The 144,179-nt window shown below is 43.7% G+C and overlaps 2 protein-coding genes across 2 annotated transcripts; both read right to left on the minus strand.

Moving 5' to 3' along the window:
• Positions 1-10,681: 10,681 nt before the first annotated feature.
• LOC129866566 (sericin-1-like) lies at positions 10,682-14,429 on the minus strand. Its single transcript, XM_055939319.1, has 3 exons — positions 14,272-14,429; positions 13,604-13,789; positions 10,682-10,709 (listed from the first exon to the last, which is right to left on the minus strand). The coding sequence occupies exons 1-3, from the start codon at positions 14,427-14,429 to the stop codon at positions 10,682-10,684; spliced, it is 372 nt and encodes a 123-aa protein (XP_055795294.1).
• A 48,612-nt stretch (positions 14,430-63,041) lies between these two features.
• On the minus strand, positions 63,042-108,232 carry LOC129866568 (uncharacterized). The gene is made up of 2 exons (XM_055939320.1): positions 107,204-108,232; positions 63,042-63,926 (listed from the first exon to the last, which is right to left on the minus strand). Exons 1-2 carry the CDS (start codon positions 108,230-108,232, stop codon positions 63,042-63,044), a joined length of 1,914 nt encoding a protein of 637 aa, XP_055795295.1.
• Between the last annotated feature and the right edge of the window lie 35,947 nt (positions 108,233-144,179).

Below are 144,179 nucleotides of genomic sequence, written 5' to 3' on the forward strand. Positions count from 1 at the left end.
GAAAGTGTGTGCCACTTGTGTTTTAGAAGCATGTGGAAAAAACATGTTTTAGGGTTTGGGTGGCACAAGCGGCTCACAAACAACATAGAAAAGAGGACATTTTAGCACAGATATATAATCACCGATGAAGATATAGCTTTAAAAAATAAATCAAAGATAATATATAAAATAAAGAAAATATGTACAATTAATAATCATGTATAAAACAAAGACAATATCAATGGGATATTTACATATATGGCAACTGAAATTCTGCAAGTCACAATACGTGGATAGCCAAGAACTTGCTTGCTCAGTGTTGAGCAACAAGCTCATCATTACAGGGATGATCTTACACATCAAAAGGCAAACACCAGATTGTGATATATGTTTTCAGAAAGACAAGATTGACATTTCCCTGGCATGATTGTGCCAGCTCAAAGCCACAATCTAATATCTAAGCCTAAGGGTCTTCGAGAAAAGCTGTTCAGTATTTCACAGCAGGTAAGATGTCTGGGATCTTTTTCAAATTGTTGCTGGCTCTTTTATTAATCCATATTTGAAGTGAACAATGATTTAGTGTTTGTATCCCCACAATAGAGGGTAAATGAGGAGAAAACTAACCAAGCAATAGCCGCAGTCAATACTGGGGAAAGGCTCTGTTTGGTTGCTACTGTTTACACACGCAGTAGAATAATACTCTGAGATTATGATAAAGATCATCTGTCAAGTGGTTGTGACCGCAGTTATTAAAAGAAAGGCAAATGAATGCGTATAACACTGGATTTTGAGCTGAGAATTACTTTGATGTGGGCTAGATCCTCAAAAATATTTGTTCTTTCAGGAGGCTACAGTAAATTGCAAAACATAACACGACAAACAAAGTCAGTGTTCACAGGAAGTCGCATTTATGAGCGACCTATTATGAATATACATTTGATTGAGGGAATATCACATTCTTCCATTTATTTGACCTTTTATCTGTTTCTTATTTTAGTAACATTCTGAAGATTAGCTGGTAATGAGGAAAAGCTGAAAATCCTGCTTGAAAAAAAATACGGAGGAGAGAAAATGTGTTGATGCGGATGGGAAAAGTGAGGCCGCAGTCCATGACGCAAGGCAGAACACATATCCCAGAGGAGAACCAGACCCAGAGGAGTAGCCACACCCCCAGAGGAGTAGCCACGCCCCAGAGGAGAACCAGACCCAGAGGAGAACCAGACCCAGAGGAGAAGCCACTCCCCAGAGGAGAACCAGACCCAGAGGAGAAGCCACGCCCCACAGGAGAACCAGACCCAGAGGAGAAGCCACGCCCCAGAGGAGAACCCACTCCCCAGAGGAGAAGCCACGCCCCAGAGGAGAAGCCACGCCCCAGAGGAGAAGCCACGCCCCAGAGGAGAACCAGACCCAGAGGAGAACCAGACCCAGAGGAGAAGCCACGCCCCAGAGGAGAACCCACGCCCCACAGGAGAACCAGCCCAAGAGGAGAGGCCATGCCCCAGAGGAGAACCAGACCCAGAAGAGAAGCCACGCCCTGGAGGAGAAGCCACTCCCCAGAGGAAAACCAGACCCAGAAGAGAAGCCACACCCCAGAGGAGAACCAGACCCAGAAGAGAAGCCACACCCCGGAGGAGAAGCCACTCCCCAGAGGAGAAGCCACACCCCAGAGGAGAACCAGGCCCAGAAGAGAAGCCACACCCAGGAGGAGAAGCCATTCCCCGGAGGAGAACCAGAACCAGAGGAGAAGCCACACCCCAGAGGAGAAGCCCTGCCCCAGAGGAGAACCAGACCCAGAAGAGAAGCCACGCCCCAGAGGACAACCAGACCCAGAAGGGAAGCCACACCCCAGAGGAGAAGCCACGCCCCAGAGGAGAAGCCACGCCCCAGAGGAGAAGCCATGCCCCAGAGAAGAAGCCACTCCCCAGAGGAGAACCCACTCCCCAGAGGAGAACCCACTCCCCAGAGGAGAACCCACTCCCCAGAGGAGAACCAGCCCCAGAGGCGAAGCCATGCCCCAGAGGAGAACCAGACCCAGAGGAGAAGCCACTCCCCACAGGAGAACCAGACCCAGAGGAGAACCCACGCCCCAGAGGAGAAGCCACTCCCCAGAGGAGAACCAGCCCCAGAGGCGAAGCCATGCCCCAGAGGAGAACCAGCCCCAGAGGCGAAGCCATGCCCCAGAGGAGAACCAGACCCAGAGGAGAAGCCACTCCCCACAGGAGAACCAGACCCAGAGGAGAACCCACGCCCCAGAGGAGAAGCCACGCTCCAGAGGAGAAGCCACTCCCCAGAGGAGAACCCACTCCCCACAGGAGAACCAGACCCAGAGGAGAACCCACACCCCAGAGGAGAACCAGACCCGGAGGAGAACCCACGCCCCAGAGGAGAACCAGACCCAGAGGAGAACCCACACCCCAGAGGAGAAGCCACGCTCCAGAGGAGAACCAGACCCAGAGGAGAAGCCACGCCCCACAGGAGAACCAGACCCAGAGGAGAACCAACTCCCCAGAGGAGAAGCCACGCCCCGGAAGAGAACCCATGCCCCACAGGAGAACCCACTCCCCAGAGGAGAAGCCACGCCCCGGAGGAGAACCCACGCCCCACAGGAGAACCAGTATAGAGGAGAAGCCACGCCCCAGAGAAGAAGCCACGCCCCACAGGAGAACCAAGTTACTTTTACATGGCAACAGGGAGACTGACGACGCAAAAACAACAACAGAAATACAGACAACCCCAGCGAATCAACCCTATAGGTCGACTCGAAACACATCCGTAAAAAACCTGAGGCTAAACCGACACACACACACACCTGTATGAATGATTAAAAAAACATCTACAGACTGTTTTAACCACCTGTTAAAAGCCCTCAAGCTTCACTATATTACAATTTATGGGGCTGTTTTAACATGGCACAACAATATGTGAACATCCATGTTGCCTTGTAGACCTGATGGAAACTTGTTCCTCATCCCTCATTCCCGTGGCCAGTTTAACGGCTTTTCCATGGGAACACTCCCAGTAGCCTGATGCCGAGTACAGGGCCAAGAGATGCAGGGTTTGACTGGTGTCCCGGGCCTAGCCACCATTAAACTGGTGATCAGGGTTAGACTGGTGTCCCGGCCTAGCCGCCATTAAACTGGTGATCAGGGTTAGACTGGCGTCCCGGCCTAGCCGCCATTAAACTGGTGATCAGGGTTAGACTGGCCTCCCGGCCTAGCCACCATTAAACTAGTGATCAGGGTTAGACTGGCCTCCCGGCCTAGCCACCATTAAACTGGTGATCAGGGTCAGACTGGCCTCCCGGCCTAGCCGCCATTAAACTGGTGATCAGGGTCAGACTGGCCTCCCGGCCTAGCCGCCATTAAACTGGTGATCAGGGTTAGACTGGCCTCCCGGCCTAGCCGCCATTAAACTGGTGATCAGGGTTAGACTGGCCTCCCGGCCTAGCCGCCATTAAACTGGTGATCAGGGTTAGACTGGCCTCCCGGCCTAGCCGCCATTAAACTGGTGATCAGGGTTAGACTGGCCTCCCGGCCTAGCCGCCATTAAACTGGTGATCAGGGTTTGACTGGCCTCCCGGCCTAGCCACCATTAAACTGGTGATCAGGGTTAGACTGGCCTCCCGGCCTAGCCGCCATTAAACTGGTGATCAGGGTTAGACTGGCGTCCCGGCCTAGCCACCATTAAACTGGTGATCAGAGTTAGACTGGTGTCCCGGCCTAGCCACCATTAAACTGGTGATAAGGGTTAGACTGGCCTCCAGGCCTAGCCACCATTAAACTGGTGATCAGAGTTAGACTGGCCTCCCGGCCTAGCCACCATTAAACTGGTGATCAGGGTTAGACTGGCGTCCCGGCCTAGCCGCCATTAAACTGGTGATCAGGGTTAGACTGGCCTCCCGGCCTAGCCGCCATTAAACTGGTGATCCCAGCATGGTGGTTCATCTCCAGATGCTTCACTCCTTCCTACTGTAAAAGCTTTGTTCTAGTTTGAGAACTGCGGGAGCGCACTGGTTCTCATGGAAGGAGAACACTCCCTTAAACTCATGAACAGCATATGCCTCGTGAATGGTGCTGATCCAACAACACGACCCATGTTCTCTCCAAACCTATTCTTACATCATGTTGACCTGGTTTTTTTCTCTCAACATTCTCTCAGCTATTTTCTTTTCTTTTGACATTTTAACAAGCGAGGGACACGTTCCTCTTCTCCAGACTAATGCTTCCTCTACTGTAAAAACCTTGCTAAGGTGACTGGCCATACTCAGAATAATACCTCTACTGTAAAAACATTGCTACAGTGACTGGCCATACCCAGAGTAATACCTCTACTGTAAAAACCTTGCTAAGGTTACTGGCCATACCCAGAGTAATACCTCTACTGTAAAAACATTGCTAAGGTGACTGGCCATACCCAGAGTAATACCTCCACTGTAAAAACCTTGCTAAGGTGACTGGCCATACCCAGAGTAATACCTCTACTGTAAAAACATTGCTAAGGTGACTGGCCATACCCAGAGTAATACCTCTACTGTAAAAACATTGCTAAGGTGACTGGCCATACCCAGAGTAATACCTCTACTGTAAAAACATTGCTAAGGTGACTGGCCATACCCAGAGTAATACCTCTACTGTAAAAACATTGCTACAGTGACTGGCCATACCCAGAGTAATACCTTTACTGTAAAAACATTTCTAAGGTGACTGGCCATACCCAGAGTAATACCTTTACTGTAAAAACATTGCTAAGGTGACTGGCCATACCCAGAGTAATACCTCTACTCTAAAAACATTGCTAAGGTGACTGGCCATACCCAGAATAATGCTTCACTCTGCCTTACCCTGGTCCCTCCCTTGGGTAATACCTCTACCCAAATCAAATCAAATGTCATTGGTCAGAAACACGTGATTAGCAGGTGTTATTGTGTGTGTAGTGAAATGCTTGTGCTTCTAGCTCCGACAGTGCAGTAATATCTAACAAGTAATATCTAACAAATTACACAACACATACCCAATACACACAAATCAAAGTAGGAGTGAATTAAGACTATATACATATGGACGAGCGATGTCCGAGCAGAACGGACTAAGATACAGTAGAATAAACTCAGCAAAAAAAGAAACGTCCCTTTTTCAGGACCCTGTCTTTCAAAGATAATTAGTAAAAATCCAAATAACTTCACAGATATTCATTGTAAAGGGTTTAAATACTGTTTCCCATGCTTCTTCAATTAACCATAAACAATTCATGAACATGCACATGTGGAACGGTCGTTAAGACACTAACAGCTTACAGATGGTAGGGAATTAAGGTCACAGTTATGAAGACTTAGGACACTGAGGAGGCCTTTCTACTGACTCTGAAAAACACCAAAAGAAAGATGCCCAGGGTCCCTGCTCATTTGCGTGAACGTACCTTAGGCATGCTGCAAGGAGACATGAGGACTGCAGATGTGGCCAGGGCAATAAATTGCAATGTTCGTACTGTGAGACGCCTAAGACAGTGCTACAGGGAGACAGGATGGACAGCTGATCGTCCTCGCAGTGGTAGACCATGTGTAACAACACCTGCACAGGATCGGTACATCCGAACGTCACACCTGCAGGACAGGTACAGGATGGCAACAACAACTGCCCGAGTTACACCAGGAACGCACAATCCCTCCATCAGTGCTCAGACTGTCAGCAATAGGCTGAGAGAGGCTGGACTGAGGACTTGAAGGCCTGTTGTAAGGCAGGTCCTCACCAGACATCACCGGCAACAATGTCGCCTATGGGCACAAACCCACCGTTGCTGGACCAGACAGGACTGGCAAAAAGTGCTCTTCACTGAAGAGTCGCGGTTTTGTCTCACCAGGGGTGATGGTCGGATTCGCGTTTATTATCGAAGGAATGAGAGTTACACCGAGGCCTGTACTCTGGAGAGGGATCGATTTGAAGGTGGAGGGTCCGTCATGGTCTGGGGCAGTGGTTCACAGCATCATCGGACTGAGCTTGTTGTCATTGCAGGCAATCTAAACGCTGTGCCTTACAGGGAAGACATCCTCCTCCTTCATGTGGTACCCTTCCTGCAGGCTTATCCTGACATGACCCTCCAGCATGACAATGCCACCAGCCATACTGCTCGTTCTGTGCGTGATTTCCTGCAAGACTGGAATGTCAGTGTTCTGCCATGGCCAGCGAAGAACCCGGATCTCAATCTCATTGAGCACGTCTGGGACCTGTTGGATCGGAGGGTGAGGGATAGGGCCATTCCCCCCAGAAATGTCCGGGAACTTGCAGGTGGCTTGGTGAAAGAGTGGGGTAACATCTCATAGCAAGAACTGGCAAATCTGGTACTGTCTATGAGGAGGAGATGCACTGCAGTACTTAATGCAGCTGGTGGCCACACCAGATACTGACTGTTACTTTTGATTTTGACCCCCCCTTTGTTCAGAGACACATTATTACATTTCTGTAAGTCACATGTCTGTGGAACTTGTTCAGTTTATGTCTCAGTTGTTGAATCTTATGTTCATACAGATATTTACACATGTTAAATTTGCTGACAGTGAGAGGACGTTTAGTATAGAAAAACAATATATACGTACATATGAGATGAGTATTGCAAGATATGTAAGCATTATTTAGTGATTGAGATACCATAGAATAGTGTAGAATACAGTATATACACATGAGATGAGTAATGCCAGATATGTAAACATTATTAATGTGACCCTTGTTCCATTCCTTAAAGTGGCCAGTGATTCCTAGTCTATGCCTATAGGTAGCAGCCTCTAATGTGCTAGTGATGGCTGTTTAACAGTCTGATGGCCTTCAGATAGAAGCTGTTTTTCAGTCTCTCGGTTTCAGCTTTGATGCACCTGTACTGACCTCACCTTCTGGTTGAAAGCGTGGTGAACAGGCAGTGGCTCGGGAGGTAGATGTCCTTGATGATCTTTTGGCCTTCCTGTGACATCGGGTGCTGTAGGTGTCCTGGAGGGCGGTTAGTTTTCCCCTGGTAATGTGTTGGGCAGACCGTACCACCCTCCGGAGAGCATTGTGGATGCAGGTGGTGCTGTTGCCGTACCAGGCGGTGATACAGCCCAACAGGATGCTTTCAGTTATGCATCTGTAAAAATATATGAGGGTTTTAGGTGACAAGCCACATTTCTTTACCCTCATGAGGTTGAATAGGCTCTGTTGCGCCTTCTTCACCACACTGTCTGTGTGGGTGGTCCATTTCAGTTTGTCAGTGATGTGTAAGCCAAGGAACTTGAAGCTTGCCACCTTCTCCACTGCAGTCCTGTCAATGTGGATAGGGGGGTGCACCCTCTGTTGTTTCCTGAAGTCCACGATAGTTTCATTTGTTTTGTCGACATTGAGTGAGAGGTTGTTTTCCAGATACCACACTGCCAGCGCCCTCACCTCCTCCCTGTAGGATGTCTGATCATTGTTGGTTATCAAGGCTACTACTGTTGTGTTGTCTGAAAACTTAATGATTGAGTTGGAGGCGTGCTTGGCCACGCAGTCATGGGTGAACAGGGAGTACAGGAGGGGGCTGAGGTACACACTCCCTTGTGGGGCCCCAGTGTTGTGGATCAGCGGAGTGGTGGTGATGTTTCCTACCTTCACCACCTGGGGGCGGCCCGTCAGGAAGTCCAGGACCCAGTTGCACAGGGCAGGGTTCAGACCCAGGCCATCGAGTTTAATGATGAGCTTGGTGGGTACTATGGTGTTGAATTCTGAACTATAGACAATAAACAGCATTCTTACATAGGTATTCCTCTTGTCCAGGTGAGTGATGGCGATTGCATTGTCTGTGGATCTATTGGGGCGGTAAGCAAATTTAAGTTGTTCTCGGGTGGCAGGTAAGGTATGATCATTGACTTGTCTCTCAAAGCACTTCATGATGACAGGGGTGAGTGCTACGGGACGAAAGTCATTAATTTCCGTTACCTTGACCTTGGGTACAGGAATAATGGTGGCCATCTTGAAGCATGTGGGGACAGCAGACTAGAATAGGGAGAGATTGAATATGTCCGTAACACACCAGCCAGCTGGTCTGCGCACGTTCTGAGGATGCGGCTGGGGATGCCGTCTGGACCGGCAGCCTTGCGAGGGTTAACACTTTTAAATGTTTTAATCACATCAGCCACGGAGAAGGAGAGCCCACAGTCCTTGGTAGCGGGCCGTGTCGGTGGCACTGTTATCCTCAAAGCGTGCGAAGAAAGAATGTGTTTAGCCTGTCCCGAAACAAGACGTCGGTCTCGGCGACGTGGCTGGTTTTCCTTTTGTTGTCCGTGATTGTCTGTAGTCCCTGCCACATACGTCTCGTGTCTGAGCCGCTGAATTACGACTCCACTTTATCTCTATACTGACGTTTAGCTTGTTTGGTTGTCTTGCGGAGTGAATAACTACACTGTTTATATTCTGCCATGTCACCAGTCGCCTTGCCATTGTTAAATGCAGTTGATCACGCTTTCAGTTTCACGCGAATGCTACCGTCTATCCACAGTTTCTGGTTAGGGTAGGTTTTAATAGTCACAGTGGGTACTACATCTCCTATACACTTCCTTATGACCTCAGTCACCGTATCCGTGTATGCGTCTAGATAATTTTTTCACACTATCCGGAACATATCCCAGTCCATGTGATCAAAACAATCCCAACGCTTGGATTCCGATTGGTCAGACCAGCGTTGAAAAATACGAAGCACGGGCACTTCTTGTTTGAGTTTCTGCCTTTAAACCGGGAGGAGCAAGATGGCGTCGGGGTCATATTTGCCGAAAGGAGGGTGGGTTAAGATTGGGTTGGGGAAAACTGATCCTAGACCAGCAATTAGAGGACACTGTTTAGGGCCTGTTTAGGCATGTCATTTAGTCCTTGCCAATAAGACAGTGGCCTAGTTAAGTAAAGGTTAAATAATAAAAATAAAAATATTATACACCACTCTCACCACAGGAGAATGTGTCTGTGGGTCTCCCTCTTCTTACTATAGACCCTTTCTAAACAGGTCACCATAGGTTGAAGGTGTCTCCCTGCTCTAAACAGGTGACCAGAGGGTGAAGGTGTCTCCCTCCTCTAAACAGGTCACCAGAGGGTGAAGGTGTCGCCCTCCTCTAAACAAGTCACCAGAGGGTGAAGGTGTCTCCCTCCTCTAAACAGGTCACCAGAGGGTGAAGGTGTCTCCCTCCTCTAAACAAGTCACCAGAGGGTGAAGGTGTCTCCCTCCTCTAAACAGGTCACCAGAGGATGAAGGTGTCTCCCTCCTCTAAACAGGTCACCAGAGGGTGAAGGTGTCTCCCTCCTCTAAACAGGTCACCAGAGGGTGAAGGTGTCTCCCTCCTCTAAACAGGTCACCAGAGGGTGAAAATGTCTCCCTCCTCTAAACAGGTCACCAGAGGGTGAAGGTGTCTCCCTCCTCTAAACAGGTCACCAGAGGGGGAAGGTGTCTCCCTCCTCTAAACAGGTCACCAGAGGATGAAGGTGTCTCCCTCCTCTAAACAGGTCACCAGAGGTTGAAGGTGTCTCCCTCCTCTAAACAGGTCACCAGAGGGTGAAGGTGTCTCCCTCCTCTAAACAGGTCACCAGAGGGTGAAGGTGTCTCCCTCCTCTAAACAGGTCACCAGAGGGTGAAGGTGTCTCCCTCCTCTAAACAGGTCACCAGAGGGTGAAGGTGTCTCCCTCCTCTAAACAGGTCACCAGAGGGTGAAGGTGTCTCCCTCCTCTAAACAGGTCACCAGAGGGTGAAGGTGTCTCCCTCCTCTAAACAGGTCACCAGAGGGTGAAGGTGTCTCCCTCCTCTAAACAGGTCACCAGAGGGTGAAGGTGTCTCCCTTCTCTAAACAGGTCACCAGAGGGTGAAGGTGTCTCCCTCCTCTAAACAAGTCACCAGAGGGTGAAGGTGTCTCCCTTCTCTAAACAAGTCACCAGAGGGTGAAGGTGTCTCCCTCCTCTAAACAGGTCACCAGAGGGTGAAGGTCCCATACATTGAAGTCCCCCATAAACCGGTGACTCGAGAACTAGGTAGCGGCAGTATGAAAAGCAGTTTGACAGAGTCAGAAAGAAGAAATGAGTCACACTTTTATTTTCATTTGTATTTGCACTACTCTTTTCCCTTATTACTCTGACAGAGTCTAATGGTGGTATCACGAGGCCAGTCACAATGCCCTGGAGAAACTACCACCTCACTGTTATTCTAGAAACGGAAAAGAGCAGGCAAACCTGTGTTCCTCACTGAGGCTTCGTCGTAAAAGGGCCCTCGCTGAAAAGAGAGCCTTATTGAATTATCGCCAGATTCTAAATGCTCAGTCATCTTAGCTGGAGTGTTTGGTTTTGAGTGGAAACAAAGATTAAAGCAGAGAGGGAGAGAGCTTTTCACCCAGCCTTCACACTGAGGAGCCATCTCACATAGAGTTGAACTATGGCATCGATCTGGAACAATATTCAACGATAAACAACTTACAATATAGTAAAATATGAAATTAGTAACATAGTAGATCAAATGTATGTAGAGTATGCCTGCGACACCTGGTGTTGTAGGTGTCCTGGAGGGCAGGCATTGAACAGCCAATGGTGTGTTCGGCTGTGGGTGCCACCCTCTGAGGCACCATGTGGTCCGCGGCCGTACCAGTCTGTGATGCAGCCTGACAATATGCTCTCGATGGTACTCCTGTAGAGCACTGTGAAGGCCCTCTGGGAAAGGCTGAATTTCCTCAGCATCACGAGGCTGAAGAGTCGCTGTCGTGCCTGAGCACAATGAAACAAGAAACTGTACAAATTTATGTTAATTTAACTCTAAACTCTAGTCTAAATACTACTCACAATTACGTCAAGAAACACAAACGTTTTTTTTTTAATTGTGTATCGCGTGACGCGCAAATGACTGATTCAAAGGTAAATAAAATGGTTGTGTGTTTCTCCCACCGCAAGACTGGTCATTACACACCTGTGTGGTCTGTATGTAGGTCTACCTAGCTTGACGTCACAGTCCTTCGCTAAATCAGAGGCACATGGCGCTTTTTCAGCATTGTGTACCTAACTAGCACGTCACTCCTCAAACTTCTGGTCTGGTTGGAAATTGCTCTCCACTTGGGAGGCCCCCAGATTGTACACGTTTAAAGGAACAGTCCATTCTATCGTCCAGATTGTACACGTTTAAAGGAACAGTCCATTCTATCGTCCAGATTGTACACGTTTAAAGGAACAGTCCATTCTATCGTCCAGATTGTACATTTTAAAGGAATGGTCCATTCTATCAACAGTAGCATAGGTGGATACATGCATCTAGCCTGGTCTCAGATCTGTTTAGGCTGTCTTGGCAATGACCATAGGAGTTGGCTATAAAGCACAAACTGATCTGGGAACAGGCTAATGTGCATCTAGGAGATACAGTTCAGTCATAATCAAAAGATCTCTCATTTGCACATCATACTTACTGGAGTAGTACAGGCTACTTCTCCTCGCAGTCAGCTAATTCATAATATCATGCAATGCTTTCTGTTCCAACCACTGTCTTGAACAGGAACGCAGATACACCGCAATACTGTACTTTTTTAGAATGTCCGTTATTGCCTGATGTAAAGCTTTTCTAAATGTATCTCTGGGCCCTAATATGCATTCCAAAACTGTACAGTATATGGCTTTTTATAATTATTTTATACAGTCATGCGGCAGGCCCATTGAATCTGAGTGAAGGCCTCCATAGCATCCATTTCTAGGACAAATTATCCAAGATCAAAAGAACAGACATTGAATTTGAACATGAGTAGATGCCTCCAATAGCATTCTAAGACCATTCTGGTCTGTCCTCTCTGCCAAATATTTTGTATAAATTAGTTTCTCCCACTTCAAAACACTATAAAAGTATTAGAATGTTTCTCTCAGTGCCACCCATTAAAACCACATAGGTGCACGTCGCCTCAACTCCTTCTGATGGCATTCTGATTGGTCTGTCCTCCCATTCTGTTTGGTCTGTCCTCCCATTCTGATTGGTCTGTCCTCCCATTCTGATTGGTCTGTCCTCCCGTTCTGATTGGTCTGTCCTCCCATTCTGATTGGTCTGTCCTCCCATTCTGATTGGTCTGTCCTCCCATTCTGATTGGTCTGTCCTCCCATTCTGATTGGTCTGTCCTCCCATTCTGATTGGTCTGTCCTCCCATTCTGATTGGTTGTCCTGATTGTCCTCCCTGCAAAAAACATGTCCAAGTGTTCCACTGCGTAAAACTGAAAGGCTTTTACAAAAAAATAATAATACTAAGCTTATCAAGTCTTTGAATTCCCTGTAAGTTGTTTTGAGAAAAGAATGGAACGTTCACTCACATGAGGCACCTGGGGCCCTGGATTTTTTAGTTCAGAGGTTGTTGGGAGCGGTTAGAACATATCCTTTAAAGTAGCTCGTCCTTAGACATTACATCTTTCATTTTTTATATGTACATTGACCCCCCCAGTGAGTCAAAATGTTTTTATTTTAACCCTGGGTCACCCTTATATTTTGACATTTCTGGGGAAACAGCAAATTTACAGGACAGAATTAGGCTACAGACAACCCTAAGGAATGATCTAGAGACTACCACAAAGACTGTGGTCAACCAACATTTCAAGGACAGTATTTGTCTAAAAATAGGATATTAAAATATTTTCTTGATGTTAGCTATTATCTTTGTTTTATATATTATCTTTGTTTTACATATTATCTTTGTTTAATATATTATCTTTGTTATATATATACGTACACTACCGGTCAAAAGGTTTAGAATACCTACTCATTCAAGGGTTTTTCTTTATTTTTAAAATATTTTCTACATTGTAGAATAATTTTGAAGACATCAAAACTATGAAAAAACACATTTGGAATCATATATTAACACAAAAAGTGTTAAACAAATCAAAATGTATTTTATGTTTGAGATTCTTCAAATAGTCACCCTTGGACTTGACAACTTTGCACACTCTTGGTATTCTCTCAACCAGCTTCACCTGGAATGCTTTTCCAACAGTCTTGAAGAAGTTCCCACATATGCTGAGCACTTTTTGGCTGCTTTTCCTTCACTCTGCAGTTCGACTCATCCCAAACCATCTCAATTTGGGTGAGGTTGGGGAATTGTGGAGGCCAGGTTATCTGATGCAGCACTCCATCACTCTTCTTCTTTGTAAAATAGCCCTTACACAGCCTGGAGGTGTGTTGGGTCATTGTCCTGTTGAAAAACATATGATAGTGGATAAGCCCAAACCAGATGAGATGGTGTAACGCTGCAGAATGCTGTGGTAGCCATGTTGGTTAAGTGTGCCTTGAATTCTAAATAAATCACAGACAGTGTCACCGTCAAAGCACCCCCACACCATAACACCTCATCCTCCATGCTTTATGATTGGAAATTGTGAGGCTCGACGCTGGAGACAAGAAACAGGTACGGGGGGGGGTGAATGCTGACATGGGAATGAAACAGGAGAAAAAGCCAGATATAGGGAAAGGAATCAAAACGTGAAGGAGTCCAGGTGAGTCCAATGAGCGCTGATGCATGTAATGATGGTGACAGGTGTGCGTAATGAAAGTTAGCCTAGCACCTTTGAGCGCCAGAGAGGGAGAGTGGGAGCAGGCATGACAGTACCCTCGCCTATAGGGGCGCCACTTGGCGTCCCACCTTGGCGAGCCTGATGAGCCGGCTGAGGCATGGGCGCTGGACAAGCCGGCTGGGGCGTAGAAGCCCGACGAGCCGGCAGAGGCTTTGGAACCTGGCGATCTGGCTGAGGTGTGGGAGCCTGATGGGCCAGCTGAAGCATGATGGGCCGGCTGAAGCATGACGTGGGGTGGACGTCTGCCGAGCCAACTGAGGCAAGAAGACCTCTCGAGCCAGCTAAGGCTTGGAAGCCCAACGAGCTAGCTGAGGCAACCCCGGTTCCATCGGCGACGGCACCCGGACCAGACGTCACCAACCAAAACAAAAAACAAAAACTCCCTCCTTCCTCTCCTTTTAGAGGTGTCAGCAAGGTCTGTAAGATCGAAGCTGGAGACGAGACGAGAAGCAGGTACAGGGAGTGAACATTTAATAACCACAAACAGGTACAGAATACGGACAGCGTCTGGACAGGGGATACGGAAACGACAATGAAACCGAGGAAACAGACAGATATAGGGAAGGCAATCAAAACGTGAAGGAGTCCAGGTGAGTCCAATGAGCGCTGATGCATGTAATGATGGTGACAGGTGTGCGTAATGAAAGTTAGCCTAGCACCTTTGAGCGCCAGAGAGGGAGAGTGGGAGCAGGCATGACAGTACCCTCGCCTATAGGGGCGCCACTTGGCGTCCCACCTTGGCGAGCCTGATGAGCCGGCTGAGGCATGGGCGCTGGACAAGCCGGCTGGGGCGTAGAAGCCCGACGAGCCGGCAGAGGCTTTGGAACCTGGCGATCTGGCTGAGGTGTGGGAGCCTGATGGGCCAGCTGAAGCATGATGGGCCGGCTGAAGCATGACGTGGGGTGGACGTCTGCCGAGCCAACTGAGGCAAGAAGACCTCTCGAGCCAGCTAAGGCTTGGAAGCCCAACGAGCTAGCTGAGGCAACCCCGGTTCCATCGGCGACGGCACCCGGACCAGACGTCACCAACCAAAACAAAAAACAAAAACTCCCTCCTTCCTCTCCTTTTAGAGGTGTCAGCAAGGTCTGTAAGATCGAAGCTGGAGACGAGACGAGAAGCAGGTACAGGGAGTGAACATTTAATAACCACAAACAGGTACAGAATACGGACAGCGTCTGGACAGGGGATACGGAAACGACAATGAAACCGAGGAAACAGACAGATATAGGGAAGGCAATCAAAACTCGAAGGAGTTCAGGTGAGTCCAATGAGCGCTGATGCATGTAATGATGGTGACAGGTGTGCGTAATGAAAGGTAGCCTGGCGCCCTCGAGCGCCAGAGAGGGAGAGCCGGAGCAGGCGTGACAGAAATACAGGTGGGGACCATCCGTTCACCCACTCCACATCTCGCAAAGACTCGGCGGTTGGAACCAAAAATCTCCAATTTGGACTCCAGACCAAAGGACACATTTCCACCGGTCTAATGTCCATCAGACCCGTGTCTGTTACTTGAACTCTGTGAAGTATTTATTTGGGCTGCAATTTCTGAGGCTGGTAACTCTAATGAACTTATCCTCTGCAGCAGAGGTAACTCTGGGTCTTCCTTTCCTGTGGGGGTCCTCATGAGAGCCAGTTTCATCATAGCGCTTGATGGTTTTTGCGACTGCACTTGAAAAAACTTTCAAAGTTCTTGAAATCTTCCACATTGACTGACCTTCATGTCTTAAAGTAATGATGGACTGTCATTTCGCTTTGCTTATTTGAGCTGTTCTTGCCATAATATGGACTTGGTGTTTTACCAAATAGGGATATCTTCTGTACAGTCCGCCTACCTTGTTACAACACAACTGATTGGCGCAAACGCATTAAGAAGGAAAGAAATTCCACAAATTAACTTTGAAGAAGGCACACCTTTTAAATTAAATGTATTCCAGGTGACTACCTCATGAAGCTGGTTGAGAGAATGCCAAGAGTGTGCAAACTGTCATCAAGGCAAAGGGTGGCTATTTGAAGATTCTCAAAAAAGATATATATTTTGAGTTGTATTAACACTTTTTTTGGTTACTACATGACTCCATATGTGTTATTTCATTGTTTTGATGTCTTCACTATTATTCTACAATGTAGAAAATAGTAAAAATAAAGAAAAACCCTTGAATGAGTAGGTGTTTTCAAACCTTTGACCGGTAGTGTGTGTATGTATGTATGTATGTATATGTACGTATGGGTACGTATGCGTACGTATGTATGAACTATGAATACTATTATTTGAACATGCTGCTCATTCATGAACATTTGAACATCTTGGCCATGTTCTGTTATAATCTCCACCCGGCACAGCCAGAAGAAGACTGGCCACCCCTCATAGCCTGGTTCCTCTCTAGGTTTCTTCCTAGGTTCTGGCCTTTCTAGGGAGTTTTTCCTAGCCACTGTGCTTCTACACCTGCATTGCTTGCTGTTTGGGGTTTTAGGCTGGGTTTCTGTACAGCACTTTGAGATATCAGCTGATGTAAGAAGGGTTTTATAAATACATTTGATGTATGTATGTATATTATTTTTTTACGTTACATATTATCTTTGTTTAATACACTGAGTATACCAAACATTAGGAACACCTTCCTAATATTGAGTTGAACCCCCCCCCCCCCCCCCCCCCCCTATTGCCCTCCATTCGTCAGGGCAATTGTCCCAAGGCTTAAAAATCCATCTTTAACCCGTCTCCTCCCCTTCATCTACACTGATTGAAGTGGACTTAACAAGCGACATCAATAATAAATCATAGCTTCCACCTGGATTCACCTGGTCAGTCTGTCATTTACACGGTACTGTGCACTCAGTGTAAATTATATATATTTGTTTGTTGGAGCTGAATCACTATTTGCCTACCTTTTGCTCTGATTGGTCCAAGTACCCAGTATCACATGCCCCTCTGTAAAGACAACGATAAAGATGTGGGGTGTGATGCGACGTGTATCTTAGTGTTTCTAATTCTAGATTTACAGTATATGCTACATTATATGTGATGTTGAAATGCTTGGTCCTGAATGTCACCTGCCATGCACCAGCTAGATCGACAGGTAGCCTATAGAGAGCGGACCAGTACCCGGAAGGTCGCAGTTTCCAATCCTGGGTCAGGCATAAAGTGGGAACTAAACTAGCAACCACAGGGTTGCTGGACTCTGATTCCAGGCACCATTCACTGCCGTTGTGCCTCTGAGCATGGTACTTGACCCCAATACTGCTCCAGGGGCACCGCATTGCGATTGACCCTTTATCTTGCGATGTGTGTGTGTGTGTGTGTCAGGGACAAATGTATGTGTGTGTGTGTGTCAGGGACAAATGTGTGTGTGTGTGTGTGTGTGTGTGTGTGTGTGTCAGGGACAAATGTATGTGTGTGTGTGTCAGGGACAAATGTGTGTGTGTGTGTGTGTGTCAGGGACAAATGTATGTTTCTAACAAAACTGGACAATTTAAGTATTGACATCAAAGCCATGTCATGCAAACTTGAAAGCGAGACAAGTAGAGGAAAGTCAACCTGATCCTGATTTGCTTCAACTCCACTTCTAATTTTGTGGCTTTTGTACAATGCTTTATATTGTCAAAGGGCTCTTAGCCATGTGGCCCTTCATTTGTAAACCCTTTGAAGGTATGAACAGGTAATTAGTGTCAAAGGGCAAGGTGACAGAAGTGACAATTCAACCGACTGAATGTTGGGAAAGCGATATACCAAGACAACTTGTCGGGTTTTGTCTGAGGCAAATCCGGAGCACTCCCTATGTAGTTCATTTGGATAGTATTTCATTTTCTCACACACAATGAAAGAATTTACACACAAGTAAGATGATACCGTTTTAAGATGACATTGAGCTATATCTCACATTAAAAAGACATCACATTTTTTCTCATGGCACTTCTACAAAGATATATTTCAATTTTTATTCCTCCATTTTGATATTTCTATTCCGATTCATTCCCCGCATTTCCAAAATGTGTCTTTTCCATTAATGGACTGCTGAATTCATCTTCGATGACCACATATGGTTGGATAGATCGTTTTTTTTTCTTCATCCCCCTTTGTTCCATGAGTCATTCGTAGCTCGTCCTACAATAGCTCGTTCATTCAGAGTCCAACAACCACATTTGAGGAGAAAAAAACCCTGCTCCTGGCTCCTTAATACGCGGTTTTCCAACAAAGTAAATACTTGAGGAACGGAAGGGAAACCTTTCAGTGACCAGGCAAGTGGGCGCTAATAAAATCCCGGAGTTCTTCACTTTACAAGACATGGGGCTGCCATCACATTTGGGAGGAGCTTTCCCCAAATTATTGCAGTCATTTGTCATCACATTAGCGGCCTGCTGCCAGCCTGGGAAGTTGCAGATGATTTCTAAAACAGTGCGACACTGCTGGAGCGGCCAATGCTGGTCGGTTCCGTTTTGGTGCGCACACACACACTCATACATACAGCAAAGGGGCAGTTATGGGACGCCATTGTCACCCCCGGGAAATTTGCCAGCCTTACCTCACAGAACAACCACCCAGCTATTAGCCAGCCTTACCTCACAGAGCAACCAGCCAGCTATTAGCCAGCCTTACCTCACAGAACAACCAGCCAGCTATTAGCCAGCCTTACCTCACAGAGCAACCAGCCAGCTATTAGCCAGCCTTACCTCACAGAGCAACCAGCCAGCTATTAGCCAGCCTTACCTCACAGAACAACCAGCCAGCTATTAGCCAGCCTTACCTCACAGAGCAACCAGCCAGCTATTAGCCAGCCTTACCTCACAGAACAACCAGCCAGCTATTAACCAGCCTTACCTCACAGAACAACCAGCCAGCTATTAACCAGCCTTACCTCACAGAACAACCAGCCAGCTGTCTCCCCTGGACAGCACATTACCTTAAAGCTCTCCTGACTCCTTATTTGCCATTAAAACCTCTTGGGGCTCAGTGTCCCGCTAACGGGATAAAGCCGCCTTATTTGCCATTAATAACTCAAATATATTTATATAGATTTGTATAGATATCCTGAACAATCTTGCAAATTTGTATTGATCTGACCAATACAAAGTCTGGGACTTAAAAAAACCCTCTGAGCCCTATGAATGTAATTTTTTTACATTCACTAAAACACTAAAAAGTCTATGATCCCCTATGAACACTAAAAAGTCTATGATCCCCTATGAACACTAAAAACTCTATGATCCCCTATGAACACTAAAAACTCTGATCCCCTATGAACACTAAAAACTCTGATCCCCTATGAACACTAAAAACTATATGATCCCCTATGAACACTAATAACTCTATGAGCCCTATGAACGCTAAAAACTACATTGAACAAAAATATGAACGCAACAGGTCCCATGTTTCATGAGCTGAAATGAAATATCCCAGAAATGTTCCATACACACACAAATATTATTTCTCTATAATGTTGTGCACAAATGTGTTAACATCCCTGTTAGTAACCATTTCTTATTTTACAAGATAATCCATCCACCTGACAGGTGTGGCATTTCAAGAAGCTGATTAAATAGCAGGATCATTACACAGATGCACCTTGTGCTGGGGACAATAAAAGACCACTCTAAAATTTGCAGTTGTGTCACACAACTCAATGCCACAGTTTTGAGGGAGCGTGCAATTGGCCTGCTGACAGCAGGAATGTCCACCAGAGCTGTTGCCAGAGAATTGAATGTTCATTTCTCTACCATAAGCCGCCTCCAATGTCGTTTTAGAGAATTCGTCAGTACGCCCAACCGGCCTCACAACTGCAGACCACGTGTATGGCATTGTGTATGCGAGCGGTTTGCTGATGTCAACGTTGTGAACAATGTGCCCCATGGTGTCATGGTTCCACCTGTCAGAGAAAACCCCAGAGACTATAATGACACTCAGGCTTTTTCAGTTACTATTTATGATTTCCTTTTAGAGAGGCGTGTTTTCTGTTACCCTTTGCAAAAGCTTGATTTTTTTTTTGCTGTGTTCATTTGTCTCCTGAGTAGTTATCAAGTCTTAATGTTTGTTGTTTTCCCAAGTTTTACTTTATACTTACTTTTCAAGTTTTCCCCCAGCAAAGTATTTCTGTTTATTCTTAACCACTGGTTCCTCACCTGGTTCCCTTCTCTGCTCTTGTGTCTTACCTCACCACATGGACCCAGCAGAGATCGACCAGATCAAGAACGTTATAACCCACCAAGGAGCACTGCTGGGGTGGCAGCAAGAACAACTCTCCCAAATATCAGAGACTCTCTGGGCACTTACCGACTCCCTACAACCACTGCACACCCCCAACCCAGGTGGAGCCACTGCCCAAGTCTCAGTGCCCAGTGCACCAGTCATCGCTGTAGACCCCCCAGCGAACCTGCACCGGGAACCCAAAATACCAGCCTACGAGCAGTATGACAGCCATCTGGGAAGATGCAAGAGGTTCCTCAATCAGTACTCTCTGGTGTTTGAGCTACAGCCCTCCTCGTTCCACACGATAGCCTATATCGTCTCTGTAATCTTGGGCAAAACCCTGGCGTGGGCAACGGAGGTGTAGGAACAGCAGCCACGAACCTGCAGCTCCATATCAGCCTTCATTTCCGAGTTTCGACGACGAGTCTCCAACCATCCAGTCGGCAGACGAGAAGTGTCGATCTGGCTATTCAACCGCCGCCAAGGGGCCAGACCAATGGCCGATTTCGCCATGATTTCCGCACCCTCACCGCCGACAGTGGGTGGAATACAGAGGCACTGGTCACCACCTTCCAAGGATGAACTGGCCTCTCGGGAACTGGGAGAGGACCTCGAGTTCCTGATAATGCTGGCAATCAAGATTGACAACGGCATCCGAGATCGAGTGAGACAACGTCCATTTGACACCACCCCATTTTCCTCGGTTTCCCGAGTACCCCAAGCCCCCTAAGCCAAGCACTGAGGAGGCCATGCAGATGTTATGCACACGTCTGATGCCACAGGAATGAAACAGGCGCATGCACGAAGGCTGCTGCCTCTATGGCGGAGGCCTCAGCCATCTTCGTGCTAGATGCCTAGAGCTGATTGGAAACGGCGTGGTTCGCCACGACAAGGGGAGACCCTGACAAACTGTGCAGTGACTCCCAGGCTACCCAGTGACCATCTGTCACTACCTTCGACCCTCCACTGGGACAACCGTCAGCACCAAATTCAAGTCTTCTTGGACTCCGGGGGCCGCAGATAATTTAATTGATCAGGGCCTCACCAGAAAATTACAAATCCCCCTGCGTGAAATTCCCCATCCCTCTGCAGATTCAAGCCCTCGATGTACGCCCTATCGGCTTCGGCTAGGTGGAAAATCAGACCAAGCCCATTCAACTGCAGGTCAGGGTGAACCACTCAGAAACTCTTAGCTTTCTTTTGATAACTTCTCCCGAGATCCCCCTTATCCTAGGGTACCCCTGGTTAGTGCAACATAACCCCCTATTCCCCTGGTCCACGGGACACTTACTAGACTGGGGAAAGAACCGCCAGAATAAATGCATAAGACCCCACCAAGCTTTGCCACACCCCCCCTGCATCCATTGAAGCCCAAGACTTCTCCACTCTCCCTCTCGAATATGTCGACCTCCAGCAAGCCTTGAGTAAAATGCAAACCGTCACCCTCCCTCCTCATCGACCCTCAACTGCACCATAGAGCTCCTACCTGGCTTCACCCCTCCCCTCTTTACTCCCTCTCAGCCCCTGAAGCAGCAGCCAGCTGCCTTTAACACCCCTAGTGGCCACTAAGAATATGTCTTCCAAGCATTGGTCTATGACACTCTTCGGGACATGTTGAATCGTTTCATCTTTGTTTACCTTGATGACATCCTGATCTTCTCCAAGACGCTTCCAAAACACCTCCTGCATGTCTGCCAATTCCTGAGACGCCTCCTGCAGAGTCAGCTATATGTCAAAATAGAGAGGTGTGATTTCCATGTATCCCAAGTCTTCGTCCTGGGCCATATTATCTCTATCCAAATGGACATCGGGTTTGCCAATTTTTACTGACGTTTTATACTCAACTTTGGTGCGTTGGCAATGCCTCTCACAGCCCTAGCCCTAACTTCACGGTCCCGCTCTGTGAGCTTGTGTGGCCGACCACTTCGCGGTCCCGCTCTGTGAGCTTGTGTGGCCGACCACTTCGCGGTCCCGTTCTGTGAGCTAATGTGGCCGACCACTTCACGGTCCCGTTCTGTGAGCTAATGTGGCCGACCACTTCGCGGTCCCGCTCTGTGAGCTTGTGTAGCCTACCACTTAACGGTCTCGCTCTGTGAGCTTGTGTGGCCGACCACTTCACGGTCCCGCTCTGTGAGGTTTTGTGGCCGACCACTTCGCGGTCCCGTTCTGTGAGCTAGTGTGGCCGACCACTTCACGGTCCCGCTCTGTGAGCTAGTGTGGCCGACCACTTCGCGGTCCCGTTCTGCGCTCTGTGAGCTTGTGTGGGACCACTTCACGGTCCCACTCTGTGAGCTAGTGTGGCCGACCACTTCGCAGTCCCGTTCTGTGAGATTCTGTGGCCGACCACTTCGCGGCTGAGCCGCTGTTGCTCCTAGGTGTTTCCAATTCACAATAGCAGCACTTACAGTTGACCGGGGCAGCTCTAGCAGGGCAGAAATTTGACGAATTGACTTGTTGGAAAGGTTGCATCCTATGACGGTGCCACGTTGAAAGTCACTGAGCTCTTCAGTAAGGCCATTCTACTGCCAATGTTTGTCTATGGAGATTGCATGGCTGTGTGCTCAATTTTATACACCTTTCAGCAACGGGTGTGGTTGAAATAGCCGAAGCCACTCAGTTGAAGGGGTGTCCACACACTGCTGTACATGTATTGTGAAATAATTAATTAATAAATAAAAATATATATGTTATGTAAAATGTTATTTTGCACATAGGCCAAAGACAACTCATTTGGATCTGCAGGATGTGTTTTTTGGCAGTTCATTTAACGCTCATGTCATTGTCAATGATGTCAATCATTTATGTAAAAGGTAATGTTTACAATACAGAGTTTCCTAAATTAGGGGTTTGATTCAGTCAAACATATGTGGGCAATGTTTATTGTTACTATGGAAACATTTTTGTGGAAGAACTTTTAATCATTTGTTAAGTGGAGTGACTGTTGAATAATTATATGATAGATGGTTAAAGAACGATGCTCTTGGATAGAACATTGCTTAGTTATTTAGGGTTGACTCAGGACAAAGTGATGCATCATAATAATATCATACTTATTAAGAAAAACGATGGATCTACAAAGACAATATTCGGCGTAATGTTACTTTACTCTGTTTGAGTGACATGATTAATCCTACTTAGTTAAGTCTGGGACCTCAAGCTAGTGGTGCTTATGCTCTTATAAGTAAATTGCCTTGTCCGAGACAGAATGGCCCATAGAGCCTAAGTCCTGTTACCGTAGCGTGAGGAAGCTTGATGTACAAGTACACCTTCTGAACAGGGTGCTAGTCTATAGGATTAAATAGTGCTTCATTTAATAGTGTTACATTGTGTCTACGGTGGTATTGCAATTAGCTCTTGGATTCAAACTACAGTTCAAAAGCGTCTGTTGATAATCCTGTTGAAATAGTGGAAATGGTTTACTGTCCTGATAAATACGTTGACAGGCGGAGTTTGTATTGTTTCAAATTGGGTTACATTTGCAGCAACCATTCCTAAAACACACGAAGACATCAAAGCTGTCAGTCAGACATCAGCTAGCGCCTTACCAGAAGCCAAAAAGATTAAATCTGCACTTACATAAAGCATTTAATCAATCTATTTACCCTACCTGTCAATATAGAGCTTCATGACTGCTAGCAGTGAGCATGAGTGTTTAGCGAGGTTTGTGATCTTCGCATCCTGATCTGTGTGAGTGAGATCACGCGGCTGGCTCCTGTAGAAGGCACTAAACTCTAAACCAAAGGGAATCTGTGTGTCCTGGCAGCCCGTCGCTGTGTCAGTCGCTGGTCCACCAAAGTGTTCTTTGGCGGCGGGCCATTTTCTCCAGGGCTCTTGCTGTCTTCGCCCTGTTCTCTCCTGCCCAGCCCTATCCTCCCAGGGGGATCTTCCACACCTCCCCTGCCTGGTCCTCTGACTGACGGCTCCTCAAGGCCTCTTCGTTTCTGCACAGTCATCATAGTTCAGTGTCAAAGCTGCTCAAACACTACCAATCTCCCCCTTATCACCCGGTAGAGCTCATTTACCTAGCTCTAAACAGATACAGTCACATCCAAAATGATTGGTACCCTTGATAAAGAATAGCAAAAAAAACGGCTATATTGTATGATCCACATTTTTAGAAAAATATATTATTTTATACTAATACAATTGCTCAGAGAAAGAGATTTTATTTAACAAGTAGATACAATTTTTTTTTTTTTTAAGACAGGTGTCAACATTATTGGCAACCCTAAAGATTCTTATACATATAATCAAACAACACCTGTAAATCTCAGTTTAATGAAGTGTATTATGACCTCTCATGACTTCCTGAGGTAACGTGCATTAAAAAAATCCCATTGTCATCCATCACCATGGGGAAAGGCAAAGAACTCCCAAATGAAAAGCGACAAATGGTTGTTGGCTCTCATAAATAAGGCAATGGGTACAGAACAACATATATAACACTTACCATTATTAGGGCAACAATTAAAACCACTGAAACGTGCCTGGTAGAGGACCCATGTGTATCTAGTCCCCATAGTGAGGAAGATGGTTCGGGCAGCAAAGAAAAGTCCAAGAACCACAGTTGGAGAATTTCAGAACTTGGTCACATCTTGGGGGTCACCAAGTCTCTAAATCTGCAATTAGAATGACAAATGCCAATAGGCTAAGGGAAGGGTTACTATAAAAAGCCTTTACTGAGAGTAACCAACAGATGTAAACACATGGAGTTTGCTAAAAGGTTTTGGCACTTGGATTGGAACACGGTGCTATGGTCAGATGACATGAAAATAGAGCTCTTTTGCCACGCAAACCAGTGGTGAGTTTGACCTCGAATAAATGGATGCATATGTAGAAAGGAACCTCATACCTACTGTAAAATATGATGGTGGATCTTTTGATGTTATGGGGTTGTTTTGCTTCCACCGGCCCTCGGGCCCTTTGCTAAGGTCAATGACATCATGTACTCTACCAAGTGCTGGTTGCAATAACCCCAAGCACAAATCAATATCAACGTTTTTTGCAATGGCCATCTCAGTCTCCGGACTAGAACCCCATTGAAAACCTGTGGTTTGATTTGAAGATGGTGCAGACCGAAAGGATATTAAGAATCTGGAAATATTCTGCATGGAGAAATGATCTAAGATCCCTCTCAATGTGTTCTTCAATCTCATAAAATATTTTAGAAGAATGGCTAAGCGCTGTTATCCTCGCAAGGGGAGCGTGCACGTTGTATTGAAAAAAGGGGTGTCATTAATTTTGACATTCTTTTGTACTTATCATTGAACAAAATGTCTTTCTCTGAGCAATTCTATTAGTATAAAACAATAATAATAGTATTTGTGTTTTCTGCATTTTTTTGTTGGAAAACATTCCAAAACTCTTTACGCGTTTTTAGGGCTTGTGTCGTTTTCAATTTTCCAACGGTGTCGTTTTGCAGTAACTGACAAGCCACACGTCTCACGGAAAACACTTGGCAAGGACAACCATAAAAAAAGCTGTTGTTTTGATCTTCTGAAACACTTGATTTATAAGAGGTTGAGAGAGAGCTATTAACAGTATAATCGCTGGGCCTTTCAGCCTGTAAGGTGGGGAACCCTAGGAGACCTGTGGTTATTAAGGGTAGGGAACCCTAGGAGACCTGGGCTCATCCTGTGAGATCTGTTTTGAGAAGTCATCTGAGGTATTTGTTCTGGGTGGAGACGATGGTTTGGGCTAAATAAAGGGTGGAAACCCAACAGGCTGCCTCGAGTTGGGAAAAAGGCCTTAGGCGTCTGACTAGTGCAAATTGGCATCAAATAAAAGGCTTTGTCTTTAGAATACACTATTAGTTTAGGTAATGTACTTTTGGAAGATTCCACATAAACAGCAATCTGAACAGGATCAGTAAGAGGAACTTAACATGCCAGAGATACACATTAAAAAGGCATTGTAATCTGCACACTGCGGTTCAAGAGCTTTGCTGTGCCATTTTTCTATGTCATCCTTTTTTTAGTTACCAGTATTATTCACTAAATGTCTGCATTCAACACAACGGAAAATTAGCTAAAGCAGAAAGGGACCTTCACACAGTCTAAACCAACATTGTTTATTAACCCCAAAAAAAGTGACACCATCGCGTCTTTGAAAAAAACCCTGTCTTGTTCTTCGATGGGTTTGTGTGGAAGTTTTGTCACTAACACTTTCCATGAAAACAAAAATTAAACAAATGCAATGAGGGAATCGGGGGGCCGGTCGAGTCAGACTGAGTCAATAAAACCAATCAGAGGAAAGATCTTCAAAACAAACTTTCCCCAGCTGAGCCTGCTTAGCACATTGCTGTGGCGTGTTGAAAAGATACGTTTGGATTGAGGAAAAAGAGCCCTTGAGCAGTCGTAAAGGGATACTTCCTTCCTAGCGGTTTGTTTCTAGTCAGTTACTAGGACTTAATTACTTTTTAAACATTTTCCTACCCCTTTCCATTTGTTTGCAAGAAATGATGTTTAGGAACGTTTAGCTTCACCCAATAGCAGAAAAGTACCACGAAGACACCAAGGACTTCATGTAAATGTGCCTTCCGTGGAGATGATACATTTTAAAATGCACTTAGATGCTAGCAAGAGCATTAGAACCATGGTATCCTGCTGTTTTTAAAACTTCACCTATTGACCCCACTTATTATGAGTTTACCAGTTGGTTGAACATTGTTGTAATCCTATAATAATAATCGTGGTACTTGTGAGCATTTGGGGACACCACCTTCACCAATCAATAGACCTGCATTCATCACTCCATATGGACACAATGTTTATTGAGGAGAGGAAATGGATGTCACTGGTACCGCCTTGCTTGGTAACCCACAACCTAACAGGGAAATTATCTCATAGTAGAATAACAGGAAAAAGTACATCGATGGCGAACGTTTAGGAAAGTATTTCTTACAAATATTGGACTAATCTGGAACCAGAGAATGTCTTCCACCACCCTAACATGACACAGACTGTTACAGTAGTCACCACACGGACATCACAGAGATGGATGTGAATCAGGTTTTAATCGTCTAGCTACAGTGTCACTAATCACAATACGACTACTGGTGTGACTACAGCATGGTCTAAGCCACAAAGATCCTACCCAGATTGTTAGGAGTGTGTATTGGAGGCGAAGTCAGTTGCAGGAGAGCAGAGTTTAGTGAACAGGCGCACTTTTTATTACGGTTAAACTGACAGCACAAAATAACATGAAATGTGCCCAAAACACGGAACATAGACAAAAAGTAATGTAACAATATCCACAATATCAAAATACACACAACACAAACAATCCTACACAAAGATATGATGGGGAACTAAAGGAAGAAATACATATGGATTGATTGGGGAATGAAAACCAGGTGTGCAGGGAACAAGACCAAACAAATGGATATATGAAAAATGGAGCGGCGATGGCTAGAAAGCCGGTGAAGCCGCCCGAACAAGGAGAGCAGCCGACTTCGGCGGGAGTCGTGACACAGATGGTAGAAGTGTAATTATTAACGTTACCGGAGCGCCAAGCGGTAAGTCTAGGTTCAAAAAGCTTCTACCGTCAAGACATAAGAATCCCGAACAGCCAACCAAATGGTCACCCTGACTATTTGCATTGACCCCCTATTTTTACGCTGCTGCTCCTCTCTGTTTATTGTCTTTGTTGCATAGTCACTTTACCTCTACCTACATGTACATATTACCTCAATTACCTCGACTAACCGGTGCCCCCACACATTGACTCTGTACTGGTACCCCCTGTATATAGCCTCGTTACTGTTATTTTTTTGTTGCTCTTTAATTATTATTATTTTTTTTTTATTTTTTTTATTTTATTGTTTACATTAGTTTATTTAGTAAATACTTTCTTAACAGTTATTTTTTCTTAAAACTGCATTGTTGGTTAAAGACTTGTAAGTAAGCATTTCACTGTAGGTTCTACACCTGTTGTATTCGGCTCATGTGACAAATAACATTTGACCTGATTTGATTTGAATTTGGTGCAATTTGTCACATGGATATATTGTATGAAAATAATAAATCAACACGCATTTTTAATGACATGATTTATTCGTCAACTATTAGATGTTTGATTGAATGTTTTTTAAAATATTGAAATATCGTAATAGGTCATTTATACATCATACAGAAAAAACAAAATTCAGAGTTACAAGCCCGCATGAAAAAACACTTTGTTCCCTGTAGAAAAGTGCACACACATAATTTTTTTTTACACCTTCTCATTTCACTGACCGAACACGTCAATAGCTAAAACAAACAACAGTGTAAATGATGAAACATTCTGCCCATCTGTTCACTTTGTTATTTGCAAATTCAAAATGTATTCTATCTTCAAACCATCAAAGTACACGAGGGCGCTCTTGCAGTTCAATGTGCGGCCTGCAAACAGACAGCAGGCCCGTGGTCGTGCCCACACTGCATCCCCGAGGCCTCCGTTGGTTCCATACAGCCGTCAGTCAAACAAGCAGTAGTTAGGCAAGTTCTCTCACGTAGAGTAGGCATCCCGATATCTGGATAAACAAAGGTTACATAAAGCGATCCCTTAATGATACAAACTCTTTATTTCCACTGAGCTAGGCCATTTACATGTCACAAGGCGGGACCAGGGATAACTTGAAACAGACTAGGGTTTTCATGTCGCAAGGCTCCGCCCTGCAATATGAAAACCCTAGTCTGTTTCAAGGTGGTCCCTGGTCCAGCCTGGCGACATGAAAACCGTAGTCAATTTCAAGGTGGTCCCTGGTCCAGCCTGGCGACATGAAAACCGTAGTCCATTTCAAGGTGGTCCCTAGTCCAGCCTGGCGACATGAAAACCGTAGTCCATTTCAAGGTGGTCCCTGGTCCAGCCTGGCGACATGAAAACCACAGTCCATTCTGAAGGTGATCCATGGTCACCCGCCTTGCAACATGACAACCCTAGTCTGTTTCAAGGTGGTCCCTGGTCCAGCCTGGCGACATGAAAACCGTAGTCCATTTCAAGGTGGTCCCTAGTCCAGCCTGGCGACATGAAAACCATAGTCCATTTCAAGGTGGTCCCTAGTCCAGCCTGGCAACATGACAACCCTAGTCCATTTCAAGGTGGTCCCTGGTCCAGCCTGGCGACATGAAAACCCTAGTCTGTTTCAAGGTGGTCCCTAGTCCAGCCTGGCGACATGAAAACCGTAGTCCATTTCAAGGTGGTCCCTAGTCCAGCCTGGCGACATGAAAACCGTAGTCCAATTCAAGGTGGTTCCTGGTCCAGCCTGGCGACATGAAAACCCTAGTCTGTTTCAAGGTGGTCCCTGGTCCAGCCTGGCGACATGACAACCCTAGTCCATTTCAAGGTGGTCCCTAGTCCAGCCTGGCGACATGAAAACCGTAGTCCATTTCAAGGTGGTCCCTGGTCCAGCCTGGCGACATGAAAACCGTAGTCCATTTCAAGGTGGTCCCTGGTCCAGCCTGGCGACATGAAAACCTTCTTATTTTCCTCCCTTGTTATTCGTAACAGGGTGTCTCTGCTTTGCATCATCTCTGTTTCCTGCCTGTTTTTGTGCCCCTTGACATGCAGCTGTTGCCCTCCCCGGACTCTAGACAGTGACTCTGTTGCCCTCCCCGGACTCTAGACAGTGACTCTGTTGCCCTCCCCGGACTCTAGACAGTGACTCTGTTGCCCTCCCCGGACTCTAGACAGTGACTCTGTTGCCCTCCCCGGACTCTAGACAGTGACTCTGTTGTCCTCCCCGGACTCTAGACAGTGACTCTGTTGCCCTCCCCGGACTTTAGACAGTGACTCTGTTGTCCTCCCCGGACTCTAGACAGTGACTCTGTTGCCCTCCCCGGACTCTAGACAGTGCACACTCTTGTGTTAATCTGCTACAAAGGGCCGTGATCAACTCCAATTATGTTTAGTGTTGCTCTGTGTATTGCTCCCACCGCCACCACTGTGTTTGGGGGGCCTCTGTGACTGTTATTCAGAGCAGCCTCAAATGAGACCAGCCGTCTGTATAGTACACTGGTGAATCTGACCAGAGCCCCAGTGGAACATGTGGAACAGGTTACCTGCAACGACTTTGAGGAAGTTCAAAAGTGAATGACTTTAGCGAGATGTGGTCGGATCCTGGAATAGATCGTGTTGATTAGGATCATATTAGAATCAGATATTTTCCCATCTCCATGGAGCAAAGTCAGTGAGAGATTCTGCTAAATGCTATTTTTCCTTTCCAAGGGTACGGCCACCCAGATATCTTTGTCAGAATATTACATATGGAGCCAATGGTTTATCAAAGGGGGTCAAGGGAGAAGATTTCCCATCAAATAACACACATTAAGTCAATCATTATATTTATGCGACTCGTCCAAAACAGGTTTACTTGAATTGAACTTCAGGTGGATAAAAACAGTAAACAGAAGAATACATAAAGTATATGATTTGATACATGCATATGTGTCTGTGTGTGGCTGTAGCCTTAACTGGATGCTACATGCTAACTGGATGCTACATGCTAACTAGATGCTACATGCTAACTGGATGCTACATGCTAACTAGATGCTACATGCTAACTGGATGCTACATGCTAACTGGATGCTACATGCTAACTGGATGCTACTTGTAAAGTTGGAGGGAAGTGACACATGGTCGGCGTCCCGTAAGCACTCAAGCAAAGTGAGTGCTTACACTTGACCTGACTTGATAAGGTGGTCCTTTTCCACAGGGAGTGGTGCGACTCTGATTTGGAACACAAAAGAAGTGGAGGGTGTGACTGCAAGTTATCAAGTAGAGGGAGGGCCGGGAGGGACAGATTAAAGGGCAATGTCACTATGACTGACTGGCTTCCTGTACACTAAACCCTTAAAACTAAGTATTCTGTCATACTCACTTCCTGTCTGTTTTATACAGTCATGCTTAAACTGTGAAGGCTGAGATTAAATGTATCCTCAGTCTAATAAAAAGTCTGGGATTATTCAAAAGTATATAATTGAAACGCATTCAACCAACTCAAATTATAATCTCCTTTTATTTTTGAATTATTATTTTAGATCACTAGTACATACTATGTAACAATGTGTAAATAACAATGTGTATCCGTACTGGTACATGTAACTACCGACACATTGGCAATTAGTTGACAATTATTGTAAAGTGGGACCAATATTTATATCAACCAGCCCAATATAGAGTACCAGTCAAAAGTTTGGACACAACTACTCATTCATGGGTTTTTCTTTATTTTGACTATTTTCTACATTGTAGAATAATAGTGAAGACATCAAAACTATGAAATAACACATTTGGAATCATGTACTGTAGTACCCCAAAAAAGTGTTAAACAAATCAAAATATATTTTACATTTGAGATTCTTCAAAGTCACTTCCTTTTGCTTGATTACAGTTTGGCACACTCTTGGCGTTCTCTCAACCAGCTTCATGAGGTAGTCAACTGGAATGCATTTCAATTAACAAGTGTGCCTTGTTAAAAGTATATTTGTGGAATTTCTTTCCTTCTTAATGAATTTGAGCCAATCAATTGTTTTGTGACAAGGTAGGGTGGTATTCAGAAGATATGTCACCCCCTGATCTGTTTCACCTGTCCTTGTGATTGTCTTCACCCTTTCCAGGTGTCGCTTATTTTCCCTGGTGTATTTATCCCTGTGTTTCCTGTCTCTCTGTGCCAGTTCGTCTTGTATGTTCAAGTCAACCGGCGTGTTTTCCCGTGCTCCTGCTTTTCTATTCTCTTTTACTAGTCCTCCCGGTTTTGACCTTTGCCTGTTTTTCTGGACTCCATTCCCGCCTGCCCTGACCTCGAACCTCCCTGACCATTCTGCCTGCCCTGACCTCGAACCTGCCTGCCATTCTGTACCTCTGGAACTCTGAACTGGTTTTGACATTTTGCATGTCCACGACCATTCTCTTGCCTACCCCTTTAGGATTGTTAATAAACATCTTGGACTGTAACCATCTGCCTCCTGTGTCTGCATCTGGGTTTCGCCTTGTGCCCTTATAAGATAACCCTATCTGGTAAAAGACCAAGTCCATATTATGGCAATAACAGCTCAATTAAGCAAAGCGAAATGACAGTCTATCATTACTTTAAGACATGAAGGTCAGTCAATGTGGAAAATGTCAAGAACTTAGAAAGTTTCTTCAAGTGCTGTCGCAAAAATCATCAAGCGCTATGATGAAACTGGATCTCATGAGGACCGCCACAGGAAAGGAAGACCTAAAGTTCCTTCTGCTGCAGAGGATAAGTTCATTAGAGTTACCAGCCTCAGATTACTCTTGCTCAGTTGTGCACCGGGGCCTCCCACTCCTCTTTCTATTCAGATTCTTGGTTTCAACCGCTGTGTCTTTGTGAGACGCGGTGTGAGTGAACGGATGATCTCTGCATGTGTATTTTCCACCGTAAAGCATGGAGGAGGTGGGATGGTGTGGGGATGCTTTGCTGGTGACACTGTCTGTGATTTATTTAGAATTCAAGGCACACTTAACCAGCATGGCTACCACAGCATTCTGCAGCGACACGCCATCCCATCTGGTTTGCGCTTAGTGGGACTAGCATTTGTTTTTCAACAGGACAATGACCCAACACACCTCCAGGCTGTGTAAGGGCTATTTTACCCAGAAAGGGGGTGATGGAGTGCTGCATCAGTTGACCTGGCCTCCACAATTACCCGACCACAACCCAATTGAGATGGTATAAGGTGAGTTGGCACGCAGAGTGAAGGAAAAGCAGCCAACAAATGCTCAGCATATGTACGAACTCCTTTAAGACTGTTGGAAAAGTATTCCTCGTGAAGCTGGTTGAGAGAATGCCAAGAGTGTGTAAAGCTGTCATCAAGGCAAAGGGTGGCTACTTTGAAGATTCTCCCATATAAAATATACTTTGATTTGTTTAACACTTTTTTTGGTCATAGTTTTGATGTGTTCACCATTATTCTACAATGTGGAAAATAGTAAAAATAAAGACAAAATTCTTGAATGAGTATGTGTGTCCAAACTTTTGACTGGTACAGTATATATTGCTTAATTACGGCATCCGAAGGTTTAAGAGTAGTGGTTGCTTCCTTCTGGTAAATGGTTTCATCATAGTCAAGAACTGGCAGGAAAGTTAACTGTAGAATCTGCATCCTGCCATTTAGAGAGAGGCAAGGCCTGTTTCTAAAAAAAAAGCTCACTTGAAATCTTAGCTTTTTGACTAGCTCATCTGTATGTTTTTATTTTTTTGCATGAAGTCTTTGTCAATCCAAATGCCTATATACACTGCTCAAAAAAATAAAGGGAACACTAAAATAACACATCCTAAATCTGAATGAATGAAATATTCTTATTAAAATACTTTTTTCTTTTACATAGTTGAATGTGCTGACAACAAAATCACACACAAATTATCAATGGAAATCAAATTTATCAACCCATGGAGGTCTGGATTTGGAGTCACACTCAAAATTAAAGTGGAAAACCACACTACAGGCTGATCCAACTTTGATGTAATGTCCTTAAAACAAGTCAAAATGAGGCTCAGTAGTGTGTGTGGCCTCCACGTGCCTGTATGACCTCCCTACAATGCCTGGGCATGCTCCTGATGAAGTGGCGGATGGTCTCCTGAGGGATCTCCTCCCAGACCTGGACTAAAGCATCCGCCAACTCCTGGACAGTCTGTAGTGCAACGTGGCGTTGGTGGATGGAGCGAGACATGATGTCCCAGATGTGCTCAATTGGATTCAGGTCTGGGGAACGGGCGGGCCAGTCCATAGCATCAATGCCTTCCTCTTGCAGGAACTGCTGACACACTCCAGCCACATGAGGTCTAGCATTGTCTTGCATTAGGAGGAACCCAGGGCCAACCGCACCAGCATATGGTCTCACAAGGGGTCTGAGGATCTCATCTCGGTATCTAATGGCAGTCAGGCTACCTCTGACGAGCACATGGAGGGCTGCGCGGCCCCCCAAAGAAATGCCACCCCACACCATGACTGACCCACCGCCAAACCGGTCATGCTGGAGGATGTTGCAGGCAGCAGAACGTTCTCCACGGCGTCTCCAGACTCTGTCACGTTTGTCACATGTGCTCATGTGCTCAGTGTGAACCTGCTTTCATCTGTGAATAGCACAGGGCGCCAGTGGCGAATTTGCCAATCTTGCTGTTCTCTGGCAAATGCCAAACGTCCTGCACGGTGTTGGGCTGTAAGCACAACCCTCACCTGTGGACGTCGGGCCCTCATACCACCCTCATGGAGTCTGTTTCTGACCATTTGAGCAGACACATGCACATTTGTGGCCTGCTGGAGGTCATTTTGCAGGGCTCTGGCAGTGCTCCTCCTTGCACAAAGGCGGAGGTAGCGGTCCTGCTGCTGGGTTGTTGCCCTCCTACAGCCTCCTCCACGTCTCCTGATGTACTGGCCTGTCTCCTGGTAGCGCCTCCATACTCTGGACACTACACTGACAGACACAGCAAACGTTCTTGCCACAGCTCGTATTGATGTGCCATCCTGGATGAGCTGCACTACCTGAGCCACTTGTGTGGGTTGTAGACTCCGTCTCATGCTACCACTAGAGTGAGAGCACCGCCAGCATTCAAAAGTGACCAAAACATCAGCCAGGAAGCATAGGAACTGAGAAGTGGTCTGTGGTCACCACCTGTAGAACCACTCCTTTATTGGGGGTGTCTTGCTAATTGCCTATAATTTCCACCTGTTGTCTATTCCATTTGCACAACAGCATGTGAAATTTATTGTCAATCAGTGTTGCTTCCTAAGTGGACAGTTTGATTTCACAGAAGTGTGATTGACTTGGAGTTACATTGTGTTGTTTAAGTGTTCCCTTTATTTTTTTGAGCAGTGTATTTATAGGCGGGCACCCATCCATTGTCTATCACTCATAATGCACCACACAATGAGATGAACTCATTCCAAGGTCCAATGCTTGGCGTTTCTCTTCATGTGTGAAGGTATGTGCTGATAAGGAATTAGGGAACAGGTTGTCAGTATGTATTTAATGCTAAATTAACGTATATGTGTGATGGTCCCTATAAGTACGAGACATAATAAAGAGAATTACACACTACGGTCCTTTGTCTCAGGTTGGAAGAAGCTCTCCCGGGTGTTTTCATTTCTGACGGTGAGTAAACATTGTGCAGCCAATTATCACACTTCTGTTTGAGGAAGCTAATCAAAGCTTTCCTTGTCTATTCATCATCTAAATTTAACACAGGTGCCCTGCCCAGAGATAATCGGAAAATCTCTTGACTCAGGAAAAACCCACACATACATTAAGTATGGATTAGAATGTCATTTGTGTGCATAGTGGTATTTGTGCCCCCTTTAAATCTTCCAATTTCACAGACTCACCCACTTGACTCAGTCAAGCGATGACTGCACAAAGGACCTAAAAAATTAACAAATTATAATGTTATTCTGTTCTCTGTGAACAGAAAAACTGAAGTTCTCTAGTTCTATCTGATAAGAGTTAAAAAAAAAAGGATAATTCAGCCAAAATGACACATTGGTTTCCTTACCCTGTAAGCAGTCTATGGATGAGGTTATGACAGCAATTCACGCTTTTGTTTTGGTTTCCCTGGCACTGTTTCCACATGCTAACGTGATATAATGCGAGTTGAGTCATCCTGAACACAGAGTTCTCTTTTAAATGTCAGGTCTGGAGGCGCAAAAAGATGCCTTTTTGTACGCATGTTGTCCTGATATTGTTTGGATCTGGTTGTCCCCCTCCCAAAGTGGATGAGCTCGCATTGCGCTCCAATCTCAACATAGTGTTGATTCAATCAGGCAACTCAATTTTGCCCCAAACCTGTTTTGGGGTCGAGAGGCACCTTTTCATAATAAAGTTGGTGTAGCCTGTGAGGGAAAGTATTTGCTGGCTTCATAAAATGCAAGCCAGCTAACTAATATTTAGAAAAAGGTTTTATGTTTTATTATATAAATGGTAATGCTAACCCGTCTGCAATCGCTTTAGCTTTTTTCTAGGTAGCTTTGTGGATAGATACAGTAGTTTGCCAATGCCATCGGTTGTGTCATCTTGATCTCTTCCCTTTGTCACCAATTGCAGCTGGTTACTGGCATTTTAATATAGAGAGGGAATTGGCAGTCCAGACACACTGTGGACACAGTAATCACATTTAAACATTGGTGTAAAGTACTTAAGTAAACTACTTAAGTCGTTTTTTGGGGTATCTTTACTTACCTGTTTTAATCATTTTATTTTGTATAATTTCCCCCCTTTTTCCCCCAATTGGTAGTTACGGTCTTGTCCCATTGCTGCAAGTCCCCTACGGACTCAGGAGAGGAAAAGGGTCGAGAGCCATGCATTCTCCGAAACACGACCCTGCCAATCCGCACTGCTTCTTGACACACTACTCGCTTAACCCAGAAGCCAGCCACACCAATGTGTCGGAGTTAACACCGTTCAGCTGGCGACCGAAGTCAGCTTGCAGGCGCTCTGCCAGCCACAAGGAGTAGCTAGAGCGCAATGGGACAAGGAAATCCCGGCCGTCCAAACCGTCCCCTAACCCGGACAACGCTGGGCCAATTGTGCGATGCAGTTCTTTAGACCCCTGTGCCACTCACGAGGCTCCCTCTATTTATATTTTAGTCAACTTTTATTTCTACTTCAATACATTTCTAAAGACAATATTGTACTTTTTACTCCATAAATTTTCCCTGACTACCAATCTTTTGTAAATAATGTCTGAGTGTTGGAGTGTGTCCCTGGCTATCTGTAAATAATGTCTGAGTGTTGGAGTGTGTCCCTGGCTATCTGTAAATAATGTCTGAGTGTTGGAGTGTGTCCCTGGCTATCTGTAAATAATGTCTGAGTGTTGGAGTGTGTCCCTGGCTATCTGTAAATAATGTCTGAGTGTTGGAGTGTGTCCCTGGCTATCTGTAAATAATGTCTGAGTGTTGGAGTGTGTCCCTGGCTATCTGTAAATAATGTCTGAGTGTTGGAGTGTGTCCCTGGCTATCGGTAAATAATGTCTGAGTGTTGGAGTGTGTCCCTGGCTATCTGTAAATAATGTCTGAGTGTTGGAGTGTGTCCCTGGCTATCTGTAAATAATGTCTGAGTGTTGGAGTGTGTCCCTGGCTATCTGTAAATAATGTCTGAGTGTTGGAGTGTGTCCCTGGCTATCTGTAATAAAGTCTGAGTGTTGGAGTGTGTCCCTGGCTATCTGTAAATGATGTCTGAGTGTTGGAGTGTGTCCCTGGCTATCTGTAAATAATGTCTGTGTTGGAGTGTGTCCCTGGCTATCTGTAAATAATGTCTGAGTGTTGGAGTGTGTCCCTGGCTATCTGTAAATGATGTCTGTGTTGGAGTGTGTCCCTGGCTATCTGTAAATGATGTCTGAGTGTTGGAGTGTGTCCCTGGCTATCTGTAATAAAGTCTGAGTGTTGGAGTGTGTCCCTGGCTATCTGTAAATGATGTCTGAGTGTTGGAGTGTGTCCCTGGCTATCTGTAAATAATGTCTGTGTTGGAGTGTGTCCCTGGCTATCTGTAAATAATGTCTGAGTGTTGGAGTGTGTCCCTGGCTATCTGTAAATGATGTCTGTGTTGGAGTGTGTCCCTGGCTATCTGTAAATAATGTCTGAGTGTTGGAGTGTGTCCCTGGCTATCTGTAAATAATGTCTGAGTGTTGGAGTGTGTCCCTGGCTATCTGTAAATAATGTCTGAGTGTTGGAGTGTGTCCCTGGCTATCTGTAAATAATGTCTGAGTGTTGGAGTGTGTCCCTGGCTATCTGTAAATAATGTCTGAGTGTTGGAGTGTGTCCCTGGCTATCTGTAAATAATGTCTGAGTGTTGGAGTGTGTCCCTGGCTATCTGTAAATAATGTCTGAGTGTTGGAGTGTGTCCCTGGCTATCTGTAAATAATGTCTGAGTGTTGGAGTGTGTCCCTGGCTTCCATACATTTAAAAAAAAAAACATGGTGCTGTCTGCTTTGTTTTTACTTCAATATATTTCTAATGAAAATAATGTACTTTTTACTTCAATAAATTTCTAATGAAAATAATGTACTTTTTACTTCAATACATTTCTAATGAAAATAATGTACTTTTTACTTCAATACATTTCTAATGAAAATAATGTACTTTTTACTTCAATACATTTCTAATGAAAATAATGTACTTTTTACTTCAATACATTTCTAATTAAAATAATGTACTTTTTACTTCAATAAATTTCTAATGAAAATAATGTACTTTTTACTTCAATACATTTCTAATGAAAATAATGTACTTTTTACTTCAATACATTTCTAATGAAAATAATGTACATTTTACTTCAATACATTTCTAATGAAAATAATGTACTTTTTACTCAATACAATTTCCCTGACACCAAAAGTACACGTTACATTTTGTATGCTTAGCAAGACAGGAAAATGGTCCAAATCACACAATTATCAAGAGAACATCCCTGGTCATCTCTACTGCCTCTGACCCTCTTCGACACACCTAACAGAAATGCTTTGTTTGTAAATGATGTTGGAGTGTGCCCCTGGCTAGCCGTAAAAAAAAACACGAAAATGGTGCCGTCTGGTTAGCTTAATATAAGGAATTTTGAAATGATTTATACTTTTATAATTTTAATACTTAAGTATATTTTAAAAATTACATTTACTTTTGATACTTAAGTATATTTAAAACCAAATACGTTTAGACTTTTAATGAAGTAGTATTTTACTGGGTAACTTTCACTTTTACTTGAGTCATTTTCTATTAAGGTATCTTTAATTTTACTCAAGTATGACAATTGGGTATTTTCTTCCACTCCTTTTTAAAACCAAATACTTGTAGACTTTTACTCAAGTAATATTTTACTGGCTGACTTTCACTTTGACTTCCACCTTCCACCACATTTTAAATAAACACATCCAGGTGTAGACTCACTCTCACGATCGTGTGGTGGATTGACGGACCAAAACGCAGCTTTAGGAAAGTAAGCCATCTTCTTTTATTTTAAAAGATGACGAAAAATAAACACGAAACACTTAATACAAACTAACAAAAACAACAAACGATCGTGAAGCTCATAAACCAGGGGTGTCAAACTCATTCCACGGAGGGCCTAGTGTCTGCAGGTTTTTGGTTTTTCCTTTCAATAAAGCCCTAGACAACCAGGTGTGGGGAGTTCCTAACTAATTAGTGATGTTAATTCATCAATCAAGTACAAGGGAGGAGCGAAAACCCGCAGACACTCGGCCCCCCGTGGAATGAGTTTGACACCTGTGTCATAAACGATGTGCACACACTGGCTACAAACGTTCTGACATAGACAATTACCCACAACCAATGAGAGCCTATGGCTACCCTAAATAAGGCTCCCAATCAGAGACAACCGAAATCAGCTGTCTCTAATTGGGAACTCATTCAGGTAACCATAGACTCTCCTAGACAACTAAACATACATAGACAACACTAGACACATGTACTCCACACAAACCCATATACTATACAACAACCCCTTTACCATAAAAAAACACCCAAAACCAACAAAACACAAACATTCCCCATGTCACACCCTGACCTAACTAAAATAATAAAGAAAACAAAGAATACTAAGGCCAGGGCGTGACACTCACTGATGTGATCAGAACTCAATGGTCGAAACACAATAGCTGCAAGTCTCAACAGGGCCAATGTTTTCCCTCTCACTCTATCCCAGTCTTTTGAGGGTTTGGGCTGTACAGTATCAGACAACCTTTGAAAAGTCCCTGTTTTGCGGAGATGATACATAGTCTGTCCCGGGTTACCCTTTTTCCACAGACGTTGATGGGGTATCCTGGGCATCCCTGCCTGGTGCCACGGTATACTTGGACCTGTCAGAGTCCACCCACAATCTCCTCAGAGCAGCTTGCTGTGTAACACTGCAGAGAGACATTCTCTCAAAATCCAGCCGTGTATGTCCAAAGATAACCCAGAGCGGTATGGACACATGCCAAATCATTACACTGCAGAAGCCTCTCAGACAGAGAGAGCAAGGGAGACAGAGAGAGAGAGAGCGAACGAGAGAGACAGGGAGAGAGGGAGAGGTGGAGCTAAACAAGTGGCTGATCCATCCCATTCATGCCAAACACTTCCCTTCCTGCTAACCCTCCTCCAGCTCTCCTTTGTATTTTAATATCTTCCTGGCTTCATCAGATCTCTCTGTTTCTCTCAGAGAGCTGCAGTGTGTTTATTTACAGTTCCATAATGAATAACTGTGACTTATCTCTTCCGTAGATCTGATTAACGACATTTGACATTTGTAGCATCCTGTCTGACAAATATGCCTCCTCCCTTAACCCCCTCCCCTCCTTTCAATGGAGGTACATTGTCCAGTCTCAGACTGAATTGAAAGAAGACATAAACCTTAGCTGATTTAAATCATTGTGGAGTCATTCCACCAATTTGGTGCCTTTTGAGATGTGAAACTTCGTGGGGAAAATAACTTTTGATTTCACCTCATTTTAACATTCTGTCATGAAGAGCACATGTTCAACTTAATAAAAAATAAGTTTTCCCTTCTCGAGGTTAAATAAAAAATGACTATAGCCTATTAAGTGCCAAATAAAGAAACAGTAACAGTTGACCGTAACAGAGTTGACAGTAACAGAGTTGACCGTAACAGAGTTGACCGTAACAGAGTCGACCGTAACAGAGTTGACCGTAACAGAGTCGACCGTAACAGAGTCGACCGTAACAGAGTCGACCGTAACAGAGTCGACCGTAACAGAGTCGACCGTTACAGAGTCGACCGTAACAGGGTTGACCGTAACAGAGTTGATCGTAACAGAGTCGACCGTAACAGAGTTGGCCGTAACAGGGTTGACCGTTACAGAGTCGACCGTAACAGGGTTGACCGTAACAGAGTTGACTGTAACAGGGTTGACCGTAACAGAGTTGACTGTAACAGAGTTGACGATTTCATCTTAAATTAGCCATAAATCCCCTTGTGACAGGGGAAATTGAAGTTTGTTGTGTGCAACAGGGAGGGGCAATTGTATGCAAGTTTTACAAAAAAAAAATTACAAATGTCTAACCTGTCTATCTATGGTTAACAGGGTTGACGGGTTATGCTCGACCTGGTCAATTTTCCATCACAAAACACCAGAAAATTGGCAAAAACAGTAGAACTAGATAACCTGCATTAACACTATGATTTGACTATTAGATGTTTCTTTTGAGTTTTATTTCCAAAAAGGAATAGTTTCACCATTTTAAAACGAGAGTTCAGTTCACGTAGCATGGTGGACCTTAAAATGAATCACTAATCACGTAAAATAAATAAAACATTTCAGAAATGAGTTTGTCAAAGCAACAAGATAACTATGGCTTTACAACGATGGTGAAAACGTGTTGGTGTTAAGTGGGTTAAAAGTCACAGAGGGATGTCAAAAAGCAGAATTTGAAGAACTTTAGCAAGACTTAATTCATATAGAAAATCTGATTCATTGAATTTATCCATGTGGTCATTATTAATGGGCACTTCATTTTAATATAACAGGCTTTTAAAATTCAATATTATTGCACACTTTCTACTTAAAATATCAAAGGAATTCCAAAGGAACTCATTTTGTGGAACAACTCTGTAATAGCACTCTGGGTCTTACAAAATAGATCAAATCAACGTTTAATACAAGTCTACTGCTCAGCTCTAATGAGCCCACAGGTTAGATTGACATATACTGTACATGTGAGGTGTATGTCTGTTTACATCAATTCATCATATGGCTAAATCAAACCAAGATGCATCATTTTAACCAGTTCCATTTATAATATATTTAATAATAATATATACCATTTAGCAGAGGCTTTTATCCAAATCAACTTAGAGTAGTTTGTGCATCTTTTTTGGGGGGGATGGCTAGGCCCACAACCCTGACTTTATAAACACCGTGCTCAACCAACTGCACCACACTGGACCACCAGAATTCCATTGAGTCTAGGTGGAGTTAAGGGACCATAGTCAATTGGTATGAATCACAGTGCTCAAATGTTTTTTTTCCAGGAGAACTTAAGTTAATCTTTAGTTTTTTTTCTCAGTGACTCCTCGCAAGAATGGCCACTGTGTTTCCTGGAACCGTACTCTCTTTCTTCATCATAGTGGTGTAATAAACTTGAAGTCCCCCCCCCCCCCTCCTCCTGCAGAACAGTGCTGTAAAGCTAAACTAGCCTCAATGGAAAAAGTGGCCCACAGTTCCGTTTGCTGATGATTATAATAATTTAAATCCAAAGAAAAAAAACTCAGCATCAGAAGGTCACTCCAGAATTAAAGCTGCTACAAGTTAATGCAGATTTCACTGATGTCATTGGCCCAATGGTAGCTTACGAGATTCCGTTTGGACATTTCAACCACACGTCTTTTTAAATTTTTTTACAAGAGTCCATTAGGAAGACAGGATAGGTACTCCACCTATTGTCAGTGTTATAACCTTAGGAAGACAGGATAGGTACTCCACCTATTGTCAGTGTTATAACCTTAGGAAGACAGGATAGGTACTCCACCTATTGTCAGTGTTAAAACCTTAGGAAGATAGGATAGGTACTCCACCTATTGTCAGTGTTATAACCTTAGGAAGACAGGATAGGTACTCCACCTATTGTCAGTGTTATAACCTTGAGAAGACAGGATAGGGACTCAAACCTATTGTTAGTGTTATAACCTTAGGAAGACAGGATAGGTACTCCACCTATTGTCAGTGTTATAACCTTAGGAAGACAGGATAGGTACTCAAACCTATTGTCAGTGTTATAACCATAGGAAGACAGGATAGGGACTCAAACCTATTGTCAGTGTTATAACCTTAGGAAGACAGGATAGGGACTCAAACCTATTGTCAGTGTTATAACCTTAGGAAGACAGGATAGGTACTCAAACCTATTGTCAGTGTTATAACCTTAGGAAGACAGGATAGGGACTCCACCTATTGTCAGTGTTATAACCTTAGGAAGACAGGATAGGTACTCCACCTATTGTCAGTGTTATAACCTTAGGAAGACAGGATAGGGACTCCACCTATTGTCAGTGTTATAACCTTAGGAAGACAGGATAGGGACTCCACCTATTGTCAGTGTTATAACCTTAGGAAGACAGGATAGGTACTCCACCTATTGTCAGTGTTATAACCTTAGGAAGACAGGATAGGTACTCAAACCTATTGTCAGTGTTATAACCTTAGGAAGACAGGATAGGGACTCAAACCTATTGTCAGTGTTATAACCTTAGGAAGACAGGATAGGGACTCCACCTATTGTCAGTGTTATAACCTTAGGAAGACAGGATAGGGACTCCACCTATTGTCAGTGTTATAACCTTAGGAAGACAGGATAGGTACTCCACCTATTGTCAGTGTTATAACCTTAGGAAGACAGGATAGGGACTCAAACCTATTGTCAGTGTTATAACCTTAGGAAGACAGGATAGGTACTCCACCTATTGTCAGTGTTATAACCTTAGGAAGACAGGATAGGTACTCCACCTATTGTCAGTGTTATAACCTTAGGAAGACAGGATAGGGACTCAAACCTATGGTCAGTGTTATAACCTTAGGAAGACAGGATAAGTACTCCACCTATTGTCAGCGTTATAACCTTAGGAAGACAGGATAGGGACTCAAACCTATTGTCAGTGTTATAACCTTAGGAAGACAGGATAGGTACTCCACCTATTGTCAGTGTTATAACCTTAGGAAGACAGGATAGGGACTCCACCTATTGTCAGTGTTATAACCTTAGGAAGACAGGATAGGGACTCAAACCTATTGTCAGTGTTATAACCTTAGGAAGACAGGATAGGTACTCCACCTATTGTCAGTGTTATAACCTTAGGAAGACAGGATAGGTACTCCACCTATTGTCAGTGTTATAACCTTGAGAAGACAGGATAGGGACTCAAACCTATTGTCAGTGTTATAACCTTAGGAAGACAGGATAGGTACTCCACCTATTGTCAGTGTTATAACCTTAGGAAGACAGGATAGGTACTCAAACCTATTGTCAGTGTTATAACCTTAGGAAGACAGGATAGGGACTCAAACCTATTGTCAGTGTTATAACCTTAGGAAGACAGGATAGAGACTCCACCTATTGTCAGTGTTATAACCTTAGGAAGACAGGATAGGGACTCCACCTATTGTCAGTGTTATAACCTTAGGAAGACAGGATAGGTACTCCACCTATTGTCAGTGTTATAACCTTAGGAAGACAGGATAGGTACTCCACCTATTGTCAGTGTTATAACCTTAGGAAGACAGGATAGGGACTCAAACCTATGGTCAGTGTTATAACCTTAGGAAGACAGGATAAGTACTCCACCTATTGTCAGCGTTATAACCTTAGGAAGACAGGATAGGGACTCAAACCTATTGTCAGTGTTATAACCTTAGGAAGACAGGATAGGTACTCCACCTATTGTCAGTGTTATAACCTTAGGAAGACAGGATAGGGACTCCACCTATTGTCAGTGTTATAACCTTAGGAAGACAGGATAGGGACTCAAACCTATTGTCAGTGTTATAACCTTAGGAAGACAGGATAGGTACTCCACCTATTGTCAGTGTTAAAACCTTAGGAAGACAGGATAGGTACTCCACCTATTGTCAGTGTTATAACCTTAGGAAGACAGGATAGGTACTCCACCTATTGTCAGTGTTATAACCTTGAGAAGACAGGATAGGGACTCAAACCTATTGTCAGTGTTATAACCTTAGGAAGACAGGATAGGTACTCCACCTATTGTCAGTGTTATAACCTTAGGAAGACAGGATAGGTACTCAAACCTATTGTCAGTGTTATAACCTTAGGAAGACAGGATAGGGACTCAAACCTATTGTCAGTGTTATAACCTTAGGAAGACAGGATAGAGACTCCACCTATTGTCAGTGTTATAACCTTAGGAAGACAGGATAGGGACTCCACCTATTGTCAGTGTTATAACCTTAGGAAGACAGGATAGGTACTCCACCTATTGTCAGTGTTATAACCTTAGGAAGACAGGATAGGGACTCAAACCTATGGTCAGTGTTATAACCTTAGGAAGACAGGATAGGTACTCCACCTATTGTCAGCGTTATAACCTTAGGAAGACAGGATAGGGACTCAAACCTATTGTCAGTGTTATAACCTTAGGAAGACAGGATAGGTACTCCACCTATTGTCAGTGTTATAACCTTAGGAAGACAGGATAGGGACTCCACCTATTGTCAGTGTTATAACCTTAGGAAGACAGGATAGGGACTCAAACCTATTGTCAGTGTTATAACCATAGGAAGACAGGATAGGGACTCAAACCTATTGTCAGTGTTATAACCTTAGGAAGACAGGATAGGGACTCCACCTATTGTCAGTGTTATAACCTTAGGAAGACAGGATAGGTACTCCACCTATTGTCAGTGTTATAACCTTAGGAAGACAGGATAGGGACTCAAACCTATTGTCAGTGTTATAACCTTAGGAAGACAGGATAGGGACTCAAACCTATTGTCAGCGTTATAACCTTAGGAAGACAGGATAGGGACTCAAACCTATTGTCAGTGTTATAACCTTAGGAAGACAGGATAGGGACTCCACCTATTGTCAGTGTTATAACCTTAGGAAGACAGGATAGGTACTCCACCTATTGTCAGTGTTATAACCTTAGGAAGACAGGATAGGTACTCCACCTATTGTCAGTGTTATAACCTTAGGAAGACAGGATAGATACTCCACCTATTGTCAGTGTTATAACCTTAGGAAGACAGGATAGGTACTCCACCTATTGTCAGTGTTATAACCTTAGGAAGACAGGATAGGTACTCCACCTATTGTCAGTGTTATAACCTTAGGAAGACAGGATAGGTACTCCACCTATTGTCAGTGTTATAACCTTAGGAAGACAGGATAGGGACTCTACCTATTGTCAGTGTTATAACCTTAGGGAGACAGGATAGGTACTCCACCTATTGTCAGTGTTATAACCTTAGGAAGACAGGATAGGGACTCAAACCTATTGTCAGTGTTATAACCTTAGGAAGACAGGATAGGGACTCAAACCTATTGTCAGTGTTATAACCTTAGGAAGACAGGATAGGTACTCAAACCTATTGTCAGTGTTTTGTCACTAGATAACGGAATTTGTTATCTCCATATATTATTCTTTAGAAAGCTCAATTGTTGAACCTTTAAAGTTATGAACCAAGAAGGACATCGTACATTTGACGCTCAGGTTGCAATTTGGGGAGGGAAAACACTAGAATTTCTTTGGGTGGCAACCTCTGCATCACTTTTTCCCTTGTGGCTTGTCGTGGTTGATGTCTACATTATCAAAATAAACGTTTGGAGGGAAAGCAGGTCTCTACCTCAGCACCTGCAACGCTGTGGACACAGTTATACTAGTTCCAGATGAAGAGTTCAATACTCTCAACCATATACGCAGCTAGACGGTACCTGCTTCACGTAAAGACTTGTCAGTGGTGTTTAGAAATGTTAGGTTGAAGAACAAACGGTTATGTAAACAAAGTTTGTGGGTGTTACAAACCATATTTGAATAGAAGTTAAAACAAATAAACTGTTATCATCAAATGAAAGGAGACATGTTAAGGTGTGTTGTTATTACAATGTTATTACCAAACGCCTCAGAACTATCCAGCAAAAAGCGTGTTTGTGTCTAGCAATGTTTCCAGAAGGTTTTCCAAAGGCTGCAGTTTTCTCTGCCTTTGTTCTGTTCTCTGGTCTTCTTGTGAATTATGAACTTAGTAATATGAACTACTTGCCGTTGGCTGTCATTGGTGGCCTGCACAGATACAGTTGGTATTAAACTGAAACATCATTCTGTCAGAGAATTGCATGCAATTGCACCCGTGGGGCCTGCACGGTGACGGATAGGTCATATTATGTGTTCAGTAAACGCATACGGAGGTGACTTTAAGTATAGGACCGGAGTGTTTAGTTAAATGACTTTACTTGAATATGTGCTAGTGGTAACTGAGGGAAGTGGTGCTGCTAAGCTGCCTGTGGTGATTCTTGACTTGACAAAGAGACTTTTTTTGGTGTTTTCTCCCTCAATTAGATTCACCATAATGGTTGAGGCTTCCAAAGACTGTATTATCCTTTAGCTCTTCGGCTTTCTCCCACTTGGAAAAGTAGCAAAATGGAGGATTTGTCAGATCACATCATTGCTGTCAATAGTTGGGTTGACATACAAGACTCTCTGAAGCTACGTTTCCCCTTTTTTTCCTTCTAAGTTTTAAACAATTCAGACACCTCAGGAGTTCCATTACACTAAAGTCACTTAGTCACTTAATAGGGTGTTTTAATAGCGCACTCCACCTCACAGGTGAGCCACCATCCCTGCTATGTTTACAATGTGAAGTACTTACTGACTTTTCATTTGATAGCTTTTATAAATTATTCTTCACTACATTGTCCAATTACAGAGAACAGTTTTTTTCTCTATTAAACTTTGGGGGAAAAAAGAGGGATTCTTAGCAGACTGGCGAATTAGCTGGACATTCCTATTGCTTGTTTTGGCGGCGGACCAGGTGTGCTGTTGTCCAAATCGGACCACTTCCTTTACCAGTTCTCCACTTCAAACCACTTCCTTTAGCAGTTCTCCACCTCAGACCACTTCCTTTACCAATTCTCCACCTCAGACCACTTCCTTTAGCAGTTCTCCACCTCAGACCACTTCCTTTACTAATTCTCCACCTCAGACCACTTTCTTTACCAGTTCTCCACCTCAGACCACTTCCTTTACCAATTCTCCACCTCAGACCACTTCCTTTAGCAGTTCTCCACCTCAGACCACTTCCTTTACTAATTCTCCACCTCAGACCACTTCCTTTACTAATTCTCCACCTCAGACCACTTCCTTTACCAGTTCTCCACCTCAGACCACTTCCTTTAGCAGTTCTCCACCTCAGACCACTTCCTTTACCAGTTCTCCACCTCAGACCACTTCCTTTACCAGTTCTCCACCTCAGACTACTTCCTTTACCAGTTCTCCACCTCGGGCCACTTCCTTTACCAGTTCTCCACCTCAGACCACTTCCTTTAGCAGTTCTCCACCTCAGACCACTTCCTTTACCAGTTCTCCACCTCGGGCCACTTCCTTTAACAGTTCTCCACCTCAGACCACTTCCTTTAGCAGTTCTCCACCTCAGACCACTTCCTTTACCAGTTCTCCACCTCGGGCCACTTCCTTTACTAATTCTCCACCTCGGGCCACTTCCTTTACCAGTTCTCCACCTCGGGCCACTTCCTTTACCAGTTCTCCACCTCGGGCCACTTCCTTTACTAATTCTCCACCTCAGGCCACTTCCTTTACCAGTTCTCCACCTCGGGCCACTTCCTTTACCAGTTCTCCACCTCGGGCCACTTCCTTTACCAGTTCTCCACCTCGGGTCACTTCTTTCAGCAGTTCTCCACCTCGGACCACTTCCTTTACCAGTTCTCCACCTCGGGCCACTTCCTTTACTAATTCTCCACCTCGGGCCACTTCCTTTACCAGTTCTCCACCTCGGGTCACTTCTTTTAGCAGTTCTCCACCTCGGGTCACTTCTTTTAGCAGTTCTCCACCTCGGGCCACTTCCTTTAGCAGTTCTCCACATTGGGCCACTTCCTTTAGCAGTTCACCACCTTGGGCCACTTCCTTTAGCAGTTCTCCACCTCAAACCACAGCAATTCTCCACCATCCACTGACTAACAGTGATATCCTCATGTTGGAGGCTGGAGGGGGAGTGATATCCTCATGTTGGAGGCTGAAGGGGGAGTGATATCCTCATGTTGGAGGCTGGAGGGGGAGTGAAATCCTCATGTTGGAGGCTGAAGGGGGAGTGATGTCCTCATGTTGGAGGCTGGAGGGGGAGTGATATCCTCATGTTGGAGGCTGAAGGGGGAGTGATGTCCTCATGTTGGAGGCTGGAGGGGGAGTGATATCCTCATGTTGGAGGCTGAAGGGGGAGTGATGTCCTCATGTTGGAGACTGAAGGGGGAGTGATGTCCTCATGTTGGAGGCTGAAGGGGGAGTGATATCCTCATGTTGGAGGCTGGAGGCTGGAGGGGGAGTGATATCCTCATGTTGGAGGCTGGAGGGGGAGTGATATCCTCATGTTGGAGGCTGGAGGCTGGAGGGGGAGTGATATCCTCATGTTGGAGGCTGAAGGGGGAGTGATATCCTCATGTTGGAGGCTGGAGGGGGAGTGATATCCTCATGTTGGAGGCTGGAGGGGGAGTGATATCCTCATGTTGGAGGCTGAAGGGGGAGTGATATCCTCATGTTGGAGGCTGGAGGGGGAGTGATATCCTCATGTTGGAGGCTGAAGGGGGAGTGATATCCTCATGTTGGAGGCTGAAGGGGGAGTGATATCCTCATGTTGGAGGCTGGAGGGGGAGTGATATCCTCATGTTGGAGGCCGGAGGGGGAGTGATATCCTCATGTTGGAGGCTGGAGGGGGAGTGATATCCTCATGTCGGAGGCTGAAGGGGGAGTGATATCCTCATGTTGGAGGCTGGAGGCTGGAGGGGGAGTGATATCCTCATGTTGGAGGCTGAAGGGGGAGTGATATCCTCATGTTGGAGGCTGGAGGGGGAGTGATATCCTCATGTTGGAGGCTGGAGGGGGAGTGATATCCTCATGTTGGAGGCTGAAGGGGAAGTGATATCCTCATGTTGGAGGCTGAAGGGGGAAGTGATGTCCTCATGTTGGAGGCTGAAGGGGAAGTGATGTCCTCATTTTGGAGGCTGAAGGGGGAGTGATGTCCTCATGTTGGAGGCTGAAGGGGGAAGTGATGTCCTCATGTTGGAGGCTGGAGGGGGAGTGATATCCTCATGTTGGAGGCTGGAGGGGGAGTGAAATCCTCATGTTGGAGGCTGGAGGGGGAGTGATATCCTCATGTTGGAGGCTGGAGGGGGAGTGAAATCCTCATGTTGGAGGCTGAAGGGGGAGTGATGTCCTCATGTTGGAGGCTGGAGGGGCAGTGATATCCTCATGTTGGAGGCTGAAGGGGGAGTGATGTCCTCATGTTGGAGGCTGGAGGGGGAGTGATATCCTCATGTTGGAGGCTGAAGGGGGAGTGATGTCCTCATGTTGGAGACTGAAGGGGGAGTGATGTCCTCATGTTGGAGGCTGAAGGGGGAGTGATATCCTCATGTTGGAGGCTGGAGGCTGGAGGGGGAGTGATATCCTCATGTTGGAGGCTGGAGGGGGAGTGATATCCTCATGTTGGAGGCTGGAGGCTGGAGGGGGAGTGATATCCTCATGTTGGAGGCTGAAGGGGGAGTGATATCCTCATGTTGGAGGCTGGAGGGGGAGTGATATCCTCATGTTGGAGGCTGGAGGGGGAGTGATATCCTCATGTTGGAGGCTGAAGGGGGAGTGATATCCTCATGTTGGAGGCTGGAGGGGGAGTGATATCCTCATGTTGGAGGCTGAAGGGGGAGTGATATCCTCATGTTGGAGGCTGAAGGGGGAGTGATATCCTCATGTTGGAGGCTGGAGGGGGAGTGATATCCTCATGTTGGAGGCCGGAGGGGGAGTGATATCCTCATGTTGGAGGCTGGAGGGGGAGTGATATCCTCATGTCGGAGGCTGAAGGGGGAGTGATATCCTCATGTTGGAGGCTGGAGGCTGGAGGGGGAGTGATATCCTCATGTTGGAGGCTGAAGGGGGAGTGATATCCTCATGTTGGAGGCTGGAGGGGGAGTGATATCCTCATGTTGGAGGCTGGAGGGGGAGTGATATCCTCATGTTGGAGGCTGAAGGGGAAGTGATATCCTCATGTTGGAGGCTGAAGGGGGAAGTGATGTCCTCATGTTGGAGGCTGAAGGGGAAGTGATGTCCTCATTTTGGAGGCTGAAGGGGGAGTGATGTCCTCATGTTGGAGGCTGAAGGGGGAAGTGATGTCCTCATGTTGGAGGCTGGAGGGGGAGTGATATCCTCATGTTGGAGGCTGGAGGGGGAGTGAAATCCTCATGTTGGAGGCTGGAGGGGGAGTGATATCCTCATGTTGGAGGCTGGAGGGGGAGTGATATCCTCATGTTGGAGGCTGGAGGGGGAGTGATATCCTCATGTTGGAGGCTGGAGGGGGAGTGAAATCCTCATGTTGGAGGCTGGAGGGGGAGTGATATCCTCATGTTGGAGGCTGGAGGGGGAGTGATATCCTCATGTTGGAGGCTGGAGGGGGAGTGATATCCTCATGTCGGAGGCTGGAGGGGGAGTGATGTCCTCATGTTGGAGGCTGGAGGGGGAGTGATATCCTCATGTTGGAGGCTGGAGGGGGAGTGATATCCTCATGTTGGAGGCTGGAGGGGGAGTGATATCCTCATGTCGGAGGCTGGAGGGGGAGTGATGTCCTCATGTTGGAGGCTGGAGGGGGAGTGATATCCTCATGTTGGAGGCTGGAGGGGGAGTGATATCCTCATGTTGGAGGCTGGAGGGGGAGTGATATCCTCATGTTGGAGGCTGGAGGGGGAGTGATATCCTCATGTTGGAGGCTGGAGGGGGAGTGATATCCTCATGTTGGAGGCTGGAGGGGGAGTGATATCCTCATGTTGGAGGCTGGAGGGGGAGTGATATCCTCATGTTGGAGGCTGGAGGGGGAGTGATATCCTCATGTTGGAGGCTGGAGGGGGAGTGATATCCTCATGTTGGAGGCTGGAGGCTGGAGGGGGAGTGATATCCTCATGTTGGAGGCTGAAGGGGAAGTGATATCCTCATGTTGGAGGCTGAAGGGGGAAGTGATGTCCTCATGTTGGAGGCTGAAGGGGAAGTGATGTCCTCATGTTGGAGGCTGAAGGGGGAGTGATATCCTCATGTTGGAGGCTGAAGGGGGAGTGATATCCTCATGTTGGAGGCTGGAGGGGGAGTGATATCCTCATGTTGGAGGCTGGAGGGGGAGTGATATCCTCATGTTGGAGGCTGGAGGGGGAGTGATATCCTCATGTTGGAGGCTGAAGGGGGAGTGATATCCTCATGTTGGAGGCTGGAGGCTGGAGGGGGAGTGATATCCTCATGTTGGAGGCTGAAGGGGGAGTGATATCCTCATGTTGGAGGCTGGAGGGGGAGTGATATCCTCATGTTGGAGGCTGGAGGGGGAGTGATATCCTCATGTTGGAGGCTGAAGGGGGAGTGATATCCTCATGTTGGAGGCTGGAGGGGGAGTGATATCCTCATGTTGGAGGCTGAAGGGGGAGTGATATCCTCATGTTGGAGGCTGAAGGGGGAGTGATATCCTCATGTTGGAGGCTGGAGGGGGAGTGATATCCTCATGTTGGAGGCCGGAGGGGGAGTGATATCCTCATGTTGGAGGCTGGAGGGGGAGTGATATCCTCATGTCGGAGGCTGAAGGGGGAGTGATATCCTCATGTTGGAGGCTGGAGGCTGGAGGGGGAGTGATATCCTCATGTTGGAGGCTGAAGGGGGAGTGATATCCTCATGTTGGAGGCTGGAGGGGGAGTGATATCCTCATGTTGGAGGCTGGAGGGGGAGTGATATCCTCATGTTGGAGGCTGAAGGGGAAGTGATATCCTCATGTTGGAGGCTGAAGGGGGAAGTGATGTCCTCATGTTGGAGGCTGAAGGGGAAGTGATGTCCTCATTTTGGAGGCTGAAGGGGGAGTGATGTCCTCATGTTGGAGGCTGAAGGGGGAAGTGATGTCCTCATGTTGGAGGCTGGAGGGGGAGTGATATCCTCATGTTGGAGGCTGGAGGGGGAGTGAAATCCTCATGTTGGAGGCTGGAGGGGGAGTGATATCCTCATGTTGGAGGCTGGAGGGGGAGTGATATCCTCATGTTGGAGGCTGGAGGGGGAGTGATATCCTCATGTTGGAGGCTGGAGGGGGAGTGATATCCTCATGTTGGAGGCTGGAGGGGGAGTGATATCCTCATGTTGGAGGCTGGAGGGGGAGTGATATCCTCATGTTGGAGGCTGGAGGGGGAGTGATATCCTCATGTCGGAGGCTGCAGGGGGAGTGATGTCCTCATGTTGGAGGCTGGAGGGGGAGTGATATCCTCATGTTGGAGGCTGGAGGGGGAGTGATATCCTCATGTTGGAGGCTGGAGGGGGAGTGATATCCTCATGTCGGAGGCTGGAGGGGGAGTGATGTCCTCATGTTGGAGGCTGGAGGGGGAGTGATATCCTCATGTTGGAGGCTGGAGGGGGAGTGATATCCTCATGTTGGAGGCTGGAGGGGGAGTGATATCCTCATGTTGGAGGCTGGAGGGGGAGTGATATCCTCATGTTGGAGGCTGGAGGGGGAGTGATATCCTCATGTCGGAGGCTGAAGGGGGAGTGATATCCTCATGTTGGAGGCTGGAGGCTGGAGGGGGAGTGATATCCTCATGTTGGAGGCTGAAGGGGGAGTGATATCCTCATGTTGGAGGCTGGAGGGGGAGTGATATCCTCATGTTGGAGGCTGGAGGGGGAGTGATATCCTCATGTTGGAGGCTGAAGGGGAAGTGATATCCTCATGTTGGAGGCTGAAGGGGGAAGTGATGTCCTCATGTTGGAGGCTGAAGGGGAAGTGATGTCCTCATTTTGGAGGCTGAAGGGGGAGTGATGTCCTCATGTTGGAGGCTGAAGGGGGAAGTGATGTCCTCATGTTGGAGGCTGGAGGGGGAGTGATATCCTCATGTTGGAGGCTGGAGGGGGAGTGAAATCCTCATGTTGGAGGCTGGAGGGGGAGTGATATCCTCATGTTGGAGGCTGGAGGGGGAGTGATATCCTCATGTTGGAGGCTGGAGGGGGAGTGATATCCTCATGTTGGAGGCTGGAGGGGGAGTGATATCCTCATGTTGGAGGCTGGAGGGGGAGTGATATCCTCATGTTGGAGGCTGGAGGGGGAGTGATATCCTCATGTTGGAGGCTGGAGGGGGAGTGATATCCTCATGTCGGAGGCTGCAGGGGGAGTGATGTCCTCATGTTGGAGGCTGGAGGGGGAGTGATATCCTCATGTTGGAGGCTGGAGGGGGAGTGATATCCTCATGTTGGAGGCTGGAGGGGGAGTGATATCCTCATGTCGGAGGCTGGAGGGGGAGTGATGTCCTCATGTTGGAGGCTGGAGGGGGAGTGATATCCTCATGTTGGAGGCTGGAGGGGGAGTGATATCCTCATGTTGGAGGCTGGAGGGGGAGTGATATCCTCATGTTGGAGGCTGGAGGGGGAGTGATATCCTCATGTTGGAGGCTGGAGGGGGAGTGATATCCTCATGTTGGAGGCTGGAGGGGGAGTGATATCCTCATGTTGGAGGCTGGAGGGGGAGTGATATCCTCATGTTGGAGGCTGGAGGGGGAGTGATATCCTCATGTTGGAGGCTGGAGGGGGAGTGATATCCTCATGTTGGAGGCTGGAGGCTGGAGGGGGAGTGATATCCTCATGTTGGAGGCTGAAGGGGAAGTGATATCCTCATGTTGGAGGCTGAAGGGGGAAGTGATGTCCTCATGTTGGAGGCTGAAGGGGAAGTGATGTCCTCATGTTGGAGGCTGAAGGGGGAGTGATATCCTCATGTTGGAGGCTGAAGGGGGAGTGATATCCTCATGTTGGAGGCTGGAGGGGGAGTGATATCCTCATGTTGGAGGCTGGAGGGGGAGTGATATCCTCATGTTGGAGGCTGGAGGGGGAGTGATATCCTCATGTTGGAGGCTGGAGGGGGAGTGATATCCTCATGTTGGAGGCTGAAGGGGGAGTGATGTCCTCATGTTGGAGGCTGAAGGGGGAGTGATGTCCTCATGTTGGAGGCTGAAGGGGAAGTGATATCCTCATGTTGGAGGCTGAAGGGGGAAGTGATGTCCTCATGTTGGAGGCTGAAGGGGGAGTGATGTCCTCATGTTGGAGGCTGGAGGGGAAGTGATATCCTCATGTTGGAGGCTGAAGGGGGAGTGATATCCTCATGTTGGAGGCTGAAGGGGGAGTGATAGATTGGAAGTATATATAGAGACTGTTTGGTGCCAAAAATAAGGGGTTAAATATATGTAAAAAAACTAACTTCCTTTTGATATTTTTGGGGGAGTATATCTGTTGTTCCATGTAATGAATCTGTTATTTAATGTATTTGCATAGGCTAATAGCGGTAAGGCCAAACATGACAGTTTTTTATGCTTCAAGGGGTCTTAAAATTCGATATCAAATAGCAAAATGATCATTGGTATGACCTTCTTAAAACAATGTGAATTGCTATTAACCCTGGTCACATGGAGACAAGATTTGTTCTGCCTGTTGGTGTAATGTGCTCCAATCAGGACGCGCCAAGCCCGGAGCCAGAGGAGGGGCTAGTGCCCCCCATGCCAGGCTCTACCAATGAAAGGTCACCATGGTGATGCTTCAAATCTTAGGGTAAATTCCCCCGCCTGGTCTCAAGAAACAGGGCTGAGTGCTGCAAACCAGAAACCCAAACATAGGTCGCAACTTGTCTTAAAAGAATGCAGAAAAAAACATTATTTCTAGCTTGCCATTTTGATTCGTATAAATATCTTTAATCGTTACCAGAAATATGTCTATTTGTTTATGGCAGGAAGTCAATATGCGTGTCTAAGCAGGAGTATCCTAAATTGAGATGCTACATTGTCATTGTTGAGCATTGATAAAGGAACACAGTGTCTCAGCCCAAAACAGAGGGACTGTGTTTATGGTTACCATTCACGGTATCCGCTGACTAACAATGACTCACCATTGCGCCTCATTTGCGAGTTAATTTCAACGCAAATGTAAACCCATGAAATAATCGGACCCCCGATTCACCATGGAATCCATATGGGGAGTGTTGCTCTAAGTATTTCCCTGTGTTTTGGAAGGGCGTATCGTCATCGGAAATAAGCATCGTCCTCTTTGTCTGTGTCGTCTTCCTTTGGCCCGCTGCATCAGTCGATTCCATTAGTCAAGATGCTAAACAGACACAGCCTCAAAGACTCACAATGACAACCTTTCAGGATCCCTCGAGCTAGGACTCACACTAACAATCTTTCCAGGACCTTCCGATCCTAGCACTCTTGTTGTTGATGTGTTAAGAGGGAGAGTCCTAGCTGTCTCTTGTTGTTGATGTGTTAAGAGGGAGAGTCCTAGCTGTCTCTTGTTGTTGATGTGTTAAGAGGGAGAGTCCTAGCTGTCTCTTGTTGTTGATGTGTTAAGAGGGAGAGTCCTAGCTGTCTCTTGTTGTTGATGTGTTAAGAGGGAGAGTCCTAGCTGTCTCTTGTTGTTGATGTGTTAAGAGGGAGAGTCCTAGCTGTCTCTTGTTGTTGATGTGTTAAGAGGGAGAGTCCTAGCTGTCTCTTGTTGTTGATGTGTTAAGAGGGAGAATCCTAGCTGTCTCTTGTTGTTGATGTGTTAAGAGAGAGAGTCCTAGCTGTCTCTTGTTGTTGATGTGTTAAGAGGGAGAGTCCTAGCTGTCTCTTGTTGTTGATGTGTTAAGAGGGAGAGTCCTAGCTGTCTCTTGTTGTTGATGTGTTAAGAGGGAGAGTCCTAGCTGTCTCTTGTTGCTGTCTCTTGTTGTTGATGTGTTAATAAGAGGAGAGCAGAAAGGGCTCAGTGCCGGAACAGCACAGGAAAGCTCTTTTATTAAGTATGGGGATGGTTTTCAGCTACGTCAATAAAGCAGGCTGAGAGAGCCCAGGCTGGAGTCTTATCTTGGGCTAAAGGCCTGCCTTTTCCCTAGGCGAACAGGAAGGGAACCGTGACACAAATCCCCTGCCCTTATTCCCATTACGAAAGTTTTGCATTTACCCTAAAGAGAAACACTGCCTCAGCTTCCTTCCCTGCAAACCGGAGGAGAAATCCAAGTGCTATTTTTACTCTGACGAGCGACTCAACATGAGCGATCTGGGTAAAAGAGAGAGAAGTATCTTCATTGACTTGTGTTTTGTGACTGCGGTCAAATAACCCATCACAGCTTATTCCGTTGGATTTATAAGCTCATCTCATACTGGTGTTGAGTGTTTATCATTCAATAATAGAGAAAAATGACCACAGTGGTTGACCAGTCTCAGCCAGTCTCAACCAGTCTCAGCAAAAGGGATGGCCCCAATCATATTTCATAATCATCCATCTAGTATGGTGTTGGAAGTGTTACAACACAAATCAACATAGTATCACTAGTAAGACATTTTCTTTGAAAAAGGTATCAGATGAGGACATCAGTACTGGTAGAAGTATTTAACAAGTGCTAACTATTTTCTCCTTCGCTTCAGCAGGCTCGGGGAGGGGACTATGTTCAAACTTGCACACTAAAAACTCTCTACATAGCTTGAGAGTATTTGATGAATTAATCGGTAGTGACAGCCCACAGCATAATATTGAAACCGGTTCCAAAGTATCAGCTCTGATTTAGAATATGTAACAATTGAGAGAACACAACAGATGAAAGAAGTGATTGTATTGCAGGTACCAGATGAACAATTCATGTTCATCTCCCTTCGTCAAGTCTGACTCGAGGCTCTCGGAGTAGGAATATTTAGTGGGGTAGGAATATTTAGTGGGGTAGGAATATTTAGTGGGGTAGGAATATTTAGTGGGGTAGGAATATTTAGTGGGGTAGGAATATTTAGTGGGGTAGGAATATTTAGTGGGGTAGGAATATTTAGTGGTGTAGGACCATTTAGTGGGGTAGGAATATTTAGTGGGGTAGGAATATTTAGTGGGGTAGGAATATTTAGTGGGGTAGGAATATTTAGTGGGGTAGGAATATTTAGTGGGGTAGGAATATTTAGTGGGGTAGGAATATTTAGTGGTGTAGGACCATTTAGTGGGGTAGGAATATTTAGTGGGGTAGGAATATTTAGTGGGGTAGGAATATTTAGTGGGGTAGGAATATTTAGTGGGGTAGGAATATTTAGTGGGGTATTTAGTGGGGTAGGAATATTTTAAGTGGGGTAGGAATATTTAGTGGGGTAGGAACATTTAGTGGGGTATTTAGTGGGGTAGGAATATTTAGTGGGGTAGGACCATTTAGTGGGGTAGGATTATTTAGTGGGATATTTAGTGGGGTAGGAATATTTAGTGGGGTATTTAGTGGGGTAGGAATATTTAGTGGGGTAGGAATATTTAGTGGGGTATTAGTGGGGTAGGAATATTTAGTGGGGTAGGAATATTTAGTGGGGTATTTAGTTGGGTAGGAACATTTAGTGGGGTAGGAACATTTAGTGGGGTAGGACCATTTAGTTGGGTAGGAATATTTAGTGGGGCATTTAGTGGGGTAGGAATATTTAGTGGGGTAGGGGTATTTAGTGGGGTATTTAGTGGGGTAGGAATATTTAGTGGGGTAGGAATATTTAGTGGGGTATTTAGTGGGGTATGAATATTTTTGTGGGGTAGGAATATTTAGTGGGGTATTTACTGGGGTAGGAATATTTAGTGGGGTAGGAATATTTAGTGGGGTAGGATTATTTAGTGGGGTAGGAATATTTGGTGGGGTAGGAATATTAAGTGGGGTAGGAATATTAAGTGGGGTAGGAATATTTAGTGGGGTAGGAATATTAAGTGGGGTAGGAATATTTAGTGGGGTATTTAGTGGGGTAGGAATATTTAGTGGGGTATTTAGTGGGGTAGGAATATTTAGTGGGGTAGGACCATTTAGTGGGGTAGGAATATTTAGTGGGGTAGGAATATTTAGTGGGGTAGGAATATTTAGTGGGGTAGGAATATTTAGTGGGGTATTTAGTGGGGTAGGAATATTTAGTGGGGTAGGACCATTTAGTGCGGTAGGATTATTTAGTGGTGTTCCAAAAAATGATCTGTTTGTATTAGTTAACCTGTCAACTCGCTGTTCTTATTTCTAATTCAGACAAGAGAATGGACAAAGTAATCTGGATGTAATGAAACATCTCGGCGGAGGAGAAGCAAATATATGTTTTAGTTATTTTAGTGCTGGCATTTTTCAACAGGTGTTTTCCAATAAAGCCACCCACACAGAATAAACACGCTTGACATGTTCTGAAATTGGTTAGAAAACCAATTGGAATGATTGTCAACGTCATCCAGCAAATATTCATGTTTAAATAGTCATAGTCCAACGGTCTGCGCGTTTTCCATAATGCATACTGTGAATTCCTTTTGGAATTTCGAGCGGAATTTGAGTAGAGTGTTCTCTATTTCCGACATGAATGGTACTTGGTAAGAATTGGGATAATTCTACTTCTGTGTCTTAAAGCAGTAATGTAATAAACAGTTATGACAGCTGACGACGACCGATGTACGCAGTCATGCAGCAAACCATTATGTGAGCTTGTCTTGCTAGGCAACTAACGCAGCTAAACAGAGGTTCATCATGGCGTTGTAAGTCAGTAATACGTTGACATCAGCTGTAATGACATGTTTTGTCATGTCCATGACAGCATTATACTGGCCTTATGACGAAAGGTGTCTACTACTGTCATTTTCCGCATTCTTAAAACTTCCCCTCCACATTGTCATGGAAACCGTGAAAGGATTTAATTGCTGATGAATGCATTGTCCAGCATTAATTAAAAATCCTCTCACTTCCAGTAATGTTATTCTTTACTCATTCTACCAATGCAAGGATGTCTACTCAGGACATGAGAATCACTTTTCAAGGAATCAAACTGGTGTTGGCATGGTTACATGGTTACTTTGTTTTCAACCTGCGGGAGGTCAAGTGGGTCTTAAAGAAGACTCTCCTGATCATTATCTGAAAAAAAATGAGGACACGGATAATTAACTGCGGTTGGCAGTGTTTTGGGCGGTGAGATAATGTCCTAGTCAACCTTTCAGTTTACAACTTTCATCATCGAGTGAACTGTATTACTTAATTTTCCTTTACCATTTAAAAAAAAAAATCTCTGAATGGGGTGTTGTCCATATAGGTTGTAATTATGTCATTAATCTATGTTGTTAAATTGATGGAACGATGTTTAAAAATTTGATGGCAATACACGTATATCTTCTGAGTAATACGATAGCCTTACAGATTAGATCTCAGAGTTTATTCGAGCAGTATAGCTTATTTTTGTAACAGAGAAACAACAGATACCTGGGTTATTACTACTATGACACTGTTTAGAATAGATAGTCACACACGATCTCTCTTTTGTTGGTTCTCTGCCAGTGTAGGGAAGGTCTGTACATATGCTGATGCATATCTGATAATGCTTAGCATACTTAGTGCTCCTTTTCATTCAGGGTGAGTTCTTTGAACATAAACTTTCGGGTTTTCAGAATGCTATTCGCTCCACTTTCTTGATCATATCCAATCATATCCAATCCTATCCAATCCTATCCAATCCTATCCAATCCTATCCAATCCTATCCAATCCTATCCAATCCTATCCAATCCTATCCAATCATGTCCAATCCAAGGTGTACATTTTCTGAAAGAAACTTAATATTTTGCATTCAAGCATTCGACATCGTCAGTAACAGTCTTATAATTGTGAGCATTAGTTTAAATATGTTGATAAAAAAATACCTTTTGGATGCCAAATGAATTAATTCTGAGGTGTTAAAAGCATCTCCAAGAACGATGGACATATAAATGTATTTTACGCAGCTTTCAGATTATATCTGGGTCACATAAAACAAATTATTTTTAGGCATTATTTTGAGAGAAGGGCTGTCTTCATTGTGTAGACTAGGCTATTAGTGCTTAGCGATTAGTGTTTCTTGAGGTCGGTTCGGTTTTAGATTTTGGTTTTGAAAAAAACGAATTACATTCAATTCATTAACGCATTACATGTGTAACAGTATAACTTTATGGCGTCCCCTCGCCCCGACCCGGGCGCGAACCAGGGACCCTCTGCACACATCAACAACAGTCACCCACGAAGCATCGTTACCCATCGCTCCACAAAAGCCGCGGCCCTAGCTAGTTAGCGACCACCGCTAACTAGCTAGCCATTTCACATCCGTTACACATGCAATATGACCACGGAATGATTTTAGAGCTTTTTAATAAAAATTCCAAAGCCAAATAGTGAGAACATTCAATTGCCAAAATATTAAAAATGTTCCGTTGTCTCTAAGGACACAGAATAAAGCACTTAATGAGAGCCCCATGATGGTAGGGACATTACCATCATTCATTTTTTACCATCATTTATTCACATTACTTTACTTAAATGAAGTATTTCAGATGGGTATATGACTTTATTATTTCATTTCTTAAAGTCATCCTCTCATCTCTGCTCAGACAGTAGCAGCCAGACAGACACACAACCATCTAATGTTACAGTTGTGTTATCCAACGAGCCAAGCTACCCGTGGCTAGCGAAAAGGGTTGCCACAGCTGCCAATGCTGCGGAGCTGTCTGACAAAATCCCTATATTAGTAGTTCTTCAAAGTCCAGTACCAGTCAAACGTTTGGGCAAACCTACTCATTCAAGGGTTTTTCTTTATTTTTTACTATTTTCTATATTGTAGAATAACAGTGAAGACATCAAAACTATAACATAAATGGAATCATGTAGTAACCAAAAAAAGTGTTGAATAAATCAAAATATATTTAAAATTTTAGATTCTTCAAAGTAGGTGACTACCTCATAAAGCTGGTTAAGAGAATGCCAAGAGTGTTCAAAGCTGTCATAAAGGCAAAGGGTGGCTACTTTGAAGAATCTAAAATCTAAAATATATTTACATTTGTTTGACACTTTTTTGGTTACTACATGATTCCATATGTGTTATTTCATAGTTTTGATGTCTTCACTATTATTCTACAATGTAGAAAATAGTCAAAATAAAGAAAAACCCTTGAATGAGTCAGTGTGTCCTGGTACTGTAGATAAGGCATACTTTCACTATCAATCGGGTAGAGCTACCTTACAAACTGTCTCTATCCCTCTTGTCACTGTGTTGTGTACATTCCGCTCTCATGTGTGCTGGGCCCGGAAGAATAGGCACATTGTAGTTAATTGCCATGTTTTCTGCACTGAACTGGGTTAAATTTTCACCTATTGAAAACTATAACTCCCTACAGTGTCCCCCAATTTATTATTGATTTTATGTCTCTTGTGCTTGCTGTGATTTCTCTCTAGAGAAACGGCGTGTTGAGCTCACCAAAAAAATGGAATTCAAGTAATTTAACCGACTTTGGACAATTAGTTGTTTGATAATAATACAATTGTAAAAAAAAAAAAAAAAAAAAAAAAATGGTTAATCGCTCAGCACTATAGGCTATAAATCTATGGTTATGTGTCAAGGAGAGTGATGCAGACATACAACATGGCCAAGACAGTCGGTAAAGTTCTAGAAGGGATAATATCTGCAACCTGCTGACCCTCACTCTGTTGTTGATAACACCCTTCAAAGCTCCCTGACGGTAAGATGGGGAACAGTAATTACTTCCATATCCTCTCCTCGTTCGGTTTCTTTATTGTCGTCAATAGGGAACCCAGTGGCTGGTGCTCTGAAGCATAGAAAGTTCAGAGTAGATCCTGAGTCAGATTAAAAGATAGAGGAACAATCTAGTAGGGGTCCTTTCCCACTAAATATATCACAACAAGACCTCCTTGCTCTGTGCTAGCAAGGCTTTTTGTTCCCTGAGATTCAAAATGATTATGAGCAAAAAGTGCATGCTTATAATGATTAGCCTAAAGAGCTGTGGTCCAGGATTGGTGTAAAGCCCAGTAATGTTTTCCTCTGGGGTGTTTTTTTAAAAATCTCCTCCTCTTGAAGGTTCGGTTTGTTTTGTTACTGACTCTGCACTTCTCAGGCAATTAGGGTACGACAGAGGAGGACCGGGGAGCGAAAGTCATTTCAGGCTGAGGAAAGCGATTTCTGTCAACATTCAGACCCTGAAGAAGGCCTCTCCAGAGATAATCAATGACCACAATGGGTGAGGTTTCAGCACTAAGCCTAGTACACATCTGCATACTACAACGTTTGCCACATGCTGCACATATACACCTCATTCTAAAACTGCAGTGATTTTCTTGAAGTAATTGTCTAGTGAAAATAACTTTTTTTTAAAGCTCATATTCTGTTTTCTCATACCCAAATAATGTTGTTCTTTACTTGTAGTTGTGGCCAGAGCATAAATTAGACCTCTCCGTAAAACCCCAACAAACTATTTCCAAAAATGATTGAAATTTGCTTGGAGAATGACATCATCCTCCTTGGCCACGACAGGCTGGTCTGTGATTGGTTCAGCAGCTTTTTATTTTATTGGGGGGGGCTGTATTTTTACCAAACCTAACACAATGGTAAATCTTAGCGCTGGCGTTATAGGTTCGGGGTGTGTCAGAAATAATTTAGCTATTTTCACAAACAGAATTATGGGCGCAGTAGCTGGCGGTGGTGTAAAATGGCTGGGTGTGCGTGTGTGTGGATTTCTTAATATATTGTTTTTATATATATATTGGTCCAGACAATTATTAATATTTAAAATCTGAGAAAGAGAGAAAACGCTGTGAAATGACTCACTCTTCAGTCTCCATTGAATTTGCTCATACTGCATGTAGTTTAGGGGTCTGTACGTGTAGTTTAGGGGTCTGTACGTGTGGTTTAGGGGTCTGTACGTGTAGTTTAGGGGTCTGTACGTGTGGTTTAGGGGTCTGTACGTGTAGTTTAGGGGTCTGTACGTGTGGTTTAGGGGTCTGTACGTGTGGTTTAGGGGTCTGTACGTGTGGTTTAGGGGTCTGTACGTGTGGTTTAGGGGTCTGTACGTGTGGTTTAGGGGTCTGTACGTGTGGTTTAGGGGTCTGTACGTGTGGTTTAGGGGTCTGTACGTGTGGTTTAGGGGTCTGTACGTGTGGTTTAGGGGTCTGTACGTGTGGTTTAGGGGTCTGTACGTGTGGTTTAGGGGTCTGTACGTGTGGTTTAGGGGTCTGTACGTGTGGTTTAGGGGTCTGTACGTGTGGTTTAGGGGTCTGTACGTGTGGTTTAGGGGTCTGTACGTGTAGTTTAGGGGTCTGTACGTGTGGTTTAGGGGTCTGTACGTGTGGTTTAGGGGTCTGTACGTGTGGTTTAGGGGTCTGTACGTGTGGTTTAGGGGTCTGTACGTGTGGTTTAGGGGTCTGTACGTGTGGTTTAGGGGTCTGTACGTGTGGTTTAGGGGTCTGTACGTGTGGTTTAGGGGTCTGTACGTGTGGTTTAGGGGTCTGTACGTGTGGTTTAGGGGTCTGTACGTGTGGTTTAGGGGTCTGTACGTGTGGTTTAGGGGTCTGTACGTGTGGTTTAGGGGTCTGTACGTGTGGTTTAGAGGTCTGTACGTGTGGTTTAGGGGTCTGTACGTGTGGTTTAGGGGTCTGTACGTGTGGTTTAGGGGTCTGTACGTGTGGTTTAGGGGTCTGTACGTGTGGTTTAGGGGTCTGTACGTGTGGTTTAGGGGTCTGTACGTGTGGGAGAGAGTGTGAATTTCTTTAGATATTGAACATACCCTGAGTGTACAAAACATTAAGAACACTTTCCTAATATTGAGTTGCAACCTGCTTTTGTCGTCAGAATAGCTTCATTTCATCGGGGCAGGGACTCTACAACGTGTGTCGAAAGAATTGCACAGGGATGCTGGCCCATGTTTATTCCAATGCTTCCCACAGTTGTGTCAGGATGGCTGGATGTCTTTTGGGTAGTGGATCATTCTTGATACACACCAAAAACTATTGAGCATGACAACCCCAGCAGCATTGCAGTTCTTGACACAAACCGGTGCGACTGGCACCTACTACCATACCCTGTTCAAAGGCACTTAAAAATTGTGTTTGTGTGCCATTCTGCTGAATGGCACACATACACAATCCATGTCTCAATTATTTCAAGGCTTAAAAATCCTTCTTTAAAACCTGTCTCCTCACCTTTATCTACACTGATTGAAGTGGATTATAACAAGTGACATCAATAAGGGATCATAGCTTTCATCTGGATTCACCTGGTCTATGTCATGGAAAGTGTTCATACTGTTTTGTACATTCAGTGTATCCAGACAATCTATATACCAAAAATGATAAAGATCTGAACTTGTTTATGATCTGAGAACGATAGAAAACTCTCTCTTATATTGGATTTGTTCAAACTGCATATACTGTATATTGGTCCGGACAATCTATATATATCGATTTTTTTAAAGATCTGATCATTTAAACATGTACAGTGCCTTCGGAAAGTATTCAGACCCCTTGACCTTTTCCACATTTTGTTAGCTGACAGCCTTATTCTAAAATGTATTAAACATTTTTTCCCCCTCATCAATCTACACACAATACCCCATAATGACAAATAAAAAATGTTTTTTTTAGATTTGTTTGCTAATTTCTTAAAAATACAAAACTTAAATATCACATTCACATAAGTGTTCAGACCCTTTACTCAGTACTTTGTTGAAGCACATTTGTCAGCGATTACAGCCTCAAGTCTTCTTGGGTATGATGCTACAAGCTTGGCACACCTCTATTTGGGGAGTTTCTCCCATTCTTCTCTGCAGATCCTCTCAAGCTCTGTCAGGTTGGATGGGGAGCGTTGCTGCACAGCTATTTTCAGGTCTCTCCAGAGATGTTCGAACATGTTCAAGTCCGGACTCTGTCTGGGCCACTCAAGGACATTCAGAGACTTGTTCTGAAGCCACTCCTGCATTGTCTTGGTGTAACAGTATAACTTTAAACCGTCCCCTCGCCCCGACCTCGGGCGCGAACCAGGGACCCTCTGCACACATCAACAACAGTCACCCACGAAGCATCGTTACCCATCGCTCCACAAAAGCCACGGCCCTTGCAGAGCATGGGGCAACACTACTAGTAGGTTTCAGAGCAAGTGACGTAACTGATTGAAACGCTACTAGCGCCTACCCGCTAACTAGCTAGCCATTTCACATCCGTTACATTGGCTGTGTGCTTAGGACTCGTTGTCCTGTTGGAAGGTGAACCTTTGTCCCAGTCTGAGGTCCTGAGTGCTCTGGAGCAGGTTTTCATCAAGGATCTCTCTGTACTTTGCGCCGTTCATCTTTCCCTCGATCCTGACTAGTCTCCCAGTCCCTGCCGCTGAAAAACATCCCCACAGCATGATGCTGCCCCACCATGCTTCACCGTAGGGATGGTGCCAGGTTTCCTCCAGACGTGATGCTGCCACCACCATGCTTCACCGTAAGGATGGTGCCAGGTTTCCTCCAGACATGACGCTTGGCATTCAGGCGAAAGAGTTCAATCTTGGTTTCATCAGACCAGAGAATCTTGTTTCTCAAGGTCTGTGAGTCCTTTAGGTGCCTTTTGGCAAACTCCAAGTAGGCTGTCATGTGCCTTTTACTGAAGAGTGGCTTCCGCCTGGCCACTACCATAAAGGCATAATTGCTGAAGTGCTGCAGAGATGGTTGTCCTTCTGGAAGGTTCTACCATCTCCACAAAGGAACTCTTGAGCTCTGTCAGAGTGACCATATATCACCTCCCTGACCAAGGCTCTTCTCCCCTAATTGATCAGTTTGGCCAGGTGGCCAGCTCTAGGAAGAATCTTGGTGGTTCCAAACTTCTTCCATTTAAGAATAATGGAGGCCACTCTGTTCTTGGGGACTTTCAATGCTGCAGAACTGTTTGGTATCACAATCCAGTCTTGGAGCTCTATGGACAATCACTTCAACCTCATGGCTTGGTTTTTGCTCTGATATGCACTGTCAACTGTGGGACCTTATATAGACAGGTGTGTGCCTTTCCAAATCATGTCCAATTAATTGAATTTACCACAGGTGGACTCAAATCAAATTGTAGAAACATCTCAAGGATGATCAATGGAAAAAGGATGCAACCGAGCTCAATTTCGAGTCTCAGAGCAAAGGGTCTGAATACTTATGTCAATAAGGTAAATCTGTTTTTTGTTTTTCATACATTTCTAAAAAACTGTTTTGGCTTTGTCATTATGGGCTATCGTGTGTAGATTGCTGAGGAAATTGTTTTATTGAATCCATTTTAGAATAAAGCTGTAACGTAACAAAATGTGGAAAAAGCCAAAGGGTCTGAATACTTTCCAAAGGCACTCTATTCACATGACTTGATTCATGAAATGTGTACATATGTCCAAAGACTAAATATAGTAAGATATATATTATATAGACAATAGACAATATATATATATTATATACAGTTGAAGTCGTAAGTTTACATACCATTAGGTTGGAGTCATCAAAACTCGTTTTTCAACCACTCCACACATTTCTTGTTAACAATCTTTAGTTTTGGCAAGTCGGTTGGGAAATCTACTTTGTGCGGACACCAGTAATTTTTCCAACAATTGTTTATGGACAGATTATTTCACTTATAATTCACTGTATCACAATTGCAGTTGGTCAGAAGTTTACATACACTAAGTTGACTGTGCCTTTGAACAGCTTGGAAAATTCCAGAAAATGATGTCATAGCTTTAGAAGCTTCTGATAGGCTAATTGACATCATTTGGGTCAGTTGGAGGTGTACCTGTGGATGTATTTCAAGGCCTACCTTCAAACTCAGTGCCTCTTTGCTTGACATCATGGGAAAATCAAAAGAAATCAGCCAAGACCTTAGAAAAATAATTGGTTCATCCTTGGGAGCAATTTCCAAACGCCTGAAGGTACCACATTCATCTGTACAAACAATAGTACGCAAGTATAAACACCATGGGACCACGCAGTCGTCATACCGCTCAGGAAGGAAACACGCTCTGTCTCCTAGAGATGATCGTATTTTGGTGCGAAAAGTGCAAATCAATCCCAGAACAACAGCAAAGGACCTTGTGAAGATGCTGGAGGAAACAGGTACAAAAGTATCTATATCAACAGTAAAACGAGTCCTATATCGACATAACCTGAAAGGCTGCTCAACAAGGAACAAGCCACTGCTCCAAAACCACCATAAAAAAGCCAGACTACGGTTTGCAACTGCACATGGGGACAAAGATCGTACTTTTTGGAGAAATTTCCTCTGGTCTGATGAAACAAAAATAGAACTGTTTGGCCATAATGACCATCGTTATGTTTGGAGGAAAAAGGGGGAGGGTTGCAAGCCGAAGAACACCATCCCATCCGTGAAGCACGGGGGTGGCAGCATCATGTTGTGGTGCACTTCACAAAATTGATGGCATCATGAGGAAAGAAATTTATGTGGCTATATTGAAGCAACATCTCAAGACATCAGTCAGGAAGTTAAAGCTCGGTCGCAAATGGGTCTTCCAAATGGACAATGACCCCAAGCATACTTCCAAAGTTGTGGCAAAATGGCTTAAGGACAACAAAGTCAAGGTATTGGAGTGGCATCACAAAGCCTTGACCTCAACCTCATAGAAAATTTGTGGGCAGAACTGAAAAAGCATGTGCGAGCAAGGAGGCCTACAAACCTGACTCAGTTACACCAGCTCTGTCAGGAGGAATGGGCCAAAATTCACCCAACTTATTGTGGGAAGCTTGTGGAATGATACCCAAAACGTTTGACCCAAGTTAAACAATTTAAAGGCAATGCTACCAAATACTAACTTAGTCTATGTAAACTTCTAACCCACTGGGAATGTGATGAAATAAATAAAAGCTGAAACAAATCATTCTCTCTACTATTATTCTGACATTTCACATTCTTAAAATAAAGTGGTGATTCTAACTAACTTAAGACAAGGAATTCTTATTAGGATTAAATGTCAGGAATTGTGAAAAATGTAGTTTAAATGTATTTGGCTAAGGTGTATGTGAACTTCCGACTTCAACTGTATATATACACTGCTCAAAAAAATAAAGGGAACACTTGAACAACACAATGTAACTCCAAGTCAATCACACTTCTGTGAAATCAAACTGTCCAATTAGGAAGCAACACTGATTGACAATAAATTTCACATGCTGTTGTGCAAATGGAATAGACAAAAGGTGGAAATTATAGGCAATTAGCAAGACACCCCCAAAAAAGGAGTGATTCTGCAGGTGGTGACCACAGACAACTTCTCAGTTCCTATGCTTCCTGGCTGATGTTTAAGGTCACTTTTGAATGCTGGCGGTGATCTCACTCTAGTGGTAGCATGAGACGGAGTCTACAACCCACACCAATGCATTTCTGTGTTTTTGATCATTTACTCTAAATCCCAACTTTTGATTTGATTTGATTATGACAGATGATTACAACCTCTGAATGTCCGTGAGGCCTGTCTAACTGTGTAATAACTATTGTATTTTGACACCAGTGTTGTGTTCGAGGCCACCTAAAGCGAGACCAATTCAAGACCAAAGACCAGAGCAAATCAAGTCCAAGTCAATATCAAGACCGGAGATGAGTCGGGGGTGAGACCGAGTCAAGACTGAGACCGGGAGGAAGACAAGGGGTCCAGAGATTGAGTCAAGACCGAAAACCAGAAAAATGTAAGTCCAATTCAAGACCATGATCGCAATTTTTGTCAGATCACCACCATCATAAGAGTTCAAAATGTCCGGTATTTCTGTGTTCATATTGTAGCCTCCTCGTCCTTCTGCAGCTTGCCTGCCAATGCATGCTTGTCCCAATCAAGCACCCAAGCTAACTGGCTAAAGTTGGCTAGCAGGCTAGCTAGCTATTTCCAATCACAATGAAGAGAACACCTCACTCTGACCATTTTACTCGCTGTAGCAGAGCTGGTTAGGCTGGTTACATGTTATCTAGAGCGTTCTTGACTAGCTATTCCTTTTTTTTGTCTTTGTTTATTGACACCGGTCATATTCAGCGGGTGTTGAGCGTTTTGTAAATTCATCAGTTGTTCTTAATTTGCGAACGCAATAGATATGCTAACTGGATAACAGTCGTTCAAGTTCTTGCTCGCTAACCAAATGATACCTGCATCTCTAGCTGTGTGTAGCCCCCAAAAAACGATATGTGGGAAAAAGTAATTCACTTACCCACTCCTCTAATGGCATGACATGACATCCTCCTAGCTAGCTAGCTAGCTAACGTGAGGCTCTGTTTTTAGCTTGCTACATAAATATATGCACTAGCCTTTTAGCCATCTTATGACGGATTTGTGATCATTGCTCTTGCTAGTTTCATTGTATTGACATTCCCAGTCTTAGTTAAATTAGTCAATTTCTGTCCCGAATATTGAGTCATTGAATCTGAAACAGTGCATCCCGAATGGAGGCAGCAAACAATGTAGCAGGCCAGCTTGTGATTTACCACCTGATAGCAATATATTGGTTGTGTTTTTATATTCTTATGATTGGAACCTACAGGTTAGTCGAGGTAATTTGTAAAGTGAGATAGATAGATAATAAACAGCGAGTAGCAGCAGTGTCAAAAATAAAGAGGGGGGGGGGGGGGGGGGGGGGGGCGTCAATGTAAATAGTCAGGGTGGCCATTTGATTAGTTGTTCAGCAGTCTTATGGCTTGGGGGTAGAAGCTGTTAAGGAGCCTTTTGGTCCTGGACTTGGCGCTCTGGTATCGCTTGCCATGCAGTAGCAGAGAGAACAGTCTATGACCTGGTTGACTAAAGTCGGTGACAATTTTTTGGGGTCTTCCTCTGACACCGCCTAGTATGGAGGTCCTGGATGTCAGGAAGCTTGGCCCCAGTGATGTACTGGGCCGTGCGCACTACTCTCTGTAGCGCCTTATGGTCAGATGCTGAGCAGTTAACATACCAGGCGGTGATGCAACTGGTCAAGATGCTCTCAATGGTGCAGCTGTAGAACTTTTTGAGGATCTGGGGACCCATGCCAACCCACTGTCTGGTGTGTTTGGACCATGATAGTATGTTGGTGATGTGGACACCAAGGAACTTGAAACTGTCGACCCGCTCCACTTCAGTCCCGTCGATGTTAATGGAGGCCTGTTCGTCCCTCCTTTTCCTATAGTCCATGATCAGCTCTTTTGTCTTGCTCACAATGAAAGAGAGGTTGTTGTCCTTGCACTGCCAGGTCTCTGATCTCCTCCCTATAGGCTGTCTCATCATTGTTGTGTTATCAGCAAATGTGTTGGTGTTGGAGTCAGGGAGTACAGGAGGGGACTAAGTACGCACCCCTGAGGGGCCCCAGTGTTGAGAATCAGCGTGGCAGATGTGTTGTTGCCTACCCTTACTACTTTGGGGCGGCATGTCAGGAAATCCAGGATCAAGTTGCAGAGGGAGGTGTTTAGTCCTAGGGTCCTTAGCTTAGTGATGAGCTTTGTGGGCACTATGGTGTTGAACGCTGAGCTGTAGTCAATGAACCGCATTCTCACATAGGTGTTCCTTTTGTCCAGGTGGGAAAAGGCAGTGTGGAGTGCGATTGAGATTGCGTCATCTGTGGATCTGTTGGGGTGGTATGCGAATTGGAGTGGGTCTAGGGTTTCTGGCATGATGGTGTTTTTCAAAGCACTTCATGGCTACCAACATGAGTGCTACGGGGAGGTAATCATTTAGGGAGGTTACCTTCGCTTTCTTGGGCACAGGGACAATGGTGGTCTGTTTTAAACATGTAGGTATTACAGATTCGGACAGGGAGAGGTTGAAAATGTTAGTGAAGATACCTGCCAGTTGGTCCGCGCATGCTTTGAGTACACATCCATGTAATCCGTCTGGCCCAGCGGCTTTGTGAATGTTGACCTGTGTAATGGTTTTGCTTACATTGGCCACGGAGCGCGAGATCACACAGTCGTCCGGAACAGCTGGTGCTCTCATGCATGCTTCAGTGTTGCTTGCCTCAATGGGCATAGCGGGATTTCTCATAAACATCCGGATTAGTGTCACGCTCCTTGAAAGCGGCAGCTCTAGCCCTTAGCTCGGTGCGGATGTTGCCTGTAATCCATGGCTTCTGGTTGGGAAATGTACGTATGGTCACTGTGGGGACGATGTTGTCGATGCACTTATTGATGAAGCCGGTGACTAAGGTGGTATACTCGTCAATGTCATTGGATCACTCCTGGAACATAGCATAGCATCCGGGTCATCTGACCAGTTCCGTATTGAGTGAGTCATTGGTACTTCCTGCTTTAGTTTTTGCTTATAAGCAGGATTCAGGAGGGTAGAATTATGGTCAGATTTGCCAAAAGGAGGGCGAGGGAGAGGTTTGGTGTAAAGGTAGTCTAGAGTTTTTTTTCCTCTGGTTGCATATGTGACATGCTAGTAGAAATGAGGTAAAACAGATTTAAGTTTCCCTGCATTAAAGTCCCCGGCCACTAGGATGAGCACTTTCTTGTTTGCTTATGGCCTTATACAGCTCGTTGAGTGTGGTCTTAGTGCCAGCATCGGTTTGTGGTGATAAATAGACAGCTATGAATAATATAAGAGACATTAGCAACAACATTATGTACAAAATCAGTTACAAACAATGCTTTTTTTCATTTTTAAATAGCACAGTTGGTAGGGAGACCGTAAAACAAAGCCCTCTCCTCCAGTGCCATTATTAAACTGCATCTGATCTGGTGGACTCACTAAATGCGTAATTTGTAAATGATGTCTGAGTGTTGGAGTGTGCCCCTGCAATCCCTAAATAAATAAAAACATGGAATTTGTGATAAATAAAAACATGGAAATTGTCTTTTTCTATTAAGGTATCTTTATTTTTACTGAAGTATGACAATTGAGTATAAATAGAACATTAAAGTACAGATACCCCAAAAAATGACTTAAGTAGTACTTTAAAGTATTTTTTACTTAAGTACTTTACACCTCTGGTCCGTAACTGTATTCACCTTGATCTCAGCCAACCAGCACCTGGCCAGATGTGAGTGCTAGGGAGCTTAGATAGTCACTTAGATAGGTTACCTTGGTGTTATTGGGCATAGTGACTGATGTACTCTGCTTGAAACATGTAGGCATTACAGACTGGGTGAGGGAGAGGTTGAAATGTCTGTGAAGACACTCGACAGCTGGTCGGTGCATGCTCTGAGTACGCGGCTATGGTAATCCGTCTGGCCCTGCGGCCTTGTGAGTGTTAACCTGTTTAAAGGTCTTACTCACATCGGCTATGGAGAGCGGGATCACACAGTCGTCCAGAACAGCTTGTGCTCTCATGCATGGATCAGTGTTGCTTGCCTTGCATAGCGTGCATAGAAGGTATTTACCTCATCTGGTAGGCTCGTGTCACTGGACAGCTGACAGTTGGGTTTCCCTTTGTAATCTGTGATAGTTTACAAGCCCTGCCACATCTGACGAGGATCAGAGTCAGTGTAGTAAGATTCTATCTTAGTCCTTTATTGATGCTTTTGCCTGTTTGATGGTTCGTCAGAGGGCGTAGCGGCATTTCTTATACGCGTCAGGATTAGTGTCCCGCTCCTTTAGCTCAGTGTGGATATTGCCTTTAATCCATGGCTTCTGGTTGGAATAAACATCAAAGAGCTGCGCGAACAATAAACAGTTTAACTTACCTGAACAGTCTACCTACGCCCCAAAGAGCAGCGGGATCATGTTCAGAACACCTCAGGGGTCCGTATTAAAATAAGTGTCTCAGAGTATCGGTGTTGATCTAGAATCTGGTCCACAAGTTCATATTCATTTTGATCTAAAAGGATAAACGGATCCTTTTTCAGTTCTACTTCTCAGAGACGCTTTGTGGATACGGGTCCAGGTACCTAATCCTGTTGTTTAAGTGATTTTGTCTTTAGCTCCCTGCTTCCATAGAGTCCCAAAAGGAAATGGGAGTTTTTAAAAGTTTTTTTGGTTCCTAATCCTCAAGATTTGGCTTCCCTCCCCCCTTTCATTCCCAGAGGCTGTTCATAGCAATGAAAAGATTACAGAACAGTCTCCTCAAACAGGCTGTTTGGCTATGCATATGTTCTTGTGCAATTCTGTTTGGTTTCCGTTTTGAAAGGAGAGCATAAATCCAGTGTAACTTTACAGGTTAGTTGGCTGGCTGAGAATAGTCACAATCATGTACCGACAAAAAAACAGCTGCTTTTGCAAAGAAGTTGGAGTTTCAGAAAGTACAAGCTCCGTATTCCTATAAGGGTTTTTAATGAGTAATATCATTAGCCTAAACAACAGCCTAAACGTTAGCTACAATGTGGCTAATTGCTAAAATGAAGTGAGACCATTGACAAACAATTATCTCAAAAGGACTTGTAGATCTCTGAACTGGAAGTAGACGCAGCTGTGTGCAGCTGCAGTAGACAAGGTCACTACAAAGAAATTCAGACAAATTACTGTCTCTCTCAAGCAACAGTGAGACAATCTGAAGAGACGTAAAGGATTATATTGGATGACATAAATTAGCCAAGTCAACACTAACAATAACAGTCTTGCCGGAATGTGTCCAGTTCAACATAATTTCCATAATTAAGTTGATCATTCAAAAATATAAATACATTTCACTATTGTTCCCGTCTCGTTGACTTTCTTCTGCAGCTTAGGTCATATCAGCCAGCACACGTGCAGCAGAGGTTCTTCCAGACAATCTCTTTGCCTTTTAAATTGGGTAATGCTTTTGTATAAGCTTGCTTCAGGCTAAGCGAGATCAATGCATCTAAGTGGAAGTGGGGAAATATAAGCCTTTAATTCATGTGAGGATGTGACCTCAGAGACCAACCCCTTAAGACGGCACGTTGAGCCACTTATCCCCTAGAGAACGTCAATAACAACAGACTGTTGGTGGGGAACCTAGAATTATAGGAAGATTAGTGCTGATTCACACCGATTTTCTCCATGTATCCAACACAGTGTGAATGAGGAATCATTTGAAATGAACTGTGGCTGATCTAAAGTGTACTGTATGTGTGTCTGTGTATATTTATGTGTGTAGGTGTATATGTGTACATGTGTACATTAGTGTATGTATGCACGTGCCTATGTGTGTGTGTGTGTGTGTATGCACGTACATATGTGTGTGTGTGTTTGTGTATGCACATGCATGTGTGTGTGGGTGTGTGTGTGTGTGTGTCTGTGTGTATGCACGTACATATGTGTGTGCGTGTGTTTGTGTTTGCACATACATGTGTGTGTGGGTGTGTGTGTGTGTGTTTGTGTGTCTATGCACGTACATATGTGTGTGTGTGCACGTGTGTGTGTGTGTGTATACATGGGAAAGACAGAGAACAAGACCAGACCTGGTCAGCTTGTGATGCTTGTCTGCTTAGCGAGGACTGTTTGATCCAACCTCATCAGGTCATTAAGAGTCTTAGAATATCTTCTGGATCTGTAACCATTAAAAGGCCCTATAATTTGTTCCATACCCCCCCCCCCCCCCCCCCCCCCCTCTAGCCAGGCTCCCAATCTGACTTCACTTAATTTCCAGGTAGGCTCTTCGTGGCTGGCCTCCACTGGGAAGTGAACACGCTGCAAGTGGAGGGTCTGGTCGGTGCGAACAGCAGCGACTGGGATTACACCATGATCTCGCTCCACCAATCTCAAAGGCCACGGTTCACTCTCTGACTGTTTGATGTGAATGTAGGGCACTCTGTAGTACAGACTGTTTGATGTGACTGTAGGGCACTCTGTAGTACAGACTGTATGATGTGACTGTAGGGCACTCTATAGTACAGACTGTTTGATGTGACCACTCTGTAGTACAGACTGTTTGATGTGACTGTAGGGCACTCTGTAGTACAGACTGTTTGATGTGACCACTCTGTAGTACAGACTGTTTGATGTGACTGTAGGGCACTCTGTAGTACAGACTGTTTGATGTGACCACTCTGTAGTACAGACTGTTTGATGTGACCACTCTATAGTACAGACTGTTTGATGTGACTGTAGGGCACTCTGTAGTACAGACTGTATGATGTGACTGTAGGGCACTCTGTAGTACAGACTGTTTGATGTGACTGTAGGGCACTCTGTAGTGCAGACTGTTTGATGTGACTGTAGGGCACTCTGTAGTACAGACTGTTTGATGTGACTGTAGGGCACTCTGTAGTACAGACTGTTTGATGTGACTGTAGGGCACTCTATAGTACAGACTGTTTGATGTGACCACTCTGCAGTACAGACTGTTTGATGTGACCACTCTGTAGTACAGACTGTTTGTTGTGACTGTAGGGCACTCTGTAGTGCAGACTGTTTGATGTGACCACTCTGTAGTACAGACTGTATGGTGTGACTGTAGGGCACTCTATAGTACAGACTGTTTGATGTGACTGTAGGGCACTCTATAGTACAGACTGTTTGATGTGACCACTCTGTAGTACAGACTGTTTGATGTGACCACTCTGTAGTACAGACTGTTTGATGTGACTGTAGGGCACTCTGTAGTACAGACTGTTTGATGTGACCACTCTGCAGTACAGACTGTTTGATGTGACTGTAGGGCACTCTGTAGTACAGACTGTTTGATGTGACCACTCTGTAGTACAGACTGTTTGATGTGACTGTAGGGCACTCTGTAGTGCAGACTGTTTGATGTGACCACTCTGTAGTACAGACTGTTTGATGTGACCACTCTGTAGTACAGACTGTTTGATGTGACCACTCTGTAGTGCAGACTGTTTGATGTGACCACTCTGTAGTACAGACTGTTTGATGTGACTGTAGGGCACTCTGTAGTGCAGACTGTTTGATGTGACCACTCTGTAGTACAGACTGTTTGATGTGACCACTCTGTAGTACAGACTGTTTGATGTGCCTGTAGGGCACTCTGTAGTGCAGACTGTTTGATGTGACCACTCTGTAGTACAGACTGTTTGATGTGACCACTCTGTAGTACAGACTGTTTGATGTGCCTGTAGGGCACTCTGTAGTACAGACTGTTTGATGTGCCTGTAGGGCACTCTGTAGTACAGACTGTATGATGTGACTGTAGGGCACTCTGTAGTACAGACTGTATGGTGTGACTGTAGGGCACTCTGTAGTACAGACTGTTTGATGTGACTGTAGGGCACTCTGTAGTGCAGACTGTTTGATGTGACTGTAGGGCACTCTGTAGTACAGACTGTTTGATGTGACCACTCTGTAGTACAGACTGTTTGATGTGACTGTAGGGCACTCTGTAGTACAGACTGTTTGATGTGACCACTATGTAGTACAGACTGTTTGATGTGACCACTCTGTAGTACAGACTGTTTGATGTGACTGTAGGGCACTCTATAGTACAGACTGTTTGATGTGACTGTAGGGCACTCTGTAGTACAGACTGTTTGATGTGACCACTCTGCAGTACAGACTGTTTGATGTGACCACTCTGCAGTACAGACTGTTTGATGTGACTGTAGGGCACTCTGTAGTACAGACTGTTTGGTGCGTAATGTTTTCATGGCGCGCGCAAACACGAATTTCCAAGACTGTGTCCTTCTACTAAAACTGTTAATAAGATATACTTTAAAATAATTTACAAAGTGTTTATGTGTTTTCCCCTAGATGGTGTTCAGATATCTAACATAATTTATAAAGGGTTTATAAGTAATGTGGGTATAGACACTTATATACCATCTGTAAAGTGATCAAATATTAACCCCCTTATCCCCACCTGAGAGATCTTGTGATATTGTACGGCAGCTTCAGAAATACTACAGGTAGTTTGCACACAGAATAATCCATTCATGCTGACTATGTTATCATTTTTTTTTTTTTACTGTGAGTTCTTGGCATGGAACCGTATCATGTATCATTGACTACATATGGTAGCCGTATTTTACACGTTTCCCCAGTCTACCCATCTCAGTTACCGCTTGATTTGCAGTTGTCATCAGGAAATTATAACTCTCAACTTGCATTCCATTGGATGATAGGCATTTTTCTCTCTGTGTACGATACCTACCACACTCTTATCAGTGTTCGATGAGGTAGACTTTGGCAGATCCGCAGGTACTGATTTCCCTGAATTAAATGCATTGGCACAAACGTAAAATTGTTCTCCTTCACGAATGGAATTACAGTATTTTCAAAATGTATTTCTTTCACTCTTGAGAGACAAGTCTATTTGAAGACATCATTACAATCATATCCAGGTTATTTTTTTTAAAAATGAAATGTTGTCTTTGACAAGCTCCTCTTTGCTAAGAAGAAATTAATATCACCCCAGAATTATTAAGCTTTTAAATTCTACCAAATGTTTACTGTAGATATGTGAACTGTGACAGGTGATGACATGTCTACATTGTAATATGATCAATCTGTGCTCAGGTTACTGCCCAGTGCCTACCCCAAACTGTGTGCTTTACCTGTATGCAGAATAAGAGTTAGAAACTTTTATTTAGGTGTCACTCCACAATGATAAATAATACAAACAACACATTTTTGGGGGTCCTGAGAGCCGATGCTCCGGGTACCTTTTGCCGCATGGTAGCAGAATGAACAGTCTATGGTTTGGGTGGCTGGACGACTAGCCCCTTTTTTTGGGCCTTCCTCTGACACAGCCTGGTATGGAGGTCCTGGATGGCAGGGAGCTTGGCCCCAGTGATGTAGTGGGCTATCCGCACCACCCTCTGTAGCGCTTAGTGGTCAAGGGCAGTGCATTTGACATACAAAGCGGTGATGCAGCCAGTCAATATGCTCTCGATGGTGCAACTGTAGAACTTTTTGAGGATCCGAGGGTCCATGCCAATGTAACAGTATAGCTTCCGTCCCTCTCCTCGCCCCTACCCGGGCTCGAACCAGGGACCCTCTGCACACATCAACAACTGCCTCCCACGAAGCATCGTTACCCATCGCTCCACAAAAGCCGCGGCCCTTGCAGAGCAAGGGAAACAACTACTTCAAGGTCTCAGAGCAAGTGACGTCACCAATTGAAATGCTATTAGCGTGCACCTCGCTAAATAGCTAGCCATTTCACACTGGTTTACACCAAGTCTTTTCAGCCTCACTGCCGTGCCCTCTTCACGACCGTGCGGTTGTGTGTGGACAATGTTAAGTCAGGACACCAAGGAACTTGAAGCTCTCAAACCCGCTCCACAATTAGGCCTGTCGATGTGGATAGGGGTGTAGTAGGCCGTAATGTTTTATATGGGGATATTACAAAACACATCATATGCGACTCGTAATAAGACTAAGCAATTAGCCTATTAAAATGTTTATCTGACTCCATAAAGATAATTAGCAATATTCCAGAAACTATAGTTGAGGTACAGTAACAGAACACTATAGCTGAGTTACAGTAATATAACACTATAGTTACAGTAATATAACACTATAGTTGAGATACAGTAATATAACACTATAGTTACAGTAATATAACACTATAGTTACAGTAATATAACACTATAGTTGAGTTACAGTAATATAACACTATAGTTACAGTAATAGAACACTATAGTTACAGGAATATAACACTATAGTTGAGTTACAGTAATATAACACTACAGTTACAGTAATAGAACACTATAGTTACAGTAATAGAACACTATAGTTACAGTAATATAACACTATAGTTACAGTAATATAACACTATAGTTGAGTTACAGTAATAGAACACTATAGTTACAGTAATATAACACTATAGTTACAGTAATATAACACTATAGTTACAGTAATATAACACTAGAGTTACAGTAATACAACACTATAGTTACAGTAACAGAACACTATAGTTACAGTAATAGTACACTATAGTTGAGTTACAGTAATATAACACTATAGTTGAGTTACAGTAATATAACACTATAGTTACAGTAATATAACACTATAGTTACAGTAATAGAACACTATAGTTACAGTAATATAACACTATAGTTACAGTAAAATAACACTATAGTTGCAGTAATATAACACTATAGCCGAGTTACAGTAATATAACACTATGGTTACAGTAATATAACACTATAGTTACAGTAATACAACACTATAGTTACAGTAACAGAACACTATAGTAACAGTAATAGAACACTATAGTTACAGTAACAGAACACTATAGTAACAGTAATAGAACACTATAGTTACAGTAATATAACACTATAGTTACAGTAATATAACACTATAGTTACAGTAATATAACACTATAGTTACAGTAATATAACACTATAGTTGAGTTACAGTAATATAACACTATAGTTACAGTAATATAACATATAGTTACAGTAATAGAACACTATAGTTACAGTAATATAACACTATAGTTACAGTAATATAACACTATAGTTGAGTTACAGTAATATAACACTATAGTTACAGTAACAGTAATATAACACTATAGTTACAGTAATATAACACTATAGTTACAGTAATAGAACACTATAGTTACAGTAATATAACACTATAGTTACAGTAATATAACACTATAGTTACAGTAATATAACACTATAGTTACAGTAATAGAACACTATAGTTACAGTAATATAACACTATAGTTACAGTAATATAACATATAGTTACAGTAATATAACACTATAGTTACAGTAAAATAACACTATAGTTGCAGTAATATAACACTATAGCCGAGTTACAGTAATATAACACTATGGTTACAGTAATATAACACTATAGTTACAGTAATACAACACTATAGTTACAGTAACAGAACACTATAGTTACAGTAATAGTACACTATAGTTGAGTTACAGTAATATAACACTATAGTTACAGTAATATAACACTATAGTTACAGTAATATAACACTATAGTTACAGTAATATAACACTATAGTTACAGTAATATAACACTATAGTTACAGTAATATAACACTATAGTTGAGTTACAGTAATATAACACTATAGTTACAGTAACAGTAATATAACACTATAGTTACAGTAATATAACACTATAGTTACAGTAATAGAACACTATAGTTACAGTAATAGAAGACTATAGTTACAGTAATATAACACCATAGTTACAGTAATATAACACTATAGCTGAGTTACAGTAGTATAACACTATGGTTACAGTAATATAACACTATAGTTACAGTAATATAACACTATAGTTACAGTAATATAACACTATAGTTACAGTAATATAACACTATAGTTACAGTAATATAACACTATAGTTACAGTAATATAACACTATAGTTGAGTTACAGTAATATAACACTATAGTTACAGTAATATAACACTATAGTTGAGTTACAGTAATATAACACTATAGTTACAGTTACAGTAATATAACACTATAGTTACAGTAATATAACACTATAGTTACAGTAATAAAACACTATAGTTACAGTAATATAACACTATAGTTACAGTAATATAACACTATAGTTACAGTAATAGAACACTATAGTTACAGTAATAAAACACTATAGTTACAGTAATAGAACACTATAGTTACAGTAATATAACACTATAGTTACAGTAATATAACACTATAGTTGAGTTACAGTAATATAACACTATAGTTACAGTAATATAACACTATAGTTACAGTAATATAACACTATAGTTACAGTAATATAACACTAGAGTTACAGTAATACAACACTATAGTTACAGTAATATAACACTATAGTTACAGTAATATAACACTATAGTTACAGTAATTTAACACTATAGTTACATTATTATGTTATTATGTTATGTTATAGTTACATAAGTAGTATTATGGCTGGACAGCTGACAACAAAGATCATTCCTAATTTTGTTGTGTAACCCACGTAAACCATGAATAGGTGATTTATTGTGTATTTGGGCCTTCAAGGCCTTTCAATCTAGCCTGGATATCCATCCGCATCGCTCCGGCCAAAAGCCACGCCCACTAACTTTTCTCTCCAACGTTGAGTCTGGATTTGATCTCCTCCCCTACGACTTCTAGAATGCGAACACATTCAAACCGTTATGATTGGTCCCAGAAACCGATGGGTTGGGTCAGAGCCTGAACGCATGTCGGCAATGCGACCTTTCAGAAATAGTCATTGGCTTTGATACCTGATTGGTTAGAGACGAGCCAATTGCTGATGACTTGTTGTGTACAACGCCCCTCACTTTGACTTTAACAGAAAATACTTATAGGATGGCAGCATCATACTGAATGTTTGTAGCCATAGATATAGCAGGGGGATTACATTCAGTATAAGTCATTAGGCAACATCCCATTCACCCTTCAAGATTCATGTATTCTATATTCTTACCCAGATCTATGGTGGATTTGGTGTTTTGTATAAGCTGAGAAAATGGGAGATTCTCGCTAGCGTTGTATCTCTGTATTGTCGTGTTTTTATAGCCGTTTCCTCTCAATCTACTGACTCCCAAATGTATCTTAATTTTCTGTTGTTGTGAATCTCTGGGAACTGAAATGTCTGGGAACGTCCCCACCCGAAAAGCTTTAGAGGTTTCCCCCTTCCTCACTTCCATCAGGCCGCAGCAACTACTCCAACAACCCCCCCCCCCCCCAAAAAAAACTCACCAATTTCTGACTTTGCTTGTTATGGGTTCTTCAATGGCTGGCTCCATGTTGTGATGTCCACTTGCAGTGCCTTGCACGCACCACCAAAGAACTTCACAAACCACACGATGTAGATTGTTAAATGTTAGTGTTCTTTCCGAGCTCCCCCATGCCTGGCGTGCCCCTTACCTACGATTCATTTAGTACACATTCAACAAGTTTTCCGGGGATTCCGTTTTCCCCTGCAAATCACTTTCTGTCGAAGTGTGTTTACACTTTGGACAATAGTCCTAATTCAACCCAGAGCATTGCCTGCGATTTACATGCAAGGGACTGAAATTTGCATTGAAATTCAAAGGGTACTGGTCTGAAACCAATGACTGTTTGCCGCCCCTAGCAGTTACCATAACAAGCAAACACTTACACATATTGTTGTTAAAAGGAACCTTAACGACCATCTTGCCAATTGGTTTCAATGACACACTGTACTGTGACCTACTTCATTCAAGCTAGTCTCCACAACACAAAACCCCCCCAAACCAAACCCCATCACAGGTTTAAGTCAATATGGTATTTCTTATATTTTCTTGTCAACAGTGAATAAATACCCATGTAATGGCTATCAATCCTGGCATCCTCTCATAGCTATGTTAACAGCGGCAGTCTTGACTGGAGGCATTCTGTAGTGAGAAGGTGGTTCTGGTGTTTTCATACAGGATAGGGGTTGCCATTTTGGTTCTATCAGTTAGCTGTGGGCCAGCTGTGTGGCCCTCTTTTTGTCTTTTGCTCTACCTCTTTAATAGGCAACAGTGGCATTGAGGAAATAATGAATCACGCTTTTTTAAATGCTGTATTTTAGGCAGGCGTTAGGGTTAATTGGTTACAGCAATAGGAAGATGAATGTTATCTTCCTGCTGCTGCATGCACCATAGCACTGTATGCACTTCGCCCTTCACCGTCACATGTGGTGGACAGTTGAAGTGTTTGGTGTTGTGGTTTATGTTGACATCGACATCGGCCTGAGGTGGCCCACTGTACAAAGGACATGTACTCATTTCGCTTGGAGTTCTTGCTAGTGTATCTACAGTTTTCACATGCACCGTAATTGCAGCAAAGCACATTCCCCTTGGTGTGAAGTCTGTTGTTGTTTAATTGAAACCAGTATCCCTTTTTTTTTCTTAAATAACACATTTGAGATTAGTACCGGTCTGCTAACGGAATCACCCCGTTGGCTTCCAAGGGAAAATCTGTTGGGTAGAAATCTGTTTTTAATATGAGAAGACAAATAGCTGGGTTATAAAGGGTAACAATAAAGTGTCGGAAATTTGAGCAATATACGTGGAAAAAGCAGATCTCTGGGAGGCTAAGTAACGACGGAGGCCCTCTAAAACTAAAACTTGACAGCCTATAAATAGAGCAACCCCTATCTTCAGAAAATGGAGCCCTACCATCAACAAATGTAAGGCATTAATGTGGAGTTTTCAATTCCCAAAGGTCATATTTTTGTTTGGCTGATTGTGCCTCACCTCCCTACTTCAGCTTTATTGATGGTAAGTTACAGCCATTATGGGGAAAAAGGGGCAGATATCGCTTTTTGTTCTAAAGGAATGTTGAATGTGGGTTACTACAGTGGTAGTTGTTCTGTCTTTGTTGAAGGGAATGAGGTATCACAGAAACATAACATTTAGCCAGGGCTTTCTATGTTTTTACCGTCTCATTAATGCTGCCGTCTGACCAGTTTATACAAAGAACAACTACATCTGCTCAGTCAAGAGGAGAAAGTTTGATCCTGCGGAATCAAACTGTTCCATGTTGGGGTGTGGTGGTGGTGGGCCCTGGCAATCATATAGACAACACCAGGGCCCCCTTGATCCGTCTAGCTTTGAGAGGCAGTATGGCAGAAGAAGATAAAGACAGTGAATGAGCGGGGGGCCTCGATCAGACAAATTATTTCAGCAACTTTAAAACTAAGGCTGACACTCTGAGTGTGAATGGAGGGAGCATACGACACAATGCTGTGGGGCACAAAATGGAGGCTCTGGTGAGACAGTGGCTACACAGGGGTTATCTGGTGGACCCATTTCCACAAGGCCCAAAAGTCTCATGCTACCCAGGTCTTTGACCTCTGTACCACATGAATGTCTGTGTTGAACAAGGGATTGTTTGTGGACTAGTGATGACGGACATTTGTGAGCACTGATAGTAGAGAAATCTTGGGGCACTAAAATGACTGTAAATCATGAATTAAAAACATATTTATTCGGCATAAATGAACAACTTGTGAGATGCTATTTGATAACTATTAATTGATTATCTAACTACAGCTTTGATCCTAAAAGGAAAACTCCACTTAAAAACTATGTTTTGGTATATTTTTCATTAGTCCACTGTTCACACAGTCCCCCAAAATATTTTGCAATTCAGCAGTCAAATTTGCAAGATATTGGACTTTTCTACATCATTTAATTAACATCATCGTGAGTTTTTTTCTTGAGAGTCCAATATCTTGAAACCTTTGACTGCTGAGCTGACCTGCTGAACATTTTGGGACAGTATCAACAGTGGACTAGGGGCGGCAGGTGGCCTAGTGGTTAAAGTTTTGGACCAGTAACCGAAAGGTTGCTAGATCGAATTCCCGAGCTGACAAGATAAAAATCTGTCGTTCTGCTCCTAAACAAGGCAGTTAACCTGCTGTTCCTTGGCCGTCATTGTAAATAAGAATTTGTTCTTAACTGACTTGCCCACCTACTTGCATCTGTGTTAATTTTGTGTTGTTATGTCTCTACTCTTGTGCAGTAAATCGAACAGTGAACAGGAGAAGGTAAAGGGGATATCTAGTCAGTTGAACAACTTGTTGAACAACAAGCATTCATCCGAAATGTGTCTGCCACATTTAACCCAACCACTTTGTATAACAGTTGTACAATATAATAACACTTTAAATACACTGTCCATGCCTATGCAACTAGCCTGAACATGTATAGCTATTCAGGGCAATCAATGTAAAGTTAGAATTACATAATTTAAATCAAAGTAATGTACTTGTTTTCTTCAACAAAGTGTGCAAATGAACCATTTCCCAGTTGATGCATCATCCATGGTCCACTCCTCTTTCACCAGCTGACCTTCTACTGCTGCTTGTGATCCCAATGGTCCACTGAACCTCGAGCTTAACCTTTTTTTAACGAGATGTAAACCTTTCTATCCCTCGGGGGAAGGATTTGCACAGCTATTATTACAACGATAAAAATCTGAAACCAAATACCATTTTTGACCCCTGGAGCCAAACACCTTTTTATTTTGGCAATGGAAAAGGCAAATCGGCATTAAGCTGTTAAAATTAATTTACCAAAACATTTGAACTTGATCAAGGTTAATTTCCTCCCGAAAGCCTGTTCCCCCCGAAGTTTGGTATCTGCCAAATCAAAACCATTGTACCTGTAAAACCCCCTGATCATGTCGTTAACAATGGCCTGGCAGGCCCTACCATTCCACATGAAGAGGGGAGTCCTCTGCAAGTTTTTCCAGTAGTGATGGTGTAATTTTCCATTGGAATTCCTTGAGGCATATGTTTATGGTGGTGTTTCCCAGTGATCTTGTAGTAATGCCGAAACACTTGTTTTGTTTTTGTTCGGAGATGTTGGAAAGAATGCGTAGCCACGATAGACTGTTCCTGCCAAAGACCCTTGATGAAGTCTTGTCCTCCACAACCACTCCCAGATGGTATGCTGGTTTTATGAATACACGTTCCTCATTATTTGGATCTTTACAGTGTTCTCCACAGCGCAGAAATAACACTTTACTATTATGAAATGTGGGAATGTCAACAGCTTCAGATATAGCTTCTCTCCTGTGGGAAGTGTGAGTAGAAATATGTAATAGTACTGTAATATGGCTGATGACTGCCAGAGAACCATGTCAAGGTAACGTAATATGGCTGATGGCTGCCAGTGAACCATGTCATAGTAATGTGGTATGGCTGATGGCTGCCAGTGAACCATGTCATAGTACTGTAATATGGCTGATGAGTCCAGTGAACCATGTCATAGTACTGTAATATGGCTGATGAGTCCAGTGAACCATGTCATAGTACTGGAAAGGGCTGATGGCTGCCAGTGAACCACGTCATAGTAATGTAATATGGCTGATGACTGCCAGTGAACCATGTCATAGTACTGTAATATGGCTGATGGCTGCCAGTGAACCATGTCATAGTACTGTAATATGGCTGATGACTGCCAGTGAACCATGTCATAGCACTGTAATATGGCGGATGGCTGCCAGTGAACCATGTCATAGTACTGTAATATGGCTGATGGCTGCCAGTGAACCATGGCATAGTACTGTAATATGGCTGATGACTGACAGTGAACCATGTCATAGTACTGTAATATGGCTGATGACTGCCAGTGAACCATGTCATAGTAATATAGTATGGCTGATGGCTGCCAGTGATACATGTCATAGTACTGTAATGTGGCTGATGGCTACCAGTGAACCATGTCATAGTACTGTAATATGGCTGATGGCTTCCAGTGAAACATGCCATAGTACTGTAATATGGCTGATGACTGCCAATGAACCATGTCATAGTACTGTAATATGGCTGATGGTTGCCAGTGAACCATGTCATAGTACTGTAATATGGCTGATGACTGCCAGTGAACCATGTCATAGTACTGTAATATGGCTGATGGCTGCCAGTGAACCATGTCATAGTACTGTAATATGGCTGATGGCTGCCAGTGGACCATGTCATGGTACTGTAATATGGCTGATGACTGCCAGTGAACCATGTCATAGTACTGTAATATGGCTGATGGCTGCCAGTGAACCATGTCATAGTACTGTAATATGGCTGATGACTGCCAGTGAACCATGTCATAGTACTGTAATATGGCTGATGACTGCAGGTGAATCATGTCATAGTCATGTAATACGGCTGATGACTGGCAGTGAATCATGTCATAGTACTGTAATATGGCTGATGAGTCCAGTGAACCATGGCATAGTACTGGAATAGGGCTGATGGCTGCCAGTGAACCATGTCATAGTACTGTAATATGGCTGATGACTGCCAGTGAACCCTGTCATAGTACTTTAATATGGCTGATGGCTGCCAGTGAACCATGTCATAGTACTGTGGTATGGCTGATGACTGCCAGTGAACCATGTCATAGTACTGTAATATGGCTGATGACTGCCAGTTAACCATGTCCTAGTACTGTAATATGGCTGATGACTGCCAGTGTACCATGTCATAGTACTGTAATATGGCTGATGGCTGCCAGTGAACCATGTCATAGTACTGTAATATGGCTGATGACTGCCAGTGAACCATGTCATAGTACTGTAATATGGCTGATGACTGCCAGTGAACCATGTCATAGTACTGTAATATGGCTGATGGCTGCCAGTGAAACATGTCATAGTACTGTAATATGGCTGATGACTGCCAGTGAACCATGTCATAGTACTGTAATATGGCTGATGATTGCCAGTGAACCATGTCATAGTACTGTAATATGGCTGATGACTGCCAGTGAACCATGTCATAGTACTGTAATATGGCTGATGACTTCCAGTGAACCCGTTCATAGTACTGTAATATGGCTGATGACTGCCAGTGAACCATGTCATAGTACTGTAATTTGGCTGATGACTGCCAGTGAACCGTGTCATAGTACTGTAATATGGCTGATGACTGCCAGTGAACCATGTCATAGTACTGTAATATGGCTGATGGTTGCCAGTGAACCATGTCATAGTAATGCAATAGGGCTGATGGCTGCCAGTGAACCATGTCATAGTACTGTAATATGGCTGATGACTGCCAGTTAACCATGTCATATTACTGTAATATGGCTGATGGTTGCCAGGGAACCATGTCATAGTACTGTAATATGGCTGATGACTGCCAGTGAACCATGTCATAGTACTGTAATATGGCTGATGACTGCCAGTGAACCATGTCATAGTACTGTAATATGGCTGATGACTGCCAGTTAACCATGTCATATTACTGTAATATGGCTGATGGTTGCCAGTGAACCATGTCATAGTACTGTAATGCGGCTGATGGCTGCCAGTGGAAAATGTCATGGTACTGTAATACGGCTGATGACTGCCAGTGAACATTGTCATAGTACTGTAATATGGCTGATGACTGCCAGTGAACCATGTCATAGTACTGTAATACGGCTGATGACTGCAGGTGAACCATGTCATAGTCATGTAATACGGCTGATGACTGCCAGTGAACCATGTCATAGGACTGTAATATGGCTGATGAGTCCAGTGAACCATGGCATAGTACTGGAATAGGGCTGATGGCTGCCAGTGAACCATGTCATAGTCATGTAATACGGCTGATGACTGCCAGTGAACCATGTCACAGTACTGTAATATGGCTGATGACTTCCAGTGAACCACGTCAAAGTAATGTAATAGGGCTGATGGCTGCCAGTGAACCATGTCATAGTACTGTAATATGGCTGATGACTGCCAGTGAACCATGTCATAGCACTGTAATATGGCTGATGACTGCCAGTGAACCATGTCATAGTACTGTAATATGGCTGATGACTGCCAGTGAACCATGTCATAGCACTGTAATATGGCTGATGACTGCCAGTGAACCATGTCATATTACTGTAATATGGCTGATGACTGCCAGTTAACCATGTCATGGTACTGTAATATGGCTGATGGCTGCCAGTGAACCATGTCATAGTACTGTAATATGGCTGATGGCTGCCAGTGGACAATGTCATGGTACTGTAATACGGCTGATGACTGCCAGTGAACATTGTCATAGTACTGTAATATGGCTGATGACTGCCAGTGAACCATGTCATAGTACTGTAATATGGCTGATGACTGCCAGTGAACCATGTCATAGTACTGTAATATGGCTGATGACTGCCAGTGAACCATGTCATAGTACTGTAATATGGCTGATGACTGCCAGTGAACCGTGTCATAGTACTGTAATGTGGCTGATGACTGCCAGTGAACCATGTCATAGTATTGTAATATGGCTGATGACTGCCAGTGAACCATGTCATAGTACTGTAATATGGCTGATGACTGCCAGTGAACCATGTCATAGTAATATAGTATGGCTGATGGCTCCAGTGAACCATGTCATAGTAATATAGTATGGCTGATGGCTCCAGTGAACCATGTCATAGTAATATAGTATGGCTGATTGCTCCAGTGAACCATGTCAAAATATAACTTTTCTGTCCTGTCTGATCTGTCTTTTTACACTTATATGACATGCAACTAAATTCTCGGGCTTGTCAAGATGTTTTCACCGTAATCCCCACACGGAGCACACAACGCTTTTCCTTCCCAAGAACGCACCAAAATTGAGACATTCAACATTTCAAAAGGCAATTGGGATGAGATGCATCAATTTCCATTAAAGCTCATCCCAACCTACCCCTTTAAAACAGAGTAGCTCAACCCTACGCCGCGCTCTCTCGTGAAATAAGCGGCCTTTTGATAATCGGCAACTCATTTGGTGTAAGTTTGAAGACTTCGGCCTTTTTGTCAACATGGTTACCTCATGGAACCCAGCTCCTTTGCGGGCAAGTGGAATATCCAGCCCAATACCTGTGTGTTTGCGGCATGGAGATACGTTTCCTTGCGTGAGCAGTATGGTATTCCCTTTGCTATGTAATCAACACATTGCTTTAATTTGCACGCTTAAAATAGAACTGTGAACTGTGTTGTAATATTGTGTTAGGAATATGCTGACTTTCTAGGTTTTCTGAAATTAAGGTTTAGAAAGGACTAGATTTAACATGAGGATGATTTAAGAGGGAAAATGGTGTACGTACGTACGGCAGGCAGCCAGACCGTCACGTTGGTGGGTATAATATTGACGGTCAACATCCCTTGGTTTCCACACAGTATTCCCCCATCCTCTTCAATCATTACATGATACTATATCTTGATACTATATCTTGAACACTTGATACTATATCTACAAGTATCAAATCAAATCAAACTTTCTGTTGATTTAGACCTTTACCATGAAATGCTTACTTACAAGCCCTTAACCAACAGTGCAGTTCAAGAAAGAGTGAAGAAAATATTTACCAAATAAACTAAAGTTAAAAAAAAATTCAAAGTAACACAATAACATAACAATAACGAGGCTATATACAGGAGGTACCGGTACCAAGTCTGTGTGCGGGGGTACAGGTTAGAGGTAATTTGTTCACATAGGTAGGGGTGAAGTGACTATGCATAGATAATAAACAGCGAGTAGCAGCAGTGTACAAAACAAATGGAGGCCGGGGGGGGGGGGGGGGGGGGCATTTGTCCATTTGATAAAACAGGAAGGGAAATATGGCCTGCGTAATAGCACAGGTCTCAACAAAAGTCCTCAATCTCTAGGGTCTCGATGAAATGTTCTGGACCAACTAGCCACAATAGATGAGATGTTCTGGACCAACTAGCCACAATAGATGATATGTTCTGGACCTTCTGGACAAACTAGCCACAATAGATGAGATGTTCTGGACCAACTAGCCACAGTAGATGAGATGTTCTGGACCTTCTGGACCAACTAGTCACAATAGATGAGATGTTCTGGACCAACTAGCCACAATAGATGAGATGTTCTGGACCTTCTGGACAAACTAGCCAAAATAGATGATGCTCTGGACCAACTAGCCACAATAGATGAGATGTTCTGGACCAACTAACCACAATAGATGAGATGTTCTGGACCAACTAGCCACAATAGATTAGATGTTCTGGACCTTCTGGACAAACTAGCCACAATAGATGAGATGTTCTGGACCTTCTGGACCAACTAGCCACAATAGATGAGATGTTCTGGACCAACTAGCCACAATAGATGAGATGCTCTGGACCAACTAGCCACAATAGATTAGATGTTCTGGACCTTCTGGACCAACTAGCCACAATAGATGAGATGTTCTGGACCTTCTGGACAAACTAGCCACAATAGATGAGATGTTCTGGACCTTCTGGACCAACTAACCACAATAGATGAGATGCTCTGGACCAACTAGCCACAATAGATGAGATGTTCTGGACCTTCTGGACAAACTAGCCACAATAGATGAGATGTTCTGGACCTTCTGGACAAACTAGCCACAATAGATGAGATGTTCTGGACCAACTAGCCACAATAGATGAAATGTTCTGGACCAACTAGCCACAATAGATTAGATGTTCTGGACCTTCTGGACCAACTAACCACAATAGATGAGATGTTCTGGACCAACTAACCACAATAGATGAGATGTTCTGGACCTTCTGGACCAACTAGCCACAATAGATGAGATGTTCTGGACAAACTAACCACAATAGATGAGATGTTCTGGACCAACTAGCCACAATAGATGAGATGCTCTGGACCAACTACCCACAATAGATTAGATGTTCTGGACCTTCTGGACCAACTAGCCATAATAGATGAGATGTTCTGGACCTTCTGGACAAACTAGCCACAATAGATGAGATGTTCTGGACCAACTAACCACAATAGATGAGATGCTCTGGACCAACTAACCACAATAGATGAGATGTTCTGGACCTTCTGGACCAACTAGTCACAAGAGATTAGATGTTCTGGACCAACTAACCACAATAGATGAGATGCTCTGGACCAACTAACCACAATAGATTAGATGTTCTGGACAAACTAGCCACAATAGATGAGATGTTCTGGACCAACTAACCACAATAGATTAGATGTTCTGGACAAACTAGCCACAATAGATGAGATGTTCTGGACCTTCTGGACAAACTAGCCACAATAGATGAGATGTTCTGGACCTTCTGGACAAACTAGCCACAATAGATGAGATGCTCTGGACCAACTACCCACAATAGATTAGATGTTCTGGACCTTCTGGACAAACTAGCCACAATAGATGAGATGTTCTGGACCAACTAGCCACAATAGATGAGATGTTCTGGACCAACTAGCCACAATAGGAACAAACAGACCAGGTTCAGAGACCCCTAAACTGGGCCAGTCTGTCTAAGGCTTGGGCCCACCAGTTCACTTCTCCAGGTCCCCCTTGCAGTCCAAACCATAGAGCTAGATATAGGACTCACCTTTCTATCTGTGCCATTATAATGACTGTGACAGCATGGGCAGCGCCATTGAGACTACAACCCATTGGAATCCCCACTCAGTTGACTACTTTGACTCCTTTAAGAAGCACGGTGGAGGCCCTCGATGGCGCTGCCCATGCTAAAACAGACTATTGGCTACTAGAGGCCTCCATCATTCACTGTGGTCCAAACTACTGCCCCTGTTGATCTTTCCCGAAGCAGCAGTGTCTCCCGACACGTAGCAGGAACCGAGACACTCACAACAAACAGGTGATTAGCATCGGAGGGGGGGGGGGGGGGGGTGAAACAAACGGCGATGGACCTGATTCTGAACCATGCCTTATGCCGAGGCGGAAGATTGCTGGCAGGTGGAGCCAATTGTCGAACAATGGCCCCGACCGGGGCTTGAAGGGTCGATGATTGCTGACAGATGGGGCCCCAAAGCCCCAAGAAGAAAGCAATCAGGTGGGAAGGGAGGGGGCACCCGGGGGCAAGCGAGATGGTTGTGATCAGGCGTATATGAAAGCAGCATGATGTCAGTGTAACACACACATACCGGCTACGTTATCCCCTGCTCTCCAGCTACGCTGACGTAATGTCCCCTCCTCTAATGCCACCCTGTGAGGTGTACCCTGGTGTTTGGGGGTGGGCGGCTGTGGGGTTTGGGGGTCGGCGGCTGTGGGTGAGGTACCCTGGTGTTTGGGGGTGGGCGGGGGGTGTTGGGGTCACGTAGAGCATTTAACAGGATAACTGTAGAGGGGCACTACCGAGGCTGCCAGCTCAAAGGGAACCCGTGCTCTCTGTCTGAAGAACCCACGTTAGACCTGGGATTAGAAGTTACTTCCTTTATGTTGACCGTGATTCATGAAGTTCACGGAGTCATTTCCACATTTGATGATTTCTGAGAATGAGATGAGAATGAAAAAGGCCTATGTCCAATTTCGTAAAAGAATTAGAAATAATATGACAATATATTATGATTATAAATACTATCCTGCTTGAGCTACGGACTTAGTGTTAACAACAACATTGTAACACTGGAGAAAATAGACCTCCTGAATAATTTTATACCAATTTCTAAATCAGTTTATGGAATAACCCAATGAACTGACACAACAGTAGCACCACGTATGATGCTTAAACAATTACTCGATGAATCACCTTTCTTCTGGGAAATGCAACATGAAAGAAAATGAAATTACAGAATAAGATATGGCTATAATTAAACATTTCCAAAGGAACGCCAGAACACCTGGAATCTCTCCCGAGTGGAAGTAACGTTGAAAACCTCATCAGTGGTGCCATAATGATTTTAACACTGAGCTTTATTCCGGCTGTAACCATAGCAGAGTCTGAATTCATACAGCTGGCAATCACTTTAGAGAGAGAGAGAGAGAGAGAGAGAGAGAGAGAGAGAGAGAGAGAGAGAGAGAGAGAGAGAGAGAGAGAGAGAGAGAGAGAGAGAGAGAGAGAGAGAGAGAGAGAGAGAGAGAGAGAGAGAGAGAGAGAGAGAGAGAGAGAGAGAGAGAGAGAGAGAGAGAGAGAGAGAGAGAGAGAGAGAGATCTCTACCTATATACAGTACATATATATATATATGATATGGATCAATGGCTTGGCACCTCGGTGGCCCCTAATTAGGCACCAAACTAAAGAAAACAGACCCTCATGAACACGACTCTGCTCATCATCCCTGGTGATGTTTCACCATAGTGTGTGTAATAATTACACATCTATGCAGTAGGGCTTGCAGCTATTAGTGGACAACCAAAACAACTCTTCACCATTGTGGTCCTGTGTTGCTCAGTTGGTAAGAGCAAGGTGCCAGCAATACAGAGGATGTGGATTCAATTCCTGCAGGGATCACATCATTACAATTTTTTTGCAATAATTTTATCCAGTCTCTTTGAATTAAAGCATCTGGTAAGTGGCATACTTTGTTAAAAGAAAACTGGTCTAAAAGTTGAATTAAAAGTAACTACATGCCCATGTTACTGCCATGTCCATAGACAGGTATTGTGGAAAGTTACTTTTAAAGTTACAATCCTTAATTTGAAACAACAGCAAAGCGGCCACCTCTGTTATAGTAAACAGCTGAGGGGATTGGCCTAGAGAAATGTCACCACTTCTCAAATCCATAGATTACGCTATGGCTGCAAGGACTGACCATCCATGATATCCAGGCTGTATCACATCCGGCCGTGATTGGGAGTCCCATAGGGCGGCGCACAATTGGCCCAGCGTCGTCCAGGTTTGGCCGGGTGTAGGCCGTCAATGTAAATAAGAATTTGTTCTTTTTAACTGACTTATCGAGTTCAATAAAAGTTAAATAAAGGTTTAATTAACTATCAACTTGATCGTTTTGACAGTGTTTGTTTACATTTGCATTGTTTATAAACATTGCTTCTATTTTGGTTTCTGATGAGGCAGTTTAACTGAGCTCATGAGGCATTTATAAGTAATATTCTTCAAGAATCAATGGGTGTATATATAATTAATTTGTAAGTCAAAAAATGGATGTAGCAACTAAGGATTCCATCTTTAAACCAGGGGGCAGTAGCATTGAGGTTGGTGGGTGGCTCAAGTCCCAGAGGACACTTGGGCCAGTTGGGAGTTCTCCAGTTCCTGCTGCAGTCTCTAGTTTCTTTTTATTAAGACATTTATTCCCTGGGCCAAATCTTGAGAATAAATGTTTTTTCGATCTATCTTGTCGCATAGGCTTCACTTCGGTGGCTTATCAATAATACCATGTTAGATTATAGACTGTGTCAAGTACTTGGGGACTTTCAGGTGTAAGGAAAACTGAGGAGTGACTTTAATTGTACTCCACTAAGAGCCACTACGGCATGTGTGGCTAATACGTTTCCTTCCTCTTACACCCCTGGTTCAATTCCTTTCCATTACAAAGCAGCAGAAAATGTGTTAAAGTAATATTTTCAGAGCATCGGATCATTTTATTTTAAGCGTGCAATATGATGGCAATAGTTACACTTTTTCCACTGCAGTGGGATCTGCATTTAAAAAATGTTTATTTTTCTTGGGGAGAGAATGTCACCATATTGGTGCCATATTCCAACTGTCTTGCACAGGGCTCTCCTCTTGGCACTACTTGTTCTGTATCTGAGCAACATGCAAACAGACCAAACTCATTTGTGAAGCAGACAGGCCCGCTATATGATACTCATTCCACTTAAGTCATGCTCTCAGTCCCTGGCTTTCTACACTCTGAGTCCCTGGCTTTCTACACTCTGAGTCCCTGGCTTTCTACACTCTGAGTCCCTGGCTTTCTAAGCTCTGAGTCCCTGTCTTTCTAAGCTCTGAGTCCCTGTCTTTCTAAGCTATGAGTCCCTGTCTTTCTAAGCTCCTAGTCCCTGTCTTTCTACACTCTGAGTCCCTGGCTTTCTACACTCTGAGTCCCTGGCTTTCTAAGCTCTGAGTCCCTGTCTTTCTAAGCTCTGAGTCCCTGTCTTTCTAAGCTATGAGTCCCTGTCTTTCTAAGCTCCTAGTCCCTGTCTTTCTACACTCTGAGTCCCTGGCTTTCTACACTCTGAGTCCCTGGCTTTCTAAGCTCTGAGTCCCTGTCTTTCTAAGCTCTGAGTCCCTGGCTTTCTACACTCTGAGTCCCTGGCTTTCTAAGCTCTGAGTCCCTGTCTTTCTAAGCTCTGAGTCCCTGTCTTTCTAAGCTATGAGTCCCTGTCTTTCTAAGCTCTGAGTCCCTGTATTTCTACACTCTGAGTCCCTGGCTTTCTAAGCTCTGAGTCCCTGTATTTCTAAGCTCTGAGTCCCTGGCTTTCTAAGCTCTGACTCCCTGGGTTTCTTAATGCTGGGGGATAGGGAAAAAAGGAAAAGCATACATTTTTCTTTCATCTGTTTATTATTTGTTTATTCAAATGTAAACGAACTGGTGCTAATAATACCAGTCCTAAAGGCTGTTAATAATCCTGCCAATTCCATGGAGTTCCAACCATCCTGGGTTGCTTTATTCAAATAGAACGCCAAATGTGTTACTGGGGACGCATCATGACAATATGGTGCTATTAAAATGAAACATGATTTAACATGCTCAAGGAGTACATGGAACTTAAATATAGTACTGGATGTTTATAGAGAAGGTAAATGTACAGATTAATAAAGTAAAAAAGAAAGGGGGTCTATAAATTCACAAATGAGGAAAGTACAGGTTTAGAGCCACATCTTGACTTAAAGGGGTTGTTAAAATCCAACTTTCGGTTAATTCTTTCTTCATTTACTGAAATGCAAGATTTTTGTCAAGGTTATTACATATGCACATTTGATTCCTCATTCTATTGATTCTCATTCTGTGAACGGGAATGGGAGAAATACTTGAATCAGGTCTCATTATTGTTTCAATATGCTTAGTGTTGTAGTCATGACAGACAAAGTTAGTTAAGGCGAATCTCACTAAATTGCTACCATTTTATTGCAAAGAGCATATTCTAATGTGGTTAGTTTGAATTGTAGCTATTTCTCTTTGACTTTGTGGACAAAACTGAGGCCTCTGAGGCCATGTTCAACAAGACTGTGACTGATTGTGTCTTTAATTGATCTAGGTGATCTATTAGCTACACACCTGGTTTACCTGGTCCAAATCAGACACACAGCAACTCCAGACTAACATTTTCCATGCTGGAACGTTGTTTTTCAGTTGGTGGCACCAGCCCATGATTTTGTCGCACCCCAATTTTTTTTAATGAAGACGTACATTTTTTGAGCACTTTATATCTCAAAACAGACATATGACAATCCAGTGCTATTAGCTCAATAATGAGGGATTCGATTAAGCTGACCCGGACACCTGGGTAGGTGTAGTTTGCACCAGGTGACAAGTGATTGCACTCGTAATGGGAAATGTCAAACATTTTCAACTTCATATTCATCATCTCCAGGACCACCCCAACATCAACAGATATGAAAATGGCGTTTCTATGGTTTTTGTAGTCAAAGAGATGACGGAAGATAAGTGTTTCCTATGACATCATCGGTGTGAATCATGTGATTTTTAACCAGGTATGAGTAGATATTGCCTACTAATTGTCTACTAAATACCTACCAAGTGTATACTAGTGCCTACTAATTGGTTGATGATGTTATTGTGGAAAGACATCTTCCTCTATCTTTAGCTAACATTATCAAGCAGTTGCTTATCGAACAGATAGCTTGTTGATAGTATGAGCATCTGTGGACCATCTACAGATGGAAAACGTGGACTATCCAAATAAAGCGGGACCGAAAATTCAAACATATATTTTAATGGAAAAAGTAGTATATTTCTGAACCTTTGATCACGCTCGCCTTGTTGACAACATGACCGAGCGGTACGGATTCCTGTTCCATTTGAACAGGGAGCACCCCCTTCAACAGCTTCGCCAAGTCACACAACGGGACATTGCCCAGTGCAAACCGGGTCGCTTTAATCCTTTAGAGTCTATTGACACACTCGTATGTCAATCTAATGAACGTAATCAAAAAAAATCCCCATCAAAATCTGTCTGTTTAAGCTAGAGATATCAGTCTTTTTGCATCACCTTCTGCATCTACGGTGTAAAGGCAGAGATAGAGTACTGTTGTCAGACTAGGAGACATCTCGAAAATCGGTCTTCTCACGAAAACATCTGTAGCGTCCGAATGGTTTGGCCTACAAACTAACCACTCTGTGGAAAGGGTAGACTCTCATGAACACGATGGTGTTCTTCGTTTCGCTCAACGACCCACACAAGTGTCACGGGAATCGCCTAATTTAACCAGGTACTGGTGTATGGAGATAGTTTTGTGCCCCCCCCCCCCCCAAAAAAAATGTACCCCTAAAATAATACAGATACAAATACAATATATATAAATAAAAAATCCTGAGCTTTCTCATACCTCCTAGATATAGGAAAGAGACTTAAAACCTTATTCCTTATGATTTATTTTTTGACTCTCTGTTTTGCCATTTACAAATGTGTTATTCAATGCGTTTCTATGGGCTATGATAGTAAAAGCCAAATTCTATATTTTATCATATCATTTTAAAAATATATTTTTGATACCAATTGGGGCCCTAAAAAATCATAATTAAATAGCTAAATGCTAACCCCTTTTACAGTGTAGGTATGCTATAGGTTTCTAATGGGCCTTGTGTTTATTGGGGTCTTTGATCTTCAGAGAGAAGGAAATGTTACCCCAGTCATTCACCAAAGAAAAAGCACAGACCTCGGCTGGTGTTGACTTTACGTTTTTCATTTCGGGGGGGGAAAGAAAAGTAACAGGAGGGGGGGAAATGGTCCAGATGAACTAATATTTCAGTGAATACAAAATCAGCTGGGTTTATTTTAAAGTAGTTCTCTATTGTTATAGTAATTTGTGCTGTTCATTTCATAATGTTAGTTTTGGACCTCTCTTTGTGAGAGTGGAGCCGTGTTAGATTAGCCATCTGCACAGTGTAAACACAGACCTATTCTGTTCTAAGAAAGTAACTGCATGGGATGATATTGACGATATTGTGACTCATTCACTCACATGTGTAACTTGGTACACAACTTATCCTGACTTCCTTCTATAATGCTCTCTGAGCCCATGCACATGAGGGACAGTGGAAATTGATTACTGGCTTATGTAGACTCTTAGAATTAGTGGTGACTTGAGGAACCCTGGAGAACCTCAAGGAACCCCTGGAGATCCTCAAGGAACCCTGGAGAACCTCACGGAACCCCTGGATATCCTCAAGGAACCCTGGAGAACCTCACGGAACCCCTGGAGTTCCTCAAGGAACCCTGGAGAACCTCACGGAACCCCTGGAGTTCCTCAAGGAACCCTGGAGAACCTCACGGAACCCCTGGAGATCCTCAAGGAACCCTGGAGAACCTCACGGAACCCCTGGAGATCCTCAAGGAACCCTGGAGAACCTCACGGAACCCCTGGAGTTCCTCAAGGAACCATTGCTAGTCAATGGTTCATATTTGCACCTTTGGTTTGTTGAGGGGTTCTTGGAGGAACCTTTAATGTTTCAACGTAGCAGCAGGTTCGTGGAGTGGAGGTGTGATTTTAAGATAGTTATTTTGGCCCCAAAAGGACTATCTGAAATCCACACATCCAATACAGCCACGCCTCCAATCCGATAGGCTGCCACCGCTACAATATATTATTAAAAAGGTTCAATATCTAACCCCTCATATCATAAAAAAAAAGTTCCGGTTTGAACCTTTACACAAGGGGTTCGTCGAAGACCCTTTTTTTTTTTAGAGGGGTTCCTCAAGGAACCTTTTTTTTCAACTGGAAAAGTTCCACCGGTGTGACAACACAAAATGTTATTCAAGGCATCTTTACTTGTAGAGTGAGTGACCACTCCAATGAATGGGTCATAATACAAAGTGGGTTATGAGAGATTTTGCAGTACATTAAGTGGACATAATGCTTCATCGTGCATGTATACGTATGGTGAAAATGGCATGTTATGACACAGTGGCAAATGAAGGGCCAATTCATTTTTTGTTAGGTAGCTTCAAGGTTAGCGAGGCAGGCCAGTAACCAGAGGGTTGGCGGTTTGAATCCCAGGTCTGACTGGAATAATCTGGTTGGGAGTGGACTGGCAACCAGAGTGGGGATGTAGCTGGGTGAAAAAAAAATTAAGAACAATGGTAAGACCTATATTTAACTTTTTCATTATATTTTATATTTTATATTAGATTAGATTTTCATTATAGTGGTTCATGGTTGTTCATGCAGTGGTTACAATGTATCACTGATCAAACATTATCATAACAGTGTCATACCGAAACCTGAGGGAACAAACAAGTTTGCTACAGGGATTGACATTTTTACCTGCACATCTAATTGAATTGATTAATTAAATATTAGCTTAAATTTAACTTTAGAGTTGCTAATTGGGGACAATTTCGGGAACAGCTTTAGCCTGGGGACAGGTCATGGCTATTTCGCTGACCGTATTACCAGCACTACGGCAGTCATGAGTCATGACCGCAGTCAAATTCCACGTGACTGTTGAGTCAAGGTAATCTCCTTTTATGCACTCTGGACATGCGTCGCTACTTCCCAACTTGCTAACGACCATCAGGTCGCTAAGGACCTGGTACTCAGTGCTATACTTAAGCAATAAGGCACGAGGGGGTGTGGTATATGGCCAATATACTACGGCTAAGGGCTGTTCTTAGGCATGACGGAGTGCCCGGACACAGCCCTGACCCGTGGTATATTTGCAATATACCACAAACCCCCGAGGTATCTTATTGCTATTATAAACTTGTTACCAACGTAATTAGAGAAGTAAAAATAAATGTTTTGTCATACCCGTGGTATACCGTCTGATATACCACGGCTGTCAGCCAGTCAGCATTCAGCGCTCGAACCGTCCAGTTCCTGTAACCACTTTGGCATCTATGTAAATGCAATTGAAAATCCCATCAAACAGTCATCAAAACTGTATCATGCTTTTAAAACTTACCGTTAGGCAAAACATTTTTTGTTGACATCAATGTGATGATCAATTTGAAGAAAGGAGTTAAACAATAGGTTGAAACTGAGTGGAAAGCATGACCATTGTGAATCTTGCTTCAAAGCCACCACACAACGAAATGGGTATTGCTTTCTAAGGTGATTTATTCATTCAAAGCAGTTAATGTTTTTGCACGAAGAACAAACACATGCATATTACAGTAAAGCTTATGCATAGGCCTGTATACCGTATGAGCCCAAGCATGAAAAAAAAAAACTGAATTCAAATAATCATTGTACATTATACAATACGTAGCTGCTTAACAGCTTCTACCCCCAAGCCGTAAGACTGCTGAACAATTAATCAAATGGCCAGCCGGACTATTTACATTGACCTCCCCCCATTTATTTTGTACACTGCTGCCACTCACTGTTTGCTATCTATGCATAGTCACTTTACCCCTACCTACATGTACATATTGCATATTACACAAACAAAAACAACAGCAACACACATTTAAGATGACATAGCACAAAATAGTTTAAGGAAAATTCAAGAAAATCTGTTGAAGTTTCAGAAAAACACTTTTCTGAAAATTTGGAGTTTAGAAAAAAAAGTAACAGTGCATATAAGCAACTACTTTTCTTTAAGAGACTATAAGTGGTCTAGTCTAAACTCCAAAATTAAACAAAAAAAATCTAGGAATCACCTTTGAGTGTGGAATGTATTATGATGCATACTGGATGGCTCTTTGTCCCGTACCCCATCAAACATTCAACCTCCAGCTACGTATCCCTCTAGCACCAGGGTCAGCGTACTCTCAAATGTTTGTTTTTTTGCCATCATTGTAAGCCTGCCACACACACACACACACACACTATACAGTACATTTATTAAACATAAGTATGAGTGTGAGTTTTTGTCCCGGCTTGTGGGAAGTGACAAAGAGCTCTTATAGGACCAGTGCACAAATAATAATATAATAATAGTCAATCATTTTGCTCTTTATTTAAACATCTTACATGTAAATCCTTTTTGTTAATCGAAAATGGTGAATAACTCACCACAGGTTAATGAGAATTGTGTGCTTGAAAGGTTGCACATAAATCTGCAATGTTGGGTTCTATTGGAGGAAGTCTCAATCCTAAATCAAATCTGTGCCTGTATTTAGTTTCCATGCTAGTGTGGGCTGAGAATCCACTCTCACATAGGTACGTGGTTGCAAAGGGCATCAGTGTCTTAACAGCGCGATTTGCCAAGGCAGGATACTCTGAGCACAGCTCAATCCATAAATCTGTCAGGGCTTCTGATTAAATTACATTTTCACAGAACCGCTTGTTGCAATTTCAATGAGGCTCTCTTGTTCAGATATCGGTAAGTGGACTGGAGTCAGGGCATGAAAGGGGTAACGAATCCAGTTGTTTGTGTCATCCGTTTAGGGGAAATACCTGCGTAATTGCGCACCCAACTCACTCAGGTGCTTTGCTATATCACATTTGACATTGTCAGTAAGCTTGAGTTCCTTTGCACACAAAAAATCATACAATGATGGAAAGACCTGTGTGTTGTCCTTGTTAATACAGACAGAGAAGAGCTCCAACTTCTTAATCATTGCCTCATTGAATATAGTTGCGGGGAGCCCCTGTAATCCTAGATTCAGATCATTCAGGTGAGAAAAAACATCACCCAGATAGGCCAGTTGTGTGAGAAACTCATCATCATGCAAGCGGTCAGACAAGTGAAAATGATGGTCAAAGTTAACCATTTTCACTGTAGTGTTCAAAACGTCTTTCAAGCTGTGGATGTTGCAGTGTACCCAAGTGGTGTCGGGAGCAACTGCTTGCACGCGCGTTACCACTCCACTATGTCTCCCTGTCATGGCTTTTGCGCCTTCAGTACAGATACCAACATGAGCAGGAGCTACGTTTGGCTGCATACGGACCGTTAGTGGAATTCCCACGAGAGAGTAACATTTAATGTGATTGGATGTTAATTATTTGACTAGTCTACCTGTATTTGACATTGTGTTGTTATTTCTCTGAACATTATTTTAGGTAGTGAAACGAGGCTACTTAGGAGAGAAAAATCTCACCCAGATGTATAGTCCCCTAGGAAAATATAAACTGTTTGACTGTTTGAAAACACTTGTTAAATAAAAAAAAAAAATGTGAATCACATTTTTATTTAGCTTACCCCTGACGGCATTGTGCGTACCCCTGGGGGGAACACATACCCCAGTTTGGGAATACCTAATACTGTTGGTTCAAATCAGTTTAAATCAAACTTTATTTGTCACATGCACCGAATACATCAGGTGTAGACCTTACCGTGAAATGCTTACTTACAAGCCCTTAAACCAACACTGCAGTTCAACAAAGAGTTAAGAAAATATTTACCAAATAAACTAAAGTAAAATATAATAAAAAGTAACACAAGAAAATAACAATAATAAGGCTATATACAGGGTATTACGGTACAGAGTCAATGTGCAGGGGTACAGGTTAGTTGAGGAAATATGTACAGGTAGGTAGGTGTAGGTGACTATGCATAGATAATAAACAGTGAGTGGCAGCAGTGTAAAAACAATGGGGGGGGGGGGGGGGGTGACAATGTAAATAGTCCAGCTGGCCAGTTGATTAATTGTTCAGCAGTCTTATGGCTTGGGGGGGGAAGCTGTTAAGCAGCCTTTTGGTCCTAGACATGGCGCTTCGGTACCGCTTGCCATGCGGTAGCAGAGAGAACAGTCTCTGACTTGGGTGACTGGAGTCTTTGACAATTTTTGGGGCTTTCCTTTAACGCTGTGTAGTATGTAGGTCATGGATGTCCGGAAGCTTGGTTCCAGTGATGTACTGGGCCGTACACAGATGCAGAGCAGTTGCCATACCAGGCAGTGATGCAACCGGTCAGGATGCTCTCGATGGTGCAGCTGCAGTATTTTTTGAGGATCTGGGGAACCATGCCATATATTTTCAGTCTCCTGAGGGGGAAAAGGTGTTTTGTCGTGCCCTCTTCATGACTATCTTGGTGTGTTTGGACCATGATAGTTCCTTGGTGATGTTTACACCAAGGAACTTGAAACTCTAGACCTGCTCCACTACAGCCCCATTCATTGAATTTGTATTTGATTTTAGTAATAGGGCATTTAAAAAAAAATGTCTCAGCAGCTCTGCTATCAATAGTAGTAATAGTATAATTAATAGTAACAATAGTAGCCTACCCCGCATGTTTTAAACTGCGGGAAAGCGGCCTCCATTCACTATTGGAGTGCATATTGATGACATGTATTTTTGCCTGTTCCTGCCCATCTGATAATGAGTCATTCTAAATCTTTTTTTTTTTTTTTTTTGCAAATTAGTAAAGACAAGTGGCTGATGGGTAAAAATATGATCACTTGATGAGAGAACAGCATGTGCAGCCTGAGGCAAGGAACAGAGTGCAAGCTTAATTTTGCAACTTTTTCAAATAGTCAATAGTGTCACACCCAGATCTGTTTCACCTGTCTTGTGCTTGTCTCCACCTCCCACCAGGTGTCTCCCATTATCTGCTGTGTATTTATACTTGCGTTTTCTGTTTGTCTGTTGCCAGTTCACCTTGTCCCATCAAGTCCTATCAGCGTGTTCCCGTGTTTCATGTACTCTAGTTTTTGGTCTTCCCAGTTTTGACCATTCTGCCTGCCATATCCATGCATATATTTTTCTGACTCTGCCCTGGTTTACTGACCTCTGCTGCCCTTGACCTGTCGTTTGTCTGCCCCCTGTTTTGTTCATAAACATCTGTGATTCGAACTGGCTGCATCTGGGTCTTATCCTGAGTCCTGATAAATAGACTATAGTTGTAACGGTTTCTCTCCTCTTCAGACGAAGGAGTAGGGATCAGACCAAAATGCAGCGTAGGTTGAATCCATAATGATTTATTTAAAGACGAAGACGAACACGAAAAACACTTGGAAAATTACAAAACAACAAAACGACGTAGACAGACCTGAACATGTGAACTTACATAAACACGAAGAACGCACGAACAGGAACAGACTACATACACGAACGAAAACGAAACAGTCCCGTGTGGTAGGACATACACAGACACGGAAGACAATAACCCACAAACAAACAGTGAGAACAGCCTACCTTAATATGGTTCTCAATCAGAGGAAACGTCAAACACCTGCCTCTAATTGAGAACCATATCAGGCAACACATTAAACCCAACATAGAAACACAACACATAGAATGCCCACCCCAACTCACGCCCTGACCAACTAAACACATACAAAAACAATGGAAAATAGGTCAGGAACGTGATAATAGTCACATCATGCAGCCCATATATATTTGGATTCCTAAGACATTCTATGGTTTGTATCACTCACAACTACATTTTCCAAACAATTATAAATCTAGCATATGGGATATTTTTTCAAATGATCACTTTTGCAATCAACATAATCACTTATTAATATGCACACTCGCTCCGGAATGGGAAAAATATCATTTCTACTTTATTCAGCTACGTTCAATTATATTCTTCTTACTATGTAATCATATAATATCAAATAATGACACTTATAACCCTATTTTGTCAGCTAAATTAACTAGCTAGCCAACAGCCAATGGTATGGCGCATAGCCAGATAGTCCCGTGTAGCTCAGTTTGCAGCGCCAGGGTTGGGGATTCGATTTCCACGGTGGACCAGTGTGAAAAAAAGTATTAAAAATGTATGCACTCAGTACTGTAAGTCTCTCTGGATAAGAGCCGCTAAATGACTCACTACTGTAAGTCTCTCTGGATAAGAGCCGCTAAATGACTCGGTACTGTAAGTCTCTCTGGATAAGAGCCGTTAAATGACTCAGTACTGTAAGTCTCTCTGGATAAGAGCTGCTACTAAATGACTCAGTACTGTAAGTCTCTCTGGATAAGATCCGCTACTAAATGACTCACTACTGTAAGTCTCTCTGGATAAGAGCCGCTAAATGACTCAGTACTGTAAGTATCTCTGGATAAGAGCCGCTAAATGACTCAGTACTGTAAGTCTCTCTGGATAAGAGCCGCTAAATGACTCAGTACTGTAAGTCTCTCTGGATAAGAGCCGCTAAATGACTCAGTACTGTAAGTCTCTCTGGATAAGAGCCGCTACTAAACGACTCACTACTGTAAGTCTCTCTGGATAAGAACCGCTGCTAAATGACTCGGTACTGTAAGTCTCTCTGGATAAGAGCCGTTAAATGACTCAGTACTGTAAGTCTCTCTGGATAAGAGCTGCTACTAAATGACTCAGTACTGTAAGTCTCTCTGGATAAGATCCGCTACTAAATGACTCACTACTGTAAGTATCTCTGGATAAGAGCCGCTAAATGACTCAGTACTGTAAGTCTCTCTGGATAAGAGCCGCTAAATGACTCAGTACTGTAAGTCTCTCTGGATAAGAGCCGCTAAATGACTCAGTACTGTAAGTCTCTCTGGATAAGAGCCGCTACTAAACGACTCACTACTGTAAGTCTCTCTGGATAAGAACCGCTGCTAAATGACTCAGTACTGTAAGTCTCTCTGGATAAGAGCCGCTAAATGACTCAGTACTGTAAGTCTCTCTGGATAAGAGCCGCTAAATGACTCAGTACTGTAAGTCTCTCTGGATAAGAGCCGCTACTAAATGACTCAGTAGTGTAAGTCTCTCTGGATAAGAGCCGCTAAATGACTCAGTACTGTAAGTCTCTCTGGATAAGAGCCGCTGCTAAATGACTCACTACTGTAAGTCTCTCTGGATAAGAGCTGCTACTAAATGACTCACTACTGTAAGTCTCTCTGGATAAGAGCCGCTACTGAATGACTCAGTACTGTAAGTCTATCTGGATAAGAGCCGCTGCTAAATGACAAAAATGTAAGCATACAGTAGGCCAACTCATATTTTGTTGTTCTGAAATACATTTTCTTCATATCATAATGTTTCTTTAGATCTGACTAAAATAAATAATGGATTTATTCTGATGGTCTGTATTTAATAGTCAATTATATATTTTTTTAAATGTAAGATGCTCCAAAGGTGTCATCAGCAGCTCGTATGGGTGGAGGCTTGGAGAAATGTTTATGTTAATCGCCGTGAGACCGGCAGTCAATAACCAGCTAACAAAATGTCATGATCGCCACAGCCCTAGAACAGACCACCAAAAATCAGCGGCCTTGTTCTCCTACAACCTCTCCATTGGTGTGTGTCTGGCTGTCTCTGAAGTTTGGTTTGAAAGCAAAATATTAATTTCCAGCAATTAAAGAAGGGCGTTCAGTGCGTACGAAAACACTTAACACCAATATCAATTTCACCATAGACTGGGCAGCGTACCTTACAGGTACTTGCGAAGATATTTCTGAGAACTAATTCACTATTGTAACTGTGTTATAAGGCTTGTACAACACTGTCATACAGTGTTAGCCACAGTTCACATGTATCAGTGCTGTTTTCCTGAAATGGAGGGAGTGCGGGAGGGAGGGCAGACAGGAGGGACGGCGAGAGGGAGGGCGGGATGGCAGGCGGGAGGGCGGGCAGTAGGGAGAGAGGGAAGGCGGGTGAGGCCGATGAACACACAGTAAGGAGGGCGTCAGCCGGGTTGAGAGAGAACCCCAGAGTTTTTTCAGAGCATGCTGGGTTAATGGAGCTGCTTTTCAGGTGGTCCAGTGGAAAGTCAGGAACCGGAGCATTCAGGCCAGGGTCTGCACAGTGTTGTACTGTTTCCCCCAACTGGGGTGAAAGGCTACATGTTATTTTTCTCTCTAAGGAGCTCCCTTTGCGCTCCCTTCGCTTCTCGACTTGTTTTTCCTCACGGCCCTTAATTAGACATCGAAGCACAATCAGAGTAGAGCTGTGATTTGGGAGCCCTGTGAAGTAATGTTACGAGTGCTGTACCATGGTCTGGGTGGTGTACCATGGTCTGGGTGGTGTCTGGGTGGTGTACCATGGTCTGGGTGTTGTCTGGGTGGTGTACCACGGTCTGGGTGGTGTACCATGGTCTGGGTGGTGTCTGGGTGGTGTACCACGTTCTGGGTGGTGTACCATGGTCTGGGTGGTGTACCATGGTCTGGGTGGTGTACCATGGTCTGGGTGGTGTCTGGGTGATGTACCATGGTCTGGGTGTTGTCTGGGTGGTGTACCACGGTCTGGGTGGTGTCTGGGTGGTGTACCATGGTCTGGGTGTTGTCTGGGTGGTGTACCACGGTCTGGGTGGTGTACCATGGTCTGGGTGGTGTCTGGGTGGTGTACCACGGTCTGGGTGGTGTACCATGGTCTGGGTGGTGTACCACGGTCTGGGTGGTGTACCACGGTCTGGGAGGTGTCTGGGTCTTGTACCACGGTCTGGGTGGTGTACCATGGTCTGGGTGGTGTACCATGGTCTGGGTGGTGTACCACGGTCTGGGTGGTGTACCACGATCTGGGTGGTGTACCATGGTCTGGGTGGTGTCTGGGTGGTGTACCACGGTCTGGGTGGTGTCTGGGTGGTGTACCACGGTCTGGGTGGTGTATGGGTGGTGTACCACGGTCTGGGTGGTGTACCACGGTCTGGGTGGTGTACCACGGTCTGGGTGGTGTACCATGGTCTGGGTGGTGTCTGGGTGGTGTACCACGGTCTGGGTGGTGTCTGGGTGGTGTACCACGGTCTGGGTGGTGTATGGGTGGTGTACCACGGTCTGGGTGGTGTACCACGGTCTGGGTGGTGTACCACGGTCTGGGTGGTGTACCACGGTCTGGGTGTTGTACCATGGTCTGGGTGGTGTCTGGGTGGTGTACCACGGTCTGGGTGGTGTACCACGGTCTGGGTGGTGTCTGGGTGGTGTACCATGGTCTGGGTGGTGTCCACGGTCTGGGTGGTGTCTGGGTGTTGTACCACGGTCTGGGTGGTGTACCACGGTCTGGGTGGTGTACCACGGTCTGGGTGGTGTACCACGGTCTGGGTGTAGCTTGCTGCATGTATCAGGGATGTGTACATAGTCAACTTTGGCCGCTGCTGAGCAACTCATAACTATGACATAAATCATGGCAACGAGAGAGTTTATAGGATTTGCATGTAGGTCACATGTACTGTACATCATCGTGCTTATCTCGCGAAAAACTACGAGTCATTTTCTTTTAAGGTTCCATCGTTTTGGGTAACGATGAGGATGAAGATCATGTTGTACCCCACTGAATAGAGCACTGTATAGTGTATAGCATAATACATAATAAGGGGGATTATTCAAAATGCAGATACTGTAAGTCCATTTTATCACTGCGGGAGATAAGATGAGAACCAATAACAATACGAGTGGCTGGACCACTGTGGTTTTCTCTACGTGAGACGGGGAGGGCTGCCCATAAACTCTTTTCATTTCCTCCCTCTGCCTTTAGCACTCTGGAAACTTTGAAGTCTGACTCCGTACTGCTGACGTGAGGCACTTTCGTCAGGGAAAGCGTTGTGGCGCTAGCTCGGCGATTGGAGACAGGTTTGCGTGTTTATAACGTCCGTTTCTTTGTTGAAAAGTTTGGGGCTGTGTATATTGTATCTCATTTCTTTTCTCCCTCAGAGGCACTAACAATGTTCTAGGAAATGCACGTTTCTTCTCCAAAAGGAATTTCACATTCAACATTTTTTTTTTACAGAACTGGAAATAAGTCTACATTTATTGCGTCAACAGACACAGCACATCGTAAAACATTATAATCATATTCCATATATAAATAACATATCAACACCCCATCCACCCCAGCAGCATTACCAGCCTGCATCCCACTGCTGGCTTGCCTCTGAACTAAGCAGGGCTGGTCCTGGTCAGTCCCTGGATGGGAGACCAGATGCTTCTGGAAGTGGTGCTGGAGGACCAGTAGGGGGCAATCTTCCCTCTGGTCTAAGGAGATCCCAATGCCCAGGGCAGTGAAGGGGACATTGCCCAGTGTAAGGTGCCATCTTTCGATGGGGCATTAAACAGGTTTCCTGACTCTCTGTGGTCATTAAAAATCCCACTTATTGTAAGAGTAGGGGTGTTAACCTCGGTGTCATGGCTAAATTCCTTGGCCCCATTCCATCATGACCACATAATCATCCCCCTCATTCCTAACTGGCATAAATCACTTCTCACCTCCCCAGCTGATCGCTGATGTGTGGTGAGCGTTCTGGCACAAAAATGGCCGCCGTGCATCACCCAGGTGGGTGCTACACATTGGTGGTGGGTGAGGTGCGTTTCCCCCTACTATGTAAAGCTCTTTGAATACCTCAGTTGGTAGAAAAGCGCTATATAAATCCTATTAATAGTTAACTCACATTTTTAACAAAATGTTGAGCAGGCTTTGACAGTTGACAGGAGATCTGGGGGTTCAAGAACTGTTTGAAAAGGTTGGTGGCGGAGACTGTTATAATCCATTTACAATATGACATTCAAAATTAAATACTCAAAATAAAACGGCAAGTTGAGCCAGCTATCACCGTACAGGTTACGTTTTGTATTGAGAACATGTTACGCATGGGTAATAGGATACACAGACAACTGTCTTTACTCCTAGGTGATCTTTCACCACTCTCAAAGAGAAGTTCCCACAAACACACATAGGTCTCCACCCCGGGTGCTAACACTGAAGAAATGCCATCGTTGATATTAGCAGAGTATTTTTAACAGACTAATCACATCAGAGGTGTTTGTCACGCTGTTCCAATAAAGACAATGTTTGTGTGAGTGTTTGTTGTGAGATTAAGTTGAATCTGTGTATACCTTTCATTAAAGGCTATATGAAAAAATATGTATACATTACCAGTCAAAAAAGTACTATATATATATATATATACTGTACATACAGTACCAGTCAAACTTATTATATTTTTATAGTACCATTCAAAAGCATTATATATATATATATATATACATATATATACATATATATATATATATATATATATATATATATACAGTACCAGTCAAACGTATTATATATATATATATAGTACCAGTCCAAAGTATTATATATATACAGTGACAGTCAAATGTATTATATATATATATAGTACCAGTCCAAAGTATTATATATATATACAGTGACAGTCAAAGTATTATAGATATATATATATATATTTACAGTACCAGTCAAAAGTAGTATACAGTACCAGTCCAAAGATTTGACACACCTACTAATTCCAGGGTTTTTCTTTATTTGAACTTTTTTCTACATTGTAGAATTATAATGAAGACATCAAAACTATGAAATAACACATATGGAATCCTGTAGTAAGCAAAAAAGTGTATAACTTATATTTGAGATTCTTCAAAGTAGCCACCCTTTGCCTTGAAGACAGCTTTGCAAACTCTTGGCATTCTCTCAACCAGCCTCATGAGGTAGTCACCTGCAATGCATTTCAGTTAACAGGTGTGCCTTGTAAAAGGTTAATTTGTGGAATTTCTTTCCTTCTTAATATGTTTGAGCCAATCAGTTGGCCAATCATAATATGGCAAGAACAGCTCAAATAAGCAAAGAGAAACGACAGTCCATCATTACTTCAAGACATGAAGGTCAGTCAATCCGGAAAATTTCAAGAACTTTGAACGTTTCTTCAAGTGCAGTCACAATAACCATCAAGCGCTATGATGAAACTGGCTCTCATTAGGACAGCCACAGGAAAGGAAGACCCAGACTTACAACTACTGCAGAAGATGAGTTCATTAGAGTTACCAGCCTCAGAAATTGCAGCCCAAATAAATGCTTCACAGAGTTCAAGTAACAGACACATCTCAACATCAACTGTTCAGAGGAGACTGCGTGAGGAGACGCCTTCCTGGTCACATTGCTGAAAAGTAACCACTTCTAAAAGACACAAAGAAGAAGGAGAGACTTGCTTGGGCCAAGAACCACGAGGAATGGACATTAGACCGGTGGAAATCTGTCCTTTGGTCTGATGAGTCCAAATTTGAGATTTTTGGTTCTAACCCAGTGTCTTTGTGAGACGCAGAGTAGGTGAACAGATGATCGCTGCATGTGTGGATCCCACAGTGAAGCATGGAGGAAGAGGTGTGATGGTGTGGGGCTGCTTTGCTGGTGACACTGTCCGTGATTTATTTCGAATTCAAGGCACACTTAACCAGCATGGCTACCACAGCATTCAAATCAAATCAAATTTTATTAGTCACATTCACATGGTTAGCAGATGTTAATGCGAGTGTAGCGAAATGCTTGTGTGTAGCGAAATGCTTGTATTCTGCAGCGATACGCCGTCCCATCTGGTTTGCGCTTAGTGGGACTATCATTTGGTTTACAACAGGACAATGATCCAAAACACACCTCCAGGCTGTGTAAGGGCTATTTGACCAAGAAGGAGAGTGATGGTGCTATCAACAGATGACATAGCACCCACAATCACCAACCTCAACCCAATTGAGATGGTTTGGGATGAGTTCTACCACTGAGTGAAGGAAAAGCAGCCAACAAGTGCTCAGCATATGTGGGAACTCCTTCAAGACTGTTGGAAAAGCATTTCAGGTGAAGCTGGTTGAGAGAATACCAAGATTGTGCAAAGCTGTCATCAAGGCAAAGGGTGGCTACTTTGAAGAATATAATATATATTTTGATTTGTTTAACAGTTTTTTGGTTACTACAGTATTCCATATGTGTAATTTCATAGTTTTGATGTCTTCACTATTATTCTACAATGTAGAAAATAGCAAGCACAAAGAAAAACCCTTGAATTTGTAGGTGTGTCCAATCTTTTGACTGGCAGTGCAATGGTTAATCATTTTAGTGCCGTAAAAAGTTGTAGGTGTGATCAGGTCTTGACCACCAAGCAGAACATACTAATTTACATAATTTACATTTTAGTCATTTAGCAGACGCTCTTGTCCAGAGTGACTTACACTTAGTGTATTCATCTTAAAATAACTAGGTGGGACAACCACATATCACAGTCAGAGTAAATACATTTTTCCTCAATAAAGCTAAAATAATAGCTTTCAGCAAAGTCAGAACTATTAAGGGGGAAAAGTCAAGTGCGAGTGTTAGTTCAACGTGGCTGTTTGACAGGTTGATTCTGTGAGAGGGCAAGTATGTTCTCCCTAGTCCATTGTGAATAAGAAATTGTTTTTATAGCCTACAGCAGGGGTCCGCCTGGCCTACAGCAACCTAATTAATGAAACATTTATCCATTAAATCTGTCTCGTCATGTAGACCTAAACAGAACAACATTTTATCCGTATCTTTCAGATCATATCTTTCCTAAATATCTTTGTTTGCTGGTTTTCACCACGAGACTAACAGCAGCGGTAGAGCATAACACCGCCAGGTTCATATAATCACAGATGGAATCACATTAACAGAGCCCTATGGGTCCTGGTCTAAAGTAATGCATTATACAGGAGATACACTGCCTTCAGTAAGTATTCATACCCTTTGACTTATTCCACAATTTGTTTTGTTACAGCCTGAATTCTAAATGGATTATATAGATTTTTTTCCCTCACACATCGACACACAACACCCCAAAATGACAAAGTGAAAACATGTTTTTTGCCATTTTTGCTATTTCATTGAAAATGAAATACAGAAATATCTCATTTACACCCCTGAGTCAAAACCTTTGTAGAAGCACCTTTGGAAGCTATTAAAACTGAGGATAGATCTACAACATTGTAATTCCTTCACAATACCAACCTAATTGACAGAGTGAAAAGAAGGAAGCCTGTACAGAATACAAATATTCCAAAACATGCATCCAGTTTGCAACAAGGTACTAAAGTAATACTGCAAAAAAAATGTGGCAAAGCAATACACTTTTTGTCCTGAATACAAAGTGTTACATTTGTGGCAAATCCAATACAACACATTACTGAGTAGCACTCTCCATATTTTCAAGCATAGTGGTGGCTGCATCATGTTATGGGTATGCTTGTCATCCTTAAGGACCTTTGAATATTTCAGAATCAAAAAGAAACAGAATGGAGCTAAGCACAGGCAAGATCGTAGAGGTTCAGTCTACTTCAGTCTGCTATCCACCAGACACTGGGAGATTAATTCACCTTTCAGCAGGACAATGACATAAAACAACAAGGCCAAATCTACACTGGAGTTGATTACCAACAACACAGTGAATGTTCATGAGTGTCCGAGTTACAGGTTTGACTTAAATCTACTCGAAAATCTATGGGAAGACTTGAAAATGGCTGTCTAGCAATGATAAACAATCAATTTGACAGAGATTGAAGAATTTATAAAATATTACAGGGCAAATGTTGCACAATCCAGGTGTGTAAAGCACTTAGAGACTTACCCAAAAAGACTCACAGCTTCTATCACAGCCAATAAATGCTGTAACTGTTTTAAAGTCACCACTGGCCTCATGGTGAAATCCCTGAGCGGTTTCCTTCCTCTCCGGCAACTGAATTAGGAAGGACGCCTGTATCTTAGTAGTGACTGGGTGTATTGATACACCATCCAAAGTGTAATTAATAACTTCACCATGCTCAAAGGGATATTCAGTGTCTGCCTATTTTTTTTAGCCATCTACCAACAGGTGCCCTTCTTTGCGAGGTATTGGAGAACCTCGCTGGTCTTTGGGGTGAAATCTTTGTTTGAAATCCACTGCTCGACTGAGGGACCTTACAGATAATTGCATGAGTGCAGTACAGTGATGAGGTGGTCATTAAAAAATCATGTTAAACACTATTATTGCACACAGAGTGAGTCCATGTAATGCATCATGTGACTTGTTAAGCAACATTTGTACTCCTGAAGTTACTTAGGTTGCCATGACAAATGGGTTAAATACATATTCACTCAAGACATTTCAGATTTTCATTTTTAATACATTTTTAAAACATTTCTAAAAACATAATTCCAAATTGACATAAATTAGGTATTGTGTGTAGGCCAGTGACAAACAATCTCAATTGAATCCATGTTAAATTCAGGCTGTAACGCGACACAATGTGGGAAAAGTGAAGAGGTGTGGACACTTTATGATGCCATTTGAGAAGCAGAAACATATTACACACGTTGTTTCAGATTCGCTATGTCATGTTTCTCCCCTAAATACACTTTCCCCTGAACAGGTTATCTATGTCATGTTTCTCCCCTAAATACACTTTCCCCTGAACAGGTTATCTATGTCATGTTTCTCCCCTAAATACACTTTCCCCTGAACAGGTTATCTATGTCATGTTTCTCCCCTAAATACACTTTCCCCTGAACAGGTTATCTATGTCATGTTTCTCCCCTAAATACACTTTCGCCTGAACAGGTTATCTATGTCATGTTTCTCCCCTAAATACACTTTCCCCCGAACAGGTTATCTATGTCATGTTTCTCCCCTAAATATACTTTCCCCTGAACAGGTTATCTATGTCATGATTCTCCCCTAAATACACTTTCCCCTGAACAGGTTATCTATGTCATGTTTCTCCCCTAAATACACTTTCCCCTGAACAGGTTATCTATGTCATGTTTCTCCCCTAAATACACTTTCCCCTGAACAGGTTATCTATGTCATGTTTCTCCCCTAAATACACTTTCCCCTGAACAGGTTATCTATGTCATGTTTCTCCCCTAAATACACTTTCCCCCGAACAGGTTATCTATGTCATGTTTCTCCCCTAAATACACTTTCCCCTGAACAGGTTATCTATGTCATGTTTCTCCCCTAAATACACTTTCCCCTGAACAGGTTATCTCATCCTGTTTATTTGTCTTGACTGTAGTGTCTCACCTCTCTGTATGCCTGGTTACCATTATCAAAGGTGAGGCACTTTTTGTTTCTCTACAGGGTGCTGATGTGCTATCATTACTTTGTCAGTACACGGTGAGCTCATTTAGAATTAAATGGAGATGCTCTTAAATGGGATCGTCCATAAATAGCCTTTGGATATCTTCAATATGGGAGGTGTTGAAATAACCCCACCAATAATCATCGCAATGATCCTTACGTCATGATTTCACAATGGTAGGCTCTCTATTGGTGTTGTTGCTATAGGATACACAGAGATACCATGTCATCCATAATCATTATTTTATCGCCATCCAGTATTTATTATCTTCCCAGGAATGTAGCTAGACTCTCCAAATCAGTCTAATCTAACAGAAGTTTTTCTATTTAGAGTAACCATCAACTTCCATTTAATGCAGTCACATAAAACAATGATTGCCAGCATGCAATGGTCCCCCACACCATTTCTACCAATCAAAACACAATGATCACATCACAAGACATGAGGTCAGTCTAGTCCAGGGGTACACTTCCTCCTCCACTTCCTCCCACCCACTGCGATATCACCATAGTGACATCAAAATGCGGAAAAAGCCAAGGGGTGTGAATCCTTTCTGTGTGCAGTGTAGCTACTCCTGGGGGATGTAAGACTAAGTCATTAAACCTTTAAACTTTTCCTATTGTCCTCCATTGTCTTCCACCAAGTGACCTATAAATACTCAGCGCTTACTGGAGGACACAGAGGCAGGAGGTTCTGAGAGGGGAGGAAATTGGAGGACAACTAAAACAAAAAGAGGATGGATGGTGTCAGAGATGCAAGGACACGGAGAGAGGCTTTACGTCTCCATGGGAGGAGGAGGAATGGCCTCTGGTTGCTCCACCCGTCACCAAAACGCAGCCACGAACCCAAGATGAATCACTGTGTCACGCAGTAGAAGAGGCCAACCAGAGTGAAGAATCACACTGTAGATGTTTCTGTATTGGTTGTTCAAAACATTGTCATATAACAATCCTTCACTCCTTTCATACAGTTTGGCTCACATCATTGATTGAGTGAGAGGTATCAAGAGGTATTGGTGCAATCTTTTTTAAACATAATAAGCGTGATGTAATTCAAACATTTTCACCAAGGATTTATCCCTCTTATTTCTGCTATCTGTAACCTCAGTTTTTCAGAACTTTTAATACAGATGCAAAAGATGTAACTTAATTGTAACGGCAGTCTAGCTCTTCCTCCTCCTCTGACGAGGAGAGGCGAGAAGGATCAGAGGACCAATGTGCAGCGTGGTAATTAGACATAATGAATTTAATCAAACAAAAAACAAGACACTATACAAACTGACAAAACACACTAACTGTCACAGTCCCGTGTAGCACCAACACTGACACAGGAACAATCACCCACAAACAAACAGTGAGAACAGCCTACCTTAATATGATTCTCAATCAGAGGAAACGTCAAACACCTGCCTCTAATTGAGAACCATATCAGGCAACACATTTAACCCAACATAGAAACAGACAAACTAGACACACAACATAGAATTCCCACCCAGCTCACATCCTGACCAACACTAAACAAGCAAAACACATACGAACTCTGGTCAGGACTTTACATTAATGTGTCAAATGTTGTCCATATGGACCCTCCTTGCTCATTACTATCTGAGATATTACATTGAAGTTTTTTTTTCCAAACTTAATGTGTCTTCATGAAGCAAATGGGGAATAGAATCTAAGACAACACAGGATCATTAGAACGTGGTTATGGATGAAGCTCGCTCGCACCATGAGTAACCTGAGACCCGTGTGACTTGTGTTAGCTTCCCAAGCTAATGCCTAGGCTTTAGCTCAGCTGGCTGAACTAGGTTACAATCTTGTGGTCCGCGTGAGAACCTCGTTAGTCACAACATCATATCTGATAACGCTCTTCAGCCACTGTTGGTCACTGTTAGTTTTGAACCTCCCCACCACCCCCCCAGCCTCGTACCTCCATCATCTGGAGAACCATTCAATAGAGCGAGAACGCTAAGCTCAATCAGTTAGTAGGAGACCTTACACCATGTGTTGTGCCCATTTATACCACGGCATTGTTGAATACTCATTTCTCATTGGCTTGAAGGGAATTCTAGAAGGGCATTCTAGAAGGGCATTCTAGAAGGGCGTTCTAACCCATGGCTACATTATGAAGTTCATTGTTATTATTGCATGTTCTATGTTTGAGCTGCTTTTGAAAGCAAAACTCGAATTGAAAACATTATTGGTATTGTTGAATTACATTTTCATAATAGCAAGCTAGAAGGAATGGTTTGATTAGCTAAACTTGCTAGTCTATTTGTTTGGTTAGCAAGGCACATTTATACTGCCAAAACAAATACATTTCTAGCAGCAAAATGGGTTACATTATAGCGGGGTATATTAGTGACAATCAACTCGGAGTTCTATGTTCTTCACTGGAAAAGAATGCAACTCTGTTGAAGGTTAATGCCACTCTGCTGTTGAAGGTTAATGCCACTCTGCTGTTGAAGGTTAATGCCACTCTGCTGTTGAAGGTTAATGCCACTCTGCTGTTGAAGGTTAATGCCACTCTGCTGTTGAAGGTTAATGCCACTCTGCTGTTGAAGGTTAATCATATCAAATTCAAATCAAATGTATTTATATAGCCATTACATCAGCTGATATCTCAAAGTGCTGTACAGAAACCCAGCCTAAAAACCCAAACAGCAAACAATGCAGGTGTAGAAGCACGGTGGCTAGGAAAACCTCCCTAGAAAGGCCAAAACCTAGGAAGAAACCTAGAGAAGAACCAGGCTATGAGGGGTGGCCAGTCCTCTTCTGGCTGTGCCGGGCGAAGATTATAACAGAACATGGCCAAGATGTTCAAATGTTCATAAATGACCAGCATGGTCAAATAATAATAATCACAGTAGTTATCGATGGTGCAGCAAGTCAGCCCCTCAGGAGTAAATGTCAGTTGGCTTTTCATAGCCGATCATTGAGAGTATCTCTACCGCTCCTGCTGTCTCTAGAGAGTTGAAAACAGCAGGTCTGGGACAGGTAGCACGTCCGGTGAACAGGTCAAGGTTCCATAGCTGCAGACAGTTGAAACTGGAGCAGCAGCACGGCCAGGTGGACTGGGGACAGCAAGGAGTCATCATGTCAGGTAGTCCTGAGGCATGATCCTAGGGCTCAGGTTCCCCAAGAGAGAGAAAGAAAGAGAGAATTAGAGAGAGACTACTTAAAATCACACAGGACACTGGATAAGACAGGAGAAGTACTCTAGATATAACAGACTGACCCTAGCCCCCCGACACATAAACTACTGCAGCATAAATACTTGAGGCTGAGACAGGAGGGGTCAGGAGACACTGTGGCCCCATCCGTTGATACCCCCGGACAGGGCCAAACAGGCAGGATATAACCCCACCCACTTTGCCAAAGCACTGCCCCCACACCACTAGAAGGATATCTTCAACCACCAACTTACCATCCTGAGAAAAGGCAGAGTATAGCCCACAAAGATCTCTGCCACGGCACAACCAAAGGGGGGGTGCCAACCCAGACAGGAATATCACGTCAGTGACTCAACCCACTCAAGTGACGCACACCTCCAAGGGACGGCATGGAAGAGCACCAGTAAGCCAGTGACTCAGCCCCTGTAATAGGGTTAGAGGCAGAGAATCCCAGTGGAGAGAGGGGAACCGGCCAGGCAGAGACAGCAAGGGCGGTTCATTGCTCCAGAGCCTTTCCGTTCACCTTCACACTCCTGGGCCAGACTACACTCAATCATATGACCTACTGAAGAGATGAGTCTTCAGTAAAGACTTAAAGGTTGAGACCGAGTCTGCGACTCTCACATAGGTAGGCAGACCATTCCCTAAAAATGGAGCTCTATAGGAGAAAACCCTGCCTCCAGCTGTTTGCTTAGAAATTCTAGGGACAATTAGGAGGCCTGCGTCTTGTGACCGTAGCGTACGTGTAGGTATGTACGGCAGGACCAATTCGAAAGATAGGTAGGAGCAAGCCCATGTAATGCTTTGTAGGTTATCAGTAAAATCTTAAAATCAGCCCTTGCCTTAACAGGAAGCCAGTGTAGAGAGGCTAGCACTGGAGTTATATGATCCCATTTTTGGGTTCTAGTCAGGATTCTAGCAGCCGTATTTAGCACTAACTGAAGTTTATTTAGTGCTTTATCCGGGTAGCCGGAAAGTAGAGCATTGCAGTAGTCTAACCTAGAAGTAACAAAGCATGGATTAATTTTTCTGCATCATTTTTGGACAGAAAGTTTCAGATTTTTGCAAAGTTACGTAGATGGAAAAAAGCTGTCCTTGAAACAGACTTTATATGTTCGTCAAAAGAGAGATCAGGGTCCAGAGTAACGCCGAGGTCCTTCACAGTTTTATTTGAGACGACTGTACAACCATCAAGATTTAAAAGTCAGATTCAACAGAAGATCTCTTTGTTTCTTGGGACCTAGAACAAGCATCTCTTTTTTGTCCGAGTTTAATAGTAGAAAGTTTGCAGCCATCCACTTCCTTATGTCTGAAACACAGGCTTCTAGCGAGGGCAATTTTGGGGCTTCACCATGTTTCATTGAAATGTACAGCTGTGTGTCATCCGCACAGCAGTGAAAGTTAACATTATGTTTTCGAATGACATCCCCAAGTGGTAAAATATATAGTGAAAACAATAGTGGTCCTAAAACGGAACCTTGAAGAACACCGAAATCTACAGTTGATTTGTCAGAGGACAAACCATTCACAGAGACAAACTGATATCTTTCCGACAGATAAGATCTAAACCAGGCCAGAACTTGTCCGTGTAGACCAATTTGTGTTTCTAATATCTCCAAAAGTATGCAGCTTGAAGGTTTAGAGGCCATGATTATTTTCATCATTGTGTCAAGAGATATGGTACTAAAACACTTGAGTGTCTCTCTTGATCCTAGGTCCAGGGAGAGTTGTGCAGACTCAGGACAGCTGAGCTTTGGAAGAATACACAGATTAAAAGAGGAGTCCGTAATTTGCTTTCTAATGATCATGATCTTTTCCTCAAAGAAGTTCATGAATTTATTACTGCTGAAGTGAAAGCCATCCTCTCTTGGGGAATGCTGCTTTTTAGTTAGCTGTGCGACAGTATCAAAAATACATTTCGGATGGTTCTTATTTTCCTCAATTACGTTGGAAAAATAGGATGATCGAGCAGCAGTGAGGGCTCTTCGATACTGCACGGTACTGTCTTTCCAAGCTAGTCGGAAGACTTCCAGTTTGGTGTGGTGCCATTTCCGTTCCAATTTTCTGGAAGCTTGCTTCAGAGCTCGGGTATTTTCTGTATACCAGGGAGCTAGTTTCTTATGACAAATGTTTTGTGTTTTTAGGGGTGCGACTGCATCTAGGGTATTGCGCAATGTTACATTGAGTTCCTCAGTTAGGTGGTTAACAGATTTTTGTCCTCTGGCGTCCTTGGGTAGGCAGAGGGAGTCTGGAAGGGCATCAAGGAATCTTTGAGTTGTCTGAGAATTTATAGCACGACTTTTGACGCTCCTTGGTTGGGGTCTGAGCAGATTATTTGTTGCGATTGCAAACGTAATAAAATGGTGGTCCGATAGTCCAGGATTATAAGGAAAAACATTAAGATCCACAACAATTATTCCATGGGACAAAACTAGGTCCAGAGTATGACTGTGACAGTGAGTAGGTCCAGAGACATGTTGGACCTACTCTGCTGTTGAAGGTTAATGCCACTCCGCTGTTGAAGGTTAATGCCACTCTGCTGTTGAAGGTTAATGCCACTCTGCTGTTGAAGGTTAATGCCACTCTGCTGTTGAAGGTTAATGCCACTCTGCTGTTGAAGGTTAATGCCACTCTGCTGTTGAAGGTTAATGCCACTCTGCTGTTGAAGGTTAATGCCACTCCGCTGTTGAAGGTTAATGCCACTCTGCTGTTGAAGGTTAATGCCACTCTGCTGTTGAAGGTTAATGCCACTCTGCTGTTGAAGGTTAATGCCACTCTGCTGTTGAAGGTTAATGCCACTCTGCTGTTGAAGGTTAATGCCACTCTGCTGTTGAAGGTTAATGCCACTCTGCTGTTGAAGGTTAATGCCACTCTGCTGTTGAAGGTTAATGCCACTCCGCTGTTGAAGGTTAATGCCACTCCGCTGTTGAAGGTTAATGCCACTCTGCTGTTGAAGGTTAATGCCACTCTGCTGTTGAAGGTTAATGCTACTCCGCTGTTGAAGGTTAATGCCACTCTGCTGTTGAAGGTTAATGCCACTCTGCTGTTGAAGGTTAATGCCACTCTGCTGATTAAGGTTAATGCCACTCTGCTGTTGAAGGTTAATGCCCCTCCGCTGTTGAAGGTTAATGCTACTCTGCTGTTGAAGGTTAATGCTACTCTGCTGTTGAAGGTTAATGCCCCTCCTCTGTTGAAGGTTAATGCCACTCTGCTGTTGAAGGTTAATGCCACTCTGCTGTTGAAGGTTAATGCCCCTCCGCTGTTGAAGGTTAATGCCACTCTGCTGTTGAAGGTTAATGCCACTCTCCTGTTGAAGGTCAATGCCACTCTGCTGTTGAAGGTTAATGCCACTCTGCTGTTGAAGGTTAATGCCACTCTGCTGTTGAAGATTAATGCCACTCTGCTGTTGAAGGTTAATGCCACACTGCTGTTGAAGGTTAATGCCCCTCCGCTGCTCATCGTAGAACACAGCTTCCACATAGTGCATTATTTTCCACAGAACCCACAGCCCCTCGTTGATTATCCGCTATGTGTCACTTTCCCTCGTATGTGTCACTCAACCACTACCAACCTTCAACCTTCTTCAGACAGGCGTCTGCAAAATGACCAGATCAAAGTCAACGGTTGAAGTCAACAACTTCAGAGGGTCACACCACTTTCCGGTCAACGGTCAAAGTCAACCATTTCAGATGGTCACACCACTCTCTATTCACCACTCAATCTGACAGATAGGGATGGAGGGAGGGGCACTATTCTGAACACTGTGGCCCAGGCAGGCCAGCCCTAGGTGGCCCATGCGTCACCTTTCATCCTGACAGGCCATCACAGAGGGAGTGAAAGGGGGGAACAAGGTGGGGATCACTTTCCTCTCCACCTAGCCTCTGGTGCCAAATCAGATAGGCTAGCTAGGGCATATCGCTCGAGTAACTCTGATGTCGTACAAAAACAGAGCACTAGTTTCAAGTTTCAGGAAATAGTGGAGAGAAGCAACAATCCATGAAATTATGGATGCCTAGCTTATGTCAGTATCAGGTAACAACGGGCAAGAACTTCAATGCAAGTAGCTGATGAAGAGGGACATTACAAACAAGGGCTGTGAAAGGGGAGCTCCATTTAGATTTCCCATCACTAATATGGTGGGGAAAAGGTCCATAGTACAAAACCCTTCATAACAAATTCCCCTTTCTTCACTTTCAAAACGTAAAGCTGCGGAAAACGGAAAGGATATGTTACAGCGATGCTAGCACAACGACTTTGTTTCATAGGCACTTTTGGCTTTGAAGAGAAGATAAAAATAGATGATGTCAATTGTCGCATTTATTGTAACTTTCGGGCAGAAGTTTCTGACTGTTATCTAGCCTCAAACGCTGGCAATCAAATCGAGTCACATGGTGTTCCTGAGGTGAGCAGCTCATTCCATAGGTTCATATTGCATATTCCTGTGTCATTAGCAATCTTTGTTTGTGCTTCCGGCACATAATAGTGAATGGTCAGAGGTCATGAGGTCGATACCAGGCCCGGGTTCTCAAATTGTGGCGGTTGGGACAATTGTGTTGACAACGTCAAAATGGTAATATTGTGTTGCAATATACCTTTATGGATTAGACTTGTATTAAAGTCTTCAAACATTTCAATAGTTCATTTGTCTTCTATGAATCACTTTATCTCTTTGTTCTTATCGTATTAGTCATTCACAGGAAATGAACATGTTGAGAACAAGTTGAACGGTCTTTATTAGCTTTTTCCTGTAATCTTTTTTTTATGATTAATTCAAATGATGTTTGTTACATCATTTGCCAACTTCAGGTTGGTTCGACTTGGAGACTTCTGCAGGCTATGGGAATAATTGGTTGGTTTCGATAATCAGCTGTACTTTTTCAATGATAGAGCACAGCTTTAATCAGATCATTATTGTGTATAGTGACTATTATTGCCAAACCAACCGCTTGTATGATGATTGTTTTGATTTAATTATATATATTTATATGCAAATGCATCCCCTCTAATAACAACAAATTAGCAATGCTTCCCCCAAATGTCACATGGGTTAGATATGCATGTCAAAGCTGGTTTATGTGATCTGGGTCGTGTTCACAAAAATGTTTTGCAATAGAAACAAATTGTTTCTTATTGGTCAAATTCACATAGTACCTCCCAGTTTCACTGTGTTTCTGAACTTTTTCCCATTTGTGCCTACTGAACAAGACCCTGATCTCTGGCCTTGACGATTTATCGTCAAATCCCTGTCCTGCGGATGGAACAATGCCTGGCCTTGCCTAGGTTCTTGTGAAAATCTATCCCACATTTGGGCTGTTCCTTAGGCCTCTCTAAGCTTTTCTGCTCTAAGCTCTCTACTTCAGTGTGAATGCCTCAGATGAGCCTCATGCTGCACTCTTAGAAAAAAAGATACTATCTAGAACCTAAAAGGGTTCTTCGTCTGTCCACATAGGAGAACCCTTTGAAGAACCCTTTCTGGTTCCAAGTAGAGACATTTTGGGTTCCATGTAAAACCCTTTCCACGTAAACCCTTTCCACAGAGAGTTCTACATGGAACCCAAAAGGGTTCTACCTGGAACCAAAACAGGTTTTACCTGGAAGCAAAAAGGGTTCTATTCTCGGAACAGCTGAAGAACCCATTTGGACACCTTTTTTCTCAGAGTATGTCCACTAAACCTTCCAGATACCTGGGATCTCCCCCAATAATAACCTGAGACCAGTGTATCCCTGGGATCTTCCCCTATAATAACCTGAGCCCAGTGTATACCTGGGATCTCCCCCTATAATAACCTGAGCCCAGTGTATACCTGGGATTCCCCCTATAATAACCTGAGACCAGTGTATCCCTGGGATCTCCCCCTATAATAACCTGAGACCAGTGTATACCTGGGATTCCCCCTATAATAACCTGAGCCCAGTGTATCCCTGGGATCTCCCCCTATAATAACCTGAGACCAGTGTATACCTGGGATCTCCCCCTATAATAACCTGAGCCCAGTGTATCCCTGGGATCTCCCCCTATAATAAACTGAGCCCAGTGTATCCCTGGGATCTCCCCCTATAATAACCAGAGCCCAGTGTATACCTGGGATTCCCCCTATAATAACCTGAGCCCAGTGTATCCCTGGGATCTCCCCCTATAATAACCTGAACCTAGTGTATCCCTGGGATCTCCCCCTATAATAACCTGAGCCCAGTGTATCCCTGGGATCTCCCCCTATAATAACCTGAGCCCAGTGTATACCTGGGATCTCCCCCTATAATAACCTGAGACCAGTGTATACCTGGGATCTCCCCCTATAATAACCTGAGCCCAGTGTATCCCTGGGATCTCCCCCTATAATAACCTGAGACCAGTGTATCCCTGGGATCTCCCCCTATAATAACCTGAGACCAGTGTATCCCTGGGATCTCCCCATATAATAACCTGAGCCCAGTGTATCCCTGGGATCTCCCCCTATAATAACCTGAGCCCAGTGTATCCCTGGGATCTCCCCCAATAATAACCTGAGACCAGTGTATCCCTGGGATCTCCCCCTATAATAACCTGAGCCCAGTGTATCCCTGGGATCTCCCCATATAATAACCAGAGCCCAGTGTATACCTGGGATTCCCCCTATAATAACCTGAGCCCAGTGTATCCCTGGGATTCCCCCTATAATAACCTGAGGCCAGTGTATCCCTGGGATCTCCCCCTATAATAACCTGAGCCCAGTGTATCCCTGGGATCTCCACCTATAATAACCTGAGCCCAGTGTATCCCTCAGATCTACTAAAGACTTATGCTATTTTATGTCAGGTATAACCCTAAAAATATACATTTTTTTTTTATTATACTCAATTGTGTACACTTTTTCCCCCCTTCCCTGATCTACAAAATGTGAACCAACATGGCTGCGTTTACACAGGCAGTCCAATTCGGATATTTTTTCCCACAAATTGGTCTTTTGACCAATCAGATCAACTCTGAAAAAGATCTGAAGTGAAAAGATCCGATGTGATTCGTCAAAAGATACATTGTGATAAATGGATCAATTATTTAGAGCCTAAATGTTTTATGCAACATTATCGGAAAGTGTCTTGAGGCCTAGCCTATTTTGCCAAAAGGGATTTAGATTTGTTGAACGGCAGTGACGAGAGTGTTGATTTAACGGTAATATTCTGAAAATGTGGCTTTTAACAACCATCATACTATATGATTCAGTACAATATGCCTCTGATATTATTCAAAATACTTAGAAAAAAGAAAAAAAACATTACTCTATGCATGCCAAACATATTAGTCAAGTGGTAAGACTAGGCAAAGTGTTTGTGTCAGGTGAAAATTATTTCAAACGTTTTACCATTGCAACATTTGAAGTACAGTCACCGTGGCGGTCTGAAGCGTGCTATAGAGTTCACACCTGGTGATCCCTCATTGTGAATGATCGTCATCACTATCTTTCCTTTGCGGTACAATACCTCAAACTGTCGTGATTGCCAGCAGAGATAAACTTTCTGAGTTGATTTTACTCCTGGCTCAGAGTTTGTCTGGGCAGTGTCTTTAAAGGGAAGATTGCAGAATTAGGTTGCTGTTAAACATTCTGATTGGTTTCATCCCTCCACTTAAAAGTCACAATACGACATATCACTTGACATGTGTATTTTGGGAGAAATGTATATTTTATCTGAATTTGACCGAAGTCATGTTGGAAAAGTGTTCGGAAAGTGACGTCGAGAGAAGAACACACGAGTGACTGCATAGCAGGAGTGAAGGCAGTTCAGCGAAAAATAAAGACATACCTTGAAATAAACAATGACATTAATGGGATTGGTATTTGACCATTAATTTACATTTTTAAATTGTTAATTTAACTAGGCAAGTCAGTTAAGAACAAATTCTTATTTACAATCTCGGCCTACTTCGGCCAAATCCGTACGACGCTGGGCCAATTGTGCGCCGCCGTCAGGGACTCCCAAACACAGGCAGATGTGATACAGCCTGGATTTGAACCAGGTACTATAGTGACATCTCTTACACTGAGATGCAGTGCCATAGACCACTGCGCCAATCAGGAGCATTTCTATAAAACATGCAGTGATGTTGGAGATGTTGTAGCTTCTGTTGTAGCTGGCTAGCTATCTTATTCCATCCCCATACACCACGCTAGATCTGAGTGGGCCAGTTCGTTTTGCATTGGCCGAGGTGCACTAAGATAGCTGGCGATCTTCTTTTTTCATAATTTACTAGCGACTTAACATGACAAAACTCTTTGGGCAATTTAGTACCTATTTACCCGATTCGCCGCCGTGGCATCACGGAAGCCACCATCAGGCTGTTCTTTTCTTGACATCAAAGCTGCAACGTTTTGTTCGTACATTCGTTTTTTTAATGAATATAATTCAAATTGCGAAAATAGAAGTGTATCATTTTTTTTTTTTTTTTTTTAATAAACTTTTGCATAAAGAACATTTAGATGGAATGTAATCAATATATGTTGTTAGATTTGTGGAAGATATATCCATTCAACTTTTCCTTTAACATCGTCCTAAAACCTACTCTGAGCTGGGAGTTGTCTTTGTCTTAAAATAGTTTTTAAAATTCTAGGACCTTTTCTGAGATGCTTTGTGGATAGGGGCCCAGAATTGGGCTGCCTGTATAAACGTAGCTCAAGAATTCTAGCATGAAAAATCAAATGCTTAATGTTCTCGGGAACCCAGGCGTTTTTGCTAATCAGTGTGTGTGTGTGTGGATTGAATTATGTGATGACGTGACACTTGTCTCTGCCAATCTATGCAAAACCCTCGGTGTGTACAAAGGTATCAGTTACACGCCACCCATCCATCCCAGATGCACAAACACAGAAACAGTAACATCATCCACACTTTTCCCCTGCTACGCAGCATTATGCCCATAAATCATTTCCTACGCCGTGTTTTTTTGAGGATTTACAGCAATAATAGGCTATATCTGCCATTCACATCCTGTTCTGTTCGCTAGGAAAAACGATAGGCTACGGATCTTAAGATTTCAAATTTTCTGTTGCGGCATTACCTTTTTCTAACCTCGCCTTCAACCCGATCCTGGTGTTTCTGTGGGTTACCTGCACAATCTGAGGTCAGATAGCTTTGAAATAGCACTGGGCCCCGCGTAACAATGTTTCTGATTGAATCCACATGACCCCCTTTCCCCTGCTTGATCGTGTTGACTTTCAGGGAGGGTCTGCTGGTAAAGCATGAAGACTGCTTGTACAATAATATTGCCACTGTCACATCTAATAGATATCCTGGCTATGTATGTGTCATTTGGTGCTGGGATTTCCGTTATTGTTTTGTCTATAGGTGGAGGTCTTTCTTCTGAGGGGAATGGGATGTGTTTCCTTTTTTTTCTCCCCTCAAGTGCATGAGATCATGTAGTGGGCGTGGACACTGTATGTTAGGGTTCAGTCCTTCTAAGAACTCCCTGTCTATGGCTGGTCACACAGCGCTCTGATCAGCTGATGCTGGATCAGCTGATGTCCTCTCTTTATCTCTGCCCGAGGGCCCTGTCACACTGGACTACCACACACTGGGATTATGCTCTGTTAACTCAAAGGAAAACTGGTATTTGTCACTGATACGTCACAGTTACACCAATCTGAACAGTGACCAACTAGCTGTAAAGCGTTACTGTTATATTTTTCCTAATGTTTGATTTAAAAAGGTGCTTGAAGAGAATGTAAAGTGTCATATTCTCATCAAATGTTATCTTATCAAATATTTTACAAGGAAGCTAGCATGTTTCGCTACCTGGACCTGAATGTACTGAAGACCAAGGAGGTAGATCTTAGGAAAAATAAAAATGTTTTAAATTCTATTTGTATTCACGATGAAGAGATCGGTACTGTTGTCTCATAAGAATTTGGAGGGAATAGAAGACAACAAACTGAACTGGAAGGTGAACTCAGTGTCTACAAAAAGACCAATCCAGACTGTACTTTTTCAGGATGTTAATATCTTTTAATGTCTGTGACAAAATGCTTCACAAGTTCTACAGTAGAGTTGTGGCGAGTGTAGTGAGCTATACAATTGTGGAAAGGGAATTTAGCCAAGGAGGACTTAAACAATCTTGACAAAATCATCAAGAAAATTGGACATAAAAAGGCTAGCAAAAACACACAATCATGGACAATGACACACACCTACTCAACAGCACTCCAATGACACACACCTACTCCACAGCACTCTAATGAACCACACCTACTCCACAACACACCCACCTACTCCACAGTATTCTAATCAACCACACCTACTCCACAGCACTCTAATGAACCACACCTACTCCACAACACACCCACCTACTCCACAGCGCTCTAATCAACCACACCTACTCCACAGCACTCTAATGAACCACACCTACTCCACAGCACTCTAATGAACCACACCTACTCCACAGCACTCTAATCAACCACACCTACTCCACAGCACTCTAATGAACCACACCTACTCCACAGCACTCTAATGAACCACACCTACTCCACAGCACTCTAATCAACCACACCTACTCCACAGCACTCTAATGAACCACACCTACTCCACAGCACTCTAATCAACCACACCTACTCCACAGCACTCTAATCAACCACACCTACTCCACAGCACTCTAATCAACCACACCTACTCCACAACACACACACCTACTCCACAGTACTCTAATGAACCACACCTACTCCACAGCACTCTAATGAACCACACCTACTCCACAGCACTCTAATCAACCACACCTACTCCACAGCACTCTAATCAACCACACCTACTCCACAGCACTCTAATCAACCACACCTACTCCACAGTACTCTAATGAACCACACCTACTCCACAGCACTCTGATGAACCACAGGAGCAGCTTCAGTAGCAGGTTCATCCTGCCCAGATGTTCCACAGAGACGTTTAGACGGTCATTTTTACCCACAGCCACGAGGCTTTTTAACGAGTGTAATTGACAAACTTTTTAAAGATTTCTTCCTATTGCTGTAAATGTTGCTGTTGCTTGTCTTCCCCCAGAGTAGGATAGAAAACAGCACCTGAATCTGACTCTATTAGGGCTACTTAAGTACAGGTGCTTTCATATGTCTCAATATGTGTTGTTTTTATCATGTGTCTGTTGTCGTTACATGTCCTTGTTTTTATTGATGACGCATCGCTGTGATAAAACAATTTCCCAAGTCATGATGAATTAAGTAATACTCTTGTCTCCGTTTTGTCCTGCAATGTAAATATGTTAGCTGCATAATGACCACAGTGAAATCAAATCTGCAATTAAAAGTAATGACATTAAACCAGTTCAATGGTTGAAGCAACTCAATAAATTTGTCTTTACAAGAAACAGTCCACGCATGTTTGAAAACCTGTTGTTGTGACGTGCAGCTTAGAGCTTGGCTTCTGCCGTGGTTTTACTCACACTTGAAATGACATTCTCGATGTTCATTTCCCATAAGCAAGCTAAGAACATGTGTTCTACACTGCCTTGTGAATAAACACTGAAAAGCTGTTGAAAGGCTTAGCATGCACGGGTTGACAATGCAGCACATTGTCACAGTCGCCCGCTGAAACTTCCAGACGTAGGAACAAAACCCAATTTACAAATGTTATTCCATTTTGTAAAAATAAAAATCTGCATGCTTGACCACACGAAATGCAAAACTCAGGGTGGCTCGACTGAAGTAAAGGAAGTAGGCAGACACAGGAAGTAGGCAGACAGAGGAAGTAGGCAGACACAGGAAGTAGGCAGACACAGGAAGAGTGCAGACACAGGAAGAGTGCAGACACAGGAAGAGTGCAGACACAGGAAGTAGGCAGACACAGGAAGTAGGCAGACACAGGAAGTAGGCAGACACAGGAAGTAGGCAGACACAGGAAGAGTGCAGACACAGGAAGAGTGCAGACACAGGAAGTAGGAAGACAAGGGAAGTAGGCAGACACACGAAGTAGGCAGACACAGGAAGAGTGCAGACACAGGAAGAGTGCAGACACAGGAAGAGTGCAGACACAGGAAGAGTGCAGACACAGGAAGAGTGCAGACCCAGGAAGTAGGCAGACACAGGAAGAATGCAGACACAGGAAGAGTGCAGACACAGGAAGAGTGCAGACACAGGAAGTAGGCAGACACAGGAAGTAGGCAGACACAGGAAGTAGGCAGACACAGGAAGTAGGCAGACACAGGAAGAGTGGATACACAGAGCGCTGGTGTGGACTACGGCTCTCGAAGCACGCAGAGACACAGTGCCTTTCTCTCTGGTCGCTATGTCTTTTAGCTTTCCAGCAGCAGTGTTACGTTTTGTGTTCGTCAAGCGTCCAAACCATTACCTTCCTGCTGTCCCTGGTTGGGGAGAAGCTGCGGTCGGTCATCTGAATGAATGATGTGGTGGGTATTGTTAGTGGATAAGCTCATTCCTGGGCAGAAAGTTCATCAGGGCTCAACCTCTTAATCATTGTCATAAACAGGATTCTAAATGAACACTCATTTCCCATGATGCACCTGTCTAACATGGCTATTCTAAGTTTCTCTTCTCAGACAGGGCTCTATCACTTTGCGTTACCCTCGTCATCTGGAGATATGGTTCCATATAAACAAATGACTTCAGAACCCAGGGCCCCTGACTCACAGTTGTTTTTTTTATGAGTGGGGGAGCGGACGCACATGCTGCTAAATCAACAGAGCTGCTCACTGACATGTTATAGATCACTCCTGTATTTTCCAAGGTGCCCAGCTTCCTCTTTCACCCTTTATCAACTTCCTGTGTCCGCAAAGCTTTTGTAGAGACCTTCCCAAAAGGGGAAGTGGTGTGTGGAGAGAGGGAGTGACGGACCTACACCCATGTATCAGTCCGGCAGGGACACCTAAACCATGGGAAATTGTCTGATATCAGACCTAGTCTGTGGCATACTACAGTATATCCTGCTGAACACCTCTCTCACCTGGGTTACAGTACATTCTGCTGAACACCTCTCTCACCTGGGTTACAGTACATTCTGCTGAACATCTCTCTCACCTGGGTTACAGTACATTCTGCTGAACACCTCTCTCACCTGGGTTACAGTACATTCTGCTGAACACCTCTCTCACCTGGGTTACAGTACATTCTGCTGAACACCTCTCTCACCTGGGTTACAGTACATTCTGCTGAACACCTCTCTCACCTGGGTTACAGTACATTCTGCTGAACACCTCTCTCACCTGGGTTACAGTACATTCTGCTGAACACCTCTCACCTGGGTTACAGTACATTCTGCTGAACACCTCTCTCACCTGGGTTACAGTACATTCTGCTGAACACCTCTCTCACCTGGGTTACAGTACATTCTGCTGAACACCTCTCTCACCTGGGTTACAGTACATTCTGCTGAACACCTCTCTCACCTGGGTTACAGTACATTCTGCTGAACACCTCTCTCACCTGGGTTACAGTACATCTTGCTGAACACCTCTCTCACCTGGGTTACAGTACATTCTGCTGAACACCTCTCTCACCTGGGTTACAGTACATTCTAATGAACACCTCTCTCACCTGGGTTACAGTACATTCTGCTGAACCACTCTCTCACCTGGGTTACAGTACATTCTAATGAACACCTCTCTCACCTGGGTTACAGTACATTCTGCTGAACACCTCTCTCACCTGGGTTACAGTACATTCTGCTGAACCACTCTCTCACCTGGGTTACAGTACATTCTGCTGAACACCTCTCTCACCTGGGTTACAGTACATTCTGCTGAACACCTCTCTCACCTGGGTTACAGTACATTCTGCAGAATACCTCTCTCACCTGGGTTACAGTACATTCTGCTGAACACCTCTCTCACCTGGGTTATAGTACATTCTGCTGAACACCTCTCTCACTTGGGTTACAGTACATTCTGCTGAACACCTCTCTCACCTGGGTTACAGTACATTCTGCTGAACACCTCTCTCACCTGGGTTACAGTACATTCTGCTGAATACCTCTCTCACCTGGGTTACAGTACATTCTGCTGAACACCTCTCTCACCTGGGTTATAGTACATTCTGCTGAACACCTCTCTCACCTGGGTTACAATACATTCTGCTGAACACCTCTCTCACCTGGGTTACAGTACATTCTGCTGAACACCTCTCTCACCTGGGTTATAGTACATTCTGCTGAACACCTCTCTCACCTGGGTTACAATACATTCTGCTGAACACCTCTCTCACCTGGGTTACAGTACATTCTGCTGAACACCTCTCTCACCTGGGTTACAGTACATTCTGCTGAACACCTCTCTCACCTGGGTTACAGTACATTCTGCTGAACACCTCTCTCACCTGGGTTACAGTACATTCTGCTGAACACCTCTCTCACCTGGGTTACAGTACATTCTGCTGAACACCTCTCTCACCTGGGTTACAGTACATTCTGCTGAACACCTCTCTCACCTGGGTTACAGTACATCCTGCAGAACACCTCTCTCACCTGGGTTACAGTACATTCTGCAGAACATCTCTCTCACCTGGGTTACAGTACATTCTGCTGAACACCTCTCTCACCTGGGTTACAGTACATTCTGCTGAACACCTCTCTCACCTGGGTTACAGTACATCCTGCAGAACACCTCTCTCACCTGGGTTACAGTACATTCTGCTGAACACCTCTCTCACCTGGGTTACAGTACATCTTGCTGAACACCTCTCTCACCTGGATTACAGTACATCTTGCTGAACACCTCTCTCACCTGGGTTACAGTACATTCTGCTGAACCACTCTCTCACCTGGGTTACAGTACATCTTGCTGAACACCTCTCTCACCTGGGTTACAGTACATTCTGCTGAACCACTCTCTCACCTGGGTTACAGTACATTCTGCTGAACACCTCTCTCACCTGGGTTACAGTACATCTTGCTGAACACCTCTCTCACCTGGGTTACAGTACATTCTGCTGAACCACTCTCTCACCTGGGTTACAGTACATTCTGCTGAACACCTCTCTCACCTGGATTATTTTCACTTTGTATTTAGACACGTTTTAGTTAGCTAAATTATCTTTCTGTCTGCAGCACCAATGGCTGCAGCCAGTGTAGCTAGCTAGATAGTTTCCTTCTTGGGAAACAATATTTCTGCTAAATGTTTTAGCTAAGTAACTAGCTAGCTAACGTTCATTATATATGTTTTGTATCATCATCATCCAACATGTCTGTCACGTTCTGACCATAGTTCTTGTGTGTTTTCCTTGTTTTAGTGTTGGTCAGGACGTGAGCTGGGTGGGCATTCTATGTTTTGTGTTTCTATGTGTGGATTGTCAATTGGCCTGATGTGGTTCTCAATCAGAGGCAGGTGTTTGTCATTGTCTCTGATTGGGAACCATATAAAGGTAGCCTGTTTTGTGTTGGGATTTGTGGGTGGTTGTTTCCTGTCTTTGTGTTTTCTCTGCACCACATAGGACTGTTTCGTTTTGCCACGTTTGTTATTTTTGTATTTGTATAGTGTTCACGTTATTCGTCTCTTTATTAAAATCATGTTGAACACGGAATACGCTGCGTCTTGGTCCGATCCCTGCTACACCTCCTCTTCAGACGAAGAGGAGGAAGGCTGTCGTTACAATGTCTTTTCAAATAAAACATTTAGCTAGCTAGTTAGCAAGCTTGTCATAGCTGTTTGAATGATATTCTCATCACATTGATTGAGAATACACTGTCTGGCTATAACTAGCTAAATCACATCTCATCTGCATATGAGTAATCAATTTTGGCATACAGTACCTTCAGAAAGTATTCCTCTTCACATTTTCCAGATTTTTTTGTGTTACAAAGAGTGAATAAAATGTATTTAATTTGTCAATAAACTACACACAATAATCTGTAATGTCCATTTAAAAAAATATATATTTTTAAAAGATTCATGTAAAATAAAACACTAAATTATCTGGTTTAGATAAGTATTTAACCCCCTGAGTCAATACATGTTAGAACATGGCAGCGATTACAGCTGAGTCTCTAAGAGTTTTGCACATCTGGATTGTACAATATTTTCCCATTATTATTTAAAAAATTATTCAAGCTCTGTCAAGTTGGTTGTTGATCATTGCTAGACAGCCATTTTCAAGTCTTGCCATAAATTTCTCAAATATATTTTAAGTCAAAACTGTATCTTTGCCACTCAGGAAAATTCAATGAGTACGGTTACATGCACACAATAACGCGATTATTGTAGATGGTCAGATTAATATAATAGTTTGATTGAAACGTTTGCATGCTTTGCAAGAAGAACGATTTTCCTAATAACCCTGTTTACACATCGGATATCAGGCTACCTGTCGGCACTCTGATAAAAGCAGAAAGACGCCAATCAACGTAAACGTTCTACCACAACGGCCATGTTATTTTTGGGAAGCATATTTGATTCTGAGTTCGGAAATTTTAAGTTTGTGTGTGAAAACTACTTCTCAGAGACATAAATTCAGACGTTCCGTACTCCCTTAAGTCACGCTAAAGAGGGAGGCTCGCTCGCTCGACTCGTGCTAACACATGTGCAAATCAAATACTCCGCTGGAATGCCAATTAAGTTGTTTACATGTCCTAATAACTGGAACGATCAGAAAACCAGGTGTTTTAATTGGAATATGCTTACTTCGATTTTGACCTTACGCCGATTAGGGTGTTTACATGACCATTGCATGATACCATAGTCCGTTTCATATTAAATTATTATCGTGCAAGTTAACATACTCCATGTTATCTTGGTAAGCAACTCCAGTGTAGATTTAGCCTTGTGTTTTTGGTTATAGTCTTGCTGAAAGGTGAGTTTATCACCCAGTATCTTTTGGAAAGCAGACTGAACCAGGTTTTCCTCTAAGATTTTGCCTGTGCTTAGCTCTAATATGTCTCTTTTTATTCTTAATAACTCCCTAGTCGTTGCTGATGACAAGCATAAAAATACAAATAAAATAAAGATAAAAGATGGCGTTGTTTGATTGGCTCTTAACCTGTCTAGGATCAGCGTGGCGCTAGCGGCACACCCCCCCCCCCCCCACTGAAAAACCAGTGCCGCGAAATTCAAAAAAAATATTTTTTTAAAATATTTAACTTTCACACATTACAGTCCAATACAGCTAATGAAAGACACAGATCTTATGAATCCAGTCAACATTTCCGATTTTTAAAATGTTTTACAGGGAAGACACAATATGTAAAGATGTACATCTATTACCTAAAAACACATTAGCATAATCCACCATCTTTTATTTGTCCACCAACACCAGTAGCCATCACCAATTCGGCTAAACTAAGATATTTATAGCCCCTAACCAACAAAAAAACTCATTAGATGACAGTCTGATAACATATTTATGGTATGGGATAGGTTTTGTTAGAAAAAAGTGCATATTTCAGGTATATGGCATAGTTTACAATTGCACCCACCATCACAAATGGACTAGAATAATTACAATGAGCAACGTGTTTACCTAACTACTAATCATCAAACATTTCGTAAAAATACACAGCATACACGAATCGAAAGACACAGATCCTGTGAATACAGACAATATTTCAGATTTTCTAAGTGTCTTACAGCGAAAACACAATAAATCGTTATATTAGCTTAGCACATAGCAATTAGCAGCCCAGCATTGATTCTAGCCAAAGTGAGCGATAAAAGTCAACATCGCCAAAAGATATTAATTTTTTCACTAACCTTCTCAGAATTCTTCCGATGACACTCCTGTAACATCACATTACAACATGCATATACAGTTTGATCGAAAATGTTTATATTTAGCCACCAAAATCATGGTTAGACAATGTGAAATGTAGCTCAGCTGGTCAGAAAATGTCCTTGCGCCACTTAGACAGTGATCTACTCTTATACATAAATACTCATAAACGTGACTAAAAAATATAGGGTGGACAGGGATTGATAGACAATTTAATTCTTAATACAATTGCGTTATTACATTTTTTAATTTATCCTTACTTTTCAATACAGTTTGCGCCAAGCGAAGCTACGTCAAAAAACATGGCGTCCTAAGCCACTAAAATGTTTCGACAGAAACACGATTTATCATAATAAAAATGTCCTACCTTGAGCTGTTCTTCCATCAGTATCTTGGGCAAAGGATCCTTTCTTGGGAGAAATCGTCTTTTGGTGGAAAGCTGTCCTCTTGCCATGTGGAAATGTCAACTACGTTCGGGATGAACTGAAAAGCGTGCCCAACTTTTCACATCGTTGCAAAAATAAATGTCCCAAAATCGCACTAAACGGATATAAATTGCTATAAAACGCTTTAAATTAACTACTTTATGATGTTTGTAACTCCTATAACGAGTGAAAAGATGACCGGAGAAATATAACAGGCTAAACTAACGCTTGGAACAGGAGAGGGTCGGTTGTTACGATCGTGTGGTGGATTGACGGACCAAAATGCAGCTTTTGGAAAGTAAGTCATCTTCTTTTATTAAACACCACGAAGATGAACACGACACAAAACACTTTAACAAAACAACAAAACGACCGTGAAGCTACAAACGTTGTGCACATACAGACAGGCTACAAACGTTCTTACATAGACAATTACCCACAACCAATGAGAGCCTATGGCTACCCTAAATAAGGCTCCCAATCAGAGACAACCGAAATCCGCTGTCTCTAATTGGGAACTCATTCAGGTAACCATAGACTCTCCTAGACAACTAAACATACATAGACAATACTAGAAACCTGTACTCCACACAAACCCATATACTATACACAACCACTTTACCATAAACAACACCCAAAACCAACAAAACAAAAACATTCCCCATGTCACACCCTGACCTAACTAAAATAATAAAGAAAACCAATAATACTAAGGCCAGGGCGTGACATAACCCCCCTCTTGAGGCGCGAACTCCGGGCGCACCATACACAGTCTAGGGGAGGGTCTGGGTGGGCTTCCATCCACGGTGGCGGCTCCGGCTCTGGTCGCGGTCCCCACGTCACCACAGTACCTAAACACCTCCTAGGCTTCCTCCAAACGACCCCCCTCCACCTTAACCCCATTGCATTCAGGGGCAGTTCCGGACTAAGGGGCAGTACCAGGGTAAGAGGCAGTACCAGGGTCAGGGGCAGTACTAGGGTCAGGGACAGTACCAGGGTCAGGGGCAGTACCAGGGTAAGGGGCAGCACCAGGGTAAGGGGCAGCACCAGGGTAAGGGGCAGCTCCGGACTGAGGGATGGCAGCTCCGGACTGAGGGACTGCAGCTCCGGACTGAGGGACTGCAGCTCCGGACTGAGGGATGGCCCATGGCTGGCTGACGGATCTGGCTGCTCATGGCTAGCTGACGGATCTGGCTGCTCATGGCTAGCTGACGGATCTGGCTGCTCATGGCTAGCTGACGGATCTGGCTGCTCATGGCTAGCTGACGGATCTGGCTGCTCATGGCTAGCTGACGGATCTGGCTGCTCATGGCTAGCTGACGGATCTGGCTGCTCATGGCTGGCTGACGGATCTGGCTGCTCATGGCTAGCTGACGGATCTGGCTGCTCATGGCTAGCTGACGGATCTGGCTGCTCATGGCTGGCTGACTGATCTGGCTGCTCCTGTCTGGTTGGCGGCTCTGGCAGATCCTGTCTGGTTGGCGGCTCTGGCAGATCCTGTCTGACGGACGGCTCTAGCGGCTCCTGTCTGGCTGGCGGCTCTAGCGGCTCCTGTCTGGCGGACGGCTCAGTGGGCTCATGGCAGACGGGCGGCTTTGCAGGCTCATGGCAGACGGGCGGCTTTGCAGGCTCATGGCAGACGGATGGCTCAGATGGCGCTGGGGAGACGGATGGCTCAGATGGCGCTGGGGAGACGGATGGCTCAGATGGCGCTGGGGAGACGAGCAGTTCAGTCATCGCTGTGCAGACGGCAGACTCCTGCCGGCTGAGGCGCACTGTAGGCCTGGTGCGTGGTGCCGGGACTGGTGGCACCGGGCTGGGGACACGCATCTCAGGGCTAGTGCGGGGAGCAGGAACAGGGCATACTGGACCCTGGGGACGCACATTAGGCCTAGTGCGTGGGGCCGGAACTGGTGGTACCGGACTGGGGACACGCATCTCAGGGCTAATGCGGGGAGCAGCAACAGGATGCACAGGACTCTGGAGACGCACAAAAGGCTTAGTGCGTGGTGCCGGAATTGGTGATACCGGGCTGGAGACACGCACCATAGGACGAGTGCGTGGAGGAGGAACAGGGCTCTGGAGACACACTGGAAGCCTGTTACGTGGTGTAGGCACTGGTGGCACTGAACTGGGGCGGGAAGGTGGCGCCGGAAATACCGGACCGTGCAGGCGTATTGGCTCCCTTGAGCATTGAGCCTGACCAACCTTACCTGGTTGAATGCTCCCCGTTGCCCGACCAGTGCGGGGAGGTGGAATAACCCGCACCGGGCTATGTAGGCGAACCGGGGACACCATGCGTAAGGCTGGTGCCATGTAAACCGGCCCGAGGAGACGCACTGGTGGCCAGATATGTAGGGCCGGCTTCATGACATCCGGCTCAATACTCAATCTAGCCCTGCCAGTGTGGGGAGGTGGAATAACCCGCACCGGGCTATGCACACGTACAGGAGACACCGTGCGCTCTACTGCGTAACACGGTGTCTGCCCGTACTCTCGCTCTCCACGGTAATTACAGGGAGTAGGCGCAGGTTTCCTACCTGACTTCGCCACTCTCCCTTTAAGCCCCCCCCAAAGAAATTTTTTGGGTTTTCCCACAGGCTTCCTACCGCTTCGTCGTGCTGCCTCCATTCGCCGGTATCCCTCCTCGCACTGCGCCAGAGAATCCCAGGCGGGCTCCGGCACTCTCCCTGGGTTGATCGCCCACCTGTCGATCTCCTCCCACGTAGTGTAACCCAGATCCTTTGTAGGTTCCTTTTCCTGCCTCCGAGCTAGCTCCTCATATCGCCGCCTCTCTGCTTTCGCTGCCTCCAGCTCAGCTTTGGGGCGGTTATATTCTCCTGGTACCTCCCGGTCTAAAATTTCCTCCCATGTCCATAAATCCTTGTATTGCTCCTGTTGCCGCTGGTCATGCCGCTTGGTCCTATGGTGGGTAATTCTGTTACGATCGTGTGGTGGATTGACGGACCAAAATGCAGCTTTTGGAAAGTAAGCCATCTTCTTTTATTAAACACCACGAAGATGAACACGACACAAAACACTTTAACAAAACAACAAAACGACCGTGAAGCTACAAACGTTGTGCACATACAGACAGGCTACAAACGTTCTTACATAGACAATTACCCACAACCAATGAGAGCCTATGGCTACCCTAAATAAGGCTCCCAATCAGAGACAACCGAAATCCGCTGTCTCTAATTGGGAACTCATTCAGGTAACCATAGACTCTCCTAGACAACTAAACATACATAGACAATACTAGAAACCTGTACTCCACACAAACCCATATACTATACACAACCCCTTTACCATAAACAACACCCAAAACCAACAAAACAAAAACATTCCCCATGTCACACCCTGACCTAACTAAAATAATAAAGAAAACCAATAATACTAAGGCCAGGGCGTGACATCGGTGTCTTCCACGCGCGTTACGCAGCTCCCAAAGAATGACTAGCTTCAGAGTTTTTTCATTTGTAGGGCCTGTGAACGCGCAATCGAGCCCGTTGGAATCGTCATCACGTAAAGGCATCCAGGGGAAGACGTAAGAAGTGTCCGTATAGTCATAGCAACGACAGTGCCCTTTTAACTGACTTCAGAAAAGTGGCCAACATTTCTCAAATCTGACTCCATGTCAGGGAAATTGCTGTAGAATGGGCTCTGTTCCACTTAGAGACAAAATTTCAACTCCTATAGAAACTATAGACTGTTTTCTATCCAATAATAATAATAATATGCATATTGTACGATCAAGGATTTTGTGGGAAGCCGTTTAAAAAATTAGCCACATTAGCATAAATAGTCTAAACAGCGCCCCCATCCCCAACAGGTTAACTAACTCTGCTATTTTGTTAGTTTTTTTCACGCATTGTTTGTAACTTATTTTGAACGTAATGCTGCTGCTACCGTCTCTTATGACCGAAAAGAGATTCTGGATATCAGAACTGGGATTACTCATCTCAAATTGGGAGAATAATTTTTCTTTAATGAGTCGGACGGGAAGGATATACTCCAAACACCCGAACAGGTCCTCATCCCCGTCATTCACTGGAGAAAGAAACAGAGATTTTGCGGAAAGAGATCGGGGTGCCTTGTGAGGGTCAGGCGACGAGTGGCTAATCTGCCTTTGCCATCCGTACTGTTAGCTAACGTTCAATTGCTGGAAAATAAATGGGACGAACTGAAAGAACGTATATCCTTCCAACGGGACATTAAAAACGGTAATCGAGTCGTGGTTGAACGACGACATTAATAACATACAGCTGGTGGGTTTTACACTATCGGCAGGATGGAATCTCTGGTAGGAAATGGGTCGGGGACCTATATATATTTGTAAACAACAGTTGGTGCACAATATCTAAGGAAGTTTCGAGGTTTTGCTCACCTGAGGTAGAGTATCTCATGATAAACTGTTGACCACAATATCTACCTAGAGAGTTTTCATCTGTATTTGTCTTAGCTGTCTACATACCACCACAGACCGATGCTGCCACTAAAACCGCACCCAATGAGCTGTATACCACCGTAAGCAAACGGGAAAACGCTCATCCAGAGGCGGCGCTCCTAGTGGCCAGAGTCTATAACTCTACGGGATTGGTGTCCCCCCTGCAGGACGGTTGAGCTAACATAGGCTAGTGTGATTAGCATGAAGTTGTAAGTAACAAAAAAAATCCCAGGAGATAGATGGACAGAAAGCTTAAATTTTTGTTAATCTAACTGCACTGTTCAATTTACAGTAGCTATTACAGTGAAAGAACACCATGATATTGTTTGAGTAGAGTGCACAATTATTACTTCAAAATGTATTAATGAACCAATTTGGCACATTTGGGCAGTCTGGATACAACATTTTGAACAGATATGCAATGGTACAATCAGTCTAAAACCTTGCACATACACTGCTGCCATCTACTGGACAACATCTAAATTGCTCCTGGGCTGGAATAATATATTATGGCCTTTCTCTTGCATTTCAAAGAAGACGTTACAAAAAAAAAAAATATATATTATTTGTATTATCTTTTACCAGATCTAATTTGTTATATTCTCCAACATTAACTTCACATTTCCACAAACTTCAAAGTATTTCCTTTCAAATGGTATTAAGAAAATGCATATCCTTGCTTCAGGTCCTGAGCTACAGGCAGTTAGATTTGGGTATGTCATTTTATGCGATAATTGAAAAAAAGCGTTCGATCCATAGGGAAACCTAAATCAGTTTTACCTGATTTCTATCAGCATGTTAAATGTGCAACCATAGGGAAAACACTCCAGATCACCTGTACTCCACACAAAGAGAAGCATATAAAGCTCTCCCTCGCCCTCCATTTGGCAAATCTAACCATAATTCTATCTACCTGATTCCTGCATACAAGAAAAAATTAAAACAGGAAGGACCAGTGACTATTAAAAAAATAGTCTATTAAAAGTCTATTAAAGTCTATTAAAAAAAGTGGTCAGATGAAGCAGATGCTAAACTACAGGAATGTTTTGCTAGCACAGAGTGGAATATGTTCCGGGATTCTTCCGATGGCATTGAGGAGTACACCACATCAGTCATTGGCTTCATCAATAAGTGCATTGATGACATCATCCCCACAGTGACTGTACGTACACAACCCAACCAGAGGCCATGGATTACAGGCAACATTCACACTGAGCTAAAGGGTAGAGCTGCCACTATCCCGGAAGCTTATAAGAAATCCCGATGTGCCCTCCTATGAACCATCAAACAGGCAAAGTGTCAATAGAGGACTAAGATCGAATCGTACTACACCAGCTCCGATGCTCGTCGGATGTGGCAGGGCTTGCAAACTATTACAGACTACAAAGGGAAGCACAGCCGAGAGCTGCCCAGTGACATAAGCCTACCAGATGAGATAAATAACTTCTATGCTCGCATCGAGGCAAGTAACACTTTAACATCCATGAGAGCACCAGCTGTTTCGGATGAATGTGTCATCACGCTCTCCGCAGCTGATGTAAGACCTTTAAACAGGTCAACATTCACAAGGCCGCAGGGCCAGACGGATTACCAGGACGTGCACTCCGAGCATGCGCTGACCAATTGGCATGTGTCTTCACTGATATTTTCAGCCTCTTCCTGTCTGTAAAACCAACATGTTTCAAGCAGACCACCATTGTCCCTGTGCCCCATGATGCAATCTCTATTGCACTCCACACTGCCCTTTCACATCTGGACAAAAGGAACACCTATGTGAGAATGCTAGTCATTGACTACAGCTCAGTGTTCAACACCATAGTGCCCTCAAACCTCATCACTAAGCTAAGGACCCTGGGACTATACACCTCCCTCTGTAACTGGATCCTGGACTTCCTGACGGCACACCCCCAGGTGGTGAGGGTAGGGTAACAACACGCTGATCCTCAACACTGGAGCCCCCCAGGGGTGCTTGCTCAGTCCCCTCCTGTACTCCCTGTTCACTCATGACTGCACGGGCAGACACGACTCCAACATCATCATTAAGTTTGCCGATGACACCATAGTGGTAGGCCTGATCACAGACAACAATGAGACAGCCTATAGGGAGGAGGTCAGAGACCTGACTATGTGGTAAAAGGACAACAACCTCTCCCTCAACGTGATCAAGACAAAGGAGATTAAAGGGGGCCAAGCTTCCTTGCATCCAGGACCTCTACACCAGGCGTTATCAGAGGAAGGCCCTAAAAATTGTAAAAGACTACAGCCACCCTAGTCATAGACTGTTCTCTCTGCTACCGCATGGCAAGCGGTACCGGAGCGCCAAGTCTAGGTCCAAGAGGCTTCTAAACAGCTTCTACCCCCAAGCCATAAGACTGCTGAACAATGAATCAAATGGCTACCCAGACTATTTGCATTGCCCCCCCCCCCCTCTCCTCTGCGCTGCTGCTACTCTCTGTTATTATCAATGCATAGTCACTTTAATAACTCTACACTATACCTCGACACCGGTATCCCCGCACATTGACTCTGTACCGGTACCTCCTGTATATAGCTATTGTTATTTACTGCTGCTCTTTCATTATTTGTTACTTTGTTTTCTATTTTCTTAAAACTGCATTGTTGGTTAATTAAGGGATTGTAAGTAAGCATTTCACTGTAACTTCTACACCTGTTTTATTCTGCGCATGTGACAAATAACATTTGATTTGGTTTTAACATTATGCAGCCGAGTGGAGGCTGCTGAGGGGAGGACAGCTCATAATAATGGCCGGAACAGAGCTAATGGAAACTATGGAAACCATGTTTTGATGTATTTGATAACATTCTACAAATTCCGCTCCAGCCATTACCACGAGCCCGTCCTCCCCAATTAAGGTGCCTCCAACCTCCTGTGATGCAGCCACCACCGTGCTTGAAAATATGAAGAGTGGTACTTAGTGATATGTTGTGTTGGATTTGCCCCAAACATATTGCTTTGCAGAATTACTGTAGTGCCGTACTGCAAACAAGATACATCATTTGGAATATTTTTATTCAGGCTTCCTTATTTCACTTTTCCACACAGGTTTTGTATTGTGGAGTAACTACAATGTTGTTGATCCATCCTCAGTTTTCTCCTATCACAGCCATTAGTGAAATCCATGATCGGTTTCGTTCCTCTCCGGCAACTGAGTTAGGAAGGACGCCTGTATCTTTGTAGTGACTGGGTGTATTGATTCACCATCCAAAGTGTAATTAATAACTTCACCATGCTCAAAGGGATATTCAATGTCTGCTTTTTTTAAATGTACAAATCTACCAATAGGTGCCCTCCTTCCCTTGTATTTGTGGTTGAATCTGTGTTTGAAATTCACTACTTGACTGCGGGACCGTACAGATTATTGTATGTGTGAGGTACAGAGATGAGGTAGTCATTCAAAAAATGATCTTAGCCACTATGATTGCACAACAGAGTGAATCCATGCAACTTATTATCTGACTTGTT

The sequence above is a fragment of the Salvelinus fontinalis genome, chromosome 12, assembly GCF_029448725.1.
Source record: "Salvelinus fontinalis isolate EN_2023a chromosome 12, ASM2944872v1, whole genome shotgun sequence".
Classification (NCBI taxonomy): Eukaryota; Metazoa; Chordata; class Actinopteri; order Salmoniformes; family Salmonidae; genus Salvelinus; species Salvelinus fontinalis.

Bases quoted from the DNA above. Each gene is read 5' to 3' on its own strand.
- LOC129866566 (XM_055939319.1), bottom strand. From the start codon at position 14,429: ATGCTTCAGCCGGCCCATCATGCTTCAGCTGGCCCATCAGGCTCCCAC. The intron at 13,790-14,271 runs GTGGGACGCCAA...TTCTTGCCTCAG, and splicing joins GGCTCATCAGGCTCGCCAAG to TTGGCTCGGCAGACGTCCAC. The intron at 10,710-13,603 runs GTGGGACGCCAA...CATTGTGCTCAG, and splicing joins GGCTCATCAGGCTCGCCAAG to GCACGACAGCGACTCTTCAG.
- LOC129866568 (XM_055939320.1), bottom strand. From the start codon at position 108,232: ATGATTTATGTCATAGTTATGAGTTGCTCAGCAGCGGCCAAAGTTGAC. The intron at 63,927-107,203 runs GTACACCACCCA...CCACACGTACAG, and splicing joins CAGACACCACCCAGACCATG to ACCCCTAAACCACACGTACA.